Below are 130342 nucleotides of genomic sequence, written 5' to 3' on the forward strand. Positions count from 1 at the left end.
AACAGCTTGGAACCCAAACACTGCAAACATGGAAGTAAGTGTTCCGCTTTTCGAACTTTTTTCAGAAGCCGAACGTGCTCCATTTTGAGTGTTACGCTTCTGATTTGAGTGCCACACTTCCGTTTTGAGCGTTACGCTGAGGTCTGTCTGTTTTTGCTGTTTATTTTGTGTTTGTTTTTGTGGCTCTTTTTTTGTGTGTGGAACCCAGTTCAGCTATTAACTGATAGATTGTGTGACTGCAGTACATTGTTTATTGCTTTCATTTTATGGATCAATGGTTTCGTTAGATAGTAAAATTCATGTTAAATTGCTGTTTTAGGGGATGTTTTTAAAAGTCTGGAACGGATTAATCCATTTGGCATTACTTTCTATCGGAAAGCGCGCCTTGGTTTTGAAACGCTTTGGTTTTGGAGCGGACTTCTGGAACGGTTAAGTTTGAGAACCAAGGTACCACTGTATTTATCTACTTGCACTGGCGTGCTTTCAAACTACTAGGTTGGCAGGAGCTGGGACAGAGCAACAGGAACTCGTCCCGTCATGGGGATTCGAACCACCAACTTTAGGCTGCCCTCGGCCAGCCCCTGCCAGCAGGCCTTCTTACTTGCAACCAGTCTGGGGTGGGAGGCACTGGCTGCCATTTTCCTCCTCCTCGGTTTCAGTATTGCCCTTGCAGTGCTTACCAGAGAGGAAGATGGAGACACAACCAGAATTAGTTGGCTCTGCCTGGCTCTATCTGCTCCTGCTGTTGATATTCCTTGCCTTCTTCCCTACCAGTCTCAATAGGCACCAGCCACCACTGCATTTTGTTGACAGAGGGATCTAATCATGCTTACCTCTCCCATTGAAATCAACAGGATCTAAATGCTTAATTTGGGATGAAAGAATTAATGTAACGAAATAGACTTTGATTAGCTGATCTGACACAAAAATATATTTTAAAAATTGTGTGTGCATGTGTACTTACCCAGTGGTACCTTGGTTCCTGAACGGCTTGGTTCCCAAACAAATTGGCTCCAGAACGTCGCAAACCCAGAAGTTAGTGTTCTGGTTTGGAAGCCGAATGTCGGTTTCGGCTGTTGGAATTGTTTGTGGGGCCAATCAGACAATCAGAAGCTGCGCCTTGGTTTGCGAACATTTTGGAAGTCAAACAGACTTCCAGAACAGATTGAGTTTGGGAAACAAGGTACCACTGTATATATATTAAAATGAAGAGATAGAAGATTCTGAACATGCTTGCTGAAATAAAATTATTCTTAATGTGTTTTTAATGGAAGGGGGGATTATTTGGGTTGTTTTCATTTTTATTATTTATTTTGTGTCTTTTATAAATGTGATTTATGTCATGAACCACTTTGAGATCTATGGGTATGAGGCGGTATACAAATAAGTAATAAATTATGCCCCTGTCCCAAAAGCAAGCAAAGAAGTACCTCTCTTAATGCATCATCTAAGTACATAGCTCTCGCTCTCTCTTTTTTGCAATGCATACCTGGATGCAGAATGTTTTGAAGGCATGCCTGCCTTCTGAGTGCTAGAATAATAGGAAAGTGTCTTTCTCTTGTACCTGCCAGTCACTTTATTTTCTGGAATTGGAACCACAGAGAAGGGCTTCCGAAATAAAAGTGCTCTCGTATATTCAGGGTGGCCAAACTCTTCAGAGTCAAGGGCTGTGTTTTCACCAGGTAAAAGCAGTCAGTCCGGGGTCACATTCCTGTGGCAGCAATTGGGGGCAAAGCAAAAAGTAAATGTGACATCCTTCCTGTCTCCCCTCTGCATCCATCTATCCAATCCATTCTCCCTCTTGAACACCCTCGAACACCCATCTTCTCATCCAGCCATCATCCCTTCATTCTCAGTACACGGAAAGACAACAGAAAGTGGCATGCATCCCATAGGCTGCACATTGCCCACTTGTCCTATATGAACTTTCCAAAAACAGAAAGAGGGGTATTTCTATGTGCCGCAACACCATCTAAGGCATGCTTGTCAGACGCATGAGAAAGCCACTTCCAACCTCGGGAGGAGGTGGTGTTGCGGGCTTCACACCCCTAACATGTGCGCGGGGGCTGGCTCTCAGCCTCTGTGCAATTAGTGGAATCCTCAGCCTCATCATCCCCTGGGCAGCCAATTGGCTGGCCCAAGGGGTGTGGCCCGCCCCATTTAAGGCAGGCACGGCTGGGAATCTCCCTCTTTGGCCGCTCGCTGCTTCGGTTTCCCGCCCTTCAGGGTTTCCCTTCTGACCTTGCTATGGACCTCGGTTGGTCGCCGTTAAGGGGTCTGGTAGGAATTTTTTCCACTTGGCAAATTGGCACCAGCCATTTGGTTTTTCGCCTACCTCGTAGCAAATCGTCATAACTTCCTCAGTATTGGCGGTTAGGCATTGGTAGGGGTATTGTTATATAGATGGATGGGGGGGAGGAAGTGCCATCACCTCCCCCGGATATTTAAGGATAGTCCGATAAAGGATTCTGGGGGGCATGGCCCTGTCCGAAGCCTATGGAGGTGAGGGCCTAAGGCACGCCCCTGATCGGTGACCCCGGGGGAGTTCCTAGTTGATGTGCATCAGCAGGGCTCCCTCTGCTGGTGAGAGCCAGTGTGGTGTAGTGTTTAAGAGCGGTAGATTCGTAATCTGGGGAACCGGGTTCGCGTCTCCGCTCCTCCACATGCAGCTGCTGGGTGACCTTGGGCTAGTCACACTTCTCAGAAGTCTCTCAGCCCCACTCACCCCACAGAGTGTTCGTTGTGAGGGAGGAAGGGAAAGGAGAATGTTAGCCGCTTTAAGACTCCTTCAGGTAGTGATAAAGCGGGATATCAAATCCAAACTCCTCCTCCTCCTCTTCTTCTTCTTCTTCTTCTTCTTCTTCTTCTTCTTCTTCTCCCTTCAAGCAAACAAGCTGAAGCCGGATAGTCGGTTAGGACCAATGCCTAAGCCAATACTGCTCATCATCTGTAACCAATAAAGTTGTGGCCAATTTTAGCCCATTAACTTAAAATAACGGTGTCATGTGTCTTTATTCCTACTGGGGGGAGGTGGGAACTCGCCACGCAAAGGGCTCAGTGGCTGCACCTAAGCTCTTCAACTCCATTCTTAAGGGAGACCCTCTTGGTCTCCTCTTTGATCACCAAGAAATAAAAACTACCACGTTTACCAAGGTAACTTATTTTTCTGCAGCTGTCTTTCTGCCGATTGCTGTTCTTCAGTTTGTTTGGCTGTTTCATCAGCTCTTGCTCAGATTTGTTGCTTTTAATTGTGGTTTGGCTCTGCTAGCATTTGCTTATGTGTTGTATTTGTATATTACGATTGTCGGCTGTCATGTGAAGTCGGTGCATAAAGGCAAGGTATACATTTAAAGCAAGCAGTTAGACAAATTTATATGGGGTCTGTTGGAGGTCTGGGTCTGTTGTCACAAAGAAAGCAGGGATGCAAAAGGCACCTATTTCTATCCCAACCCATGTTCATTGCACACAATACTGTTTCTGTTCTACTGCGATTCAGCTTCCAACAAAACTACATTACCCATTTTGCTGTCTGCTGTGGTGGGAATTTACATAATCATTTAATTAACTGTTCAAAAAGGTTATTCCGCACTATTTTGACACAAGGGGTGGGGCAGAGTCATCAATTACACATTTTTTGCACCCTGAAAACCATAGCGAGTGAAGACAGATTGTAATCAATGGGTTGATTATTGTTCCAGGCAGAGGACAAGTGAACATCGGCAATTTCTGTCCCCATTTCTCGTCAGAATTCTCCAACTTCCCTAAAAAGAAAGTAATCAAAACTCCCATGCTGCCGGCACATACCGTCAGGAGAGCTTGCAGCAGCTCTTTGGATCTGATTTTTAGCTTCCTGTAGACCTCAAAAGCCTGAGAGGTGAGCAATGCAGAAACTAATTAACTGAAGAGAGGAGAAAGCAAAATGTGAAGACCGAATCGGAGAGAACAGATCTGTTCAAAAAATGAACAAAGCCAGCTAGGTGAAAATGGGCAAGAGAGCCTTAAACAGTTCAGTCAACCTACTGCCTGCCTTGCAGAAGGCAAGACGTTAGAAAGACATTCGCTGCCCTCAGCCACCAATAGTTAATTTCTTAATCAAGACGGGGAAGAAAGGGAGGGAGGAAAACAGTTCTTGGGCATAAAGATTCGATAGGAAGGTGCTGCCACCTACAGGGGTGATGGTCACCAAGACGGTTATCATTCCCTCTATGTACAAAGTTCGGAGGCAAGTGTATATCATTCTATAGCAGGGGTAGGCATCCTAAGGCCCGTGGGCCGGATGCGGTCCAATCGTCTTCTCAATCTGGCCCACAGACAGTCTGGGAATCAGCGTGTTTTTACATGAGTAGAATGTGCCCTTTTATTTAAAATGCACCTCTGGGTTATTTGTGGGGCCTGCCTGGTGTTTTTACATGAGTAGAATGTATGCTTTTATTTAAAATGCATCTCTGGGTTATTTGTGGGGCATAGCAATTCATTCATTCCCCCCCCAAAATATATATATATATATAGTCCGGCCCCACACAAGGTCTGAGGGACAGTGGACTGGCCCCCTGCTGAAAAAGTTTGCTGGCCCCTGAGCTAGACGTTTTGGATAAAGTTTCATTCATTGCTACTATGAGCTGAATAAAGAGCATGAAATTCACACTCAACTTCGAGTATATTTCACTGGTGACGAAGGTGGGATTCCTCTGAGCTGACTGCCACGCACAGGTAGTCCTTTCCAGAAGTCTGTTTGACTTCTGAAATGTTTGAAAACCAAGAAGCAGCTTCTGATTCATACAGCTGCCCCGAAAACAATAGCCGACAGCCTCACTGGATGTTTGGCTTCTGAAAAACATTCAAGAACCGGAACACTTCTGGGTTTTTGAAATTTGGGAACCAAGACGTTTGAGAACCAAGGTACCACTGTAATGGATTTCTGGTGTCACACTGGTATCAATAATGTGTTTATCTAACAAGGGTATATATACAGGGTCTCTCCAAGTTTAAGAGACGAAAAGGACGGGGGAATCTGGACAACAATCAAGGTGTGCAGTTAACTCACAGTGAAAGACAAGGGTGATGGCACCACTCACAAGTGGCTCATCCTCAGCCACATTCGGTGCACACACAGCAAGTGTGCTTTGCACAGAAAAAAGCCGCAGGTTCAGTTCATGGCACCCCCAAGAAAGGTTGGGAAAACCTCCTCTCTGGAATTGTGAACCAACACTGTAGACCAGTGGTAAGGGATGCAGGTGGTGCTGTGGGTTAAACCACAGAGCCTTGGGCTTGCCGATCAGAAGATCGGCGGTTCGAATCCCTGCAACAGGGTGAGCTCCTGTTGCTCAGCCCCTGCTCCTGCCAACCTAGCAGTTCAAAAGCACACAGTGCAAGTAGATAAATAGGTACCGCTCTGGCAGGAAGGTAAATGGCGTTTCCATGCGCTGCTCTGGTTCGCCAGAAGCGGCTTAGTCATGCTGGCCACATGACCCGGAAGCTGTACACCAGCTCCCTTGGCCAATAAAGTGAGATGAGTGCCGCAACCCCAGAGTCTGCCACGACTGGACCTAATGGTCAGGGGTCCCTTTACCTTTACCTTACTGTAGACCAGGGATGGGGACTCACCAGATGCTGAGGGACTCCAAATCCCATCAGCCCCAGCCAGCATGATCAATAGTCAGGGATCATGGGAGCAACATCTCGAGGGTCACAGACTCCGCATCCCTGGTGCAAACCAAGGATGGGGGGCTTGTGGTCCTTCAGGTGTTGCTGGGCTCCCATTCCAATCAACCCCAGACAGCATGGCCAATGGGAAGCCAGAATGGCCAATGGAGGTTGGAAGCCACGATCTGGAGGACCACAGGTTCCTCATCCCCAGTGCAGATAAGGCTGAGCTAGATCAGTTTAAAGCAGGTTGCCATTAGTTCCTGTCAGTGAAGACTGCAACTTTGTCACCCTGGTGCGCATGATGCTCCTCTTAAGGTGTACGTGATGCTTCCACCTTGCCGAAGGAAAGGGATTCTTTGCACCAACCTACACCACACTGTCAACAAATGCGTATCCTGAGAAATAGCTCCCGAGTTTGTTTGTTTCTTTAAAAAAAAACACCCTGATTTATAGTTCTTATCTCAAGTTTCTAAAGTTGATCTGAATCTCCAATATAGGGAATTTCAATGCAACAGTAAATCTTTTAAGCCGTGAAGGAAGCTCACCAAGAGAAGCAATGTCCCTTATCGGTGGAAGATATGATAAATCTGGAAATTATATATAATTCATCATGACACATATCAAGACATTACACCAAATGCTGACACAAGACCTATTTATGACATTGCTTTCCTATGCGCGTTCCCCATAGAATCTCTCTGCCTCGCATTTCCAATTTGCCACCTGCTTCGGAGAACGTCTCTGTACCTTTTTAGAAGTAGATGGAAAAGCGGGGGAGGGGGCCAACCAAAAAAAAACAACCCCAGACCCTGAAATCTCCTCATTCAGCAAACATTTCCCAAGATAGAAACACTGGCAGCCGTCTACCAACAACGAATAGAAGCGAATGAACATTTAACTGCAGATCAAAAAGAAATGTAGGCACAATATGGCTTCATTTAAAACCGCATGCCGTCAGACAAGCAAGCCATCCATTATCTATGAATGCGCTAATGCAAACGCAGAACTGTTCTTGGCTGTGGGATAAAAATGTGCTCTGGGTGAGGGGCTTTAAGATTTATTCCTTTTGAACTAGCCATCAGTCCAGGGGCAATACTAGGGCAAGGAGTTCAAGGCAGAATTGCCTGCTTTTAAAAGGAATCTGGTCCAATTCTTCTATTGTTTTAACAGCCTGCTTCAACAGGTGTTGTCTGCATGGACATTTAGGGTGAACTGGCATGAGCTCTGTTACAGGAATGTCAGAATAATGTTAAATCCACACATGAATTAAAAATATAAAACATGCAGCATGTCCATCGATGCATTCTCATAGCAGGGGCAACTGCAACTAGGGGTGGGCGAACTGATCAGTTTGCAGTTGTCTTCAGTTTCCCCAATCTGAAGTTCAGATCACATCATAGAATCTTAAGAGCTGAAAGGGACCCAAGGGTCATCTAGTCCAACCCCCTGCAGTACAGGAATCTCAGCTAAAGCGTTATTGACTGATCCACAAGAATCAGTTTGATTCTCTCTTTTTTTAAGTCCATGAAAATTCATCAGCATTTCACTGTGACTCTCTCCTAGTACAGTGCTACCTCGGATTAAGAACTTAATTCGTTCCGGAGGTCCATTCTTAACCTGAAACTGTTCTTAACCTGAGACACCACTCTAACTAATGGGGCCTCCCGCTGCTGCCGCGCCGCCAGAGCACGATTTCTGTTCTCATCCTGAAGCAAAGTTCTTAACCCGAGGTACTATTTCTGGGTTAGCGGAGTCTGTAACCCGAAGCGTCTGTAACTCGAGGTACCACGGTATACACATTTTTGTATGCAATTTTGCCAAACACACACATTTTTGCAAATCACATTTATTAGTTTTCACTAATTATTAGGCACACTTTACCTTAGTATATGCACACGACTTGGCTGGGGAACTTCAGTGCAAAATTCAGAGAAGTAAGAATTTTGAAGGATGGCTGTGGGGTTTTATTGTTTGTTTTTGAAACTGTGAATCAAGTGGATTTGCCTTTGAATGTGAACTGAATCAAGTTCCTCCCCCATTCCTAAGCCTACAGCAGGTGAGCTTCTGCCTGTCTTGTATCTGCGAACAGCACAGGTCTCCTGAGAGAGCTCTGTGCTTCCACCACATGCTGTTTTCTCCAGCTCCTGCTTTCAGCTCCTGCCCTTCATTCTTTATCCCCCCCCCCCCAACACATGGTCAGTTTCTCCTGGTAGCCTATAACTCCTATCTCCTCCTTCTCCCTGCAGGTATTCAGCAGGGTTGGAGAACCAGTCGCCTTTCTGATTTTGTTGGACTCCCACTCCCATCAGCCTCAGTCAGCATGACCAAAAGCCATGAATGATGGGAGTTGAAGTCCAGCAACATCTTGAGGACCGCAGCTTCTCACCCCAGTACATTTCCCACCCTAATAGCTGCATGACTTGTTCCTACAGTTTCATTTTTCATTAGACACTTTCTCTCCTCTTCTTTCAGGTTCCTGAATCTCACTGAATTATATCCCCCTTCTTCTATATCCTTGACACGAAACCACCTAACCCTTCGTTTCCCTATCACCAGGTGTTTCTCCCCACTCAGTTTTCCATTCCCCAATGGGTCCCATAAGGATAGCTTCTACAGTTCCATTACGTTCATCAAAGTTATAATCACAACCAGAGAAGCAAATTAGCCTTCTCTCACAAAAGAATAGAACAACATGATCTGACAGATTTGAGCCAGACCAGTTAGAATAGTTGTGAACGTTCTGTGACGTTGTAACAAGCTTAGCCAATCATTGCGAAAACTTTAATCGGCACAAAAATCCTTCAGCGGATTATGAAACACTTTGCTACCCAATCAACCTTCATTTCTCCTCCATAAATGAAAAATAACAATAGCTTTTTGCATGCCAGTGAGATTTTAAAAGGGAGGGAGATGATTTTTGATAGGAGAGAAATATTGACTGCAGTCCAAGCTGAATACTCAAGAGGACTTCAGAGTCAGAAAATTGTGGAGCCCAGTCACCCACAAAGGAACGTCTTTTTAAGAGATCCCGGTGTTCAGATTGTAAAAGCTGACAAGCCAAATGCCACTGTTGTGTTGAATAAAAGCAGCTATCTATTAAAATGAAGGAACATTGCCACTGAAATCTTTGTAATCTGAAATGTAATGCTTTAAAACCAAGTTAATTTCCAGCAGCTACAGCACAGGTGCTACAGAGATGACATATTCCTTATCCATAATAAAAATGATGGAGAGCCCACAATAGAGGCATTCAAACAAACAAGCGCCAGCGATCACCTTCACCCAAAAGTGTAGGTAGACAGTCATTTCTCCTTTCCTACATGTCAGCACTATGAATGCAAAAGACTCGTAACTGAGCCAGAAGATACTTTATACCAAGAAAGGCCTTTGGTTGTATCTAGCTCAGTGTTGTGAACACTGGCTGGCAGCAGCTCACATTCCCAGGCGACATTCCCAGGCCTGGGATTGTGCCTGGAACTGCAAGCAAGGCCAGGGCTCTGCTATTGAACGACAGTCGTCCCTGCCCTGTGGCCTATTCCTTTTTTGGTTACTAGCATCAATCTTGTATTGGCAAAATCCTCGATATTTGCAGGTGTTCATGTTTTTAAACATATATGCAGGTGACGCTGTGGTCTAAACCACTGGGCTTGCTGATAGGAAGGTCGGCGGTTCGAATCCCCACAACGGAGTGAACTCCCGTTGCTCTGTTCCAGCTCCTGCCAACCTAGCAGTTTGAAAGCACGCCAGTGCAAGTAGATAAATAGGTACCACTCCGGCGGGAAGGTAAATGGCGTTTCTGTGCACTCTGGCTTCCGTCACTGTGTCCCATTGAGCCAGAAGCTGTTTAGTCCTGCTGGCCACATGACCCAGAAAGCTGTCTGTGGACAAATGCCGGCTCCCTTGGCCTGAAAGCGAGGTGAGCACCACAACCCCATAGTCGCCTTTGACTGGACTTAACCGTCCAGGGGTCCTTTACCTTTTACCTTTTATTTTCTTATACAGGCTCTATATACAGTGGTACTTCGGGTTACATACGCTTCATGTATCACTGTACATACATAACTATTGCCCCAAATCAGATTGTGGTGGCAATCCCAGTGGTTCAGGGCAGGAGAAGGTGTGGTGTAGAGGTGGGGCAGGCCAGGTAAGGGGCACATGGCACAGGCAGTTAGGAAATGTGCCGTGTGCCAGCCCCTCCTCCAAGCTGGGGAATTGTGATTGTCCTATCAGCCAGCTCTTGGGTCTGTGGATGCTGTTGCTGGATGCCACATTGGCTCTGAGTAAGACCTCCCCCATCCATGATCTGATTATGGATGAAGAAGCTGGGTGGGTGAGCAGGGCAGACCCAGCTGTGCCCACCTGGGTACAGTGGTACCTCGGGTTAAGTACTTAATTCGTTCCAGATGTCCATTCTTAACCTGAAACTGTTCTTAACCTGAAGCACCACTTTAGCTAATGGGGCCTCCCGCTGCTGCCGCGCCGCTGGAGCACAATTTCTGTTCTCATTCTGAAGCAAAGTTCTTAACCCGAAGCACTATTTCTGGGTTAGCGGAGTCTGTAACCTGAAGCGTATGTAACCTGAAGCATATGTAACACGAGGTACCACTGTACCCGGTGCAGCATCGGGGTCTTACATACAACCTTAGCAAATAGTCTAAAAGTATGGGAAGTGCTTTCTTAACCCCACCACAATCCTCCCCCCAAATAACCACCTGTACTGTTTTTTGAGCTGAGGTCATTCAAATATACAAACCACACATTAACAGGTTGAATGAGATTGGTGCCCACTTCCTATTCCTTCTACTAATGCATGTATTTTTCTTTTGCCTATTGACTTGGCTGTCTCTGTCAGGAGCAGCAGAACTCGGCTAATTCACACTAATGGCTGACAAGACCACAGCAAAATCACTAGACTTTGCAAAATTAGGAAGCAAGCGTGGGGAGGGGGGAGGGGGACTCAAATAAAAAACTCCAAACCGATCAAGTTGCCCTGTTGATTCATTTTCATACAAGTAGTTCAGTCTTGATTGTTATTATTTGGAAATATTAGGGAAATGGCCTTGTATGTCAGGAGTGGGGAACCTGTTTCAGACTGAGCAACCTGGGCAACCACCTGGAGGCTGCATGCCAGTCGTGGGCAGGGCCATAGACCAAAGTGGGCAGAGCAAAAAATGCACCTTTCACCTTGGGGCACTAGGCTACACATACTTAAACACCTCTCTTTCTCCTCTATCCAAGCATGCAAGAAGCATTCTCTAGATTCAAAGGCACATGCCAGTCAGTTTATTAGCATCCTACCAACCTTTGGTGCTGTTTACGCAGCAGAAACATGGAAGCAGGCACTGTATTTCCAACATTTACAACTCTCTCTCTTCCCCCGCCCACCTTTCCTTCCTTCCTAATTTCTCCATTCTGCCCCAATTTTTCCAAAGCCAATTCACTGTCAGGTCACACACACACACACACACACACTCCTCCCTCTCAGTTTTGTGACATAGAGTCTTTCAGAAGAAAAGAAAAGGGAGCTTGCGGAATGAGATCAGGAAGGTCACATCACAATTCACTTCTCCTGTGATCTCAGGTGGGAAGTGAAGCGTGCGATTTATGTTTCCCGGAGCTTTTAAATCTCGTTCCGGGCTTCATCTTTCTCTCACAAGCCCAACGCGAGCCCCGCAGATCGGCAGTATCGCCCTTCTCATACCGTACACCCAGAGAGGAAACTCACCAACAGCAAGTTGAGTTAGCAAAGGAATACTGAACAGTTCCCTTTCACTTTCTTCCAAAAACCTACAGCCAATGCTCATTTTGCCATTACTAAAGCGGATTAACAGCCTTCCCATTCGATTCCTGCACTGTTCCCAGAGCAACTGTTCTCTCGCCACCTTTTCTGTCTATCGATCACATATTGTCACGTACACATTCGGGATAATAATAATAATAATAATAATAATAATTTATTATTTATATCCCGCCCATCTGGCTGGGCCTCCCCAGCCACTCTGGGCGGCTTCCATAAAAACCAAAAATACAGTAAAATATCACACGTTAAAAACTTCCCTGAACAGGGCTGCCTTAAGATGTCTTCTGAATGTCAGGTAGTTGTTTATCGCTTTGACATCTGCTGAAAGGGCGTTCCACAGGGCGGCCGCCACTACCGAGAAGGCCCTCTGCCTGGTTCCCTGTAGCTTTGCTTCTCGCAATGAGGGAACCGCCAGAAGGCCCTCGGCGCTGGACCTCAGCGTCCAGGCAGAATGATGGAGGTGGAGACGCTCCTTCAGGTATACTGGACCGAGGCCGTTTAGGGCTTTAAAGGTCAGCACCAACACTTTGAATTGTGCTCGGAAACGTACTGGGAGCCAATGTAGGTCTTTCAAGACCGGTGTTATATGGTCTCGGCGGCCGCCCCCAGTCACCAGTCTAGCTGCCGCATTCTGGATTAGTTGTAGTTTCTGAGTCACCTTCAAAGGTAGCCCCACGTAGAGTGCATTGCAGTAGTCCAAGCGGGAGATAACCGGCCCTTAAGAGCCGGTTCACACACCAGGCCTTTCAAAGAAAAGGAAATGAGTGTTTGCCCCCGCCTTCCCTCCCCACCAACAGTCAGAGGCTCCCACACTGAGCACATGCCACTGCATAGAACTTGGAGGGCCGGCCCCTTCCTTGAAAATTTGTGGGTACCTGGGCCCCCTACTGCCTTGCATAGACCCCCATGTCATTCATTTATTGATGTCCTCTTGCTTCATGTAAAACATCACAAAGTGATTTAACAGGGGTATACACACACACACACACACACACACACACACACACCAATTTCATTATAGAAAACATAAAATCCAATACGGAAATTTATGTTACTATATAAAATGGAATTTGTATTGATAGAACTGTAAAAATAAAATAGCAATAACGAAATAAAACAAGAAAATGGGGGGTTTTTTAGAGCTAAAGTTTTCTTCATCCTAAGCCAATTCTACTCTTTATTTTCAACCATTTATTTAAAGTATTTGGGCCACATCCAAACCAAATATTTAAAGCATTCTTACAGTGCTTTAATGATCATGGCTTCCCCCAAAGAATCCTGGGAACTGTAGTCAAAGGGTGCTGGAAATTGCAGGTCAGTGAGAGGTCTCCTTATAGCTCTCAGCTCCCTTAACAAACTACCATTCCCAGGATTCTTTGGGGGAAGCCATGACTATTAAAGGGGTATAATACCGCTTTAAATGTATGGTGCAGATGTAATCCAAAAAGCTCTCAAAGTGGGTTACAATAACAGTCCCTGTCCTCAGACTTGCCATCTAAAAAATGCAACACAACAGGAAAATGAATTAGGAGGGAGAAGGGAGGGGGAAAGCACACTCAGACTACTCTGTGCAATGGAAGAAAGAGCTCCAACTGCCGATTCCCTTAGTCTATGGTTACCAGATGTCCCCATTTCCTGGGGACAGTCCCTGGATTTACAAATCTGTCCCCAGACAAAATCTGTCTCCGGAATGTCCCCGGATTTCATTTAATGTCCCGGGATTTATATTTTAAGTATTGTAGATTTATTAGTAGGGAATGAATGTTGCGTGATTGGTTCAACAGCACAAGACACATTATATGCGGACTTCCGGTGAGGCAAAAATGGTGGGCGCCACAGCAGCGAGCAGCTCCTGAAGCCAGCCAGAGCCAACTGCGCTACCAGGCTGCTGAGATTGCTGCTGCCGCTGCCGAGGGGGAACTAGGGATGCCCGGCGTGTCAACTGGGGGAAATGCTGACACACACACACCCCACCGCAACCCAAATCGAGCCGGGAGTGAGAGCACCCAGCCACCTGGCTGACTGCCCGGTGGCGCTCCAGGGCCAGTAAAAACCCCGGAGCCGATGCAGGGAGAAGGAGGAGAGGAGGAGGAGAAGGAAGAGAGAGAAAGAGAAAGGAGAAAGAAGAGGGGAGCCCTGACCTTGCTGCACCGCTGCCGCAGCCGCTGGGGAGAAGAGGTAGGAGAGCACCGGGAGAGCAAGGACATGTGGCTGAACCCAGGCCCGAACTGAGCCTACTCCACAGCGGCTAGCGCTCCAAGAAAGCAGGCTGGGGCCCAGAGGAAGGCTGCGCGACAGAGGAGACCGCAGAAGAGAAGATTATTTTTAAAATTATCAAAAAGAAAAGAAGTAAAAGAAATTCTCGTTTCAAAAAAAAAAAGTGTCTCCGGATTCTTTGAAAAAAATCTGGTAACCTTAACCTAGTCCTGCACCTCAAAGTGCAAATTCACATCCAGATGTGCATCTGGCCCATTTGGTGTATGTTGGTCCCCAATCCAGCAAGCAAGCAGCCAGGGATAGCTCAGTTGGTACAGTAAAGGTAAAGATAAAGGGACCCCTGACCATTATGTCCAGTCGTGGCTGACTCTGAGGTTGTGGCGCTCATCTCGCTTTATTGGCCACGGGAGCCGGCGTACAGCTTCCGGGTCATGTGGCCAGCATGACTAAGCCGCTTCTGGCGAACCAGAGCAGCGCACGGAAATGCCGTTTACCTTCCCGCCAGAGTGGTACCTATTTATCTACTTGCACTTTGACGTGCTTTCAAACTGCTAGGTTGGCAGGAGCAGGGACTGAGCAACAGGAGCTCACCTCGTCCCGGGGATTTGAACCGCCGACCTTCGGATCAGCAAGCCCTAGGCTCTGTGGTTTAACCCACAGCGCCACCCGCATCCCTAGTGTGTGTCTCTTTATCTTAGGGTTGTGGGTTCGAGGCCCACATTGGGTGAACAATTCCTGCATCGCAGGGAGTTGGACTAAATGACCCTTGTGGTCCATTCCAACTCTACAATCCTATGAGCAATAAAAGTGCTCCTTTATGCTTATTGCCTTTGCTGCACCAGAGCAAAAGCTTTTTACCATTTTAATTCAAAGTGCACATGATTGATAATGGATGAAAATATAGAGTTATAATATGTTAAGATACAGAGTTAAGATAAACGAAAGAGGGTAAGGATTTGCTGATTTGATTATTTAAATGGGAATACAAAAAGGGGAGGTGTGAGGAGGCCAAGGAAATAAGCTAATGAGTTCAAAGTTACAAAAAACGGATTTGTTTTTAAATCTTTTTTAGCTATTTGTCTGTTGTATTTTGTATTTTTATTCCTCTTTTTTCTTTTTCATGTATTTTTCTATGTTCTCTTTTTTGTATCTTTTTCTTTTTATATGACCTTTTTTCATTTTGTAAACTTATGTTTTTGTAAAACTTCAATAAATATCTTTTAAAAAATAATTCAAAGTGCACATGATTCCGCCGGCCCATTTGTTCCCTTGAATGCAACACACACACACACACCTTCAACAGCCACAGTAGAGAGGAAACATGTTCCCCTGGCCTTTAAGTTGGTGCCCCTCAAGAACGAAACTGAACAATTCAGGGGAGCAACCCCAACTTCCCTGAAAGAGCAACTCAGCATCTCTTTAAGTGTTGTGTGATTCTCTAGAAGGCTTCTTAGGGAGATGCCTTTGATAAAAATCTTGCACAGCTGTTGGTGCGCATAAGCACACACAAGATAGGATTGTTGCAATGTTGAATTTGCTTTGAGTGTTACGGTATTGATTTTCCTTTGGGGGGAGCCGTGCTGCGGATGAAAGGGTTATTTAGCTCTGCCAGCTTCCCTTCCTCTGCCCCTAGCACAACCTAAAGGCAAGTAGAGTGTATATAACAAGCAATCTCTTAGCTTTCACTTTAGAAGGGAAATTGGGTCAGACATTTTTGTTCAGGGATTTTATTTTATTTTTCGTTGTTTTGTGCTTTCCCCCCTTTTAGTAGACTGCTGAGGGAACAAACAGAGACTGGTAGGTAACACAAGATCTCTCTGTGAGTTACGGGTCAACATATTGATCCATCTCCGCAACAGAACATTCATTCAGTGAAATAACAGTGCTGAAGCCACGCTTGGAAATTACAGATATCGTTTTTCTCTCATATTCTGCAGGAAATTATCTTGATCTTATACCTCTGAATGTTCCCATAGAGGTATGTAGCTCAGAACACCACTCCGACACATAGATTTGTTTTTGTTGAATTTATTTAAAAGCATACCTTTTGCAGATGGATGGATAGGATGGAGTTATTTGGTTCCAACACTATTTTGCATCTGTTTCATCCAGCCCTGCAGAGAAGACCACAAAAGTTTCTAGTCCACAAAAGGTTAACTACTTTATGAGACACCTCATAATTTATCTAGGTGCCACACAGGATATGAAGAATGAAACATAACAAGGAAACCATACTACAAGTAAACCACGATAGATGTGAAACAATCTGCACAGGAACCCAAATATTGGAACCAGCACAATAAAAACACCCTATTCGGGACTAATAAGGGACGCGGGTGGCGCTGTGGGTTAATCCACAGAGCCTAGGACTTGCTGATCAGAAGGTCGGTGGTTCCAATCCCCGCGACGAGGTGAGCTCCCGTTGCTCGGTCCCTGCTCCTGCCAACCAGCAGTTCGAAAGCACGTCAAAGTGCAAATAGATAAATAGGTACCGCTCCGGTGGGAAGGTAAACGCCATTTCTGTGCACTGCTCTGGTTCGCCAGAAGCGGCTTAGTCATGCTGGCCACATGACCCGGAAGCTGTACGCCGACTCCCTTGGCCAATAAAGCGAGATGAGTGTTGCAACCCCAGAGTCGGCCATGACTGGACCTAATGGTCAGGGGTCCCTTTACCTTTACCTATTTGGGACTAAAATGGCTATAAAACACAAACTAAAACCAGCTGCCATTCCATGGGGATTTAAACCCAGATCTTAAAAGGGCTGGGACAAGATTGTGAGTGCAATATGGACTTCACCAGGGGTGCATTCAGTTGAGTATTAGCAATCTTGCAAGTCAGAACTGAATCCTGGAATACTGCCCCAAATTTCATAATGGGAACTGTGTTGGTGTGAGGCATGAAAAATGGGGGGGGGGGAGAGAATACAGTGCAAAATTCCTGCAATTTTCCAGGTTAAATGGTCACAAATGGATTTTTTTTTCTGGAAGCAATTAATACAGAAATGAGTGCTGAACTTCCACTAGATCATTTGTGTGGATGATAACATAAAATGTGGAAATTACTGGGTAAGGAAACATCGGGGAAATGGAATGAAGTGATGCCTGAATACTGCGTAGCATGTATTGCAACTCACATTCCCAAACCACACACACGTTTTTGGTTGTGCTTGGATAAAGAGAAAGGCATATTCTGGAGGAAATTATTCTGATCTTACAACACCGAGCTGTCCCATTGAGTTCACATCCCCAGAATCTTTCTGCATTGGGATCTTTTTAAAAATAAAAAAGTTAAATATTGCCTGCTAGGGATTTTCTGGTCACAGCCTTATAGCACAAGCCAGAGGTTTCTGTTCTGCTGATTCAGTGATAGCTTTCTTTTCTTTAGAGAGAAATTACTTTTGTGTGAGAAGCAATACCCAACTTGTTTCAAACCTCAGCCTCTGGCAGATCTGTCATCTTAGGAGACAGACCCTGTTCCTTTGACAGATTGGCCTGAGGCTGAAAGTTAATCTAATGTGTCAGGAAAGTACACAGCAGTTAAGAGAGGAGGGGAGCTGGGGGAGAGGAAACTATATACTGCTAAATCCCTCTTGGTCATTTGCATTATGACGCCAGCTCTGGGGAGATGGAGAGAAAGCCATTGTACATATGAAGGAACACTCTTTCAATATGCTTCTCTCCATACACATCTGTGTGTTCTGTAGCTGTCTCCAGACTGTCAGTAGTTTGCAGGGGGAATTCAAGAGCATATCAGAAGTTCAAGATTCGTGCAGCTAAAGTGGATTAAAGCACTCTGTCACCCTAGCATAACAAATCTAATTTTAGAAAAAACCCATACTTTTTGCAGTTAGGAAAGTGAGGGGGAAATGGGTGACAAATGTGGGGTGAACAGATGAGGAGGGAGATATAACCACTGCTAGCCACATGACCTGGAAGCTGTACGCCGGCTCCCTCGGCCAGTAAAGCGAGATGAGCACCGCAACCCCAGAGTTGTCTGCAACTGGACCCAATGGTCAGGGGTCCCTTTACCTATAACCACTGCAGTAGTAAATCAGGATGAATCCTCAGTGTCGCATAACCTCCCCACAAACAAATCAGAACAAACCCTCAATATAGACCAGATATAGTTCAACCACTGCATAAGCTTTTTGCAAGTAAATAATGATGAATTCTCAATGAACAGACTGTCAAAAGAAGCCCTTGCATAACTAAAATATATTTCCTGGTGTTGCTGAAGCCACAAGTCCTCCTCTGCACTGAATAGCAGTCGATCTAGATGGCCTGTGACAACTGCAACCTTTGTAGCAGGCTGGGAAGTTTTATTCTGAATCGAACGCAAGATCTGCCTGATTCAGTGCAGTGGTCCCTCGGGTTAAGAACTTAATTCGTTCTGGAGGTCCGTTCTCAACCTGAAACTGTTCTTAACCTGAGGTACCACTTTAGCTAATGGGGCCTCCCGCTGCTGCCACACCGCCAGAGCACGATTTCTGTTCTCATCCTGAAGCAAAGTTCTTAACCCAAGGTACTGTTTGAGGGTTAGCAGAGTCTGTAACCTGAAGTGTCTGTAACCTGAGGTACCACTGTACTGTCAACTCCACCTGGTAATAGCTCTGCTATGTTCTGTTCTGGTTGGGTCTGGGACTTAACAGGTGAAGCAAAAACACGATGAGGGAAGAAGTCTAGCCTCCCTCCTTGTTAACTTCACTGCTGGCACCAAGCGGATATTTATTTTTCTCTTCACTAAACATGCCTTGAACACCCCAAACGTTAACCGTCAGAACTTACCCCCCAATACCGAGAAAATGTAAACCTTGCAGGCGGGAATTGACATGAAGCATTGGGTTTAGAATAAACTCAACCCTTTGGGGTGATGTCCTGATCCCCAGCACCCTTACATTGAACAGAACCATAGATGATTGCAAGCATGCAGACACAATGCAGATGTGAGTAGTCATAGTATAAATCAGTTGCCCAAACAGGCACGTGAAGAGGGGCAAAATGTCTAGGTGCTTGCATGCCAACACAGGACACCTTAAAGTCACAGTTACATGAGTTTGGTGTGTGGGGTATTGAAAGGGAAGATAGATAAGAGTTGGAATATTAGAAACCTGGTGAAGCACATATAATCAATGGGATAAAGTTATCCCTAGATACAAGACCTACACAAAAGGACAGTGTAGGTGACATTGACAGTAATGTTGCTTTAACTGTGCAATAAATTAAAAATGTTAGAAGGAATAAATTCAGAAGCAGTGGCAGTGATACTATACCAAAAGAGTAATCTAATACTAGCAACATGCCAGTCACATGCAATCCTATCTCAGCTTATTAAGATATGGTCTGCACAAACTTTTTACTCCCTCATACAGACCCTTCCCTCTTCTCGTCACAGTAGAAGGCAGTCAAACTAGGAAAACTATGGTCAACCACCTCAGAACAAGCCAGGATTGTTTAGGATCATGGTTTGGAAGTAACCATAGTTTCCCAGTTCAGATGAAACTGGAAACTATGGTTAATTAGAGACTTTCTGTTCTGAATCCTCAGCCTACCTGGCAGCAGTTGCAAAATTCAACAGTCAGGAAACGGGGTCTGGGGGGTCAATCCACATAAGCCGTCCAATGGTCAGGAAATGCAGGTCAAAGTAAGCCAAGTCCAAAGTCCAGCAGTCAGTCCCTGAAGCATCCCAGCCAGGGGTCAGCAAACATTTTCAGCAGGGGGCCTGTCCACTGTCCCTCAGACCTTGTGGGGGGCTGGACTATTTGGGGTGGGGTGAACAAATTCCTATGCCCCACAAATAACCCAGAGATGCATTTTAAATAAAAGGACACATTCTACTCATATAAAAACACTCTGATTCCTGGACCCTCTGAGGGCCAGATTTAGAAGGTGATTGGGCCAGATCCGGTCCCCGGGCCTTAATTTGCCTACCCATGATCCAAGCCAATGTCCATCAACGTGGGGAGTTGAGCATGTCAGCATCGCCCTTGAGCCAGTGCCACTAACTGGACTCATACACTTCAGCCCGAATGGGCTAGGCGAGCTGGGTAGCACTTCCAGAGACCACCTTCTGCACAGGAACAGGTCAAAGTGCTGTGGACTCACAACTTAGAGTTGTGAGCACCGGATTCACTCCAACAAGAAGACAGTCGTCGCACAGCAGAGTATAGCAGAGTATAGCAGAGTATAAACGACTTGGAAAGCAGCTCTGTAGAATATCTTCTTTATTCTATCTACAACTATAATACACAACTATATACAGAGCTAAATGGGTCTAAGCATAAATGAATGCTGCACTGCACTGAGTGTCTGCAGCTGCTCTTAGCAGCAACCTTATCTCTACACACGATCTCTAACACTCAGTCTCTCTCTCTCCGACACACTCACTGACTGACTGACTGACTGACTGACTGATTGATTGATTGATGTGGTGCTGGAGCAGAATAAGTAGAGAGCAGAACACTGCTCCTCCTCTCTGGAGAATCAGCAGAGATCATCAGGAGATTCTTGGATATGGGAGGGGTGAAATCTCCTCAGAGCAGACACAGCAACTCAGCTCTGTTTTACCTTTTTTTCCTTGAATTGATTGCAGCATCTGGGCTTGAAGAGGCATGTGACCCTCACCTGTTCTGAGCCTACTCCAGCTGAGGAATCACACACCTACTCCCAGAGCTAATGAGCCCCACCTGGGCTGTAGGTTCTTGCCTGCCTCAGCCACCCAGAGCATACCTTCCTTCATGCTTGTTCTTGGAGATGGGGGCCTCTCTAGCTCTGATGAAGGCTCCTTCTTTTCTGGTCCCTGCACGCTGACACCCACCCCCTTGCCATCCTCTGGAATCCCATGTGTATTTTCTGCAACCCCCAGCCCCCCCCCTTACCAATCCCTGGCTTGCCCTGGTGGGTCTCAGTCATGCCTGCACCCCTCACCGAGATCCTCCTCTTCTTCCCTGTTCTGCTGCCAGTTCCTGACACTTCCTGGTTTGCTTTCTGCTCGTGGCGAAGGGAGAAGTGAAGGGGTTTTGTGTGCAACAAGCAGTGTTCGAAACTCCCATTGTTCTAGGCGCATTTTGCGACTTTCATTAGCAGTTTCTGAGCTCTGGGCACAGTACTGCGTCTCAAATTTCAGATTAAAACTGCAGAGTGGAAGGAAAGGAGGACCTTTTTCTGCCTCCCCACTTCCAGCTACTCTATGAAGACTGGATAAGAGACCCTCTTAAGAATATTAGGGGGGTGGGATGGGGGAAGGACTAGACCAGGCATCCCCAAACTCGGCCCTCCAGATGTTTTGGGACTACAACTCCCATCATCCCTGGCTAACAGGACCAGCGGTCAGGGATGATGGGAATTGTAGTCCTAAAACAACTGGAGAGCCAAGTTTGGGGATGCCTGGACTCGACCATGTGAAAAATGAACATAATATTTTAGCCGCAGTTCATTCATTTTCAGCTTTGCATTCTTGTTATAAGAAAAGTGTGCCTAGACATTCCGTTGTTGCTCCCATAACCTAGGTTTAAAGTGCCATTTAGCTCCTAGCTTTCATACCTCAGTTTCTAACACTGCTGGCAAGAGGCATGTGGTTATCTCGGCTTAATGAGTCAAAGATACGATCATATGAATGTGACCAATTTTAAAAAGGGTTCACAGATTTCACCTCTCTGCCAGCCTAATGTCAAGGTGAATTTATAGACGGTATTATTAAAGTTAGAATTTATTCAACACATAAAAGAACAAGCTCGCCTGAGGACAACTTGGAGAGGTAGGACTTCCATCTGTAGAAGCCATGCCAAGAGTGATATTGGTTTTGGGGGCAGGAAAGAAGGAATCTGTTTACCTAAATCAATGTTGGACTTACATTTAGTGAACAAAAATTATGTTGTGTTAACTTTACATGCTGTATAAATCCAAAGTTTTTTTTCCAATAGCCAAGAGCTATGGAAAGAAAATATGTAATTACAAAAGAAAAATCAATGAAGCACAATTAGTCAGTACACTTAAGTGTTATAGTCAAACAAATCCAAAGTTTTACTTGGAAATTATTTTTAATGGGTTAGCAAGACATGAAAACCAAAAGCGTACTCTTTTCTTGCATTATTTACTGTATTTTTTGCTCTATAAGATGCACCAGACCAAAAGACGCACCTAGTTTTTGGAGGAGGAAAACAAGAAAAAAAATATTCTGAATCCCAGAAGCCAGAACAGCAAGAGGGATCGCTGTGCAGTGAAAGCAGCAATCCCTCTTGCTGTTCTGGCTTCTGGGATAGCTGCGCAGCCTGCATTCGCTCCATAAGATGCACACACATTTCCCCTTACTTTTTAGGAGGGAAAAAGTGAGTCTTATAGAGCAAAAAATACGGTAATTTTTTAAGGAGGATAGGATGAAAACCTTGAGGACTGTTACACTGATTTTCGCATCCCTGGAGAACTGTGCACATAAATACATGTGTTTCCTAGGGCTAATCACCTGGGTGAGAAACTCATTGATAAATGATCTGAAGTCTAGGGTGACCAAAGTTTGGAAACCATGTTTGGAGATTGCACCCACACAAGCTAAAGAGCTGCCATGCTGCAGGGGTTACGCTCAGGGACTAGTTACAAGTAGGTAGTCATGTTGGTCTGCTGTAGTCGAAACAAAATAAAAAAAAATTCCTTCCAGTAGCACCTTAGCTGAGGCTCCAATACTTTGACCACCTCATGAGAGGAGAAGACTCCCTGGAAAAGACCCTGATGTTGGGAAAGATGGAGGGCACAAGAAGAAGGGGACGACAGAGGACGAGATGGTTGGATAGTGTTCTCGAAGCTACCAGCATGAGTTTGACCAAACTGCGGGAGGCAGTGGAAGACAGAAGTGCCTGGCGTGCTCTGGTCCATGGGGTCATGAAGAGTCGGACACGACTAAACGACTAAACAACAACAAAGCACCTTAGAGACCAACTAAGTTTGCTATTGGTATGAGCTTTTGTGTGCATGCACACTTCTTCAGATACCCCTTAGGGACTAGTTACAGAAGACATAAGCCTTCTCCAAAATACTCACCAACAAGGGCAGCGCTGCAGATACAGCAGAGGCCAAGGCCAAGCAAAGAGAATCAGTGTAAGATCCAAACAAGTTAGGCCACAGACCATGGTCAATATCACAGTGAGTGCACTACAAAATACTAAGGCAACCTGTATTAATGACCTTTGTTAAAAGATTCAAAAGGGATGCCTTATATACTCTGGCCTCCTAAACCATATCCTAACCACTGCTGCTGGCTGTGAGAGAGTATCTGGGATTCCTTACTCACAAGTAGACCCGATATTCTGGATCTGTTGACACCTACCATGCCATCACTCTTTTGGCACCAGAACTCTTGAGAAATGTGGGGTGGGCATTTCCTTCTCTGACTGTTCCAGGGGTTCTTCATAAGATATCAACCAGAAGACCCCCCTTAATGAATGAGATCCACAGCATTGGATTTGGGGGCCCTGCCTGCTCCTCAAGGTTCATGAACTGTGGCATGTCATTGGAAGATTCCATGGCTGGCACCAGGTCATGGCTACACTTGCCAAAAGCTCCAGATATAGCTCTCCAAAGCTGGCAAGTGGGCAAACAAAATGATAGAGCAAAATGGTGGCATGTGGGAGGGGATAATCCAAACTTCACACATGTGAAAAGGGGGGCTGGATTGCCTAATGGCTGACCAGAAAAGCAAATCTTGTTAGGGTGGCAGCAGTGAAAATGTCAAACTTAACAGTTAGGATGAGGCTGAGGCTGCATTTAAGGTACATTAAGGTACAATTACATTAAGATACATTAAGGACGCGGGTGGCGCTGTGGGTTAAACCACAGAGCCTAGGACTTGCCGATCAGAAGGTTGGTGGTTCGAATCCCTGCAACAGGGTGAGCTCCTGTTGCTCAGTCCCTGCTCCTGCCAACCTAGCAGTTCAAAAGCATGTCAAAGTGCAAGTAGATAAATAGGTACCACTCTGGCGGGAAGGTAAATGGTGTTTCTATGCGCTGCTCTGGTTCTCCACAAGCGGCCTAGTCATGCTGGCCACATGACCCAGAAGCTGTACGCTGGCTCCCTCAGCCAATAAAGCAAGATGAGTGCTGCAACCCCAGAGTCAGTCATGACTGGACCTAATGGTCAGGGTAATGTAATTACATTAAGGTAATGTAATGTACATTACATTTAAGGTAAGGTAATGTAATGTGATGTAATCCCCCCCAAATGTAGGGATTGTATTTTACCTCCTTACAGAACTGCAATTCCCAGCACCAGGGCCAGATTTAGGTTTGATGAGGCCCTAAGCTATTAAAGGTAAAGGGGCCCTTTATATGTCCAGCTGTCCTTTGTCAACAACAAATTGTCACTGTTTTTTGTGTTGAATATATGCTATATGGTAATTTATGGACCTAATAGGTATGTATGAGTTTGACCAATCTGTGGTCCATGAGGTCAAGAAAAGTCAGACATGACTAAACGACTAAACAACAACAATAGGTATGTAGCTTTTATTTTGTTTGTTTTTTATCTTATATTTTGGAAATGCACATCCAGATATTTTCCCCTTTAAATATTTTTTGGGCCCCAAAGAGAGTGGGGCCCTGAGCTATAGCTTGTTTAGCTCATACGTAAATCCAGCACTGCCTAGCACCATTCTCGAACTACAGTTCCCAGGATTCGGGGCTTTAAATGTATTCTGCATACCCTACCTGAAGTAGAACTTTCTTATGAATCGATGGCATAGCGACACTTAGAAAACTGTACACGTCCCGGGTGCAGCATCTCAAAAACATCACCATGCTAGAAAAAGTGAAGAAAAGAACAGGTAAAAGGATTGGGGGTGGAAAGAGTGTGAGCTGGAGATGAAGCAAACTTTCAGCGATGTGAATTACAGCAACCAGAACTGAGATGAGCGAAGCCCCCCCTCAAGCAGACCCCCGTCTTGAGGCAATACCTACCTAACCTCCCACAGACAGGCAGAGGCACAGGCTCCCTCCTGAGATAATGACAGGCATTTTCCCCTAGAAAAATAATAGCAATTTCTGCTTCTTATGTCTGACCAAGGTCTCCAAATGTATTCCTTTGAATTCCAGTTCCTGGGGGGAAGCAGCAGGAGGAGGCTATCAGCCTCGTGCCCCTGCCCATGGCTCACGGCAGCGTCTCTGCTTTCCATCTCCACTGTCGGAGGCAGCTATGCTCCTGAATACCAGTTGCTGGAAACCATCAGATCCTCCTTGCTGGTTTCCCACAGTTAATTTGTTTGGCCACTGTGAGAGCAGGATGCTGGACTAGATGGTCCATTGCATAGCTGTCAAGTGTCCCTTATTTGAAGGGACAGCCCCTTATTCCAGCACCATGTCCCGCTGCTGTCCCTTATTGGTGGATGTCCCTTAAATGTCCCTTAAATTTCAAAGGAAGCAGCTCCTCTCCCTCCCTCCCTGCCAGCCAGGGAGGAGGGAGGCTCCAACTGTGTTGCTTGGCTGTGTTGCTCACCCAATAAGAAGTCTAAGAACGACTGGGGGGTGGAGCTTGCATGCCTTGTGGCTAGTTAACGCAAGCTGAGGGGGTTTTTGAATGCTGGATGCCATTTTGTTGCACGTGCTGCTGCAAACTTTGCAGTGCAAACTTTGCAGTGCAAAGCCAGGCCGGGGAGCCATCTTAAGTTGAGGCTGCATAGGCCTTGTGATGCCTGTGATTCAGATTCTATTCAGTTGAACCTCTGGTTACAAAGTTGGTTGGACAGTGTTCTCGAAGCTACCAGCATGAGTTTGACCAGACTGCAGGAGGACAGGAAGACTGGAGTGCCTGGAACAGGTGAGGCTGCTGGTCCCTTATTTTTGCTGCTGGTCCTTTATTTTTAAATCTGTAAATTGACAGCTATGGTCCATTGGCCTGATTCAGCCATCTCCTTTTACGTTCTTATCTGATTGGTGACTGACACACTGCGTACACCATACATTTGAAGCACATGACTTCCCCCCCCCAAAGAGTTCTGGGAACTGTAGTTTCTTGGGGAGGGGATATTTCTGAACAGACATTGTGTGTCTTCTCTTTTTTTATTATTGACTTAAGAAAATTATACAGACACCAAAACAAAGAAGCCTAAATTAACATTGCCTTTTACCGATAAGAAATAATAATACAGTGGTACCTTGGGTTAAGTACTTAATTTGTTCTGGAGGTCCGTTCTTAACCTGAAACTGTTCTTAACCTGAAACACCACTTTAGCTAATGGGGCCTCCCGCTGCCACCGAGCCGCCGGAGCACGATTTCTGTTCTCATCCTGAAGTTCTTAACCCGAGGTAATATTTGTGGGCTAGTGGAGTCTGTAACCTGAAGCGTCTGTAACCCGAGGTACCACTGTATGTTCATTTTTCACATGGTCTAGTCCTTCCCCTACCACTACAGTGGTACCTCAGCTTACATACACTTCAGGTTACATACACTTCAGGTTACAGACTCTGCAAACCCAGAAATAGTACCTCGGGTTAAGAACTTTGCTTCAGGATGAGAACAGAAATCGTGCTCTGGTGGTGCAGCAGCAGTGGGAGGCCCCATAAGCTAAAGTGGTGCTTCAGGTTAAGAACAGTTTCAGGTTAAGAACAGACCTCCGGAACGAATTAAGTACTTAACCTGAGGTACCACTGTATTACAATAATGAAAATACTAAAAATACATTTACTTCCCCTTTTGAACTTCTGTTCTGGTTAAAATATATTACTATTCTGTAAGAATATATTATATCCTATTATATACTGCAAAGGATATACTAGGAACTGTAGTTTCTTAAGGGTGCTGGGAACTGTAGCACAGTGAGAGGTAAACTCTAGTTCCCAGGTTTCTTTGTAGGAAGGCATGTGCTTTAAATGCACGGTGTGTATTCAAAGAATCATAGAGTTGGAAGGGACCGCAAAGGTCCAAGTCCCTTCAATGCAGGAATCTTAGCTAAAGCCTCCATGACAGATGTCCATCCAACCTGTGCTTTAGAACCTCCAAGGAAGGCGAGTCTTCAGTTGTTGTTGTTGTTGTTGTTTAGTCGTTTAGTTGTGTCCGACTCTTTGTGACCCCATGGACCAAAGCACGCCAGGCACTCCTGTCTTCCACTGCCTCCCACAGTTTGGTCAAACTCATGCTGGTAGCTTCGAGAACACTGTCCAACCATCTCGTCCTCTGTCGTCCCCTTCTCCTTGTGCCCTCCATCTTTCCCAACATCAGGGTCTTTTCCAGGGAGTCTTCTCTTCTCATGAGGTGGCCAAAGTATTGGAGCCTCAGCTTCACAATCTGTCCTTCCAGCGAGCACTCAGGGCTGATTTCCTTAAGAATGGATTGGTTTGATCTTCTTGCAGTCCATGGGACTCTCAAGAGTCTCCTCCAGCACCATCATTCAAAAGCATCGATTCTTCGGCGATCAGCCTTCTTTATGGTCCAGCTCTCACTTCCATACATCACTACTGGGAAAACCATAGCTTTTACTATACAGACCTTTGTTGGCAAGGTGATGTCTCTTAAGTAAGGCTGCCATATTGCAAAAATTTAAAATCACGGCACCCCAAAAGTTGTTGAGCTTTTTCTAGGAATACCCGATTGACTTACCAGGACAAAGCACCACCTACCGCCTACCATCAATTCCACATCAAATCAAAAACCTTTATTGGCATCACAGTATAACACATTTCAGGTCACTGGGATAATTAAAAGGACAAGGGGAAAGCTGTCGAGGGTCAAAAGGTCACACAGTGATCATGTGCATTTGGATATTCTGTTTCACCCTGTCTGTTTCCCGAAAGGATGGCTCGTTGGGAACCCTTTGGGGTAAAACTGTGACTAAAAAGGAAGCTACTAAAGTGGCGCTGTGGGTAAACCACAGAGCCTAGGACTTGCAGATCAGAAGGTCAGCAGTTTGAATCCCCACGACGGGGTGAGCTCCTGTTGCTCGGTCCCAGCTCCTGCCAACCTAGCAGTTCGAAAGCGCATCAAAGTGCAAGTAGATAAATAGGTACCGCTCCAGCGGGAAGGTAAACGGCGTTTCCGTGCACTGCTCTGGTTCGCCAGAAGCGGCTTAGTCATGCTGGCCACATGACCCGGAAGCTGTACTCCCTCAGCCAATAAAGCGAGATGAGCGCCGCAACTCCAGAGTCGGTCACAACTGGACCTAATGGTCGGGGTCCCTTTACCTTTACCTAAAGCAGTGATATCTTTGTCCCGATCTGCCAGGAGAACCATCAATTCCACCTTTGAAATCCCAGTAATGTCCAGGGAAATGGCAGCCCTAGCTACAACCTCCCGAGAGAGACTCTTCCACTGAAACAGGATGTTGGACTAGGTGAGCCTTTGGTGTGATCCAGCAGGATTCCTTTGGTGTTCTTAGAAGTAAAATATGGAAAACAAATCAGCAACACACCTTTCTGTCCTGCATTGTCACAGTTCCGTACCAATTGTATTTTTAAAAATATCCTGGCTCGTTCCACAGCTGTAGGCAGGTCGCTTGTAAATGGCATTGTAACAGGTTGCTTTTTATAATAAAATACATAGGCTTTGACTTTGTCTCCCTTGTTTTGGGTTTCAGAGACTTTGGATTCAAGCACTGGCATCATAATGGCCTGCTCTACCCCCCAAATTGGCCACTCAGTGCTGATTGACTGGCTGGAGAGGAGTCAATCTAGTCCTATTGATCCTCGGCAGATGCCTACCGACGTAATTGCATCATTATTACTTTATGTGCTTTAAAAGTTGCTACTAAATGCTTCGCCAAGCACAAGAAAAGAGGAGAATTTAATTAGAACAGGAGCCACCAATCTGCGAGCCAGCAGGCCCTTAAAGAAAACCCTCATCAGGCAAGCGGGACAGGCTGGGAGGAGAAATTGCAGAGGATTGATTTATTTCTATAGGCATTTGCCTCCCTTCAATCGAAGTACACCACCGCTAATGTTGTCGGAAGAAAGATGGGATGATTTACATCTGGATAGAACTAAAAGGAGCTCTTTTTCTGAGGTTTCTGGTTTCAGGAGTGCTGTAGTTTTTCCAGAGACTCATAGGCTCAGGGGCATTGCTGGGACTCAAATCTCCTGCCCTGACTTCAGGGATGTCAGCGCTCACCTTGGGTTCTGTTTCCTTGGAATGAAGGTCACTGGAGATGCTGGGGTCTTTGCAGATATATACATCCTGGGCATAAGATGGAGGGGCTCATAGCATGTTGCTTCCCCATTAGATTTCTAATAGGGTACCCAAACCTAGACAGCATCTTAAAAAGCAGAGACATCACCTTGCCGACAAAGGTTCGTATAGTTAAAGCTATGGTTTTCCCAGTAGTGATGTATGGAAGTGAGAGCTGGACCATAAAGAACGCTGATCGCCGAAGAAGTGATGCTTTTGAATTATGGTGCTGTAGGAGACTCTTGAGTGTCCCATGGACTGCAAGAAGATCAAACCTATCCATTCCTAAAGAAATCAGCCCTGAGTGCTTCAGGACAGATCCTGAAGCTGAGGCTCCAATACTTTGGCCACCTCATGAGAAGAGAAGACTCTCTGGACTTCCGGTCAGCGCCAGCAACTGTAATGGCGGATTTCCTCCGATCTCCGGAGGAAATCTGCTTCGTGGAGCTAGGGTTCTACCGCTACGGCGAAGCGGGGACCCGAAAAAAATCACAGGCGGGGAAGCCTGTGAACTGAAGGCTCGGCGGGCTCCATTTGCGTCCCCCCCCCCGCTGCAAAGGAGCCTTTTTAAAGGCTCCGGAACATACCGGGGGTGAGCGGCGTGGAGCTGAGAGCTGTCTACCCGTCTCCGCGAAGCGAAGCCGCATGCCATGGTTGGAGAGCGCTGACTTCTTCCTTTGAAATTTGGACTAAAAGTAACAACCCGTGAGTATTACGGAAATTGGACATTAAAAATCACCTTTTTTGATTCGGCACGAGCGGGGAAGGCGCAAAGAGGAAGTCCGTCTCCCCCTTTTGTAAACATTTTAAAGCAAGGACTAGATAACTAATGTTGAAAAGAACATCTTCTTCGTGGGAAGTCAAAAGTAACTAATTTCACGTTTTGGCAGTATAAGTGAATGTGCTGGAGGATAAGAATTAATTCTGAAAGTGGATCGTTACCCCTCCCCCAGGACCCGGGAGCGATCCGCGAGGGAGCCTCTTGGAGAGATCTAAAAGACTTTGACAGCTGTCAAATCAGCTGTCAAAGCTGAGAGAGGAAAAAAAGAGAGAGAACTTTGTTTCTATTGCCTCGGCTGGTCATATTTGTTACATTTAGGTAACAAATTGTCGAAAATCAAGGAAAATAAAGGACTTTTGGATTTACAACTGGAAGGAATACTAAGTAACCAGTACTCCCCTAGAGGGGGCTCTGGGACATTACAGAATGGCTGTAAGTGGAAAAATACAGACGGCACTCTTTCGTAGCCTGGGAAAACTTCACGAACAAAGCATTGTTTTGGCTAAAAATGTCATAATATTGAATGAAAAAGTAAACAAACCTGTGGAAATTGGAAGGGACTTGACTCAAGTCTCTGTACCAGAACAAAAAGACTGTGCCCTTGAACCAAAAACTCTTGCAGCTGAACAAGAAAAGGAATTTGAGAAATTTGAAGAAGCTACAAATGACAACTTAGAGGGAAAGGAAGGAGGAGCTATAATGCAGCAGAGGATTAAAGAAAGAAGCAAAAAACAAGATTTGGATTACAATCATAAATATGGAGACCTGGCAGGCCAGAGGCCTGTAAAGATGGACTTAAAGGGAAAGGTAAATTTGACCAAAGTGGAAGCAGGAGTTTCTGGGACATTTGGACTTAAAAGAAGTAAAAAACAAGATTTGGATTACAATTTTAAATTTGGTGGCCTGGCAGGAAGAAGTATGGACCTTATGGGGACAGAGCTTCTCCGAGATCTGGCGTTTAACATAAAGGACTATCAAAAAAACCGGCAGAGAGGAAAGGAGAGAGACTTAAGGGCCTCGGATGTGAGATCACCAGGCTGATACCAGATGGATTGATGGACATTGGTTGGAGATTGAAACCGGGAAAAGTGGGGAGTGGGGTTTTGGGTATCCAAAGGCGGTATAAATATATTCCTTTTTGTGTGTGTGTGTGTAAATAATCTGTTTTGCTATTTTAGATTAAAATGGGGAAATCGTGAAATGGAATTGGGGTTGACTTTAGAAAAAGGTATTAAGAATAAGATTTGATGTATCAAGATTGAGATTTATGTTAAAATTGGTTAAACAAAAAGGATTTAAATATAATAAGGAAAAATTTGGGGACAGGAACTTGTTGAACTAAAAATTGAATTGGAATACAAGAAGAGGAGATGTGGGGAAGTCAAGGAAAAATGTTATTGAAAGGTATATGTTTGTTCTTGGTTTTTTCTCTTTTTTGTGTGTGTTTTGTTTTGTTTTTTCTTAAACTTTTTGAAAACTTCAATAAATATTTTATAAAAAAAAGAAGAAGAGAAGACTCTCTGGAAAAGACCCTGATGTTGTGAAAGATGGAGGGCACAAGGAGAAGGGGACGACAGAGGACGAGATGGTTGGACAGTGTTCTCGAAGCTACTAACATGGGTTTGACCAAACTGCGGGAGGCAGTGGAAGACAGGAGTGCCTGGTGTGCTCTGGTCCATGGGGTCATGAAGAGTCGGACACAACTAAACAACAAGGGTACCCAAATCACAGCTTTGGTCTCAGCACCAAGAGCAAGTGAACCTGATGAATTTTATAATTTTATAATGAACTGATTTTAGAATGTTGTATTATCTTATTGTTGCTAGCCACCCTGAGCCCGGCTTCGGCTGGGGAGGGCGAGATATAAATAAATATTAGTAGTAGTAGTAGTAGTAGTAGTAGTTTTCCTTGCTACTAGCTCCGGATGAGACCAGACTAGCCTCCTAGCCTATCCTACATCTAGGATGATATGGCCTCTAGAAAGGTGAGGGTGGGGGAAAGGCCTACCCACTCCTTCTGGGGGCATAACTAGCTAGTTGTTTCCATGGCAACACATCTGTACTTGACCAGTTCCTTAGACATGCTAAAAGGATGCTGAACTCACTTGGCTAGGACCATTTTATCACTTTGGTAGTTTCTTCACAGTGAGACCAACACAGTGCCATTGCAGTTTACCCAGAGGTGCTCTGTACATTTATGCAAAATTATTGGACCTGGGCTCCAACTTCTTTGGAGACCTAGAAACACCTCTGGATAGACTGACTATTTAGTGGACTTGGAAACTGTTCTCCCTCGGTGACATGGAGAAAACTAGAAGTTGTTGGTCATGGAAGGCATAGAGGACACAGGAGGCAAACTTTATTGCCTCTCTCCAATAAGAGCAGAACAGGAACGGGAAATGCCTAACTCCACACAGATACACCTAAGACTCTTGCCACCTAGTGATTAAGCTATGGAATAACACTATCCACACAAGTTCCAGACTCCCTAGCAAGAAACAAATGCCTTTTGTCTCATTGCCACCAGAAATTTTGGGACTTGTTGTTGCAGATCCTGGCAGGCAAAATATGCTCCTCCAGGAATTGGGAACACCTGCCACTTCTGTTGCCCCAGAAGTTTACCTGGGGGAAGGAGAGGCAAAGGAAGGGGTGGTGCTTACTACAGGAGTTTTTCTAGTATCCAGTCGGAATGCTCACAGATCCTTCAGGAACAAATAGGAGGGTGATTGCCCTAATGCAAGTGAGCTTGGTGCATTTGAAGCCAAAAGTTCCACAGTGTGTGGTGGGGAGAACCAACAGCAGGCAACGTAGAGAGGGAGGAGGAGGAGGAGGAGGAGGAGGAGGAGGAGGAGGAGGAGGAGGAGGAGGAGGAAAGAAGCCCAAGCACATCGAAGTAACCCAAACACATAAAAAAAAAATTCATGTACCAGTTTGCTGCTTGTTGTTGTTTTTTCAGAGGGGAAGCTGTGTTCAGTAGCTTAGCATGGGTTGCCAGTGCCCAGGGCCACGCAGAGGGGGCTGGTGGGAGGGAGGGAAATGGACAGACTATGCATGCACATTCAACTGCCTGATGGCATCTGCATCACCCGGAAGATGACAGCCGCAGAGATAAGAAAAGAAGAGTCGTTCCGTTGTCTGGAGAGGTCACTTCCTGGTTTTACACGGAGAAGCCATTTTCAACAGAACCCAGCAATGGAAGTGTACATCTTTACTGAGGCAGCACAGGGTGTTGAAATTTTCTGCCTGGGGCAACTGCCCCTATGGCCCACCATTTCTTTACCAGATGCATGAAGTCTTACCTTAAGCTACAGGTATGGGGTGGGGTCAGAGGGAAATGAAATGCAGAAAAATGCAGGCGGAGCAGCAGCAATTCACAAAACAGATGTCAATAACATAATTGGTAAGCCAATTAACACATGCTGGGTGATAAAAATCCTTTGTCTCAGGTCAATGCACGTATGATTGAATGTTTTGGTGAATTGTAATTCTCTGGTTTCATGCAGTGCCCTCCTGCTGAAGTGCCTTTATTCAGGTATGGCCACTTCAAAGTCCCTTACAGCATGTCCTGGGAGGGTAATATGTCCCCACCACCACCACCTGTTTTTTTTAATCCTCTCCCCACCCTCGAATGAAAAGCTGCATGTATGCATTTCTCTGTGCTAAGAAAGGAGGAGGAGGTCAAAATATGAAGTGAAATGCCTTAGCAATAAATTACACTACTCCCTCGCACAAGCGGAGATGGATTTAGGGGCAGGCAATTTGGCCAGTATTAAGGGGTGAGCGATAAAGGTTAGCCAATGAGCTCCTCCACACTCCCTGAAATCTCCAGGCTGTTAACATCCTTCCACTCTCGCGGACTCTTCAAAAGCAGAGGTTTATATTCCGTTCTTATCCCCCAGGTCTTAAGAAGAGCTTCAGTTCATCAGGTCACAGCCCTTATTTTTTAAAGCTGGGTCTCAGTCCTGGAAGACGTGACAGAAGAGCGAGGCTGTGCCTTTCGCCTCACTGCTGAACCGAGCTAGATTACATTCCAGCACCTTGCATCGTGGGGGGAAACATACGCACCGCATCTCAAACAGGATGTTGCGGAAGTGCAGAAAAAGGCAATCAAAATGTTCAGAGGGATGGAGCAACTCCCCGCCCCCCGGTGAGGAAAGGTGACTACACGCATGTCTTTTTAGCTTAGAAGAAAAGGCAAGTAAGGTGGGAATCAATGGAATGCTAGAAAAGGTTCAGGAAAGGGCAACCAAAATAATCAAGGGTGTGGAGCAACTGCCATATGAAGAAAGGTTGCAGCAAAGAGAAAATGCAACTAAGAGGTGACATGATAAAAAGTCATAAAATTATGCATGGCACTGTCGTAGCCCAGTTCAAGTCCCGTTGCTAAGCAAACGGGCTAGGAGTCTCCAGGGAACACTTGCCTAAGAGCAAAATCTACATATGACGTCGGACAGTCCAGAGGTCAGGGAATCCAGATGACCATAGAACCAAGGGTCCTGAAGGAGCGTCTCCACCCCCATCATTCAGCCCAGACACTGAGGTCCAGCTCCAAGGGCCTTTTGGCGGTTCCCTCACTGCGAGAAGTAAGGTTACAGGAAACCAGGCAGAAGGCCTTCTCGGTGGTGGCACCCACCCTGTGGAATGCCCTCCCATCAGATGAGAAGGAGATAAGTAACTAAACAACCTTTAGAAGTCATCTGAATGCTGTCCTGTATAGGGAAGTTTTTAATGTTTCATGTTTTGTTATGTTTTTATATGTGCTGGAAGCCGACCAGAGTGTCTGGGGCAACCCAGTCAGATGGGTGGGGTACAAATAATAAAATTATTATTATTATCGGTTGAGATGGAGAGCAGGAAGCAGCAAGGCAGGGCCAGGAACCACAGGCATTGTTTCCAGCATCTGACTATTGCTGAGAGCTCTGTTTAAGAAGCCCAGAGCCTACTGGTTCTCATCAGTCTACTCTGTGGCCTTGATCAACTGCAGGTAGAGCCACTTGTGGACATTCAATGAAGCTGAAGGTTGGACAATTGAGGGCATGCAAAAGAAAGAACGTCTTCACACAGTGCATATTTAAACAATGGAACTCGCAACCCCCAACAACTAGGGACTCTTACAAATTACTAAAAATGTTAAAAAACAGGGGTCTCTATGACATTTGGGGTGAGCAAAACCCAGGAGACACCAGCCATACATTCCAATCCCGACGCCATGGTACAGTGTCCAGACTGGACAGCATTCTGCTCACACAGGGTCTGATCCCCTCAGTGGAATCAACAAACATAGGTAAATTAAAATCACAGCTCACACCCCAGTAGAAGTCACTGTTAAAATAAGAGAGGGAACACAAACCACCCCTTCATGGTCCTTCAGTCCCATCCTAACCACAAACAAACACATTAGAGAGAGTCTCACAAAAACTCTCCAAAACTACTTCAAGGAAAATGATGTAGACAATATAACAACCCCCCTCCTATGGGACGCAATGAAAGCAGTCACCAGAGGAGCTTTCATAAAAGAGAAAGTTCTCCTTAAAAAACAAACCACCTCAAAAATTAGCAAAATAGAACAATAATGGAACTCGCCTCCATAGGAGGCAGTGATGGCCACCAACTTGGATGGCTTTAAAAGAAGATGAGACAAATTTGTGGAGGACAAGCCTACTAGCCACAATGGCTATTTTCCATCTCCACTGTCACTCTGAATGCCAGTTCCTGGGAATCGCAGGTGGGCAGAGGGCTGCTGTGCTCATGTCCAACTTGCAGGGTGCCCACATGGATCTGGTTGGCCACTGTGGGAACAGGACGCTGGACTAGAAGGGCCGTTGGCCTGATCCAGCAAGTTTGTCCTACATTCCTGTCATGATAGATAGGGTATTGGTACCCCTGCCCGTACGGGCCAGTCGTGTCCGACTCTAGGGTTGTGCGCCCATCTCACTTAAGAGGCCGGGGGCCAGCGCTGTCTGGAGACACTTCCGGGTCACATGGCCAGCGTGATGAAGCTGCTCTGGCGAGCCAGCACCAGCGCAGCACACGGAAACGCCGTTTACCTTCCCGCTATAAAGCGGTACCTATTTATCTACTTGCACTTAGGGGTGCTTTCGAACTGCTAGGTGGGCAGGAGCTGGGACCAAAAGACGGGAGCTCACCCCGCCGTGGGGATTCGAACCGCCGACCATGCGATCGGCAAGTCCTAGGCACTGAGGTTTTACCCACAGTGCCACCCGCGTCCCTCAGATAGGGTAGTACACGCTGTTAAAACCTGGGGTTGACCAATGAAACTAAATGATGGGAAATTCAGGACAGAAGGCTGACATGATAAGAAGTCATAAAAAATTTCATTTGCCACTAAATTATGGATTTTGTTGCTACAGTATGTGGGGATAGCCACCAAGATGGGCAGTTTTAATAGGGAATTGAACAATAAGGCTACAAATCATTCGTAACCACAAGATGGTCTTTATGCCACTGCCGTAAGTAGAGGCAACATGGCTCTGAATATTCATTGCTAGGGAACAAAAATGGCAGGCTTTGCATCAGTGGTTGGCCAAGTCAGAAGGACACCACGCTGTTCTGACCCAGCTCTACCACAACTCCCTGCCCTCCTTGCTGGAGCATTGCAGTTAATACTGCTTGACTGCATGAAACGTCCTTTAAAAACAGGTCAAGGTGCAATAAATCAGACTGGTTTGCACTCAGATTCTTGTTCTAGCCCATTTCACTCTCCCACTCAGAGAATGAAAGGCAAAGAAAATATTCGTCGTCGTGCTGGCGTAGGAGTGGAAACTATTCAAATCGAGTTCTTAAAAATAAGAAAACAGGTCTGCAACAGTGTGCGGGGGTGGGTAGACTTGCATCTGTGTCTTTGAAGGCTGCATTATATATCAAGAATATATACACACCTGGATAAAGACCTAAAATGTACCAAAATGTTCAGCTGGACACTCCAATGGTGGTTCTCAAGCTTTTTTCCCATTCGTGGTCCATTGGAAAATTGCAGGTGGTCCTAGTAGATTTTTCTGCCCGTTATAGCAATTGTAATGTGCTGTGCACTTGATGCTATATGGATTTTAATTGCGTTTTTATTGATTCCCGCCCCTTTCTTATATATTGAATTTATTGTATTACAATTCCACAGAAATACTTAACAAATAAGATCAATGTGAATATTGAATGTGATGGATGTGCCATCTCCTGTCTTAAACCACAACTCCACAGACATGCTGCATACCACCTGAATGATGCTTGTGGACCCCTGGTGCTCTGTGGGACACAATTGGGAACTCCTATACTAGGGGGGGGGAATTCCTGCTGGTACAGGCTGTTCAACAGGAGAACAGCTTGCCTTGAAAGGTGGTGGACTCTACGTTGTTAAGAGATTTTTAAGCTGAGAATAGATGGTCACCTTTCAGGGATTCTGTAGCAGTGCTTTTCCTGAATCTGCAGGAGATTGGACTAGCTCACCTTTGAGGTCCCTTCCATTAAAAATCTCAAAGGCAAACATGGCGTGTGTGGAAGAAAACTGAAACACGAAGCAGAGTTCCCAAAAATAGACCAGAGGCAATTGTATCTCATCCAGCAGAGCTTTACTGTTACTGAAGGTATAATGGTTGCAAATCCAATACATTCAGGGTTGGCACTGTCCATCAGAAAGTACAGTTGCAGCAGACTTAACTTAAACTAACTTATAATAAGACTAAACCTTAACAGTATAGTATACAGAACAGAACACCACACCAGAACAAAGAGATGGAAAGAGAAAGGTGAGAAACCGAGGCTCCTCCTGTCCTGACTATTATTGTTAGCATGACCTTGACAGAAAGGATGGCAGAACCAGTTTAAACCAGCTGTATTCAGCTTCCCAGAAGAATTAACCCAAACATCAGAAACATTCTGCCTGTTTCTTTCACATAGAAAGAAACCTTCCAGAACCCTCTTGAACTAAGTAGATGAAAGATCTCTACACATCAGATGAATACTTTCTGTACTAAGAAATGCAAACTCACCAAATAACCATGCCCTGGGGACCCTCAACCTTCTCTCACTGCCCATGTAGACCAACAAATGTACAGAAAGAAAACCTACCCAAATCCTCCCCCTACCTCTGGGTACCATGTTTTCTTACATTGAACGTAACCAAAAGACTTTATAATATGAACCAAAAAGAGAGAGATTTTGCATGTTCTTTTGTAGTTCATGAAAATCTTTAATAAAAATTATTTTTTTAGAAAAATCTCTACCAAGCACTGACCATATGAAATTGCCTTAAACTCAAACTTCTAGGCCAGTGAATCCAATACTACTCTGAGATGCACTGGTTCTTCAAAGCTTTTTGGCAGGGTTTGGTTTTTTCCACCAACCTTGCTACCCAAGATTGGCTTCAGCTCCTCGTGGCTCCAGGAATTTCTTCTGGATCACTAGTGAACAAGCCTGGCACCTTCTGAACACAAAGCATTGTGTTATTGGTTAAAATATTTATATCCCATCTTTCCTTCAAACCACCCTCAAGACGGCTAACAGAATCAATTCAAAAGGGTTATAAAGACATCAAGTATAGCAAAGTCATCAATCCACCCTTAAAAATGCCTTATCGGGAAGTGGTGGAATGTGTGTGGACATTTCCACAGTTCATCAAGATGCCACCAGCAAAATGGCAGGGAGGACAAGCCATAGCTTGGGTTCCATAATCGGAAAAGCCCTCTTTCCACTAGCTGTTCTTCAGGTAGAGAGCAGCACAAGTGATAGGGTGTCAGATGTTCAATGCAGCATGCAAACAGGTTTGTGTGAAAGGAAGTACTGGTAGATCCTGGCCCCAGACCATTTAGGACAGGGGCCATGGCCAAATATAATCCTCCAGCCATTCCATCTGTCCCTTGGGGCTCTCCCCAAGCTACATGCCCTCCTCAGCTACAGCTTTTCTCCCCTAGGGCACACACTACACTGGACCTCCCTTGTATCCCAAATGTTTTTGGATGCCTGAAATGTGTCTTTGGAATGGTATACAAAAGACAAACAGGTCAAATCAGTAATGATACACTGGGTGAGAGACTTTGGGTATAATATACAGTTTACAGCTTGGGAGAAGTTATGGAATTGGGATTTAAAGTTCACGGTATGTTATATGTTGAAAGAAAATAATATGAAAAGGATGTACCAATGGCATTTAACTCCTAGTAAATTAGCAAAAATGTATAAAACATGCTCAAATGTATGCTGGAAATGTAAGGAAAAAGAAGGCACTTTTTATCATATGTGGTGGAATTGTAAAGTAGTAAAAGGATTTTGGGAAATGATATATAATGAGTTGAAAAATGTTTAAAATAACCTTTGTTTAAAAGTCTGAAGCCTTCATTTTAGGAATTCTAGGTGCCAAAATCCCAAGGGAAAAGACTATTTATGTATGCTACCACGGCTGCACAGATGTTACTGGCCCAGAGATGGAAAGAAGATAAAGTCCCTACCAGAGAAGAATGGCAGATGCAGTTGATGGACTTTGCTGAAATGGCAAGATGACCAGAAGAGTCAGAAATCAGGAAGACCAAAATTTTAAGAAGGAATGGGGAAAATTTATGACTTACCCTAACGACCATGGTAAACAGTTAAAATCATTAGTAGGACTGGAATATCACTTGTAGTTGAAGGTGAATTCTGGACATAATGGAAGAGATAAAGGATTTGGAGTATTGCAAGCACACGTGCTGAACCCCGTCCGTGGAGCCCACCCCCCACCCAAAGAATGAGACCAGAGACTGAAGTATGGGTTCAAATTGGCCACAACTTTATTAAACTTCAGAATGTGGGGGACTTGGCATAAGCCTTGGCATGTAACCCTCTCAGCCTGTCTGGGACTGAGGATGCGTAGAGCAGTGAGGTGCAGTGGGAAGGGACTGTAAAGCATATACTTACACAGCATGCCCTCCCGCCTCACCTTGGCTGGGAGTTTGACCTACATGCCGCCACTCTAGGGCCAGGGACTCCCGCAATCAACCCTTTAATGGACCCTGCAAACACCACCGCATGGGGGTGCATGAAATGCCTCCCCCCAACTTTAAGATAGACTAAAGGATATCTTGCCAAGGCCTAAAAACCGCCACTAAGGAGCCTTGCTGCCAAGAAACCTACAGCTGAAGGACAAACACCTGTCCACCCAATCTTTGAGCCCTTGGCGCAGATCATGCAGCCAAATCTCATTTCCCGGGGGGGGGGAGTCAAATGAACCCCATCAGCCCTGAATAGCTCGCTTGACCTTGCTATGCCGTCGTGTTGCCTGTCGTTGGGACAGGGGCACGGCAGGAATTTTCCCCACTTGGCTGATTGGCTGTTGCCATTTGGGCTTCGCCTGCCGCCTAGCAAATCGTCACAACTTGTAAGGTTGCGGATAGGCTCTGGTTCAGTTGATAGGGATGGGAGAACGCTCTTGCCATCCCTATATGAAGATATTCTGTTAAAGGAATCCAGGGACTTGATGGTTTGGTCAACCCCTGAGAGGGGATTGTGCCCGTGCCTGAGTCCAGGGGGACATTTGGGTGGTGGAGATAGCCCATTCCTGGCTTTCCGCTTATTCAGATGTTCACTCTTGGCTGACCTATGCTGGAACCCTGGGTCAGCGCTACCTGCATGGCAGGGAGCTAGTTGAACCAGAGCCTATGCAACCAGTCACTTTCTGTAATCAATAAAGTTGTGGCCTAAATTCTGCCAAAATCCAAACTAAAATTTGAGTCAAGTGTGAATTTATTTAGGGGGGAGGTCTCGAGGTCTGAACACGCAACTGGTTTCCAATATTGTGATATATCACCAGCTAAACATCACGAAGTGATGGGATGTGGGTGGTGCTGTGGTCTAAACCACTGAGCCTAGAGCTTGCTGATCAGAAGGTCAGCGGTTCGAATCTCTGTGACGGGGATGAGCTCCCGTTGCTCAGTCGCAGCTCCTGTCAACCTAGCAGTTCGAAAGCACGTCAAAGTGCAAGTAGATAAATAGGTACCACTCCAGTGGGAAGGTAAATGGCATTTCCGTGTGCTGCTCTGGTTTGCCAGAAGCAGCTTAGTCATGCTGGCCACATGACCCGGTCTGCGGACAAACACCGGCTCCCTTGGCCAGTAAAGCAAGATGAGCACTGCAACCCCAGAGTCATCCGCGACTGGACTTAACAGTCAAGGGTCCCTTTACCTTTACCTAAACATCACGACGTGCTGATAAATTACAATGTCTGAAAGAAAAATGAAGCAATATAGAGGCATTGGCTGGCTTCACAATTTGTCCTGCATCATGATTTTTGCATAGTGCACATACATGCACACACATCATGATTCGCAATATATTGCCAGGTCAAAAATTATGAAACCGATATCGCAATTTGAACTTCAAACCAGTTTTGAACAATATATCAATATATTGCCCAGCCCTATCTGTGTGTTTGATTTTTGTATACACCACTTAGAAATGCTTAAGATCAAATGGCATGTCAATACCTTTAACAATTAAGCAAAATAATAATAATAAATACCTGCTTTGACCAGAAGTATGCAGAATAGGGATGGAAATTTGCATGTAGCTGTACAGTGCCACATTAAATTCTCTGAAAAGTTGGTGTTTTTACTTACCTGTAAACTATGAAACAAGGGAATTGGAATGGGCTTGGCCTTCCAACTGACACTGACGAATCACAAAAAGGTTATAATAGTTTGGTTGTGAGATAGGACCAGGACAGCAAAATAGCCTGAACACCACAACAAATGGGCAGATGGAACAGAAAAGGCAACAGTGGAGGCCAAGAAGGAGATGGATTGATGTCGTAAAAAGGAATTGTGAAAAGAGAAGGATGAAACTCGTTGAGGCAGCAAAATTGGCTGAGGATATAAGAATCTGGGAAGCATTCATTTAGCAGAAGTGTCACCAATGGACAGATGGATGGCAAGGAGAAGAAAAACTACTTAAACGCCACATTTCTTGAAAAGCGATGCTTTCAAGAAAGAATTGCAAACTATTTGTGCAAGAAATGGACTTTGCTTGGCAAAATTCCTTCCTACTCCTTGTCAGTATCAGATCCACCTTCTATTCAGCACAGGACACTAAGGGAGGAGGGATGCTTCAGTGTGGCCATCAGATAATAACCTAACTGATAATTTCTCTTGGTTCCCCATGTCCCTAATTTCAAATGCAGTTCTCCGCATTTTTGCAGCAATTTGCGAAATTGTTTTTACAAGATCCTCATAGAAAATGGCCAGCATTTTAATTCAATTTTCCCAATTAACACATTTTTGTATGCAGTTTTGTCTAATTCCCCACATTTTCCGCAAGTAATTTTAACCTAACATAATGCTTTTTGGTATGTAATTTTCACTAACAAATGGGTTTTTTTAACACACACTTCCCCCTGTTATGATTTTTGTGCACATTGGTTGGGTGAAGAGCTGCATCACAAAATTCAGAGACGTGCAAATTGCGAAGGAGAAGCTGAGATTCAGTTTGTGTATTGGTTTGAGAAGTGCCAGCTAAGTAGCTTCTCGTTAAAATGCAAATTAAATCAATTTTCCCCCTATCCCAACTGCTGAACGGAGAAGTCAAACATTCAACCATCATCTGAAACTAGCACACTCTGAACACCAGGAGAGAAAGAGGGGCAAGGAAGTAACCCCTAAATCACTTGTTCCCAGGTAGCGTTGCTTGATTCGATGGAGCAACTGTGAAGAAAAGCGCTATTACTCTTGTATACTACTAGACATCTGTAGAAAATAAACTGCAGTTTATCATCATGTGCTTACGGTTTTGTATTTGTGTCTTCTACAGCTCCTGGGTCCCTTTACTCTATTCTGTTGACCCCTGGAAGCCCCTGGATGTTTATTAAAATAATATGATTATAAATCTATCCACAGGGCTTAAGGTGGAAATTGAAACCTTGCAATAATTTGGCTAAAAGCTACTAGAGCATTCAGCCAGCTGTCAGGATTACAAGAGAAACCATATTAAACAAAAACAAGCTGTAGCTGTTCGACGGATTTCTAAATAGCGACAGCGCCTGCTGTTTGGGTAGCTAGCAATTCAGCGGGCCTAATTTCTTGGCCCCAAGAATGAATTATGGGTATAAATGGTGGACAGCTGGAAGTCCTTGCAGAGCATCCTCTTCCTTTGTGGGTGGAGCTATTCTAAAGAGGAGGGGCCAACGTGGTATGAATAGTTCAGGAGCAGCTTTTTTCAAATAAGCAAGATTGCAAAAGGATATGATAGAGGCATCCAAACAGCATGGGGGTGAATTATGGAAAGACAGAGAAACATGTGCTAAATGTTTAGTAGGGGAGATCATATATGGGGGAATTAATGGACAATTAATTACTATAATAATAATTATTTTTTATTATTTATACCCCACCCATCTAGCTGGGTTTCCCCAGCCACTCTGGGCGGCTCCCAACAGAATATTAAAAACACACACAAAAAAGAAACACTAAAAACTTCCTTAATCAGGGCTGCCTTCAGATGTCTTCTAAAAGTCAGATACAGTGGTACCTCTAGTTACGAACTTAATTCATTCCGGAGGTCCATTCTTAACCTGAAACTGTTCTTAATTAGAGGCGTGCTTTCACTAATGGGGCCTCTTGCTGCCGCTGTGCCACCGGCACACGATTTCCATTCTCATCCTGGGGCAAAGTTCTCAACTCGAGGTAACTCTTCCAGGTTAGCCGAGTTTGTAACCTGAAGCGTTTGTAACCTGAGGCGTTTGTAACTCGAGGTACCACTGTAGTTGTTTATTTCCTTGATATCTAATGGGAGGGCGTTCCACAGAACAGGCGCCACTACCGAGAAGGCCTTCTGCCTGGTTCCCTGTAACCTCACTTCTCGCGGTGAGGGAACCACCAGAAGGAGCTGGACCACAGTGTCCAGGCGGAACAATGGGGGTGAAGACGCTCCTTCAGGAATACTTCTTCGTGCAGCATATAAAGTATGGAACTCACTCCTACGGGAGGCAGTAATAGCCACCAACTTGGGTGGCTTTAAAAGAGAATTAGACAAATTCATGGAGGAGAAGGCTAGCGATGACTATTAGGCAATGTTGGCAATGGTCTACCTCTATGGTCATAGGCCGTAATGCTTCTGAATACAGTGGTACCTCGGGTTACATACGCTTCAGGTTACAGACTCCGCTAACCCAGAAATAGTGCTCCAGGTTAATAACTTTGCTTCAGGATGAGAACAGAAATTATGCTCCGGCAGCGCAGCAGCAGCAGGAGGTCCCATTAGCTAAAGTGGTGCTTCAGGTTAAGAACAGTTTCAGGTTAAGAACGGACCTCCGGAACGAATTAAGTACTTAACCTGAGGTACCACTGTACCAGTTGCTGGAAGCAACAGGAGTGGAGAGTGCTCTTTAGTCCAGAAATTAAAGGAGAATTTTCATCAATTAGAAACTGTGATGATTTGACAATTTGGGAAGAGCTGTAGCTCAGTCTTAGAGTCACTGCTTTGCATGCAGAAGGTCCCAAATTCAATCCTCAGCATCACCAGGTACAGCTAGGAAAGATTCCCTGCTTCTTCTTCTTTGCTTTTTTTTAAAATAATTTTTATTTTATTTTATAATCAAAAAGTTATAATAATACCAGATATATAAACATATATTGAGTTTTCTCTGAATCTCCCAACTTCCCACCCTCCCCTTCGTGGGTCCAATTGTCAACATCTTCAACTACATATTGTCTCACAATCCATGTACAGTGGTACCTCAGGTTAAGAACTTAATTCGTTCAGGAGGTCCGTTCTTAACCTGAAACTGTTCTTAACCTGAAGCACCACTTTAGCTAATGGGGCCTCCCGCTGCCGCCGCCCGATTTCTGTTCTCATCCTGAAGTAAAGTTCTCAACCCGAGGTACTATTTCTGGGTTAGTGGAGTTTGTAACCTGAAGCGTCTGTAACCCGAGGTACTACTGTATTGGATCTCTCCATATTTGTCCATAGTATTTGTTACATTACAGGTGTTGTTAAAACCCTGCTAATGTTTTTACCTGGTTACAGTGGTCTCCTAAATAAATTGTACATTTTCCCCATTCTTTCTTAAAGTTTTTGCCTTCTTGGTTCCTGAACTTTCCGGTCAGTTTTACCATTTCGACATACTCCAACAGTTTAATTTGCCATTCCTCTCTGGTAGGGACTTTGTCTTCTTTCCATCTTGGGGCGAATAACATCCGTGCAGCTGTTGTCATGTACATAAAAGATTCCCTGCTTCATTTTTTTTTAATATAAATTTTTATTGATTTTCCAACATAAATTATAACACATTACAACTAACAATACATAGACAAACAAACATATAAACACGTATAATTTCTTAACCTCTTTTTCTTAAGCCCTATTTCAACGACTTCCCCATGCCTCCCTTTTCTGCATCCCTGTTTTAAACTTTTTCAGCAACCCCTAATTTCAATTACTTATGATTCACTTTCTTTAATCCTTTTTCTCTTACCCAATCATTTATCGCTGCAATTCTGTTTTACATTACCCATGACATTTTAGCACTCATTAATTTTACAACAGTTCTTAAGATAAACTTTAAATTTCTTCCAATCTTCTTCCACCGTCTCTTTTCCTTGGTCGCGGATTCTGCCAGTCATCTCAGCCAGTCCCATATAGTCTATCACCTTCGTCTGCCACTCTTCCAGCGTGGGTAGTTCTTGTGTCTTCCAATACTTTGCTAAAAGAACTCTTGCTGCTGTTGTAGCATACATAAAGAACGTCCTATCTTTCCTTGACACCAATTGGCCTACCATGCCCAGGAGAAAGGCCTCTGGTTTCTTATGAAAGGTACACTTAAGAACCTTCTTAATTTCATTGTAGATCATTTCCCAGAAGACCTTAATCCTTGGGCACGTCCACCAAAGGTGGTAGAAAGTACCTTCAGTTTCATTACATTTCCAGCATTTATTATTGGGCAAATGATAGATTTTTGCAAGCTTGACTGGGGTCATGTACCACCTATAAATCATTTTCATAATATTCTCTCTTAAGGCATTACATGCCGTAAACTTTATACCTGTGGTCCATAACTGTTCCCAGTCAGCAAACATAATGTCATGACCAATGTCTTGTGCCCATTTAATCATAGCTGATTTAACCGTCTCATCCTGTGTATTTCATTTCAACAGCAAGTTGTACATTCTTGACAAATTCTTAGTATTGGGTTCTAACAATTCTGTTTCTAATTTTGACCTCTCCACCTGAAAGCCAATTTTCCTGTCCTGTTTGAATACTTCATTTATCTGGTAATAATGAAGTCAGTCTCTTACTTTGGACTTCAATTTCTCATAACTCTGTAATTTCACTTTTCCCTCCTCTTGTTCTATAATTTCCCAGTATTTTGGCCATTTAGATTCCATATTAAGTTTTTTCACTTCCTTAGCTTCCATTGGTGACAGCCACCTAGGGGTTTTATTTTCCAACAGATCTTTATACTGAAAAGATTCCCTGCTTCAAGCCCTGAAAAGCAACTGTCAGTGATTGTAGGATGGACCAACCAGGATCACTGGTAGAGGAAGAGGGCTGCGGTCGGTGCGGTCCGCCCTGGGTGTCATCCCTGAGGGGGGTGACATCACTGTGCCACCCCCCTGGGACACTCGCTGTGGGTGGCGCCCCCCGAACACTGGCCCCGCCCCCATGGGAGGTTAGCCCCTCCCCCAGATGCACAGCACGTGCGCCATTCCGGGTGCCGGAGCAGCTAGCTCTGCCTCTGACCAGGATGACTTGTTATAAGTCAGGGCAGCTTCCTAAATTCCTAAAACCACAGCAGCTACTGTTCCCTGCCTCTAAATTTGCTGTCCCACATTTGTCAAACCCAGAGGCAAATGACTTAGCTGTCAACTTACAGATTTGAAAATAAGGGACCAGCAGTCTTGAAAATAAGGGATCAGCAGCCAAAATAAAGGATTTTCCAGACACAGGAAGGTTCAGCTTCTGAGCCCGTCTGAGCCAAAGGCAGAAAGCCCAGCCAGCAGCCAAATGAAGCCTCAAGCGGTGGTTCCCACAGCGAGGCAACCCGGCAAAGGGGATGCAGCAAGGAAAACCACCATCACCTCTCCACTGGGAAGTGCTGAGCAAAGGCGAGTCCCCAGGCAATGCGGTCAGGCACAAGGCATGCAAGCTCCACCCCCCAGCCGTTCTTAAATTCCTTATTGGGTGAGCAACGCAGTCAAGCAACACAGTTGGAGCTTCCCTCCTCCCTGGCCAGCAGGGAGGGAGGGAGAGGAGCTGCTTCCTTTGAAACCTGGGAAATTAAGGGACATCATCAATAAGGGACAGCAGCGGGACATAGCGCTGGGATAAGGGACTTTCCCGCCAAATAAGAGACGCTTGACAGCTATGAAATGAGGGGTGCAACTGAGCAGCATCCAAAGCAAAAAGGGTTTGGAATTAGGCCACTGTTTCAATGCCTTGGGACAACCCAAACTACAATCTTTTCCCACCTTCTGGGAAAAGCGACTGCTGAACAGTGATCTGGTGCATCTAAAGTCCAGACACCCACATAACAAACGCTCTGTCTTTCTCTGTGCTATATAGAACAAGTTCATAGTTTGAAAGATATGATATGATGAGCAGTAGTTGTGTAACCCAGTCTACGAACTTTGGGTAGGCTAGGCTATCTTAAAAAACACATAAACAAATAAATAAAGAAACCCAGGGGAGTCATCCTGCATATGCACATGGGCTTTCCTTATCTGAAGGCAGCACCTGGGGTAGATGAGACAAAGCGAGGAGAGGACAGAATGCAGAGAAACTGATTGGGGCTGTGCCATACTTACACTTAAAATGTCAAATCACTACAGAAGTTTAAAATATAACCCAGGATCCGCCTACCTTTGAACAGCAGGACGTGAGTCTTTCAAATCCTATTTGAAAGATAGTCACATCAAGAATTAACTGCTCAGCACACACACGGAGTATCATGCAAGGCTATAAATGAACAGACCAACTTTTTATAATAAAAATGACAGATTTCTGCGTGTAAGGTGTATTTTTTGAAACCGTTTCTTGCAGCTTAAAATGTCATAACAAGGGTAAAGCTAACAAGAGGGGAGAATATGTTCTCGCTTCAGTTCAGAAGTCTGCCAGCTTCCCACACCACTCTCCCTGCCCACTTCCTGCTTAAAGGTTGTATTTTAGAACTGGCAGAAAAGGGATGTTTTTGACTGGGCAGTACTGATCCACAAGGCTAAGGAGTAAACCCTACACAAATCCAGAATGGAGTCCCTAAGATGGTTGGGTAGTGCCTTTTAACTTTAAGCAGTGCCTACCAGCAACTCCTGCAGCCAAGCTGGTGCCAAACATATTGCTCTGCTTTCCTTTGGACCACATCAGCAAGGCTGAGAGGGGAGTCTTCCTGTTTAGGGAAGTTTTCTATGTCTAATGTTTTATTGTATTTTTTATATTTTGTTGGAGGGATAATAATAATAATAATAAATTTTATTTATATCCCGCCCTCCCCAGCCGAAGCTGGGCTCAGGGCGGCTAACAACAATAAAACCGTACAAAAGTACAGCACAAACAACACTCTAAAATCATTCATTATAAAATTAATTAATTCAAGCCACTGGCAACCATTGGGCCAGAGCTCCGCGAAGATTGCTGAGGGAGGGAGTCAGGCTGTGCCCTGGCCAAAGGCCTGGTGGAACAGCTCTGTCTTCAAGGCCCTGCGGAAAGATGTCAAGTCCCGCAGGGCCCTAGTCTCTTGTGACAGAGTGTTTCACCAGATCGGAGGGTGGCGCTGTGGGTTAAACCACAGAGCCTAGGACTTGCCAATCAGAAGGTCAGCTTTTCGAATCCCACGACGGGATGAGCTCCTGTTGCTCTGTCCCTGCTCCTGCCAACCTAGCAGTTCAAAAGCACATCAAAGTGCAAGTAGATAAATAGGTACCATTCTGGCGGGAAGGTAAATGGCATTTCTGTGCGCTGCTCTGGTTCGCCAGAAGCGGCTTAGTTATGCTGGCCACATGACCCGGAAGCTGTACGCCGGCTCCCTTGGCCAATAAAGTGAGATGAGCACCACAACCCCAGAGTCGGTCACGACTGGACCTAATGGTCAGGGGTTCCTTTACCTTTACCTATATTTTGTTGGAAGCTGCCCAGAGTGGTTGAGGAAACCCAGCCAGATGGGCTGGATATAAATAATAAATTATTATTTATTATTATTATTATCTGGGCAGCCCAGGACCGCCATACATACTGCCCAGGCTTGCACCCCGGGGAGGTCACTTTGGGGTTGCTAATGCAGCAGTTTGATCTCACCCTCCAAAGGTGCACTCCGTTGTCTCTCTGGACAGATGGATGCCAACAAGTTATCACATACCTTGGGTCCAGAGAAGGCTTGTTAAAGGAATGACTGCTTTACCACCTCCTTTAAGGCAGCAGAAAACATACCCTGATACGATTTCTGTCTTGAAACTACCTCCTGCCAGTTCATAGCTTTGCATAATATTTAATCTGTCCAGTAGCTCTTGCTCACCATTTTGTGACAATCTGCTTGGTCCTAATAAAAGTATTGCCCTACCAAGGATTTTGAACCAACATAGCTATTTTGCTTGGGGGTTGGGTTCCTTTTTCATCAAACAGATTACTGATGAACAGCGCATCCTAAACGGCCAGGAGATATCTCTTTATGGGAGCTAATTCTAAGGAGATGGGGTTTTTTGCTACCAAAAACTTTCTTAAGCATTTGAAACTGCAAAGCATCAGAGCATTGGAATGCCGTTTGGAACAGACTAGTGATACAGCAAAGAAACATAAAGGAAAAAGCTAAGAGTTGGATGACAACAGCCTTAGCTCCTTTTTCATGAGCATCTGAGCACATGTACAAGATAACCTGTGAACAACCCTAATAACAGCTCAACACCTGTATACACAGGTACACAGACTCTGCGCTTGTTGAATATTGCATGTGAATCACTATACGAGCGTACAGCTCAACTCTTTCTGTACCCCAGCTGCAAAGATTCTGCACTCATTGAATGTCTTCTTCTTCTTTGGCGATCAATCATAGCCTAGTAAGATTGTCTTCCATAAACACGGTTTTAACAATGAGTCCGAAAGTGACTGTGGAGGCCAATTCTGGATCCACACGACCTTCCACAGTGGGGACATAGGTTTCTGGGCAGGAGTTGATCACAGTGAGTGTTTGCCAAGCGTGCCCTCCTCTTAGCACATTTCTCCCTTTCGTCCTGAGTTCGAGTGTCTCCAAAGCCCATGGCACCTTTGGTAAAGGCTGTTCTCCAACTGGAGCGCCTGCAGGCCATTGTTTCCCAGTTGTCGGTGTTTGTACTACATTTTTTAAGATTTGCCTTGAGAGAGTCTTTGAACCTCTTTTGTTGACCACCAGTGTTACGCTTTCTATTTCAAGTTTGGAATAGAGTAGTTGCTTTGGAAGACGATAATCAGGCATCTACACAACAGGACCATTGAATGTAACATGTGAACAACCCTCTGTTGCCTGGTCACTCTCTCTCTCTCTCTCTCTCTCTCTCTCTCTCTGGGGTGTGATGTGCAGTAATGGTTCTGCTACCTTCTGGAGTGCATTTTGTCTCCACTGATGCTCTATTCAGGGCTAGGGAACCTGTGGTCCTCCAGCTGTCAGTGCAATACAACTCCCATCATCCTTGACAATTGGCCATGCCAGCTTGGGCTCATGGGAGTTGGAGTCCAACAACGTTTGGAGGGCTAACAATCTATATTTTATTTCTGTAATAAGAGATAGTTTCTGTCTTTATTTAAAAGATTTATAGACTGCTTTAAAAAAGAAAAACCTCTTAAGAAGTTTACATAACGTAATGTACAAAAGGAAATACTACAAAAACGCCATAAGTCTCTCCCAAAAGAAACCAAAACCAGGGTAGCTCTCCCCTCTGGACTGTAGCTCTGCATGCAGAAGATCCTGGATTCAGTCCCCAGCATCTCCAGGGAGGACTGCAAATAATCCCTGTCCGTCAAACCCTGGAGATCCACTGTCAGTCAGGTTAGGCCATGGGTAGGCAACCTAAGGCCCGGGGGCCGGATCTGGCCCAATTGCCTTCTAAATCCAGCCTGCAGACGGTCCAGGAATCAGCATGTTTTTACATGAGTAGAATGTGTGCTTTTATTTTAAATGCATCTCTGGGTTATTTGTGGGGCATAGGAATTTGTTCATTTCCCCGCCCCCCAAAAATATAGTCTGGCCCCTCACAAGGTTTGAGGGACAGTGGACCGGCCCCCTGCTGAAAAAGTTTGCTGACCCCTGGGTTAGGCAATTCTGAGCTAAATGGATCATTGCTTTGACTTGGTAAACGGCAGCTTCCTATGTTGCACATTTAGTTTTACAATGTAGAATATTCATTTAAACAACCTTAAAATGTCAGTGACTTCCTTTCTTCTCTTTCCATGGTTCATTTTGCATATCATAAATCCCTGCATGTTTTGCATAAACTAAACCATTCAGTTTTCCATTATTACACCCATCAAAACTTGTTGACACTGTTGAATTTATCTTAATGCTGCCAACGTTTTCAAGTGTACACAATTTCCCCCCATATAATCAATAAATGTTTCCCAGTTTTCTTTAAACGTATGTTCTTCTTGTTCTCTTGTTCTATATGTTAGGTCCACAAGCTGCGCATATTCCATCAGTTTAAGTTGCCATTCTCCTTTCGTTGGGACCTCGCTCGCTTCCTATGTTCCTAAATCAGGCCTGGCCCTACCATTTTTTTTTTTTGGAAAAATCAAAGTTGGAAACAGAACTGTTAGAACCCAATGCTAAGATATTATCAAGAATGTATAATCTGCTGTTGAAATGGAGTACTGAGGAAGAAACGGTAAAATCTGCTATGATTAAATGGGCACAAGATATAGGACATAACATTATGTTTGCTGACTGGGAACAGTTGTGGACCACTGGGATTAAATTTACGGCATGTAATGCCTTAAGAGAGAATATTATGAAAATGATGTATAGGTGGTACATGACCCCAGTCAAGCTTGCAAAAATCTACCATTTGCCCGAGAATAAATGTTGGAAATGTAATGAAATTGAAGGAACATTCTTTCACCTTTGGTGGACATGTCCGAAGATTAAGGCTTTCTGGGAAATGATTTATAATGAAATGAAAAGGTGCTTAAATGCACATTTGTGAAGAAACCAGAGGCCTTTCTCCTAGGCATAGTTGGCCAATTGGTGCCAAAGGACAGAACTTTCTTTATGTATGCTACAGCAGCAGCAAGAATACTTATTGCGAAGCATTGGAAGACGCAAGATCTACCCACCTTGGAAGAATGGCAGATGCAAGTAATTGACTATATGGAGATGGCTGAGATGACTGGCAGAATCTGAGATCAGGGAGAAGAGTTGGTGGAAGAAGATTGGAGGAAATTTAAAATTTATTTACAGAAGTACTGTAAAATGTATGAATGTGGATGATATTGAAATAAAAAGAAGAAGTTCTAGTAACAAGAGATAAAAATTGGAAACTATAAATTTGGGAGATAAAATATTTAAGGACAAAGTAGTATGATATGAATTTGCTGAGCTAATTGTTAAAGAGGGATACAAAAAAGGGAGGTGCGAGGAAGTCAGGAAAATAAGTTAACCAAAGATGAATAATTAGAAAAGAGTGATTTGTGTTTGTCTTATGTTATTTATGTCATTTGTGGTGTTTCAGATTGTTTTTTTTTTCTTTTTTGTGAAAGATTGTATTGTTGTTTTTTACTTTTCTGTGTGTTTTATGTATCTTTTTATTGTTAAACTTAATAAAATATTATTATAAAAAATAAATAAATAAATCAGGCCTGGCCCTACCATTAGGTAGAGAGCAAGGCAACCTCGCTGATACAAGTTGCCCATTTCAGCTGCCAAGCCACATGTCTCTTTTGCTACTATTATTATCACAAAACTCATGATCTAAACACTGTGGATATGAAACCACCTGCATCAAAGAGACAGATTGACATCCAAAACCGGCCCTGTGTGTTTGAAGGCTGCTGGGAAAACCAGAGCACAAGCTTGAACCAAATCAAAGCACAGCTGCTCTTTTTTTCCCCCTCTTCCCATTTAAAATCATTATATATTAGCAGCAGCAAATCTGGTTGTTGGCGAAAGCTCAAACAAATGGCACATTGCCAGTAAAAAAAAAAAAAACCACACAGAAAAAAAGGGGGAAACAGGTTTGGAGGAGTCTTCCATCTGTCACTAAAATTAGCCATGGCTCGAGGTTTCTGCACCGTCACGTTGGTGTCATAATTGCCTCAGATCACGGTATCGACGCCACTCGCCTTAACAGAATCACACAGCCGACCACGGCAAGCATGCATTCAAAGCAAATGCATTACAGCTCTAATTCAGGAGGGGAGAGGGGGTTAACAAAGTGAGGAAACTGATCAGAGGCGGAACAAATGAACAGTGGATTGACTCCTGTCACATTGCATTATGCAAACTGGGCCATTTGAACAGGGTCCTCTAGATTAGGAATGGCCGGATCCTGCATGTATTGGGAATATGGGAAGGGGGGATACATTCTCCAGAACAAACCACCTCCTCTGAGGTTGGGGAGCTTTTCAGCACCTTACAGCACATGTATTGTAAAACAGGGATTGCCAACTTTTTGTTTTTTGACCAGTGGGGGCATTAGAAATTTTGAGGAAGTCACAAAACAGGGGTGTGGCATACAAGTGTGGCCTATGATTGCCGTGTAGACAACATCTGTTGTGTCCTCCCTCTTTTGCATCTGGAGGGTGAATTCTGTGGGCAGGATATATATTAATCAGCTCTCCATTGGCTCCTGGCACTGCCAGCCACCATATTTTAACACCCCCCCCCGAATAGTGCTGTATCATCATGTTACATTGTCCAAAGGGGCATTGGTGGGGAGGGGAGATGGTGGTTTTCAATTGCTATCACACCCACACCCTCACACACACCCCTAAATGATGGTACCTGGGGGATTGTTAAAGATGGTGAATGGCGGAATAAACAGCTGAGAAAGTGCTGTTTAATTTCATGCCCACTCCCTCAAAATTCAGCCCACACACCGAACATTCCCCACATGCTTTTGCAGCTTCTGAAAAGAAAGAGGGAAGGAACCTCACCTCTATTTATTTAATACATTTATACCAGTGGCACTGTGGGTTAAACCACAGAGCCTAGGACTTGCCGATCAGAAGGTCGGTGGTTCGAATCCCTGCGACGGGGTGAGCTCCCATTGCTCGGTCCCTGCTCCTGCCAACCTAGCAGTTCGAAAGCACGTCAAAGTGCAAGTAGATAAATAGGTACCGCTCCGGCGGGAAGGTATACGGCGTTTCCGTGTGCTGCTCTGGTTTGCCAGAAGCGGCTTAGTCATGCTGGCCACATTACCCGGAAGCTGTACGCCGGCTCCCTCGGCCAATAAAGCGAGATGAGCGCCACAACCCCAGAGTCGGCCACGACTGGACCGAATGGTCAGGGGTCCCTTTACCTTTACCTTACCAGTGGCGTAGCAGGGGGCAGGGAGGAGTGAGTCAGGCGCACAGAAATGCCCTTTACCTTCCCGCCGCAGTGGTACCTATTTATCTACTTGCACTGGCGTGCTTTTGAACTTCTAGGTTGGCAGAAGCTGAGACAGAGCAATGGGAGCTCCCTCCGCTGCAGGGATTCAAACTGCCGACCTTCTGATCGGCAAGCCCAAGAGGCTCAGTGGTTTAGACAACAGCGCCACCCGTACCCATACAGTGAAGCAGACAAGAATGTATTTTAATAACTGAGCAGAAGGTAGGCTTTGGTCAGACACAGTTTGTCACAGAGGGTCAAGGGAAGCTGTCCCTGTTGAAACTCACTCTTCTATGCCTCTGTTCAAAAAAGTGCCAGTCTCATTGCCTTCCATGGCCTATGATGTTCTAACTGTTTCTTGTGACAACAAGGAACATTGAAGGTGAGGGAATCTACTGCCCTTCCGCTCCCCCTAGCGGCCGTGTCTTTGATCAACAAGTTCTAATAAAAATTATCTAATCTTGTTAGTGCTGCTTCTCATGGGACGCCAGTGCACATACCCAAGAACAAAATACAGCACATGCCTTGCTTTCGTTGCGAATGCTCTGTGATAGGAATTTTGAGGTCTTAGATATATGGTAATGTTCATAAGTGTACCAACCAAGCACGTACATAGATCAGCACAGGAAGACCGACCTGGAACCATTTTGATTCCTAAACTGAGCAAATGTTTTCTCTGCAAGGTCAAAGTGGGAAACCTCCCCATTGTCTCTTTCCTCACAAATCCTGTCTTAAGGGCACATTTAATATATGAATAGGGTGTGAGCCTGTGACCTGGCCCAGGAACTAAGTATTTATCATTACAAAAGACTGGCCAGGCTCCCCAGGCAATCCAATCAAGTAACCTGCCAGACAGGAGATAAACAATGACAGGAGAAAAACAACGTTCAAATTTCTGTTTTAGACCGCCTTTTCTGTGATGTAGGTATGATGTATCTGAGGGGTGGTCTTAGGTTACACCCCTTCTGTGATGTATGTATGGGGGTGGTCTTGATCTACAGGGTGGCGATTTCAAAAGTCTTTATAAGGCCTTGCGCGCCATTGTTCTGGGTTCCTCCTCCTCTCCTGCGGGTGAGGGGAGCCCCTGTTGCAACAGATCAATAAAGATCAAGCTTACTAGCTGCTTTGCTTCTCAATATTCTCTGGTTGGCCTCTGTTATTTTCTCCTGCCAATAGAGAACCTATGCAAGGACTCTATATGGGCTCTTGGATACCCCATAAGGGAAAAGGACAATTTTTGGTTACAACAGCTCAATGCATGAAAATCTCTGAATTTCTCAGCATCCTAGAAGAGCATCCTGGATCATGCTAAATGCCCCATCTACACAAGAATATTATTCTCACAGTGATACCTCTGGGAAGCAGGACCTGAGCACAAGAGCTCTCTCCTTTCTGGTGGCTTCCAGCAACTGATACTCAGAACATTACTGCCTCCAACCATGGAGGCAGAGAGTAGCCATCATGACTAGTAGGACTTGGTCGCCTGGTCCTCCATGGATTTGCCCAGTCCTCTTTTAAATCCATCCAAGTCAGTGACCATCACTGGCTCCTACGAGAGTAAGTTCCATACTTTAACTATGCACTGCACGAAGAAAGACTTTCTTTCACGACGTTAACCGATGCAAGAACAATTATTGCCAGGACATGGAAATCGTTAGAGTTATTAACTATGGGCCAGTGGTATGATGGAATTTGGCAAGCAGCATTATTGGAAAAACTGACACACACAAAATAAAAGTAGATACAGGAGAATTTTTATGCAGTCTGGGGGGACTTTATTGGTTACGCAAATAATGAACCATATGGTAGAACCAGCGCTTTTTTTTTTCTTTAAAAATGTTTAGGGGTGCTCTCATTCTGACTCAAGAGAATCACCATTTTATAGTTCAAATTGGGAAAAATAAAACCAGTAAATGGACAAAAATACGAAGATTCACAAAATGTTTACGGGTATGCGCAGTGGCGTAGCGTGGGTTGTCAGCACCCGGGGCAAGGCAAGTAATTTGCACCCCCTAACCTGTGGATTTGCGCCCCCTAACCCGTGGATTTGCGCCCCCTAACCCGTGGATTTGCGCCCCCTAACCCGTGGATTTGCGTCCCCTAACCCTAACCCCCAGATGTTGCGCCCGGTGCGACCGGCCCCCCCTGCACCCCCCACGCTACGCCACTGGGTATGCGTACCTCTGCATCCCCCAAGGAAAAAAGCACTGGGTACCCATGGTTTACAGCACAGTCTGGCATACATGAAGTAGATTTTTTCCCCTCCCCCTTCCTATAGATTCTAATAGTTATTGATACAAAATACCTTTTACTTAGTCACCAATCTAAGCAATGGACATTATTTCAATACATCATCTCAAATCTGTAATGACTATAATAATTTTGGTATATACACTTTGACACCACTTTTGCTAATACATTCAGAAACATTTATCAGTTGTTTTATTCTTATGTCATCGTTGCATGCCGTGTGCTCTAATATTTACAAAGATATATCTCAATGCAACCATGTTAAACACCTTAAAGATGAAAATGAATAAAAACCTCATTATGAGAGAGACAGACAGACAGAGAACAGGTATTCCATTGTTTTAAAGTCCTGCTTTTTAAAAGAAAAGATAAAGATAAAGAAAATAAAGAAAGCATTCCTGTTTGGTTTGAGTTGATGACAGTCTGATTCCTCTTTCCTTTCCGACTGCTTTGCACCTGTCAGAGGAATGCAGCCGGAGGAGAACGATTGCTTAGCTCCATGACTGGCTCCTAATAGAGTTTGGGGAGGCCAGGCTAGAAAGAAAAAAGTCAGCTTTTCCTCTGCCTCCTTCCCCCCCCCCCTCTTTTTTTAAGAAGTCCTTTGTGACTTGATAAGGAGCTGGCACAAACTGATAGCCGTGATCTCATTTGCATAGAAATGGGCTCACGACTCCAGCAGATGACAATAATTTCAGAGAACAGATTCCGGCAGAAATCGGAGTCCCCCTTTCCTCATCAGCAGAGAAGGAAATAAAAGCTGTTCCACCATTTTAAGACACATGCCAAAAAAAGAAAAAGGCAGCTGTTAAATGAACCCGAGTTTCACATCCTGAGATGTGTTTTGTAAGGAGGAGAAGGAGGAGGTCTTATTTCACTTCTTGGCTGACCCTCAGTGAGGCTCGTAAAATCATCTTGCAGAAAGAAAAAAGAGGATTTGCAAAGTCAGAGCCCGAGATCCTCAGCACTGTACCTTCCAGAAATCTTATCACCGTGTATTTTGGAAAGGGGCAGTCCCTTGGACACACTTTGCAATCATTGTTAGTTCACAACCTCCAAAGCCATTATAGTGTAATCTCAGGGCTGTTATCCCATTGAATTCCAGGAAGTTGCAGACCATCAGTCTTATCTCACAACACTCAAAGGGCCAAAAATGACTATTTAAAATCAAGAGAGACCCAGGTGCTTTTGAACTACACCATTCATCAGCTCTAGCCAGCATGTCCAATGGTTAGAGATGATGGGAGCTATAGTCTTGCAACATTTGGAGGGCAACAGGTTCCCCCAAACCTGCTTTAATTTCATGGGCAGAAACTGCATGTCAAAAGTTTAATGTCCAATTTGAGGGGTGGGGGGGAGGCTTTCATGAGGACTGCCATGTACAAGGAGGGAAGTTTAACTCTTCCCTCCCCAGCAGCAATACAGAGCCAAATTGTTCCGAACACCACAATTAGCATTAGGAAATTAACACCACTGAGAGTCGTTTAGCTAATGCCAGTTGCTGCGCAACAGCAATTTTCGTTGGGATTGTGGTTGGAGAGGGAAGGTTTAAACTTCCCCTCCCAGGGGCTGCAGTCCCTATAAATGTTTGGGACCCACAGAGGACACTTTTTTGGACACTTTAGGCTTGATGTACCTTGGTTCTCAAACTTAATCCATTCTGGGAGTCCATTCGACTCCCGAAACTGTTCGAAAACCAAGGTGTGGCTTCCAATTGGCTGCAGGAGCTTCCTGAACTCAGTCGGAAGCTGCAGAAGCCATGTTGGATGTTCGGCTTCCGAAAAACATTCGCAAACCGGAACACTTACTTCCAGGTTTGGATGTTCGGGAACCGATTTGTTCGGGAGCCAAGCTGTTCAGGAACCAAGGCACCACTGTATTGGCAGGTGGCATCCCTTGGAGCTGATAGGATGGAATGCAGGGAGGTCAACAGCAGATGGAGCCAGAGTCAAGGGCAGGTGAAGCCAACTAATTTATAGCTCTGTCCCAATCCTCACTGCTGAGTTCTTCAAGGACAACACTTGAGTCAATGCGGCAGGAGGAGGAGCCAGTCATTGGAGGCACGCCATGGTAGGCTCCACTTCGGCTCCATGCTTTGGGGGCATGGTGGAGCTTGGCCCCCACCCCCACCCCCAAAATATAGGAGGGACAAAGGGGCTTAGCTCCTAGGAGCTGGCACCCATGGTCAGAAGCCCAGACAGCTAGAGGCTGGCAAAGGACAGACTGGTGGAACAGTGCGACATTCACCCTAATGGGCCAGCCTCTACTTCTTCCCATCTTGCCAATCAGAATACAGTCGTATCTTGGATCCCAAATGCCCTGGAACTCAGACGTTTTGGCTTCTGAACGCCGCAAACCCGGAAGTGATTGATCTGGTTTGTGAACATTCTTTTGGAACCCAAACATCCAATGGGGCGTCCGCTGCTTCCGATTGGCTGCAGGAGCTTCCTGCAGCCAATCAGAAGCTGCAATTTGGTTTTCAAACATTTGGGGAGTCGAACGGACTTCAGGAATGGATTCCGTTCAACTTCCAAGGTACGTCTGTACTATTTATTAATGTAAAAACGTTTTTTCTGCCCTTCTGGTGCTTACGTGGTCATAAAAGGGCTTAAAAAGGAGGCAGGGGGATGTGGGCTCCATGGTAGGCAAAGTCCTTCATTTTAACTGCAGGCTCTTTTAATCTCTCTCCAGCCTCATGTCGGCCTCTTGAACAGGGAAATAAATCAGAGAGATCATCATCCCAGAACCAGCCCAATAATGATGAGGAATGAGACCATTGTCTCAGGCAGTGGTCACAGGAGGCAGCAAATTTGTGACATCCCCAGGCCTACTGCTGATTTTATTATTAGCTGATTTTATTATTAGCATGTGGCTAATGCAGCAGTTTGACTTTGCCCCCAGAAGCACACTCCATTGCCTCTTGAAAGAAACTTGGATGTCAACCACATCAGCAACCAGGGATTTTTTTTCAGCTGGAACACGCCAGGAATTAGTTCCAGCACCTCTCAGTTGGGCGCCATTGGCATTCTAAGAGAATGAGGGAGGTGTTCATGGTGAGTTCTGGCACCTCTTTTCCTAGGGAAAAAAAATAGCACTATGACCCTGCTGAGTTCTAGAAGCACACAACTGAGACTAAGGAAGAGGACGCTGATAGACAACCCTGCTCCAGTTGTAGGGGAAAAGGCATGAGGACAGGTTGAATTTAGTGGTGTGGTGCCCCATTTGCCCTCTCCACCATAAAGGTGTTCTGTTCAGCCAAAGGGCATTGTTTATTTATTGACACCCCTGGAGAGGAATTAGGGGTCTATTTTTACCTATCATTCAAAGAAGCTCCTGGTAAAAGCCATGCAATGCCTTCCTTTGTTGGAAGTGTTTGCCCAGCTTCCAAATGCATCATTGATATGTTCCCCCACCTTTCCATCAGCTTCTTTTTTTAAAAAAAACTTGCGTTTCTGGTTTGTTTCTATTTTCACCCGCTTTGCTATCTCTCAACAGAAAAAGTTATTAATAACATAACATCAAACCTTAAAAACATAAAAATAAAATTAAATACATCATCTTATTTCACTATCTTCCAAACATTTTCTGATGCTAATAATGTAGATGCTTATTTAAATCCTGCCATCAAGTCTGTTGCCTTTCTTTGTTTCTGCAAATACAATATGAATGGTTCCCAATCTTTTTCAAAGTCTCTGTTGTCTTTTTCTCTTAGTCTTTCTGTCATTTTTGCCAGTTCTGCATAGTGCATCAACTTCTCTTGCCATTGTGCTTTAGTTGGTATTTCTCCAGTCTTCCAATTTTGTGCAATCAACATTCTTGCTGCTGTAGTGGCATAAATAAATAAAGCTCTCGTTCCTTTTGGTATGTCTCCCCGTCAGTTTCAATCCTGGCCCTTGTCCCACCTGAGGGTCCTTTGGAGACAGCTGTGACATCGATCTCCTCATCAGAGGTCTTTCTCCAGGAACATCTGCCTAAAGAGGTGATATGGGTATTTAGTGAGATGACCTTCTTGCTGGTGGCACCCCAGTTAGAAAAGGCCATCCCTGACAAGGCTCATCTTGCACCTACATTAATATCTTTTCAGTGTCCTGGGTCTTTTTTTGTGACTATACCCTTTGCCCTTGGAACAGATCATTCTGCTAGGTTAAAAATGTTTTAACATAATCTATGCCGCTGTGGTTATCTTTATGCGAGACACCGTATTGATTTTAATGTTTTATTTATTTTTGTTATGGTATCTTTCATTGATTGAACTCTGTGTGAACCACCCAAAGGAGCTTGTTGACTGGCTGGTCGACAAACGTCCTAGATAAATCAGACAAAACTCGCAAGCCACAGAGCAATCAGACTGTTTCTTGAGCGCTGGGCTCCCCGGGAACTGGCCAACTTTCAAGTATAACTAAACTGAACTAACATGTAATTGCCACTAGAAAGTAGCTAACCCGATAGTTTGAGCAGTGAACCAGAAGCAAAAATATTGCTGCCATCGGAGACTTTGGTGCTTTACAACACGCTAAAGGAAAAAATACCTTGTAATTCTTCTTCCATGTGTCATTCATTTTTCTTACAGTGGAAATGCTTTCTGCCTCTTGTTATCCCTCAATGCCCTCTAAAATCAAACAACCCCCCATCTTTTTCACTCTCCCAACCGGCAGAAATCTCCTTTTCATTGCTAGTGACTGAAACTTTTCCAGCTGCAAGCGTCCGAAACTTTTCCAGTTACACTTAGAATGCAATGAAGAAGAAATAGAGAGCGGCTGCATTCAGATGTTCCTCCTAAACCTCATATAGAGACTCAGGAAAGAATCTGAGCAGCTCTGAGCTGTACATCAGGAGTTGGCAGACTTCAGGCTTGCTGTATCTACTTTGTTTATATTATTATTATTATTATTATTATTATTATTATTATTATTATTATTATTATTACAATGATAAAGGTAAAGGTAAAGGGACCCCTGACCATTAGGTCCAGTCATGACCGACTCTGGGGTTGTGGCGCTCATCTCGCTTTATTGGCCGAGGGAGCCGGCGTACAGCTTCCGGGTCATGTGGCCAGCATGACTAAGCCGCTTCTGGCAAACCAGAGCAGCACACGGAAACGCCGTTTACCTTCCCGCCAGAGCGGTACCTATTTATCTACTTGCACTTTGACATGCTTTCGAACTGCTAGGTTGGCAGGAGCAGGGGCTGAGAAACAGGAGCTCACCCCGTTGCGGGGATTCGAACTGCCGACCTTCTGATCAGCAAGTCCTAGGCTATGTGGTTTAACCCACAGTGCCACCCGCGTCCCATTACAATGATAGGGAGGTGCAAAAAGAACTCACAGGTCCCACCTGCAGTATACATTTAACACAGCATCGTACCACTTCATTAGGAGACCCCTAGTCTCCTCACAGAGCTACAGTTCCCAAAGATCTCTGGGAAGAGGGATTGTCTGTTACACCACTCTGGGAACTGTAGCTCTGGGCCCCCTCCATGCCTGTGGGTTTATATGCGATTCTATGGGGCAGGGGTGGGCAACCTGAAGCCCACAGGCCCATCTTGGCTTCAGGCCCTTTTCCCCAAGCCAGACGCACATGCCCATCAGCTGGTGTCACTCATGAAATCGTATGATGGGCAGAAGGGCAGGGTCAAATCTTGTGTTGGCTATGTATGCCTGTTCCCAGCAGGGAACAGAGATGCACAGTCAAAGCAGAAGGCTGATGAGCGGTGGGGTTAAATCCTGCTCAGTTTGGCAGTATTCCATGCAAGCAAACCCCTTCCTTAATAAGCACACATCCATAGGTCTTCTCGGCAGAGCTCTACATTGCAAAATTCCGAGAAGCATGAAATCTGAAGGATAACTGTGCTCATTAGGTGTGATGTGCCTCTTTCATACCCGAACTCGCAAATAACAGGTTCCTCAAGCATCCCGACTGCTTAGTGAAACCAGAGTGGTACCTTCTGGCATAAAGCAGTCCTGGTATCATTAAGGATGTCACAGCATGCCTTGATATAGTTACTTTTGGGACTACATTTCAGTTCCATTAAAAAAATAAAACACTCAGAAACCTTCAAATGGCTATACTTTTTGCAAGCACAACCCCCGAGCTTCTCCCCATTTGGTCCCTAAATCTACATTATGTTAACCGTGAATCCGAAAAATCCAGAGAATTTATTTTAGAAACACACCAATAGGTGAACTAGAATGAATTGAAGCAAAACAACTTCACCTCTCTTTTTTCCCCCTTCCTATTTAGTATGTGACTATAATATGCCCATATACAGTGGTATCTCGAGTTAAGAACTTAATTCGTTCTGGAGGTCCGTTCTTAACCTGAAACTGTTCTTAACCTGAGGTACCACTTTAGCTAATGGGGCTTCCCACTGCCGCTGTGCCGCTGCCGCATGATTTCTGTTCTCATCCTGAAGCAAAGTTCTTAACCCGAGGTACTATTTTTGGGTTAGCGGAGTCTGTAACCTGAAGCATCTGTAACCTGAAGTGTCTGTAACCCAAGATACCACTGTACTTCCAAGTGAGCAATGGGTCAATGCTTTATAAATCATTAGTACCTCAAAGGTCTCGGGTTTGGAACCCCCACAGAATTATTTTTTAAGAGTTCTTTTAGGTTTACCCAAAGACGTGCAATCTGCCATGGTCAGGTTGGAAATTCGATGTTGAGCATAGAGAGCCAAATAGATAAAAGAATTCTCTGTTACTGGTTTAGAGTTCAACAGATGGACAACACTAGGCTACCAAAAAAATGCCTGATTGAGCTCTCGAATGGATTACCCCTTAAAAACTGGGTACATCATGCTGCCCAACTGATGGGCAAATATGACCTCTCAGTAACTGAGATTAAAGAAGCTCCCTTATATTCCCAGAAAAATATTTTTAAACGAACCATAAGGGCAGTAGCAACTAAAAACAATCTAAACTCTATGTGCACATCTACATGCGCCCCATTGTATTTTAAACTTAGAGAGGCCAATGAACACATATCTTATTTTAATGAATTGACCTTTGCACAACTTCGAAAAGCTTTTACAGAGCTACGACTAAATACAATAAGCTATGCTTATAGAGATGGGAGACACAGAGGCATACCAAAAAACAAACGTGTTTATAAATCAATAGTTACAACACTAGCATAGGATTGTGCATAATTGGCTTGCAAATATTTTTGAAAACTACCACTATTACTGATTTAATGGAACAACAACTCTGCATTCCACTGCCGCCCCCCCAGCATCAGATAGCCAGTCCTTTTTTTTCCATAGACAAATAAAGCTTGTGTTCTGAAACAGCCAAGAACATTAGCATTTAATTATCAATTACATGTGTACTTCTTCATTTAAAGCGAGTTGAGCTGAGCAAGCCACACAGAAAGTAGCCTGAGGCTTATGTTTAGTTCAGTACTGCTCCAGCCAAATCCTCGCCATCACCCCCAAGAACAGATTAAGAAGCCCCTCTGCCCAAAAAGCCAAAGTTAGCAAAAGCAGAACATCGGGTGGGAGCCCTGTCAAATCAATAAAGCTAAGATCAGCTTCATGTTTCCAGATAAGCAAACCTATCACCACGACGGGCACAAGCTCTCTATGGCGGGGGTTTGCAAACTGTGGTCCGCGAGCTTCATTCAGGTGACCCACGGTGGGTCGGTGGGTTTTTGGGTTTAGATGGGAGGTGGCACAGCCATCACACTAAATCCTGATATCTAATTGTATTACAATTGCTTCTTTTATTTCTTATGTTGTATTTTATTGCATCATAATTTGAATTGTATGGAATATCTGAAAAAAGTGCCTCCAAGACCAGGCCCAAGATGCAGATCAGCGGAAGAGAAACTCCCAGTGGTTCTGCAGCTCTCAAGAGATTCATGGGACAGAGGCTCACGACAGGGCCTTCTCCATTTTGGCCCCAAGTATGTGGAACTCCCTTCACACAGAGGTGAGCCTGACATTTCCACGGGTTGTGGAAGATGCCTTTGAAAATTGAATAATGGGCTTTGGTGTCCTTCCTGTAATATGCTATGCAAATTATTGATTTTGGGTGGGGTGGTTTTTAATGTTCTGATTCTGGGGTTTTTTATACTGTAACCAGTCCTGTGACTTTCTGGCGAAGTGGGTAAGAAACACAGTCAACTTTACCAATGCTTTTGTGTCAGGCCAATGCTAAAAAGCACCAGATACACCTTTCTTGCGGTGGTTCAATTTTAGTTTGGTAGTCATCCCCCGAAATACATCACAGTATCTGGGGTGGAGTTCAATGCTAGTGACATTCATATTTCCCCGTTATTTCCCTTCTCCCCAAAAGGTACGCTGGGGGCGCGTGGGAGCCAGTTTGTTGTGCAGATCTTCCCATCAACTTCTATTTACCCCACCCGGATATTCTAGCACGCGACCGAAGCCCTCCCGAAATCTCTCCTTCTGTTTCAATTCCACTACGAAATATGATGATCTGAATTTATTTATTTTTAGTTTTGTTTTGTTTTTGTGCTGCTGCTGCTGTTCTCCGCAGCTCCGTCTCGTGTCTGCCTCCCTCCCCGCCTGCCAGCCCCAGGGTCTGGGGAGGCCCTCCCGGTCGACTCACATGATCCCACTGGATCCCCTAATCCTGTCTCGCTCCGCGCCTAGTGCGCGACTCGGAGCAGGATGCACAGAGGCGGGAGCCAGCGGAGGAGGAGCCGAGGGATCCGCGTGGTGGCGGCGGCGCTTCTGCTGTTTTTCGCAACGGTGGTTCCTCTGGGAAAGCTACCTGTTGCGTCGGCTCAGCAGATCCCCGGGGATTCAGGTATGGGATCAGGTGCTGTTTGCAAAGCTGGCTGTTTTCTTGACTCTCCTTTAAAGTCCCGATTCCCACGCACGTTTTCCTAGGGAGCAGCAACAGGTCTCCTCTAGAGCTCAGCTTAGGACTTTAAAAAATGTTCTGAGCAAGTTGCTACCCCCCAACACCTTGAAATCGGCAGAAAATTAAAGGTTCAGGGCGCTTTGGGGCTGTAGGGTTCAGCTGAACTTGGAGTTTCGATGTAGGATTTTTGCATGCATCATGATCTATGCTATTATGCAACAGGTCTCCTCTAGAGCTCAGCTTGGGACTTGAAAAAAGTTCTGAGCAAGCTGCGATCCTGCTGCTACCCCCGACACCTAGCCTTTGAAATTGGCAGAAAAGCAAAGGATCAGGGCGCTTTGGGACTGCAGGGTTCAGCTGAGCTCGGAGTTGCGATGCAGGATTTTTGCATGCATCATGATCTATGCTATTATTGCAGCTAAGGGAAAGAAAGTGCATTGAGGCGATCTGCCAGGACTAACAGCGATTTGCAGGAAGTGGGTGGCGTTCCTAGCTTGGAGGCTCCCAAACGAAATTGCTGGTGCAAAAGCGATGGGGTTTGGGAGGCTGAGAGGTTGCAAAAGGAAACTTTATCCGCGCTGTACTGGATGCAAAAAGCAGCCGAGAAACAGCAATAACATTTAAGACTTTTAAAGCGCATGGCTCTTCCTAAATAATTTTGGGACGTATAGTTTGCCCCTCACAAACAGCTACAATTCCCAGCACTCTTTTAAAGAAACTAGTTCCCATGATTTCGGGGGGGGGGGTGAAGCAATGTGCTTTAATTTTTTGGTGAGCAGCGTCTCTTTCCAGCTGTACTGAATTCTTCAGCCTTCCCTTGTAAGCTTGACTCATCTTAAACGAGCACTTTTTAAAGAGCCCGTTTAAAAAGAGCCTCTTTCATCCTCACTGTTGATTCTGTCCATATTTAAAGCTGTTCAGTTCATCAAATATGAGGCCGGCTTGCTGCCAAATGCAGACTTCTACGTATTACTGATTCTTCTGAAGAAGCTGTGTGCTGCACATCCAAGCTTGTTGGATCTACTCTGAAGTAAAAAAAAACAGCAGCTCAACAGCTACCAGCCAGAGCCAGTTGCAAAAAGATACACACAGCCCAGCTGCAGTATCAGTTAAAGGAGCATTGTACAACTTAAATTAAGTTACAGCTTTGCCACAAAGTCTCCTGAGAACTGTAGAGTTGTTAGGAAACCTGTATTGCCCACACTGAACTGCAATTCCCAGTTCCCTGTGATTGTCAAACTACTCGTGTATAGATTTCGATTGGATATATAAATATAAATGCATACAAAATGCAGTAAAAGTGATGTGACCAATTCAAATGCAGGCAGAAGTAGAAAAAATAAAATAAAACGCTGCCTTGTATTCTCAGTTGTTTCCAGGTTTTCCTCCCCATTGTATCTTCATCAAACATCTCCTGGGAATTTTAGCTCTGTGATGGGGAGGTAGGAGTCTTCTAACTCTCAGCACCCTTTAAGTACAGTTCCTAGGATTCTTTGGGGAGGTAAGGGACCCCTGACCATTAGGTCCAGTCGTGGCTGACTCTGGGGTTGCGGCGCTCATCTCGCTTTATTGGCCAAGGGAGCAGGCGTACAGCTTCCAGGTCATGTGGCCAGCATGACTAAGCCACTTCTGGCCAACCAGAGCAGCGCACGGAAATGCTGTTTACCTTCCCGCTGGAGCGGTACCTATTTATCTACTTGCACTTTGACGTGCTTTCGAACTGCTAGGTTGGCAGGAGCTGGGACCGAGCAACGGGAGCTCACCCCGTTGCAGGGATTCGAACTTCCGAGCAAGTCCTAGGCTCTGTGGTTTAACCCACAGTGCCACATGCCTATTTAAAGTGATACACCATGGCTCTAAAGGAATGGTGCAGATGAGGCCACAGTTAGAATTGTAGAAGAGTGTAACCTCTGAGCATGTTCTGAGCCTGAGGAACAGTTTTCTGTTCTGAGCTGAACTCACTGTCCTTTCAGACCACACCTAGTTAGCTTTCTTCATTTCAGCCTGCTTTGGGTGGGAACAGCTATTTGGATTACTGAACGTGTGAAACGAGCCCTTTAAGGAAGGGGAGGTGAATATATGGTTGGTGCTATGAGCTCTGCCATGGGCTATTCACACATGCAAGTTATCGTTTGAGGTTGCATTCATCGAATGATAGGCATTCAGGGTGAACCACTTGGGGGAAAACACAGGAGGAGCAAGACTATGAGTGTGCAAGCAAAACCTCACAGTACAGAATCTGAGCAGAAGGGGCATCCCCAGAAGGCTACCTGTTGTTGTTGTTGTTTAAAAAAAGCATTGGCTTATGTGTCTAAAACCAGATACCAAGCTTGCACTATTTCTTGGTTTTTAGTAGCTTTTGTAAGAAACTGAAACGACTGCCTTGCTTTCTAAGCAACTGGTTTTCAGCAGCAAGACAGCAAAAGTGTGCCGTGTGTCAAATTAAAACCACATAACCATTGTTTTCAGAAAATAAAACGCAGTGTATTGTCTCCCCATCATCGGAATTCCCAGAAGGATTCTTTACGCAGCAGGAGCGAGAAGATGGAGGCATCATTATCTATTTCTTAATCATTCTTTATATGTTCCTGGCTGTGTCCATTGTGTGCGATTATTACTTCCTCCCTTCTCTAGAGATCATCAGCGACGGTAAGTTTTTCCCCTTTTCTTGTGGTGTTGTCATCTTAAAAAGGACATATATATTTTCTACAAAAATAAAAGGCACTAAATCAAACTGGAGGTTACCGTCTCTTTTGTAGGTAAGAAGTGAGCTGGAAAATTGCTAGGCTTTTCCTCCTACCATTTCGTTTTTTTAAAGGAGTCAGAGCCTGGGTGGACAAAAGGCTTATGGAAAAAGAAAAGAAGCGGGGAAGGGTTCAGCACTCTATATCCTATTAGTATAGGAATTTAGGAATATAGAACGCTACTGTACTTAGAAAGTCAAGCTATTTGTCTGTCTAGTGCAATATTACCAGCTCTGACTGGCAGCACCTCTCTGGGTTCATAGATGGAGATCCTTTGCAGCAGCTGATGTTTTTCATGCAGAAGGTCCCAGGTTCAATCCCTGACATCTGCAGTGAAAAAGTGTGCGCTTTATCACTGAGCTAAGGTCCCTTCTCGACAGAATATGAATTCCCCACCCCAGGTGGGAATCGAACCCAGATCACACACAGAAGACGAGCTACCATTAAGAACGTAGGAAAAGCCTGCTGGATCAGGCCAAAGGCAAATCTAGTCCAACAGGTAGGGCCTTCTCGGTAGTGGCACCTGCTCTGTGGAACGCCCTCCCATCAGATGTCAAGGAAATAAACAACTATCTGACATTTAGAAGACATCTGAAGGCAGCCCTGTTTAGGGAAGTTTTTAATGTTTGATGATTTATTCTGTTTTTAATCTGCTGGGAGCTGCCCAGAGTGGCTGGGGAAACCCAGCCAGATGGGTGGAGTTAATAATAATAATAATAATAATAATAATAATAATAATAATAATACTGTGGCCAATCATTATACTAAGAGGCCTGTCTGCAGTGCCTGTTCAAAATGCATTCCTTCAATATTTCAGCATAGCCTATGTTCTGCAACATAAATCTGCTACTGTAATGTTCTGAATTATACACAGCCCCCATTCATAGATATATTTCTTGTTTCTCTCCTCTCTGTCCCTTGTCTCTGTAGCCCTTGGCCTCTCTCAGGATGTTGCAGGAGCAACTTTCATGGCAGCGGGTAGCTCGGCACCTGAATTGGTCACAGCCTTTCTTGGTAAAGTGAAGCCAGCTTTAAACAGCACACAATTCCCTCCCTTGTGGAAGCAGAAATTAATTCTGTCAAAATGATGCTTTGCTTCTAGGGGTATTTGTCACAAAGGGGGACATTGGAGTCAGCACTATTCTTGGTTCTGCAATCTACAACCTCCTTGGTATCTGTGCAGCTTGCGGACTGTTATCTGGCATGGTATGTCCTAGCTTTTATGGCACTCTGAAGCTGTTTCCTCGTGGTCCAGTGCCAAAGCTGGCTTAATCTGAGGTTACTTAAATTTAACAGGCTTGCAAAGCAGCATGTAATCAATTGGAAGGGAGTAAAAACCTTTGATACGCAACCCCACTTACTATTCTTCAGCAACTTTCAGAATGCTGAAAGTTTAACGTAGAGGTCCAAATGAGAAAGTTGTGTGCTAAATGGGGATAATAAAGACGTTTGGGTCTCACTGATTTACTTATGAGGTACTGAATTTTTAGAGCATTTCCAGATGAGCTACAACTCCCAAAACTGGTAGACATCTGAAAATGGTCCACTTCTCTCTCAAAGCAGAGGTCTTGGTATGCTCCCCCGAGAGGTTAAAAGGTTCATCCAGGTCACTCAGAAACCTGAAACATGCAGTTTGCTGCACTGATTACTAGAATATTTCTGAATCTCATGCCCCACATTTTTCCTGAGATACTTAACTCATAGTAGAGGCCAGCATTTTGAAGGCAAGCAGCATCGAGGGTGCCAATAAAATATTGGAGGGGGCACGTTAGCCCTGCCCTGCAAAATCGACCACAAGGTGTGGCACACAAACACACCATTTGAGTGGTATTGCCCGTCAACCAGCCAACTTGGGTGGGGTGGCAAAGGGACCTCGGCCTGTAGGAGTTGGCACCTATGTGTGGGATAGAACGTTAAGGCTGAGCCTTCAGTTGCATCTTCATGCACTTGGGCTGAAACAGTTGCAACCAGGTACGTCTTATGCTTGCAGAACACAAGCATCGTAAAAGTATGTCTCAATTCTTTCTACAGGTTTCAAGGCTGTCTTGCTGGCCCTTGTTCAGAGACTGTTTGGCCTATACAGTTAGCGCAGCAGCAGTTCTTGCAATGATAATAGACAACAAAGTTTACTGGTAAGTGCCCACGAATGGGCAGCAATCAGCCACACAACCAGAGTTTCAGTTCTCTTTTTTTAGTGGATTCCCCGCATCAGCAGGCGCATGGGACCTTTTTGAGTTCCCTTTGAAACATGTGATTCTCTGTTGCTTCAACAAATTACATGCAGTTAGCCTATGTGGAATTGTAGTTAGTTGGACAGCAGGCACAGGTGCCAATAACTGGCTATTAAATGCCTTGCAAGCCATTTAGACAGCGTACTTTTGCTTCCGGAGGGTGTTAGCAACAGCGCTATTTGGGTTGATCTGTTGATCCATCAGTTGGAGCAAGAGTCAAGGATGCACCTTTTAGAGAGATGGCTCTGGTACGGTAATATTAAAATGTTTTATTAAGGTTTTGTACTCATAAGCCATGTGGGGTGGGCAGTCCTAGTTCACACACGGATATTTTATCTGTATGCACAAGGTTTGGGATTCCATTCTTGGCATGGTAACCGTGTTTAATCAGTACCGCCTTTAGTTTAACAAGCACAAGAAATAACACTGTAAATGGCCTCAAGTACTTCAATTTTCCTACCAGCAGGAAATGATAAGAACCAGTGTTAAAGTATTGGTAGAAAGACAGGCCTCGTTCCATGAGATAGGGAACTTGTTCATGTGACAATGGTTGCATACATCTCAAGCTGTAAGAGCTGTTTAATTCATGAAGCTTTAGGCTGCTTATTACAGTGACAATTTGAATAAGCCTCAGATACACTATACAGAGGGACGTGGGTGGCCACAGAGATTAGAACTTGCTGATCAGAAGGTCGGCAGTTCGAATCCCCGCGACGGGGTGAGCTCCCGTTGCTCGGTCCCTGCTCCTGCCAACCTAGCAGTTAGAAAGCACGTCAAAGTGCAGGTAGATAAATAGGTACCGTTCGGACGGGAAGGTAAATGACGTTTCCGTGCGCTGCTCTGGTTTGCCAGAAGCGACTTAGTCATACTGGCCACATGACCCAGAAGCTGCACGCCGGCTCCCTCAACCAATAAAGCGAGACGAGCGCCGCAACCCCAAAGTCGGCCACGACTGGACCTAATGGTCAGGGGTCCCTTTACCTTTACCTTACACTATACAGAAACCTGATTATATTTCTCCTCTTAATGTGAAATGTAGCTAGTTCTTAGTTTCTGGTAAATTGACCCTTAAAGAGAAATAATAGTTCTGGGGAAAAGCTGAGGAAGTCCCCTGTCTGAAGTCCCCTGGAGAGCTGCTGCCAGCCAAAGTAGACTATGCTGAACTAGATGGACCATCCATCTGACACATCAAAGAGCAGATTCTTATGTACTCTCTTGCTTTGCAAATCTTCCCCTCTTGGGGGAAAACACCACCGAAACTGTTAATTCATCACCTTGGAATAACCATGCATACTCAAACATGAATTATTTTTAATTGAGGTTGTTCTGTAACCAAACATGAAGCGTATCGAATACAAAAACACACTATGAAACTTGCAATTTTATTTATTTATTAATACTTACCTCGTTCTAGGTATGAATCTGCTTCTCTCCTCTTAATATACGGAGTCTACATTTTGGTGCTCTGCTTTGACATTAAAATCAATCAGTACATCATGAAGAAGTTTAGTCGTTGCTGTACCTGCTTCACAGTGACTGCAGAAGAGACTGAACAGCAACCACTGATGGGCTGGAAGGAAGAGTCAGGGCCTCTTCTTCGTCGGCAGTCAAGAGCAGACAGCGGAATTTTCCATGATGAGTCGGATTACGCTCAACTTTCATCAAGTTTACATGGGCCTGATACTATTTCTGAAGGTATTCCTGCAATCTTTGCCAACAGCTATTTTAGAAAGGGCTGGCACTAGTGCAAATGGCTTCAAAAATTCTAGTGAGAAAATAAATCATTAGCCGCTCTGGTCACTCTCAAGTTTTCCTGAAAATACCAAAAGGAAGGCTTTGCCATGTGAATGTAACTTACAAGTCTGGTGGCTGAAATGCTTTAAATTATATAATGGCTCAGGTGCTTAAACAAGACTATCTTGAACAGGGTCATATTCCTCTAGCAACACACGGACACAGCAATCAATAATATATATATATATAGAGAGAGGAATCTATCTATCTATCTATCTATCTATCTATCTATCTATCTATCTATCTATCTATCTCCCACCCTCCCCAGCCGAAGCCAGGCACAGAGCAGTTAACAGCAGTGATCCTTGGTTGCCTGCTATCTAAATTTTGCTTCCTGTTATACTCAGTCTTGTTAGTTTTAGTTAAACTTTAAAGAGGCCTAAACCTGTACAGCATAAACCTAGTTGAGATTCCTGCATTGCAGGGGTTGGACTAGATGACCCTTAAGGTCCCTTCCAACTCTACAATTCTGTGATTCTGTACATTGTCAGAAAATGACTGGGGATTTGTGTAGTTATTCGTGGTACTTTACCATGTAATGATTACGGGATAAAAGTTTTTTGGAGGACAGCGAGTAATATGTAATGTAGGTCTACCCAAATGGCTAAATAAGACAGAAGTTCATATCAGGAAAATTATGGAGCTCTCAAAAGCTCAAGTTTATAAAGAGCAAGATCTCATTTCTTAAATGGTTTGTCACCTTGACAGATTCTCAAAGCGTGTTCACCATGCCTGAAGCAGATCTGAAAAGAGTTCTGTGGGTGCTGTCCCTTCCAGTTATTGCTCTGCTCTATTTGACGACACCTGACTGCAGAAGACAGTTTTGGAAGAACTGGTTCATGCTTACATTCTTCATGTCAGCAGTGTGGATTTCGGCATTTACATACGTTCTTGTATGGATGGTAACAATAGTGGGTATGTATTGAACCCAGCAGTGCAAGCCCTCCCTTGCATAATAAGTCAGTTTGGCAGCAGTGTCTTAAAACAAGAATCCCAATTTTGGTGGTGCTAAAGATAAAAGTTGGGACGCAGGTGGCGCTGTGGGTAAAACCTCAGCGCCTAGGACTTGCCGATCGCATGGTCGGCGGTTCGAATCCCCGTGGCGGGGTGCTCTCCCGTCGTTCGGTCCCAGTGCCTGCCAACCTAGCAGTTCGAAAGCACCCCCGGGTGCAAGTAGATAAATAGGGACTGCTTACAAGCGGGAAGGTAAACGGCGTTCCGTGTGCTGCGCTGGCTCGACAGATGCAGCTTGTCACGCTGGCCACGTGACCCGGAAGTGTCTGCGGACAGCGCTGGCTCCGGCCTATAGAGTGAGATGAGCGCACAACCCTAGAGTCTGTCAAGACTGGCCCGTACAGGCAGGGGTACCTTTACCTTTTTAAAGATAAAAGTTGCTATGCACAGGATTTCAGACTGGACCTCTTTAACAGTTAATGCCTACATTAGGTCGATGTAAAAGTATGAATTTACTAGTTAACCCACAGGCTTAGCCAGCTTGAATCAGCAGTGTTTTAGAAAACAAAAGCTAAGCCTAGCATTCTTTTTATTATTAAAAACATAGATTATAAGTCAAACTCCCTAAAAAAAATCAAGAGTGCACAGCCAACTAATGTAGCTAAGCTGCACAAAAAATGGAATATATCTGGCAGTTAACCTTAGGACACTATTCATCCTTCTAGCCCAGTACTGTCTCCTCTGGCAGCAGCTCTTAAAGAGCTTCCACATCACCTGCTACCCAGTCCCTTAAACTGAAGATATGCCAGGGATTGAATCTGAGAACTGCTGGATGGAAAGCATCTGGGTCTTCCACTGAAACTATAGCCAGCCCCCCATATGATCAGATTAACCTGCTTTAATATACCAAAATGGAGTCTTCCCAGGAATGAGCAAAAAAAAACCCACCAGCAGCATTATACTAAACCTTTCCTATATTCTGTCTGCCACTGTTCCATTGATATAGTGGGGAAAAAACACATGGGAGTCATGTGTTGGGCAGTACACCTAGATTCATCCTCTAACTGTGCAGCAAAATTACAAAGTTGTAATTGGCAATGACGTTAAACTAGAGCAAACAATAGCAGCTTAGAAATTTGGATTCCAAACTATTACAGTGCCCTTTCATCCATTTCAGGAACTAAAGGCTTGAAGTTACTTTCCCAGCTGAACTTTCACAGCAATGCCATTTGGAAGTTTTTGAGTCAAGATTATCAGCAGACTTAATTTCCTCCCCCGCCCCCAGCCTGGAATTCATGTGTTTCTTTCAAGAGCAGATGATTAAGAAGGGTTAGTGGTTCATATGACTTCAAGAGCTCATGTGATAAAGATGCCAAAGGAAAAGAAGGGATTATACCAGCTGTAACAACTCCAAGAGACCTGCAATTAGAATAGTAAGCTGTTCCATATTTGAAGGGAAACTTGACGCAGGCGTGTTGATTAGTAGCAATATTTTCAGAACTAGAAATCTCTTAATGGTGACTTTTAAATGACAGAATAGCATAGCTTCTTTCAGCGTATACCACCAAACTGTAGTATGTTAAATCTGTTCATACTGATCTAGAAACGTGGTAGCTGAAACACTAGTAGTAAGGACCCCCCCCCCCCCGCTTTCATTCTTTGTCCATTAACAGAAAGCTAAAGTGTTCCTTCCTTTTGAATTTGCTTGCTACAGGGGAAACTTTGCACATTCCAGATACTGTAATGGGTCTTACATTACTAGCAGCGGGAACAAGCATACCAGATACAGTTGCAAGTGTACTGGTGGCTAGGAAAGGTGAGTGGTTTTTCATACCCATAACATTATGATGCAATTTGCAGCAAGTGAAAAGGGGAGCGGTTCCCTTTGTTTATAATATGCCAACAGAATACACTAACGCTATACTGGCATGAAGAACCAGCAAACTTTTAGCACAAAAAATGGGAATGAATTGTTACTTTTATAAGTAGTACCAGGGTGTCTAGGGTCAAAAGAGAACTACGGGGAGCTTGGATGGCTCCAGCAAAACGAATTCTTAGCAGCCAACCTGAAATAGCTCAGGCATATTAAAGCTAGCAATTTCTGCAATCATGGTACTGTATACTAGACCAACTTAAAATACGGTATAATGCAGCAAAGAGCTTCCTTAAGACTGATACACATAAATGTGTTTTATCTTGCAGGAAGAGGCGATATGGCGATGTCAAACATTGTAGGATCCAATGTATTTGATTTGTTGTGTTTGGGATTGCCATGGTTTATAAGGACAGCCTTTGTAGACACAACAGGTCCTGCAGAAGTGAACAGCAGTGGTTTGACTTACACTGCCATTTCTCTTGTTTGTTCCATTGCTTTTATTTTTCTGGCTGTTCACTTGAATGGCTGGAAGCTAGACAAAAAATTGGGGGCAGTCTGTCTAGTGATGTACTTGGCATTTGTAATATTATCAATCCTGTATGAACTTGGAGCCATAGGAAACAATCCTATCAGTATCTGTGGAGACTAGTTTGGCTAGGGTTGGGGGTTTTTTTTACAATGTAATCGAGGATAAGAAATAAACATACATAAAATATTGAAAGCACTATTTTCTTCATTTAGTCAAATAAAAAACTCCAGCATTCCCTTTGAGCTCTAAAACTTATTTACAGAAATTCCACATCATGACATAAGAACCACTTAAAAGCTCAAGGCTATCAAGAATTAATGAGAGCATGTCATTTCAGAGAAAGGAGTAGCAGTGACTATAAATGCATGTAAAACAAACAGGGAAAAGGGGGAGTAAAAAAAGGGAAGACACATTCTTTACATTACAATTGTAACATAGGGAAATATGACACAAAACAAGTTCCACTATACAGTCTTTGTTAAACAGAGGAAATGGCTTGTTTTATTAAAAACAGTAGAACCATTCATTTAAACTGAATGACTAGAGACACTTAGCATGATTTTGGAGAGGTATTAAAACAGCCACAGCTCCCAGACTTCAAGAGAAGGTGTGGGTGTTCATACCACTGAACAAGTCAGGAAAGTTCTCTTTCAAAAACCAAAATGTAGTAAGAGTCAGTTAATGAACTCACAGTATATTAAACACTATACTGTTAAAGGCTGGTGGGTTTTAAAAGTTTTGTTTTTCCAACTTAAGTAAAGCATACAATGTTACTAAAAACGACTCACTAGGAGGAGACAAGGAGAGAAAAGCTAAACTGACAAAAAGGAATGTTCCCCAACATTTAATTATAAATTATGCAACACGATCCAAACGTACGTCAATTTCTCTGCCACTGATTTTTATGCCGTTCATTATCCTACAGGCCTTTTCCGCCGATTCTGGTGAATCAAATCTGACAGTTCCACAGCCTTTTGATTTCCCATTTTCCATTTTTATTTCTGCAAACATTACATGACCTGGATAAACAAAGTTAAAAAGTTCAATTTAGTCTATGATGCACTGCTGGTGTTAGAAACCCGTCGCCACAGGCAACTTAAAAAATTCTGAATTGCATTGTAATAAAAGCCACCTCATGTCACAGGTCTCCTATCGTAATGCTACCCATGCAAAAAAGAGAAGCCATCTAGCAGCCTCCGTTTTGCCACACTGAGCTTATAAACTTGACACCCCCTCAAATGCCAATGCATTCCAATTATCTGCCAACCTATCCTTCCTCCTCTACATTAGTTATATTTTCTTCCAACAGGTTTGGCAACATCTGTTCTCCCAAATTTCCTGTATTCCATACTTCTCTTCCACCCGCCCCCTCAATGAAAACTGAATTGGTAAGGAAGAGGGCACATTTCTAAGAACTTTGTCGGTAACGAAAGGTTGAGAGATTGTTGATTTTCAGTATTTTAACATTTTAAACATCTAGATGAACCCAGGCAATTGGAGGCAACAGGCAGCTGATCTAAAACACTGGACAAGTTTTTAAATTGACCATAAACTGTGCAATTCTACATTCAGACTCTGTTTATATAGTTTATAGTGGCTAAGGAAACCCAGCCAGATGGGTGGGGTATAAATAATAAAATTATTATTATTATGGTGATGATGATGATGAATCCCTTAAATAAAATTTAGTAATTTCAACACTCCTTGCAGCATTTTCAGGTGGTTTAGCAGTCACTACTTATTATGGGACTGAACTAGTCTGTGGTTCCATTTTATTAAAAAAAAGTATAGAAAAGCCTCAATTTCTTAAGCCACAAATACAACAGAGAGCAGAAGGGGGGAATCTTGCTTTTTGATGTTTTAAGGCATGGAAGGGAACACTCTGGCCCTCCAGATACTAAGGGGTTTCAGCTCTCATCAGCTCCAGCCACCATAAATGACTGAGATGGTTGACAGAGAACTTCATATCTGCAGGTTCTCCACCCGTGTTTCAAAAGGAAGGCAAGAAAAATACTTATGCTGGTACATTAAGCTAACATGAAATGCTGAGAATAAGATTAAGTGCACATTTTTAAAACTATACATTTTTGAAAATTCAAAAGCACGATTTGTGGATTATGACAAATATGTAACATTGCAGAAGTGTGCGGTCAAAGAAGGTAATTATAGCTGGAGAGTTCTACCAGGAGCCACAAAAGCTCCTTTCTCTTTGTACAGGTTGTCCATTTCATGAGCAAAGCAAGGATGAGTTTTCACAGAAAGGTAATAAAGATGGAGATTACATTCCCTTCAGAATTCAATGAGACTTAGAAGACTTGGACCTCAATTAAAAATCATTATTTGCTGCAAACACAAAAAACCAAATAAATAAATAAAAACAGCCTTACCACCCAGATCTATATAGCAATGCCGAGAACTAACATTACCGCAACCTTCTTGCAGCCTTAGTCTTAATATATTCCGGCAGTTTCAAACTAAGGCAAATTCATATGTAAACCCAAACCATGGTTTGTTGCGATTTAAATAAAGGAACTAAACAAATCCCAGATTGTGAGTATCAACCAAGTAGAATCTGTTACTACAGCTTGAGGCTTGAGGTTTGCGAACTACTTTAGGCAAACTGATTTCTCATCAGATTTGAACCAGCCATCGTTTGGGGCATTGCATCGAGGCTACTGGTTGGGACAACATCTAGGGATTCCCAGGAAGAGAGAAGAAACAAACCAATAATTGTTTGTCTCTGCACAGTGCAAGAAACAGAGATATGAAAACTAAATGGCACCTTAAATCTAAGTTATGGGTGCCGCAGCGGAATGTCTAGGCGCACTTCTTTATAACAATAAAATGAACTGCAGCTAAAATCTTATGTTCATTTTTCCTCATCTGAATACTGCAAAAAAAAAAACCATACTTCCCCTGCCCACCCCCCTAATATTCTTGTGAGTGTCCCTTCTCCACTCCTCAGAGAATTGCTCAATGTGGGGAGGCAGCAAAAGGTCCTCCTTTCGTTTCAACAGTGGCAGTTTTAATCTGAAATCCTAGGCGCAGTATTGCTCCCAGAGCTCAGAAACTGCTTGCATTAATGAAATTCCCTGTCGCAAAACACACCTAGAACAATGGGAGTTTCGAACGCTGCCTCTGCATCTGAAACACAAGTCATGGCTTAGAGTTTCAATTAGACGGCCCACAGCAAGCTTTTGGAAATGCATGCAAGTTGCCACATTCTGGGGACCCTTGGGGTTCCTCAATGAAGGTTGGTAATGAAGCTCAAGCTTCCATGAAAGGGCAACATTTTCCCTGAAACATACACTGTTTTAAGGTACCCATTAAGGTACTCCATTCATGCTGAGCAGCAGGTGATATCCAACAACTCTGGCACAGGTGGTAGCCTCACCCTACCATCTTCGTTGTGGCTAATCATCTTTGCCTTAGAGGCAACAACATTTGTGCCTAATACTTACCGCACTGGCTGAACTTTTCCTTAAGCTTCTGCCAGGTCAAGTCAAAAGGAAGCTGAAATGAAGATAAGCATATAGTAACGCAAGGAGAAAAAGCCAGAGAATAACGCTGCTAATTGGTTCAATTTATGTGCTTACATTTCTGACAAATATCTGGTTGCCCTTGGAGCCTACTCTGTCTCTCACACCACTGCCCATTGGGCCAGGCACAAATCCTCGATCCATATCGATATTTCTCTCCAGGCCAGTTCCCATGGTTGGCCCCATTCGATCAAAAGTGGAGTTCATCCGATCCATTCCCATGCCCATGCCCATTCCTCCGGTCATACTGTTCATACCACTTATTCCACTACCTGCAAACACAGAGAGAGAGAGAGATTTAGGAATCCAATAGTAATATTTATAGCACAACGGTAAATAAAAGCTTGATAAGTTTCAAATTCATATATAAATAAGCTGGTTTGATGCAAGGGAAAATGCAGATGAGTTTCTATAAAGAAAGCCAACTAGGTTTCTGGTGCAACCACTAAACTTAACTTTGACATGCAATGGAATCCCATGAAAATATTCAGAGGAAATAGCACTTAAAGGGCCGAGGGCTGTTTTAACCAAATTCATTTGATCTTCATCTGAGGAAGCAAATGGACAATGATTTATTATGCTGGTAATAGCCAGCCAACTATAAGTAGACCAAACATTTATTTTTGTTTTTGTGCCATTGACCTACATTTTCCTAACTGAATTTAATAATTGCAGATTTTAAATGGTGCATACAGTATTTGGGTTATGAAAGTAGATGCAATTCCTACTAATGTTTGTCTGTTTAAAGGAATGATGATGTGGCAGCTACATGTTTCAGTTAGCCATTACTGATTTATGGCAGTATCAGCCCATGGGCATTCACTGCAATGCGCTCTACGTGGAGCTACCTTTGAAGGTGACCCAGAAACTATAATTAATCCAGAATGCAGCAGCTAGATTGGTGATTGAGAGTGGCCGTTGAGGCCATATAACACCGGTCCTGAAAGACCGACATTGGCTCCCAGTACATTTCTGAGCACAATTCAAAGTTTAAAGCCCTAAATGGCCTCGGCCCAGTATACCTGAAGGAGCGTCTCTACCCCCATCTTTCTGCCCAGACACTGAGGTCCAGCTCCGACGGCCTTCTGGCAGTTCCCACACTGCGAGAAGTGAGGTTGCAGGGAACCAGGCAGAGGGCCTTCTCAGTAGTGGCACATGCCCTGTGAAACACCCTCCCATCAGATGTCAAGGAAATAAACTATCTGACTTTTAGAAGACATCTGAAGGCAGCCCTGTTTAGGGAAGTTTTCAATGTTTGATATTTTATCATGGATGCCACTGTCACAAAGTTGAATTCTACCCTTCCCAGCTTTTAGGATGCCACAGCTACCCTGAAGGGTGGTTTGCACTGATATGCCTAAAGTAGATCAGTGCATGCTAGTTTGCGAAAGGGACTGTGGGCTTATCAGGTCATGGCTGCCACTTATTGTTTAAACAGGCACTTTGCGATTACCAGTCCCGTTAGGATCAGATGCTTTTTACATAAGCAAGCAGGATCCAGGTGAATTTTAAAACGCCAAGTTTTGGAGAATATTAAAAATTATTGTGTGTGTAGACACTGACCACAGAGAAGGAACATAGCTCAATGGCAGCTTATGTATTTTCATGCAAAAAGTCCCAGGTTCAATCCCTAACATGTGACTTGGTTTAAGAACAGTTTCCTATGCTCCTGTTACAGAAATTTATTAATCCAAAATGTGATTTTTCACAAAATAAGCATAATGGCTCTCACAAGCATGGAATTGTCAGTGTATTATTCCCTTATTAAATGTGACCAGACAAGAGCTAGACTTATATTCCATCACATATACTGGATATACGTTCACACTTAGAATGCAGAGGTGTTAGTATTCTTAACATGCACCTTTCAGTTATTTTGTAGCCATGCATGACAACTCTATGAATCTCCCTTTTACAGACAGATGTTAAACCACCTTGTAAGTCAAAACAGCTATCTGAAATCTGCAACTGGTAGCTGTTGCTACAGGTTTTACTTAATATCAGATTCCAATACTTGCTATTATCTGTGGTTCTTTGGAAATTTGCTTGTCTGCTATGCATTTGGACACCTCTTAAGATGTCATAACCAAATTCTGCATGGTCCTGAGATCAAGGAGCAAGTTTTTGTCTGCGTTTGTATACAACTGGACACCATTTTGAATCAGAACAGAAGAATGAACATTTCAAAACTGCACTGATTTTTTGATTTCTTAGAATTCCTGGGCAACACTAGGTACAAGGTTGCTAGTGTTTATACAAATGGCCCACTCGAGAAACTCAATCTTAAGAAAACACTAGACATCTTAATGAACTTCAGTTATAACTGCAGTCACATAAAACTGGAAGTTTAAAATCAATGGAGCAATTTTCTTACTACCGACAATAAGATTCTTCTGGATCCAACTAGGCATAGCACTAACAAAAGACCCTTTCTATTATACGTTAGAATTTATATTTGGTTGAAGCAGATCAACCTACTCATTCCAGATCCTACTGGGCCCATATTAGAGGCTCCCATTCCTCCTGCAAAACCACCAACCATTGCACCACCTAAACAAGGACAGAAAAAAGTCACATTATAGATCTCTGTTTTACTTAAAAGCTAGGGAATTCTACCAAACTACCATTTCATAACAAAAGAATTTATCATTCTACCAAACTACCTTTTCATGACAAAATAATTTATCATTCTACCAAACTACCTTTTCATAACAAAATAATTTATTGATGGCAGTAATGCTCAGTGGACATATAAAAGCTGAACAAGGGTAGATACTAGACTATGAGAAAAATATATTCACTACAATGTTCTCACTGAATTTTTTCAGAGAATGTAAATTTGTAAGGCCAGTAGAGCTACAATGCAGCAAGAAGTCTACAAGTATCTCTTAACATTGAATGATTATTTGAGAACTAACAGCTGCAAGCTATTAATTTGGATTCCTGCTTTAAGCTACTTCTATTCAATCTCAAAAAGTAGTATGTGAAAAGCACTTCACCCTGTCAATCTCCAGAAAGAAGACAACAGTACCTTTCATGGACCTCTATCTCAGGCAGAAGAAGGGAAAAGGGAGATTATGAGTATGAAGCAACATAGTGTTCACTTGTGAAAATGATTTGCTTGCTACATGCTTGATACCCAATTCCATGAAAAAATGCAAGTTTGCCAAGGGCCATACCCATCCTTCCAAACGAGTCTCCAAAGCCACGGTTCATTGCCATATCAGTTCGACCAAAGTCTCTATCAATATTTCCTCCCATTCCTCCACGGAACATTTCTGCAGGAAACAGAGTAGACAGTGTTTTCTTTTAGATTCCAGATACCGTATGTTTGCTTACAGACAGACCTTTGGGTACAAAGGATTCGCTTTGAATGGTACCATAAATGGATAAGTGGAAAGATGCTTATTCAAGATACTGATTTCAAACAAATTCATTTAAAAATATAGGAACATGGGAAGCTGTGTTTCATGGACCATTGATCCATCTAACTTAGTATTGTTAACACTGAATGGAAGAGGTTCTTCATAGCTCAGGCAGTCTTTCCCAGTCAACATGCATTATAGCTTGACTGTACATGTTGGGTATACAGTCGAAGCAAGACTCATTTCCATTCCCCTATTGCTACAAATGTGGGATTCAGAACTCTAGAAGAGTCGCTATAATTTTTTTGTAGCAGATCCCTCTCACAGGATCAGTGGAGGATGCCAATATAATACAGCCTCAAATGTTCTCCTCAAGGATCCCAGGAGCTGAGGTAGTTTTGAAGGCAAGAGCATGGCATCAAGCACTGGCAACAATGAGAGACTTCCCACCACCTCCAAATTTCAGCTTCAAAAGAGAGATCTTCCTCAATATCAAAGCTGTGGAGAAGCTAAATTACCCCTCCTTGCCTGCTTGAATCCCGTTAAGAAGCAGCCTCCTCCAATTTTAAAAAACTGCATGTGAAATGTAAAGTCCTGTTTTTAACATCACATCTACTTTGATTGTCTTTGTGCACAGGCACACAAATGTAGCAGATAAGCCCTTCAGGGATTTTTTTTAATACAGTACTCAACAAAAACAAACAAATACAAAACAAAATAAATCTATTTGTACACGGCCACCAGGGTCCCTTACGGAAAAACTGGGGGTACTGGCATAAAGCTAATAAGAGTAACAGAAAATAGAGAGAGAATATTTACATCAACATTATGAGAGATTATTGGATAAGAATACTTCAGTCCATTTCCAATTATAAGTTCTTGTCAAATTCATTGTTTATTACTCATAATTCCAAATCTGTGTGCATAGTCTAATATGGGACGGAGGACTCTTTTAATAGTCTTCATTTGTGGAAAAAAGCAAGTTACACAACACTGAGAAAAGTGAGTTTGATTTGATTGTCCCTTGGATGAATGAACTTTGTAGATTAAATTAAGTTTTTCACTATAAACCTTTATATTTTAGGCTGGCGTTTAGGTCAACTGTATGCCACTGTTAAGAAAGGGTCCTTTGGGCTGCGGCCAGCCCAAGTGTTACCCGTTCCTTAGATTAATGTAAATACTTAATGTCATCAAAAATAGGTGACAAAACTTTGGGGGTTGACAATATTGTGTCCACTAATTATGATCATTTTCTTAATGACTTTGTTCCAGAATGAGGATCTCAAAGGGCATTACCACCATAAATACACCTGGGCTTGCACGCTCCCCAGCAATTAAAACCTTCGGCTTTTATGCAACAGTTAACTAGAGCTTTTGATAGAAGCTCTGGTCAAGAACATGAAACATGGTATTTTATCAAGTTAACAAATTCTTAATTTTTGTTTAATTTGTATTAAGCTCAGAGGATTTAAATCACCTTTTAGAAAGGTCGTATGCTGCAAGCAAGCAAGCAAAATGAAGCCTTTGGTTAAACTCAACAATTAGGCGTCCCTGCTGAAAGTTTGCTTGCCGGTTTGCTTGCAATACATTAACTCCCATGAAAATAAATTTGATAAACACATCCAGGAGAATATTCCCACACTCTAGTTTTCAAATGGGGGTGGGAAAGCACACTGTGCTTCCCAGCTGATAGTTGAAGTTTATGTTTTACGGAAGCCTTTTTAAAACTAAATGTCTGTTTCCACATCGTTGACCTTCAGCTCTTAAATCAAAGATTGCATCTTTAAAATGATTGGGCTACAACTGCAAACACAGAGTAATTTTAAAAAGCTGGTTAATTTACCTCCCATACCTGTTGCCATGCCCCCCATGCCTGTTCCTATGCCACCAGTCATTCCACTGCCAATATTTCCTCGGAAATCATCCACACTGCCCATTCCTAGAAATAGATTTTATTTTTTAGTTTTACAATACTTCTAGATACACTGGAACAGCTGTACATTTTAAGAGCAAATAGTCACCTACCTCCCATTCGGTTGACTCCGCCAAATCCTCCCATGTTTGCCATCCCTTTCATGCCACCAAATCCACCAACACCTGAACCGTAAGCAAAGAGCATTTTACTAAATTCATAAATTTTGTATAGCAACAAAGTAACTGGGGAATGTGCCTACCTCCGCCCATTCTGTTCATTCCTCCAAAGCCTGGACCATCCACTCCCATTCCTTCAAATAAACAGATTTTACAGGTGAGCTATTAAGTATATCTTTATGCCACTCTACCCTTCAGCTGAACAGCTCCCAGCGAGGTTCGCAATAAAACCAATGCAATATAGCAACAAAATATATCATAACCTAGTGAGGAATCATAGCAGCAGTTAAAAATAGGATAAGATGTAAGAACTTAAAAAAAAAAAAATTGGAAGAACCAAACGAGAAAAGCTTGGTGCTGAACAGGCACTTTTAAAGGTGCATATAATGAAAAAACGATTAAAATTTAAGAATGAGTCACAATACATTTAAAGACTTCTATGGTACTCCAGGAAATGTCTCCCTCACTCCAAGGCAAGAAAACATTGAGAAGAGGAAAGAATACTGACCTCCAGGAGCCACACTTCCCATTCCACCACCACCCATACTCAGTTGGGTTGCACTTATGGGCTGCCCACCAGGTCCAAGGCCCATTCCAATTCCTCCAAGACCACCTTTGAAAGCAAAGATCACTCCATAAGGTTCTCAGTATTTCGAAACAGTTGGAAGGCAGGGGCAATTCTACTAGGCTTCAAAATGGTACCTATGCCTATATTAACAGGCAGCATTTAAAAAAGAGTGAATACTCACGAGGTAGCTGTGGTGTTTTGCTGTCTGCTACACGGAAATCATCGTGAGGAATTGATTTGTCATCCTAACAACAGACAAAGACTTTTAGAACATTGTAGCGGTTTGTCTCAGCTACCATGGGCAAAACAAATGAACAACTCACCATTTTTACATGCATGGGTCTATCAAACAGAAATTGTCCATTGAACATAGCTGAACATAAAGTCAAGGAAGCTTACATCTGCCAATAATATGTTAAGATACACAGGTGATCTTACAAACACACTCGCACTCTAGACTGTCACCCAATAGCTTCATCTTAGGGGTCTTGTCAATGAAATTTGCATTTATATGCATGCATGTAAAATAGTGGTCCGAATTCATTACAGCAAGCACCATTTTAGAAGAATTCTGATTTGGAATGCCTCCAAGATTATGACTACTGACTGCAGCTTTGATAGATAATTTCTTTAAAATCTGCTATATGAGTTAGACCGGACCACTTTTTAAATCTGTAAAATCAACTGAATGTTACAATCCTACTATATACTATTCATGTACTTTTCTGAATAGCTGTCTTATCTCCTATTGTACTAAAGTATTCCACTTGCACCCCACTATCCAAATACAGTGGGGACAGTGAGATGCGAGCAGAATCCTTAGCTCCTTTTTTTTTTTTACAAGACTATCAGGTTTTTTGGGGGGGAGGGGAGATTATATAGCTAAAACCATAGAGAATCAAGAGGTGGGGGGCACTTGTGAATTTCATTAATGGCCCTCCTATCTTTCCCCCAATAATATGAGCACTGTTGCATTCAAATGACAAACACTTACTAAGGAATTAGTTACCTAAAAGTAATGGCAAAATGGGAAAATATTGTCCTTAAAGCACATCATTGCTTGTAAGTCACAATTAACAATGGTTTAAGTAGTTCTCTATTGCCAGACCAGTATTTTTCAATAAAACAACAAGTGTGAAATAATTCTGCATGTAAACAATGCTCTGTGGACTGAACAAGTCAGTCGCACTGATTTTCCATATAGTCTAACTGTGCTTGCCAAATTCTTCAGTTAGGTTTTAAGTTCTTGGGTGTATCAGCTGCCACCATAAAATAGGGTCTATTTTGTATTTTATTGGTGAAAAGCATCATTCTCAGAATCTCTAATGCCACGAGCAACTTTGTTCCAATAGAGGAAGATGAATTTGGGCTTCAAGTTCTCCCCTTAACATTATCATTCTCCCCATTCTATGTTATTCCTACTCCAATGTAACCATGGTGTTATAGTCAATCTCCTTACTAGCAGTAATATAGTTAGTATATCAAGGAGAAATGTACATGATCAAATATACTACAAACAGAAAAATTATCAACTGCTTTGCTGAAAAGCTCACCTATATTCACACAAACATACAAGTCAAATATAATGTAGACAGAAAATAATGCATTCCTATTTAACCCACACTTGACAACATACTCCTTTAATCAGGCCCAGTCACTCCCCAACTCTTGTCAGGATACATATTGCCTGAACAGCTTCGATTGGCTGCTCAAAAGTCACTGTTCCCATTCCTCGACTCTTTCCATCTTTGTCTTCTTTAATATCTGCACGTTTTACAGTCCCAGCAATGCTGAACACTTCCTTTAATTTCTTCCAGCCAACTTTGAAGTCAAGCTTAAAAAGAAAGTTTCCATGAAACAAACCAACACAATTTTGTCTTACAAAACAGGATTTTTGTTTTAGCACAGGGGCAAACTCTACACATAGCTTAAGTATAGCAATATATATATATATATATATAATATATATATATATATATATATATATATATATATATATATATATGTATGTATATGTATATATAAAAAATATACTATCAAAAGGAATGTAGTACACTGAGCACATAATCCAACAGTATCTAGTTGGGGAAGAGTAAACAAAAAACCATGTACTGATTTTAAAACTGGCTACTTTGAGAGAAAACTATTCATATGCATACTCAGCTCACAGAACAGGTTTATTAAAATGAGTTTCAAGAATTGCAGAGCAGCATAAAAAATTAAGTTGGAGGTCCTAAAATAGCTTTCTCCAACCTGGTGGTCTCCAGATGTTTTGAATTACAGTGGTACCTCAGGTTAAGTACTTAATTCGTTCCGGAGGTCCGTTCTTAACCTGAAACTGTTCTTAACCTGAAGCACCACTTTAGCTAATGGGGCCTCCTGCTGCTGCCGCACCGCCGAAGCACGATTTCTATTCTCATCCTGAAGCAAAGTTCTTAACCTGAAGCACTATTTCTGGGTTAGTGGAGTGTGTAACCTGAAGCGTATGTAACCTGAAGCGTATGTAACCTGAAGCGTATGTAACCTGAGGTACCACCGTACAACTTGATTAAGCTGATGCGAGCTGTAGTCCAAAATACCTGGAAGGCACCAAGTTGGGGAAAATATTCATATTGCAGTTTAGATACACAAAACCACCCTCAGATGAGATGCAGCAGTGTTTAAAGCCCTGTTAAAACAGGCATGAATACTATTGGCTAAGAAAAATCACTTGTGCTGTGCTAAGTAAACTTGATGCTTTGCTCCAAAATGAAGCAATGCACAGCCAGTATGTATTTATACTTACATTGGCAACAAAAATGGTGGACCCAAGCCTGCCAGCCTGCAGATTGCTAATAATCTCGGGAGGAATGTTTGGATTATTAATAATAGAAGGTGGCAAATTCATCAAGCCAGGTGATATTTCTGGGCCATGTCCTCCTGTGTAGGGTCCACTTCCACGCTGCAACGCCCTGCGAGCATGCTCACCATCCGGATCCTACAACAAATTTAGTAATAGAATATACATCTGTTAATCCCAAATCACAGGGAAAAAATGGTAACAGTACTTTCTTTCTGAAATTTCACAGTATCACAACAGAGCAGTTAGCATCCTTATCAGCAGCGGCAGAAGGAAGAAGTACTTCATGTGCATGGAGACCTGGCTCCCTCACCTCTAGAGGTGGTCCTTTCAGATGAGGGTTGAGACAAGTGTGCACTGCCACTTCATATGCTGTTACCTAGCCTATGGACAAGTAGAAATCTGTCAGCCTAACATGTTCTTTCAAAAACCAAATTCAATTATCTTGGTGCTCTCTGTTAATATCAAACGTAGAAAACATAACTCTCTGACATCATGGTTCAGACTGGAACACTCATACAGGCAAATGAAAATGCTGACACATTTTATTCCTCCCTTATTGCTCCCACAGCAAGGCAATCTGAACATGATACACATCAGAGCCACACAGCAAATTCCCCAGACTTAAAGGTGATTGTTCATCCAACTACAGATCTAATCTTGTAGGGGGAAAGGCATATTTTAAGACTCAAGAATATCAGTAGGATGTAAATCCCCAACCTAAGCAACTCACGTCAGTATAGCAGTCTTATCTGAAGTTTTAATTATACAAGTGCCTCAACAGTTCCCTAGACAAGCAGTCTGAGGCTGCAGCATATCTAATCCATTTAAAAGCTACAGGTAATGGAAACAAGGAGTAGGAATTGAATGTATTTGTCATTCTGAGAGAAAATTGGCACTTTTGATATCATTGGTTGCTTGGAAATGAAGTATGATTGTTGTTACTGTGTGGAAGTATCTGTGAGGGCATTTAATAACTCTATACAGTTTGTTCTGCTATTTTAAAAGAATTCCAAAACTCTTTCAATACTCTGCATCAAAGCTGCAAAAACTACAAGCATACCTCTTTTATGTTCAATGGTCTTCCATTTAGGTCATATTTATTCATAGTTTCCAGTGCCTTCTTTACAAATTCTTCATCTTTGAATTCAACAACACTGGATGAAACAAAATAATGATATTTTGGTTTGTGTGATGAACTTTTAAAATTGTTATTAAAATACATTAATAAACTAGGGGAAAACAAAGGAAAAAACACAAAGGAACACTTACCCACAACCCTATAGCCATGTGAAGATTTGCCAACATGGAAGAAGGAAAAAATAAAGTTGATTTAGTAAATGCAGTTTGCAATGAAGTATTTTAACATTTCAGACAAACTTAACAAAAATAGACAAGCTGAATGAAGAATGTACTTTTGGAGTGGGAAGAGCAACATTAAGCTAGTTATTTCTCCTACCGCCTTGCATATACATTACAAAGTTTATTTATTTAACATTGGTTATATAGACACAGATGGTCAGTTTTTTAAAACTCTGACTTTTTTTTTAAAGCCAAACCAGAAATAGAATGTGAAAATGATATACAAATTCCCATGACCAACTAAAGGAAAAAACTGAGCAGGATAACCAAAAGTGGATGATTATCTTAAAGTGCAATACTCAGGTTTTCCAGAAAATTACTTAACAACTCTTCTCCATATTTCAGTTTTAAGGAGAAGCAGTTTGATTGCTTTTTTTTCAGTGCTACTATTCAATAAAAATAAAGCAACCAGTTTAGGTCTATTTTTGTTTTATTTTTTGAAACATTCCCACAGGCCGAACAAAAAAAGCATTTAAATAAAATTTTCAAAGGGAAAAAACCAGACACCCAACAGGTTTAATTGCTTACATTCGAGTCAAACCTGCATTCTCTTGTTCACACAGCAGGCTCAGACTTACTATAGTTTGAACGTTTGACCTTTTTAAGAAGACAGACACAAAGCAGCTTTTAACATTCTTTGCACTGAACTGCCTCCCTCATTGCTGGCAATCCACTGCCTAACAACCAACTCCTTCCATTCCATTTTTAAAAAGCCCTAGACAAGTTCAATAATCCAGAAGAAGTCCTGCAATCTTTTAGGCTCATCAAAACATATGTTTATACTCAAGCCTCAGATTAGAATGCTACACTTAATTTATCATTTCAGTGATATTTTTCCAATGCTCAACTTAAAACACATCTGAACACACCAGAAATCCTAACGAGAGCTGCTGTTTTAAATGAATTAGGTAAATGCCATTTATTTAGACACATATTAAAAGAGCTTTCCCCTTGCATCCAACTACACCAGTTTATATGAAAGTTGACAAAGCTGTATCTGATACAGAAACCTCAGTCTGTAATAACATCAATGAAAAAAAATGAAACTTACTTTCCAATTACTGGTACAAGTATTAAACAAAAGTAAAACTGCTGAGGAACATTAAACCTCTAGCAGATGATTGCCCACGGCACTTACCCTTGATTTTCCTTCTGCATCCTTAAACAGCTCCACGTATGTAACCTCACCAACTACATAAGACATACAAAGGGAAAATACCAAGAGACAATGCATTTAAACACCAATGTCTTGCTTTGCTGTGTCCCTGTGCACAACTCTACGAAGAAGCACCTATTATTCACCAACAATCAAAACCAGACCAACATACCTCCTGTCAAGGTCTATATAATTTAGCTAATTTTCAGGAATATGCAACAGCCACATTCTCAAAAGCTAAAGAAAAACAACTATATTTAACCTAATTCATACTACAGATCATATTTTGGCCAGTATGATATAGTTGGTGAACAAGTTCAGATATACAAATAGTCCCTTCACCTCTCAATTAAGGACATCAACAATAACACTTTCAGTGACATTTGTCATCCTGCTAACAACAGCTGTTTTAAGGTGACTTTCTACCTGAATAGCTTCAAATAGTAAAGAGGTTGCCTTCAATAGAATAACCAATTTACAAAAGTCAAAAAATTTCACAGCAAGCCACACACTTTCTAAGGTTTCATTGCATAAACCAAATCATATAAGTCACGTCACCTTACAACAGATACACCTAGCACAGTTAAAGGTTTGTTTTATTTATTTATTTTAAGGCCTAGAAACCAAATGTTCTTTGCATGATTTTGAAGCAATCATTTTTTCCAGTTAATTCAAAACCAACTTTTGACAGTTCATGAATTGGGATTTCTTCCACCCCAGACATGCCCATGGCAAGAAGTTTGGGGCATTCAAAAAAACTACAACTGTAGTAACAAACGTGATATAGAGCTCCAGACAGACAAGTCATGGCAGAAGTGACAATGCAGACAGAGAATTCTACAGCCAGATTCCACCAAGAAAAATACAGAAACATCTTTTGAAGGACATCTTTTCATTCATACTTTAAAAGCACACTAAATTTTGCTTATATTCAGAACTACACCTAGACATAACGCAGTCCCTTTAAAGGTTCATGAGGGCATGCATATTCTCTAGGCTACCTACTATCATACAAGAATGGAAGGAGACTGTGGATACTTCATTTGTTTACTGATACTATCCTGCAATGCAAATGTCTCCAGTGAAAGAGAGGGGGAAAGTAGACATAACAAGCAGAAGTTGAAAAGGACAAACCAAAACTGTGTGTTTCACAGTATTCCAGATATCTGAGTTTGTCTCATTCCTGTGAGAAGCCGGCTGCAAGGAGCAAGTTACCTTTCTCTCTCATAAGATCTTTAATAGACTGCCATTTCATATCATATGGGATGTTGCTAATGAATACTCTGTTACGGTTAAGGGTCTTCTTTTCTCCAGTGCCTGCACCCTTCTCCTTTGTGTAAGGATGGAATCTATTCCTGTGTCCAAGAGACGGGATTGCCTTAGGCTTTGAAATATACTTTGATTTCACAGGTGGTCTCTCATCCTTTCCCGTTTCATCATTTTCCCTGCATGTGAGGAAGGAAAAAAAATAAGAATATTAGTTTGCTTTTAAGTATATAATTCTATCAAGACATTATGACAAAATGTAAAGCCCAAAGTAGCACCTATCACAGGGACAAATGACACATATTCAGGGTAATAACTTTCACACCTGTGTGCATATGTTTTAAAACAGCAGGCATGGGAGTGGATCCAGAATTGGAACTGCAGTATGAGTGGGAAGGGGGAGGGACTAAGTGCCCCCATGAAAAAAGATTATATTTATGCCAAAAACAGCTTCCCAGGAATGATTTTGGCAAGATCCTGCACAGGAAAGAAAGGGTTGACTCCTCATCCAGCTGTGCTATGGTCCCAATCTGGACTGGGGATCCCTGCAGCTGCTATTTAAAAACCAAATAAACCTGCATGTGCAAATGCAAAGATGCATGTAGCATCACATGAAGCCCATGATCCTCTCCTTTTTGGCTTGCATCTCTGTCCAGTTTCCATGACTAGAGAGACTGATTAAATGAAAGCAATAATTTTCATCTAGGTCCTAATGCATTCAGAGTGTTACACTTTTCCCTCACTAAGAGACAATGTTAGAACTGCACATAGGTCACTCAACCATATCTTTACTTTCATTTCCAGTAGGAGTGAAACCAGCAGTTCCTTCTACAAGCTAGAATACACAACTGAGACAATATAAGACCACGACACTCAGTCAAAAGTTACTCAGGTTTCTTATGAAGGGAACTATTTCAGTTTTGCCACGCTTAAGAGGATCAGAATGCCTGAAGACAGCAACACTTGTTTACAAAGCAGGAACTTTCTTTAGCATACAATGCAGCAACAGAAATCTCTGCTGGTGTACAGGTTGTGGGTGCCCAAACTGACATGCATGAAGAACATATTTTTTACATTGCCCTGTCAACATATATGGTCTTCTAGTAACATCAGTCAGCATCAACACTTATTTGCCAGTTTGATAATTCTCTGCTTAGGGACTACGCATGTGCCCAGGCAATGCAATGTAGACTTATGCTGGTCATGTTTCTGACCACTAAACTGGCTGCCATGGGTGGCAATGAATTTCATCTAGAAAAGTGAGCAGACTGCCAGAAGAGACAAAAACTTCAAGCTGCCTCCAGCAGCCCACTGCCCTTCTCCCCACCCACCACAGAAAGGAAGCAGGCTCCATGGAGAAAGATATCCGACCTTGGGCAGCTTTCTGTGTTTCCATGCTAGCTGTGGAGGAGGGCAAAAACCCTCATGTTGTCAAATACAGAAAACAAAATAATACATCCATGTCTGATACATCATTAGACCAAAGGACCACTTAGTGTGGCATCCTGTTCATAGTCCACAAGCAGGACATGAGCATGGAGTGAAGGAATGCTCCTTCTTTCCATCACCATGCTGCTCAATTTCCAAGCTAGGTGTACAGAATATGTACCTCCTGTGTGCCTAACAAAGAAACCAAGCAGCTTAGTGGTGGAGGCAGGGACTGCTCTATGCTCCCTGTGCCAACCCACCACATTTATATATAGCCTGCTTTTCAGTTGTAGAGGGGACTGGCAAAGGAGGGACAGAGTGCTCCATCTGCCAGTCCCTCTAAGGAGGAAAAACCAGGCTTGTGAAAATGTTTGTGAGCTTGTAACTTCTGGTGCTAATGTACAAGGCCGAATTGCACACACAGCCTGAGCAGTGTACAAAACATCTGGAAATCACTTTCTCCAACATCTTTTGAAAATGATCCATATTGACAGGGGGATCACATAGCCCCATATCCACGCTGTCAATTTGTACACTTTTTCTACCTGAATGTGCACAATCACAAGTCTGTACACTCTAACCCACGCAAAGGCCAATGGCTCACAGAATATTTCTAAATAACAACAAAGGATTGATAAGGGAACCACACAATTTGGACAGGTCTGTTCCTGACCAAGCTAGGAAAAATCCAGAGGAATTTAAGCACTAGGACTAAAAGAACTCCAATTGTTATCTAATGGTCAATTAGGACCAACTTTGAAAGTTCTTAGGTGATCCAACAAAGGTGAACTGTGGGATAGCTGAACACTAAACAAACGTTAGGGGGGGGGGGATTCTGAAACAGTAATATTTGAGGTCAAGTACAACTACAACTTCCCTACCAAAATCAATTCCTAAGCAAAGTGCAATCAGAAAAGCTTCACAAATCAATCAATCATAAAGAAAGGGACTAATGCACAGATTTTACATGAAATTCATAGGATTACATGTGGTATTATTAGAATAACTGAATAAAACACAAGAGGTTCCCCATAGAAACCTCAAGATTTCCTCAAGATAGTCTTCTTTTCAATAAGAACTCCACCGCCATCATTGATAGATGAAAAAAGAATGGCACCAGCCATCAAATTAATTGAGCCCGGGGCTTGCCAAAAATTAGGGTTTTTTTAATGATTTCACATTATTGCTTAACAGAATAGAAATATTAACCTAAAAGGTCTCATTATATTAAACTTCTGCAATGTTGGCTAATGCTGAACATGGTGGATTAAAAAACTGAACAGCTCAAACAATAAATATGAACTGGGAATAGAAAAAATATTTCACTGGGATCCTAATACTCATTACTTCCATAAAAACATCAATCAATTATAAAATTAACAAAGAATTGAGATAATGCAATGATACAAAGACATGCGTATCTTTCTTTAAAAAAGGCTTCCCCCAATATTGCCAATTTTAATGTTGTCAAACGCAAGTTCAGACAATAAGAAGATATACCATAGCTACTGAAAGGCTGGCCATAAAGTTTCTATTCTAAACAGTTTTACTATTCACTTATGTGATCTTCAAATACCATACTCCATACACTATAAATGAAAAAGACATATACAAAACCCAATTTGATGATTTGATGAAAACTAAAAATATTTGACCTGAATGTTCCCTGCCTTGCAGTACCCTTACTTGCCAGATTATATGACCAGATGAGCAGCTCTTTAAAAGCCTGGAAAGGTATACTGTATTCTGTGAAGCCATCATTCCAGGAGAAGTTTAAAAGTGGAAAAAGTTTACTGCTATTAAGAAAGCAAATATGACACCTATAAACATTGAAGAAATAACTTAACTTGATTCATTTTTCAACAGAGAAACCGAACAGATGACTTGACTGAAGTCCAAGCATTCCTTTACAGCAACCAGTTACAGACTGGCTAAGAAGAAATGTAGTAAGACCCCTGCTGCTTCTCACTAATGGTCCATCTGGTCTAGAATTGTGTTTCCAAAAGTGGCCAGCTCCTGGAAGCTTGAAAGCAGCACATGAAGGCTCTTCACTGCTATTTCTCCCCACCATCTAGTACAGGCACAGGCAAAATCGGCCCTCCAGATGTTTTGGGACTGCAATTCCCATCATCCCTGACCACTGGTCCTTTTAGCTAGGGGTGATGGGAGCTGTAGTCCCAAAACATCTGGGGGGGCGAGTTTGCCTATGCCTGATCTAGTATTTGCCATACTGGGAAGTTCTATTCAGCTATCATGATCAACAGCTTTAAGTAGACCTATCCTCAATGAATGCAGCTAGGGATCACCAATGCATCTTGTGGTAGTGAATTCCATACAGTAATTATATATGTGAAAAGGCTCTTCTGTCTGTGTGGAATTTATTTCCTATCTATTACAATAAGCAACTACAGTGAGTGTGGGGCCACATTCTCCGTGCTCTTCGTAATCACCAAAGGAAGAGAATGGCAAGGTCACAAAGTATGCACACAAAAACCACAAATTCTATTTATTTATAATGATCCAGCAAACTAGAGGTTTCTTAAATTAACCCTAGGGATATTAGGACCTTGGAAGAGAAGGGTTTCAAACTTTATAAGCTGGAAAATGTGAGATTAAAGTTACTTTTAAAACAAAACTTCTCCTGCTTTGGAACAGACAGACCTAGCGGTTCTCAAGCAGGACCTTTAACACTCACCAACTAGTAACAAGAACACACACTGACAGACTGGTGTTATCACACCAATTGTTCTTGTTGTGGTTACTGTGCTTATCTTGTGCTTTGCATAGCAATGTCACAGACTGTATCCTCTTGCATTTGGTGGGCACTGGCCTTGTTTGTTGCGTATCTTGACAACCTGGAATAACAAATGTGGGTCCTGGTCCACAAAAGGCCTCTGCCACAAAACAAGCTGCCCATCTCAAAGGTGCAAAGGGACTCCTTGCTGTAAGCCAACTAAGAGTGCAAAGGACACACTGTACCTGTTGACTCACAACTAAACCCCATAAAGCGAAAACAGGGCTTCGTCCAAGGTAAAGTGTGCGCAGGGTTACACCCCATTCCCACAAGGTTCTGCCCTTCATGAATCTTCTCGATCCATTTCTTCACCTTTCGCAAATCCGACTCGTAGTTATTCTTTATCACTACAACCGTGTTGTTTTTGTTTTCCTTTTATGGTCTTTCATTTGTGCAGCCACCATCGCATCATGTGGCAGCTTATACCCTGAGCCAATCTAATAATAACTGCTCCATCATAATCATCATCTTCATCCCTGTTCCTGCTTAAGAAACACAACGACGGCCTACCCTTGCCTTTCTTCCATCCCAGAGTCGCAGGCAGCCCAGCCAGCCTCTGTCCCTCCCACTCACACACATAACACACCCATCAAGCGGCCCCTCTCCAAACAATGCCGGGTATGGTTACTAACGAGGGGAACCCGAAGCCTCAACCCCGCCATGGCGAAGGGACCACTCCCCCCAAAAAAAACAAAACCCGCCTGGCGCGAGGCCTGCGCGGCCCCCCGAATCCTCGCGCTCAGGTAACGGGTCCAGGCGGGCTGCCCACGCCCCCCTCCCGGCCTGGCCCGCCGCCCCGCCCCGTTTCTCCCTCACAGACACACACATTTTGACGCCATTGGCGCCGTCGCCGCTCTCCGGCCTGGCGGCTCCGCCCGCCTCTCCATCCTGCTGCCGCTCGTGGTCGTTGGCGGCCGCCTCGTCGGCTTCTCCCAACGGCGCCGACCCCTCGAACTTGTCGTTCTCCGCCATTTCCCCGCCGGGTTTGAAAAGGCCCTCCGCCTCCTCCTCCTCCTCGCGAGCGAGCGGGCGGGCGAGCGCGCGCCTCGGCCTCCACTTGCTGGATCCCGCTCTCTTTCTCTCTCTCTCCTCAGTCTCTGAACCGGCTTCCCCCAGGCTCTCGCGAGAACTCCGAGAGCGCGGCCGTGCCTTTCTGCCTGCCGACAGGCAACTTCCCGGTTGTCATAGCGACAGCGGCGGCGGCCTAGGCCTTTGCCGGCGGCCTGCATGCCTACATTTTTTTCGGCTAATCGCCGATATTGGAAGGTGGGGGCGGGGTGGGCAGTGGTTTTTTTTTCCTTTAAAAAACGTTTAGGGGTACGCTCCTTTTCCTGCTCATATTGAAATACTGCCCCTCATTGAGGCCAAACTTATATGAGGCTGCATCCTAATGTTTTAATGTTGTATCTTAATTTTTTAAATTGTATTTTAATCAACTTGTTTTTATTATTGGTTGTTAGCCGCCCTGAGCCCAGTCTTGACTGGGGAGGGCGGGGTATAAATAAAAATTTATTATTATTATTATTATTATTATTATTCACAAAATGTTTAGGGGTATGCGTCCCCACCCCACAGAAAAAAGCACTGGGGGTATGAAGGACTGGCGAAAGCGACGACTCATTTCGTTAGCTGAATTAACGAAACGTCATAATATGAGCAGTGGGGTGAAGAAGCCCGAACGGTGAAACTTTTTGTAAATACAGCAAAACAAAACCTCTTCGCCCTGGATTTTGATGCCTGAGATGTGTACTTTCAAGGCTCCCCTAATTTTTGTGGTTGTCTCCTGTTTAAATCCGTATTTCGCATTGCGTTTAAATTGTTGTAACCTGCCCTGGGACGTTGGGGTGAAGGGCATGTAGTAATAATAAAAACAAGAATAAATATTTTTAATCATAATAATAGCTGCATACATAATACAGTTTGGCGTGGGTGTTGCTCTTTTTATTTATGTTATATATAACTCATTTTTATTCTGCCCTCCTTCCAAAGATCTCAGGGGCGTATACATGATTTTGCTATCAACAATGCAACAGGGTAGGAGAGGGCAACTGACACAAAATTACCCACTGATTTTCATGGCTGAATTAAACCCTTTATCTTCATTTTCCTTCTTTCTTTGGATCCAAAAAACTTTCTTCTCCCAGAACCCATCTCACCTGCACGCTGCCTTACTCACTTATCGGGACCTAAACATCCCATCTTGGATATATTTTACTTATCTGCTCCTGGGACCCACAGTTTCCTCATCCTATGTTTCTTCTTTTTCTTTTCTTTTTTGGACATTAATAATAGAATTCTAGAGTTGGAAGTGATGCAGGAATATGCAGGGGTCCCATACAGGGATCAAACCTGCAACCTTGGCATTACCACCGTGCTCTAACCAACTGAGCTATCCATATGTCTCAAACAGGCAGGGTTGCAGGTAAATACTGAGACCACCTCAACTCATAAAACAGCAAGGTGGTGGACCCATAACAAAGGATTCCCTCATGGTAGGGTTGATGTTGTCATGCCACATTTGCAGACATCTTTGTAACACAGAATTGGTCCGCTAACAGGCCTAGGGCCTGAAGCCAGCTCCCTATAGAGCAAATCCTTGGGGATCATGCCATCTTCCATGCTGTACTTGACCAAGCTAGTGTGCAGGGGGGCTATGTTGGCAAAGTTTCAGGAGGACAGCAAGTTCCAGCTTGCATATTAACCTAAAAGGTTCTTTTTCAGCCTGAGGGCAACCTTCCAAGGGCCAGAAGCAAAAAGGGGTCAGATGAATAAAACAAAACTTTATCTTCAGATAGTAGGCTTGTTTCTACACACCATCACACACCCCTCTCCTCCATCAAGACAAGCAAAAGGCATGATCAGAGTTGGCACAGCTATTGGGTGGAGTGAGGCCACTGCAGAATCCCTGCAGGATCCATGCAGAAGCCGGCACCTGTGTGGGGATACCTGGTTGTGCCTTTTTGGAATTTTGCGCCACAGCCCCCCTGCCCCCCATGCTATGCCACTGCAGGCTGGAAAGGCAAAGGTAGAGACATGTTTTGTTTTCTGTTTGAATCCAAGGCTGTGGCTATGAAACAATACCCTTTTGGGATGTTAATGCTGTGAATCCCTCCATCGTAGGCCCAGGTTATATATGTGTAAATAAACCATATATCATAAAGACACCACAGTCTCTGCTGTGCCTCATTCCAAAGGAAACACAAACCCTGGGTGAGTGTCTGGAACCCCTGGAATCTTGCACCACACCAAGATTGGGGTGGCATGCTGAAGCACACTAGGACGTCACACTACTCAATGCTGCTCCCACTGCATAGCATTTTGCTGAATCTTGGTGAATATTTGTCAAGCAGAGAAGTTATTTGCTGCTCACAAAGTGGTGCTTATGCCAACACAGAAAAGGTTGGTTGTAAGATGAATGCAAACAAAATGGGAGCACTATTTGCAAAAGGTTTTGCAAGCTGTGAAAAACGTTCCTTTCATTTTTGTGTGTCTGCAGGCACAAACTAGGACTCCAGGAGCAAAATGTCCACCTGTACAGAGTGAGGGTAAAGACTCTTGATCACATTCTGTTTCTGTGATGGTGTCATGTAGTGAAATCTTATTAGTTACATGGTTCCATCGCAAAGACATTTAAAGCACCACAAATGCTGTTCTGATGTTTTAATCTCTGGTGTTTCATTTGTGGTTTACATTCTGCACATTTTATGTCTTTATTCTGTAAGCCGCTAAGACAAGACAACGTGAAAAATAGGGCAAAAATATTTACTTAATAAATTCTATGAAGTAATTAGGAATCAAGCCCATCTCTATTCATATCCCACCCACGCCCCACCCCTATGGCTCCATTGGCGGCACTGTGGTCTAAACCACTGAGCCTCTTGGGCTTGCTGATCAGAAGGTCGGTGGTTCGAATCCGCACAACGGGGTGAGTTCCCGTTACTTTGTCCCAGCTCTTGCCAATGTAGCAGTTCGAAAGCACACCAGTGCAAGTAGATAAATAGGTACCGCTAGCGCCATAACTCTCCAGTGGTTTGACTTTACTCCTGAAGGCACATACTTCCATTGATCACCAAATAATTGATGCTTTTGAATGATGGTGCTGGAGGAGACTCTTGAGAGTCCCATGGACTCTCCATTCTGAAGGAAATCAGCCCAGAGTGCTCACTGGAAGGACAGATCCTGAAGCTGAGGCTCCAATACTTTGGCCACCTCATGAGAAGAGAAGACTCCCTGGAAAAGACCCTGATGTTGGGAAAGATGAAGGGCACAAGGTGAAGGGGACGACAGAGGACGAGATGGTTGGACAGTGTTCTCGAAGCTACCAGCATGAGTTTGACCAAACTGCGGGAGGCAGTGGAAGACAGGAGTGCCTGGCGTGCTCTGGTCCATGGGGTCACAAAGAGTCGGACACGACTAGACGACTAAACAACAATATACCGTTTATTCACCAAAAAGCTCCATGTGGTGTCCATAAAACAATATAAAATATTCACTGAAAATCCCAAAAACTGAAAACAAGTTAACCTAAAATTTAGCAAAACGTAAATCAGTTTTCCACCTTACTATACACACACAAATAAAACTTTGTGTTAAAATCAAATTCTTATTCTGATACTCTTCTTGGTTCTCATAATCATGGATATAAGATTGGTATAAGCTGTTATCTGGAATTCCCACAAGAACTGGAGGTCTGTGTTTTCTCAACCAATTCTTAGCAGCCATAGCAAATGACTTGATGCAGAATAATTAATAGCAGATAAATATGACGGATGGGTCTGTAATTTCATCCGGAACATTAGCAATGCCACACAATTCCAGCAAATGGTTCCCCAATGGGTGGTTAAGCTATGAGGATACTGTGGAGATTAAATTATCGTTTAAAATTGTGCCTGGTGTTTATTCATGTTAATATATAAATCAACTTTATGGAGTGTTTCCCTTGCTCCTTGCTTAGCTACAAATAACGATGTGCCCCATAAGGTAAAATCAAATCAAATATTTGGGTGCTGGTGTTGTTTTTAACTATTCAAGTGAATGATTCTCTCATTTTGTTGCCAGCTGCATGTAAGTTTCAGGACAAAATCTGGAAACAACCTCCTGGCTCTCATAAATTCCTGGAAGGATTCATTTTTTCGGCAAGGGAGGCGCCAAAAGGGAAAATCCGCTTCCCACTGAAGTTAATAGGGAAAACAGCCTCTTATCTGACTTTTGTAGGTTGCATATACAATAGATTCGAAATCACCGGGGAAGGAGAAGGGACTTCACACGCCAATCCATCACCCCTTTCGTACAACGGGAAACATTTGGCACACGCCGGATTCCGTACAACATGGCTGTTCGCCACAACGGAGCAACCCAGGCGAAATGCGAAGTAAAAAATAAATAAATCCAATCCCACCTACCCATCCCACCACAGTAGATCGGCGGGCCATTGCTTGCGTGCTTGCTTGATCGATCGAGCTGTCTGTCTGTCTTGTGCATTCAACTCAGTTCTTGCCCAACACACTCAAATCGACCCCCGGGAAGCTATTGTAGCTTGCTTTAAATAAAACAAAAAGTTAAATAATTTGCATTTGATTGAGGGGAGAAAAAACACACCCTTGGGAGAGGAGCAAGAGATCGGCATCCTCCAACTTTGCGCCTTGTCCATTTCAAACCCCCTCCCCAATATTTGTCGACTTGGCAGCCAGCATGGAAAGTGGGGAACTCCCACGCACCTCCCTCCCCTCCCCCCTCTGGACGGCTTTCTCTCCCTGCCCATAAATAACAACCCCCGTCCCCGCCTGGTTTTCTCCCCAGGTGCCTAGAAGCTGCCGAGAAACCGCTTCCCCAGAGATGCACATTTCCGAACAACAAGCTTTGCAAAGAGGATTGCAAGCAAATAGGACCCAGTCTGCCGTCGCTGCAGCAGCAGGAGCAGCAGCTGGGAGAGCATAGCAGATTTGCTAATGCCTCGCACGTAGTGTTTTGCAGGAACTTCAGATCAATCTGGATGGTGGGGAAGAGAGGGGGAGCCTTGGCTGCATGATAATCCAGCTTTCATATTGCCCACCACCTCCCCTCACATTTCCACCCCACCCCACACCCCTCACCATCAAATTAAAACATCTTGAGCATCCCCAGGTACTTGCCAGCGGTGCGTGTGTATGTGTGTACGTGTGTGTGTATGTGCTCGGGAAAGGACCCTACCCCACCCCACCCAGAGGCATCTAACCCGGCTGAAGGAACGCCCATAGCTGAGTCCAGATTCTCGGATGCTAATGTGGTTAGATGTAGCCGGAGCCCTGGCGATGCTCACGTTGGGCGGGAGCCCCAGAAATCCTCGCTGGGCTCCCTGACAGTTTGGGACCTGATCCTCTTTCTGAGACCTTGAAACTTCGGCAGGTCGTTAGCATGGGGACACAGGATAAGGAGGAAAAGGGTTTGTACTCTCAGGATGTCTGACTCGGACGGGGGTGAGTGGGCTGTTTTGTGCGGGGTGGGTGGGAGGGTGGCGGGGGGGGGGAAGGCTGTGTGTTGCTTTGACATCTAGCTCGGGCGAGGATGGGTGAGGCATCCATCTGCCACGGCTCTCCAACTGGACTTAATGCAACAGGATGGCATTGACCTTGGTTAGCTGGGCAGTGTCGATTTCCTCCCTGGCAACGACGCCCAAGACTCGGTTGTTGCTGCCTCTGCTTGCTACCTCTCTCTTGCTATGACCAGGTAATGTCGAGCAGCCGAAGGTGGGAGGGGGATTGCCGGAGATCTCATGTTGCTTTTGTGCATAGAGCACCTAAATCAAGGATGCTATTTGGAGAGGGGGTAGGAAAGCCTGCTGGATGCTGAAGGATTTTTAGTGGGTGTTGAGCAACCCAGGTCTCTAACCATATTTACTCGACAACAAGTCCTGCTGGTGGTTGCAGTGGGGTTCCCTTTCAAGCAGGTGTCGTGAGGATTGCAACCGGAGAGAGAGGGAGTCATATCCCAGGAGGCTTCAGATGCAACCGACAACTGGCTTGTTTTTAAAAATGCTGCTGCGCTAACCTGTTCAGTATATGCATGCATACTGTACAAGCATGTTAACAAGCCAGTCTAGCCACACTGACGCTAGCAGGTTCCCCAGCGACACACAATCTCCTTCCGCTGCCCACAAAAGGCAAGTATTATTAGGGCATAGACAGCGGTTGGTAAACGTACTAGACGAGACCTCTCATCAAAGAAATATAGTTCATTAGTGTTATGTATTATTCCTTCCAAAAGGAAAGTGTTGCCTTCTCTGCTAGGTAAGAATTCGGTTGTTCGTGTTTGTTGGCTCAGAGGCAACCTGCTGTTGCTCCAAAGTGGCAAAGAATTTTTTTTTTGCAAAAGCCAGGCAATACCTTACAGGAGTACCATAAAGGCCAAATCTGCAAGATGGCTGTCCACACAAGGGATGAGGGAGGAATTTGATTCTGTTCACATTTAAAAGGAAATCGATCAAATTTCTACTTTCTGAAACAATATGAGAACGGAAACACCACCATCCTTTGAAGTTTCCACATATCCAAATTTTGCAATGCGGTTCTCCAACCAGCCAGGCTTTTCATTATTAAAAAAATTCACATTTTAGGGGAAATGTGCATAAGGAATAATATGTTGGTAAAAATGACATACAAAAATGCATTCTATTAGGAAAAATGCTTGCAAAAAATGTGTGTGTTAGTCAAAACTGTATACAAAAATGTGTATATTCGGAGAAATTTGCACCAAAATGCTGATAAATTTTTGTGAGGATTTAAAAAATAAATCACAAATTGCTGCACAAATCTGGAGAAATGAATTTATGAGTGGAAAAATTAGAAACTGGGAGAACCAGAATTGACAGATTTTTTCCCCATCCCTAGTCCACACCCCAAACAGCGCAGTGGAAACACCCACATTCTAGCACCCTATTGATGTTGGATCTTAACTATTCTACATAGAAAATATGTGTCACCTTAGAGCCTTTCCAATATATGTGCAATTGCAATAAATGCACAGTTGCCACTTATTTGCCGCTGGAGATCTAGGCATCTTTCCTTCAAGTAGTATTTGGGTTGCAAAGGTATTGCATTACCTCAATACTGCTCAAGGCACAACTGACTGTCAATGGGAAAACACACTTTTCCCCCCCAGTGAGGGTACTGCCTGCAATTGATGATTGGCATAAGAAACAAACAAAGCTGGGTGAGTGTCATTAGGTGTGGCCATGCCATAACAACTTTGCAGTGGACTGCTGTGCATCTTTACTCAGAAGTAAGCCTCACTGTGTTCAGTAGGGCTTTCTCACGGAAAAGGGTCCATAAGATTGCAGACTTGTGCGAAGTTGTGCACTCCTTGGCTTCGGCACTGGAACACACCACATTGAGACAGGGCAACCCCACCCTGTTTGGTTATGTGAGAAAAGGCTATAGCACTACTGATGTTGGGATGGGGGCATTGCTATTTATAACAATGATAATGATCCACATGACATTTTCCTGTAAGCGTTTAATTCAAAGCACTTTGTACCCATTACCATAGAAATCCTTATGGCATCCCTAGCAGGCCTATATTTACAGATTGTATATATATATATACAATATATACAATATATATATATACACTATATACTATATATATATATATATATATATATATATATATATATATATATATACACACACAATATATATACTATATATACAATATAGCAGGCCTATACTTACAGATTGTAGAGCAGTGTGCTGATTCTGGGGGTGAGAAATAGTTGTTTGCCTATTCAGTCATCCTGACCATGCCTACTCAGAAGTCCCACTGAATCCAGTTGGACTTACTCCCAGGTAAGTGGGGTTAGGATTTCAGCCTGTGATTTCCAGCTGGGGATCTCTCAGTTCATGCCGTTTACCATTGCACCCGCCCAGCCAAGGAGGGAGGTCTGCATTTCCATTTTTATTCTCTGGAAAGGTCCATAAAGCGATCCTTTAAATAAAAATAAAAATAAATCAGGCTATCAGATAGCAGTGAACCGGAACAAGAAGTACAGTGGCTGCTTTTGACCTTCACAGTCACAAATTCTCATTTCCAATCCAGTCTTTGAAACTAAAGTAGATGATGAAATATGATTATAGCTCCGATGAAATATTCCCATCCCTTTTTCATCTCCTTTCTCGAAGAGATCTGGGAAAGTCTTTCAAGGATTGGTTTCTTCAGCTGCTGCTTTTAAAACCTTATTTTCTCCTGTGTTAACCTGCTCACTATATGTGTACAGCGATATATTAACAAGCCTGTGCATGGCAACGCATAGGAAGAGTCCTGCTGGATCAAGTCAGTGCGGGATCCTGGTCTCACAGTGGCCAACCAGATGCCTGTAGCAGGATCTGCAGGTTCCAGCAAGTGGTATTCAGAAGCATACTGTTTCAACAGTGAAGGTAGAATACAGCCATCATGGTTAGTAGCCATTGATAACCTTCTCCTCCTGGAATTTGCCTAATCCTCTTTTAATGCCATCCAAATTTGTGGCAATCAGTGCCTCCCATGGAAGGGAGCTCCATAGTTTAGCTATGTACTGCGCAAAGAAGTCCTTTATTTAGCCTGTCCCGAATCTCCCAACATTCAGCTTTGTTGGCTATCCAATGACTACCCAAAGGTGGATCTACACATAGGGGGAGGGACAGACGGACACTATATATAAGTCAGAAATTAAATCGTTATAACAAAAGAAAAGGGGAAAAAACACTATGTAAAATCGCATAGAAAAGTTTTTTTGCTCTACAGCACCATCTGGTGTTGCTTGTTTATAACACATTCAAAACATGTGTGGTTTTTTTTTTTACTAATGTAGCTAAGCCTCAAGTTATGTTGGAAGCGCATTGTTGTTGTTGTTAATTTCATTTCTATACCGCTTTATATATTGTTGAAAATATCTCAAAGCACTTTTCAACCTTGAAGATTTCAAAACAAAATGTTACCAAAAGAAGTCAAATACAAAATGCACATTTGAAGCAGTATAATTAGCAGGAGAATAAAATATTATCATTGCTGCTGGTGTTTCTGCCAACCCTGACAATGGTGGTTCGTGGTGGCTGGCAACTATAGAAGTTCAAGCTCGATGACCCGGGTCTGCACTAAGAGACAGCCAAGGTGATCTGTAAACTGTGGTTCAGTGACAGAACATCCACTTTGCATGTAAATCTGTCTTGCACTAACAGACAGGTGAGTTTTCAGTTTGCACAACAGAGGAATCCAATGAAAGAATTGCACTAGCAGAAACTCATTTCACAGCAGATTGTACAATCTATATTGCAAATGAAGTTACCAGCAACGTGCTTGTGCAATTTCTTGTGCAGCCGCATTTTGCTGGTCCAAACATTTTGCCAGCAGAACAGGTATAACATTAAGTGACACTGGATACAATCCAGAACACACACACACACACACACACCACACACACACACACACACACACACACACACACATGCACTTTAGGTGGGCCCATAAAAGTCGAATAAAACATTCAGACATAAAACTGCATTTTCAAATCTCCCCTTTTCTGTTTGCTACAGTATTATTGTATGTTCTTGCTCTGATATAGAAAACATGCCAGCTAGTAGCTATCTCATTCCTTCTGAAAGAGACCTGAACTAGACTTCCGGAGGCGGCGCGAAACAGCAATGGCGGTCCTCTTCAGTTGTTGAAGAGGGGCTCCGCGGAAAAGGGTCGTGCGCTGCGGCACAGCGACGACCCGTTCAGGAAAACCACGGGTAGAGTGAGCCCGTGGCCGTGGGATTCGGCGGGCACCAGGAGCGACCTCGGAAACGCAGAAGGGACCCCGTAAGGGGCTCCGGAACGTGGAGGGGGTAGCGGTGCTGTGAATCCATCGCTCTTTCCGCGGAAGTGAAGCCGCGCGGCTGCTGCTGATGAGCGCTGACCTTTCTTCTTTGAACATTTGATCGGAAACAACAAACTCGTGAGTAAGAAATTTGAGGCTTTATTTGGACTCTAAATTGATGAATTTCGGCTGAAAACGGGAGACGCTAAAAAGGAAGTCAGTCTTCCGTCCCTGTTTAAAGCACTGAGCAAAGTTTTCTTTTAAAGCGGAAGCGTTGAAAAGAGTTTAAAAGAAGTTGGAATTTACCCTGCAAGTTTGAATTTGACTGATTAAAAATAAAGGGAAAGTCAAAACTGTATTATAAATGGACTGAGACTGTGCTATACCTCTCCTTATTTTGTGGATTACAAAGTTATGAGCCCCAGCACACGGGCTGCCTGGATACAAAGTAACATCAGACTGTGGCAATTGTGTATAGAGACATAAAGTTACTTGGGCTACTTTACAGCCACTAAAAAGGAACTGTTGTTTACACCTTCGCAAAGAACTTTCATTATCTGCAGTGTAAAGTGATCTTAGAGGGTTCCACCCCCCCTATTTTGGAATTTACTATATATGGGATTTAAATGGTGGAAAATTTTCTATCCTTCTTCCTAACTTTTGGGGAGCTCCCCCTGCTGGATTGTGGAATATAAATCTCTGAGAACTGCTGGTTGTTTTGGAAATTCTTTTGCCTGGATGATTACTTTTCCCATGGGATTTACAATTTGACCTTGAAACCTAGACAGCTGTGGAATGAGTGTGGCAGGAAAAACAAGGGCTGCCAAGAAAGCAAAACAAACTGAGCTATTGCAATCAACTTTGCCTGTGCAGCCACGTAGATCATCTGTTCCAACAGTGATAGATCTGCCAGAAGGACAATTTAAACAGCCAGCTTTGGAGGATATGGCTGCAGGAGGGTTAGACCCTATTTCTAAAGAAATTTTGGAACAACTGGCAGCATTAAATAAGAAAGCCGACGAACAAGCGGCTAAATTTGACCAGGTTACAGCAACAATTAATAAGTTGACAGACCAAGTTGCTCAAAATACACAGGCGATAGGAAATTTCGAAAAGACTATATCAGAGAATCGAAAATTAGCTGAAGACGCAAATACGAAAGCAGACCAAAATAAAAAAAGGATTGAGGAATTAAGAGGGGAAGTAAGACCACTGAGCAGACAGGTTACTGAACAACAGGCCTATCTGTCTATGGCGGAGCTGAAAAACCGGGAGAGTAATCTTAGGATCAGAAACATCCCAGAACTAGAAAAGGAAGATTTGGCCGGCTTTTTGACAGCAGAAATATCCAAGTTCTGGGGTCTGGCAGAAGAGAAAGACTTCAAAATCGTCACCGCTTTTAGATTGGGAAGAGTGGCCAAGAAAGACAAACCAAGGGATTGCTTGATCATATTGAGATACAAGCAAGAAAAAGATAACATACTTGGCCTACATTTTAAAAACCCATTGGTGATACAGGGGAAGACAGCAGAAATCTTCAGAGACATACCAAAACAACTGTTGGATTTAAGAACTATATATAAGGACCTGGCAAGATTATTAAGAAACAACACAATCCCCTACAGGTGGGAATTTCCCCAAGGACTATCTTTTAATTTGAAAGGGAAGAAGGTGAGAATCAGAACAGCAGAAGAGCAAGAAAAATTCCTAAACGACTACGGGGAGGACCTTCGAAAAGGGACAGCAGGTACCTGGCCACCCCCCACGCCAGACACAAAAGATCCACCTCCAGACATAGATGATAAGGGAGACAATCCCACTGGCTAACAAGTGGATCCAGGATGTCTCTGCAGCTTTTTAGTTGGAATATTCATGGTGCAAATTCCCCTGAAAAAAGGAAAAGGATTTTCCATATTTTGAGGAAAGAACAACTAGACGTCATTTGTCTCCAGGAAACCCACGTGACTAGGCTCCACAGAAGAGTGCTAATAAACAAGCGACTAGGCCAAGAATTTATTTCATCAGCTAAAGAAAAGAAAAGGGGAGTCGTGATATATGCAAAGGAGAGCCTAGCACCAAAATTTGTGTTTAAAGATGAACAAGGAAGAATTTTGGCGATTGAGATACAATCACAAGGACAAAAATTTTTGATAATTGGAATTTATGCACCAAATGAGGGGAAATCTGAATTTTATGGGAAGCTGCATGAGACAATGCTGGACCACATGGACTACAACAACATCATTCTGATGGGAGATATGAATGGGGTTGTCTCCACACACATGGATAAGTCACAAAACCAAAATGTGACTAAAGATGGCAGACTACCAAAGACCTTTTTTGAACTCACAGACAATATGGATTTGATTGACATTTGGAGGACAAAGAACCCCTTAGGTAGAGAGGGAACATTCTTTTCTGAAGCCCACCTATCCTGGACAAGAATCGACCAAATCTGGATATCTGGAGGACTGGCACCTAAGACCAAAAAAGTAGAGATCTGCCCTAAAACTTGCTCCGACCATAACCCCTTGAAAATGGACTTGAGACTTACACCAGCTGGATCCTTCAGATGGAGAATGAATGATGCATTGTTTAGAGACCAGGAGATAGTGAAGAAGGCCCAAAAGACGATGAAAGACTACTTCGAATTGAATTTGAACACGTCGGTGGAAAAAAAAACAATCTGGGACGCAAGTAAAGCTGTCATGAGAGGGTTTCTGATACAGCAGAATTCTATTAAGAAAAAACTCTGGAATGGTAAAAAGGACAAGATTTTGGAAAGGATAAAAGACGGAGAGAAAAAGTTGAGACTAAATCCAAAATCAAAAGAAGTTTTGAGAGAAATAAAATTCCATCAAGCACAATATGCTAAATTGATAAACCAAGAAGTTGAATGGAAAATTAAACAGATGAAACAAAGATCATTTGAATCCGCAAATAAATGTGGGAAGCTGCTTTCATGGCAGCTGAAAAAGAGACAAAAACTGAACTTTGTTACCAATCTAGAGGTTGAAGGAGAATGTATTCAGAAACCAGAGGAAATTAGAAAGTGTTTCCAGAGATATTTTAAAAAATTGTTTTCCCAAGGACCCCAAGTGGAGACTGAAATAAATAATTTTTTAAAAAGCTATGGCCTACAAAAATTAACACAAGATAAACAAACTGACCTGAATTATAAAATAACCCAACAGGAAATCGAAAATGCCATTCAGCACATGCAACTAGGCAAATCTCCGGGCCCAGATGGACTTACCTCCAAATACTATAAGACATTAAAGGAATACCTGACCCAGCCATTGATGGAGGTATGCAACCAAATCATGGAAGGGAAGGGGGCACCAGAATCGTGGAAAGAGGCATTCATCACTTTGATACCAAAACTGGAATCTGAAAAGACTCAACTTAAGAATTACCGTCCCATCTCACTCCTAAATGTGGATTACAAGATTTTTGCTGACATTTTGGCAAATAGATTGAAAAAAGTTTTAAATGGAGTTATTCATAAAGACCAAGCAGGCTTTCTCCCTGGTAGGCATCTGTCAGACAATACTAGGAACATCGTCGATGTTCTGGAACTTCTACAGACAAATTTGAATACGAAAGCAGTATTGATATTTGTGGACGCGGAGAAGGCCTTTGACAATATATCTTGGAAATTTATGAAGAAGAATTTGGAAGGGATGGGAGTGGGAAGGGCGTTCCAAAATGGTATAGATACAATATATTCAGAACAAAAGGCTAAATTGATAGTAAACAATGTGGTGACAGAAGAGTTTAAAATTGAAAAGGGAACACGACAGGGGTGCCCCCTATCACCCTTGCTATTTATTTCTGTCCTGGAGGTTTTGCTAAATTTGATTAGGAAGGATCAGCGGGTGGAAGGAATACAGGTCGGAGGAAAACAATATAAACTGAAGGCCTTTGCAGATGACTTGGTTTTGACATTACAGGAGCCGGTGTCCAGTACAAAAAGAGTATTGGAACTAATTTCTGAGTTTGGTCGGGTGGCGGGATTTAAGTTAAACAAACAAAAAACTAAGGTCTTGGCAAAAAACTTGACATCTTTAGAAATAGATGGGTTTCAGAGGGAAACAGAACTAAATGTTGTTAATAAAGTGAAATACCTGGGGGTTAACTTGACTGGGAAAAATTTGAATCTGTTTAAAGACAACTATGAAAAATGTTGGTCTGAAATCAAAAAGGATCTAGAAATCTGGTCAAGATTGAAACTTTCCTTGTTGGGAAGAATTGCAGCAGTAAAGATGAATGTATTGCCAAAAATGCTGTTTCTGTTTCAGACCCTACAGATCGTGGACAGAGTGGAATGTTTTGGAAAGTGGCAGAGGGACATTATGAAGTTTGTCTGGCAGGGCAAAAAGCCCCGAATAAAATTTAAAATATTAACAGATGCAAAGGAAAGAGGGGGTTTTGCCCTGCCGGACTTAAGGTTGTACTATGAAGCTGCATCCCTCTGCTGGCTGAAAGATTGGTTTTTGCTAGAAAACACTGATGTCCTAGATCTGGAAGGGTTCAATAATGCTTTTGGGTGGCATGCATATTTGTGGTACGACAAGGTAAAGTCTCATAAGTTGTTTAAAAACCATATTGTAAGGAAATCTCTGTTTTCTGTCTGGACTAAATACAAAGACTTATTCGAAAATAAGACTCCGAGGTGGTTATCACCGATGGAGGCTAAAGCCATAAAAATACTTAATATGGGGGGTGGCTGGGCAAAATACTGTGAAATAATAGAAAGAGTGGGTGACACTTGGAAGTTGCAGAGCTTCGAAAAATTGAAAGGGAAGGTGCGAGACTGGTTTCATTATGCCCAAATTTTAGAGATTTTTAAAAAAGATAAAAAAATTGGTTTCCAGGTGGAAAAATCAAAATTAGAACTAGAATTGCTTGAACCTAAGACGAAAGTGCTTTCAAGAATGTACAACTTGTTGCTTAAATGGAATACTCAAGATGAGACAGTCAAATCAGCCATGATAAAATGGGCTCAAGATATTGGATACAACATTATGTTTGAGGACTGGGAAAGGTTATGGACCACCGGTTTGAAATTTACGGCATGTAGTGCCTTAAAGGAAAATATTATGAAAATGATGTACAGGTGGTACATGACCCCAGTCAAACTTGCAAAGATATATCATTTGTCTGATAATAAATGTTGGAAATGTAAGGAGGCTGAAGGAACCTTTTACCACCTCTGGTGGACATGCCCGAGGGTGAAGGCCTTCTGGGAATTGATTTATAACGAGTTGAAAAAGGTATTTAAGTATACCTTTCATAAGAAACCAGAGGCCTTCCTCTTGGGCATTGTGGGCCAGAGGATACCCAAGAAAGACAGAACCTTCTTTTTATATGCAACGACCGCAGCAAGAATTCTCATAGCTAAATACTGGAAGGCACAGGAGCTACCCACACTGGAAGAATGGCACACACAACTGATGGACTATATGCAACTAGCCGAAATGACTGGCAGAATCCGAGACCTGGGAGAAGAGGCTGTGGAAGAGGACTGGAAAAAATTTAAGGACTATTTACAAAAACATTATAAGATATATGAATGTTAAAAATTTGCTAAGGTTTGAGGTAAATAGGCTTCAGTATTGAAATTCGGAGACGATAGAAACAAAGTTAATGATTGAGAAAGTTTTAATTTCAGAGTGAATAACTAGACGAAAATACAAAAACACAGGAAACAAGGTACTAATTTGCTGTTTACATTTATTATAAAGAATGCAGGGATGGAGGGGATGGGGAAGTCCAGTGGATGATGGAAAAAGATGTTGAAAGATGAATTTTTTCTTGTTTAATCTCTTTTTTTCCTGTAAAACTGCTTTTGTTGTGTTATTGATGATGGATTCAGATTCTGGAAAAAAAGCAATAAAAAATATTTAAAAAAAAAAAATGAAAGAGACCTGAACTCAATTCAGCACTTGCCTGTTTGTACCACAACTAAAACAGCTCAATGATTTAGCCTTTTTTTGATGTCTCTACAGCTGTTCAAACTTCAGGAAAGCCTGGAAGTGTGCCTTATATGAATGCATCAGGTACCATTTATCAGTTACAATACATAAACTTTTAACTTGCTTTGGTGATTTCACTATGTAACTAGTTCTTTCACTTAAAAAAAAATATCTAAATGAAGAAATTGTTTTATGACCTGCACGCTGGCAAACATGGTAATAATAATAATGTTTTAACTTCTATACAGCTTTTTTGAGTGTTCAAGGCATACGTTGTTGTTGTTGTTTGTTTGTTTGTTTGCTGAATTTATACCCGAGGGTCTCAGTGCGGTTCACAGAATAAAATCAAGATATAAAACCACAAAATACCTAATAAAAATAAAAACAGCAACCCAATGCCCAATAGAAGTTTTTGAGACAATTTCCGTGCAAGACAGACCATTGTCATCATTTTTGCATTGCAGATATTTGGGACTGTAAGCATGCTAAGGAAAAGAGGCAGGGACTTTAGCCCAGTGACACAGTACATGCAGAAGATTGTCACAGCAATCCTTTGCGCCTCAGTTAAAAGGATCAGATGGCAAATAATTGAGACCCTGTTGGAGCCCCTAGAGAACAGCTGCCAGTCAGAGCAAACAGTATTGGGTTAGATGAACAAAATGTCTGACCTTGTATAAGGATAGTGGGATACTGGGATAGTAAAAATAAAAAAGGTAAAGGACCTTTGGACGGTTAAGTCCAGTCAAAGGCAACTATGGGGTTGCGGTCCTCATCTCGCTTTCAGGCCGAGCGAGCCAGTGTTTGTCCACAGACAGCTTTCCGGGTCATGTGGCCACCATGACTAGACCACTTCTGGCACAACAGAACACTGTGACAGAAACCAGAGCGCATGGAAATGCCGTTTACCTTCCCGCCAGAGCGGTACCTATTTATCTACTTGCACTGGTGTGTTTCCAAACTGCTAGGTTGGCAGGAGCTGGGACAGAGCAACAGGAGCTCACCCTGTCGCGGGGATTCGAACCGCCAACCTTCTGATTGACATTCCCAAGAGGCTCAGTGGTTTAGACCACAGCGCCACCCGCGTCCCTTAGAGCTTGCTTACGGCTGGTGTTATACTTAAACTAGGAACTTCCCAAATCACACTTTTAGCCATTAAACTAAAGCAGCTCACTCACTACTATAGCAGACTTTCTCCAATTTTGCAGGGACAGTCTCGGATTTAGGCAGCAACCTAAAGCTATCTCTACAACCAAAACATGCCTCCTGTTTTTGTTCGCAGGCGAAGAAGTGAAAATCTCGAAAGCCCAGCAGGATGTGAAGCCCAGAGATGAGCAGTAACTACTGCAACAACGCGTCATTGAGCATGAGTGTCAACGAGGTGTCCACCTTTCCCCTCACTCTGGAACAAAAAACCGGCTTTGCCTTCGTGGGGATCCTGTGTGTCTTTTTGGGACTTCTGATTATCAGATGCTTCAAAATCTTATTAGACCCTTATAGCAGTATGCCATCCTCCACGTGGGAGGATGAGGTGGAAGGGCTGGATAAGGGGACGTTTGAATATGCGCTTGCATGAAATACTCCAAAAACAAATTACCCTGCCTTAATTCTTATGTGTGTTTTTTCATTTGGGGTGGAGGGGTGGGGAAGGGGCCCTAGAATTCCTAAGTAAGGACGCATTTGTAACAGACCCCTATGTTTTGAAGACATGGGGGTGGCATTTTTGCTTTGTTTTGTTAAATAAAGGCTTTGTTGCAGATTCATAATCATTTTCACATAGTTTCTGCTTTGGCATGCTCCTGTGCAGGCAGTTCATTTTTTTCTAGGGGGGACGCAGGGCTACGCATACCCCTAAACATTTTGTGAATCTAAGTTTGGCCTCATTGAGGGGCAGTATTTCAATATGAGTAGGAAAAATGAGAGTACCCCTAAACATTTTTTTTAGGGGGGGAAGCACTGTGTGCAGGTAAGAACGAAGTGTGCAAAGATGTGTCAATAATTGTGCAAATGAGAAAGAAGTTGTGAGGAAGGAGGACATTTAAAGCATGGGTAGGCAAACTAAGGCCCGGGGGCCAGATGCAGCCCAATCGCCTTCTCAGTCCGGCCCGTGGACGGTCTGGGAATCAGCGTATTTTTACATGAGTAGAATGTGTCCTTTTATTTAAAATGCATCTCTGGGTTATTTGTGGCCCGTCTGGTGTTTTTACATGAGGAGAATATGTCCTTTTATTTAAAATGCATCTCTGGGTTATTTGTGGGGCATAGGAATTCGTTCATTATTTTTCCCCACCCAAAATATAGTCCGGCCCCCCACAAGGTCTGAGGGACAGTGGACTGGCCCCCTGCTGAAAAAGTTTGCTGACTCCTGATTTAAAGCATGGTCAAGATTTGCAAGTGCAACCTGAACAGAAAATTATAACGCCTTGATTTTAGCCTTGAAGACCAGACATTCCTAGGCCAGGTGCAAAGAGAGATGGAGCTAATCAAGAGTTTGCTTTTATGGGGCTGGGGAGAGAAGAGGATCAACACCCCCCCCCCATCTTTATCTCTCTCCTTCAGGGCACCCAGAAGTGTTGAGAGCCCTCCTTCTGACCCAGGAACACCTAGAAGGGGCTAGCTCAGAGCAGTCCTTACTTCTGCTTACTGTCTCACACAATGAAGGTAAAGGTAAAGGGACCCCTGACCATTAGGTCCAGTCATGGCCGACTCTGGGGTTGCGGCACTCATCTCGCTTTATTGGCCGAGGGAGCCGGCGTACAGCTTCCGGGTCATGCAGCAAGCATGACTAAGCCACTTCTGGCGAACCAGAGCAGTGCACGGAAACGCCGTTTACCTTCCCGCCGGAGCGGTACCTATTTATCTACTTGCACTTCATGTGCTTTCAAACTGCTAGGTTGGCAGGAGCAGGGACAAAGCAACAGGAGCTCACCCCGTCGCGGGGATTCGAACTGCCGACCTTCTGATCGGCAAGTCCTAGGCTCTGTGGTTTAACCCACAGCGCCACGCGCATCCCAGCACAATGAAGACTACATGAAAAAGCTCAAAGAAGACACACAGAAGAGACAGTAACTAGTTGCGCCTCAAGGTCACCTCTTAGCTCATACAGCGAGAACGAGAGTGACAATATTTGACAGCTGTTCAATTCCATTTTTAAGAAATGCTGGAATCAAAATTTCATCTCAGCCTTGTCACTCTTGTTAAAGAGGTGCTCGGAGAGCCCGCTGAGATAAAGCCAATCGGCACCGACAGACCATTCATTCATCTCTATAATTTCATATTGTGCCATTTGCCTTATAATCTAGACAAATGACAACCAAGGGAATTGCGGGGTCTGTCGCCTAAACGAAAATGCCACTCAGACTGCGCTGGATCTTAAAGGGAAAGCTGGGAACGTGAAAGCCAGAGTCCAAAGAGAGGAGCGGGTTCAATTGCTGCAGGAAATAGGAATACACTCCCCTGTGAGTGTCTGAGGGCCCTGCTCTTGCCACTCACCATCTGGCCTGGGGCGGGGCCTGAAGCCTCAAAGGTCTGCTCTGCTGCCCAGGAGGACTCCCCTGTGAGTGTCTGAGGGACCTGCTCCTTCCTGCCACTTACCATCTGGCCTGGGGCGGGGCCTGAAGCCTCAAAGGTCTGCTCTGCTGCCCAGGAGGACTCCCCTGTGAGTGTCTGAGGGCCCTGCTTTTGCCACTTACCATCTGGCCTGGGGTGGGGCCTGAAGCCTCAAAAGGACTGCTCGGCTGCCCAGGAGGACTCCCCTGTGAGTGTCTGAGGGCCTGCTCCTTCCTGCCACTTACCATCTGGCCTGGGGTGGGGCCTGAAGCCTCAAAAGGACTGCTCGGCTGCCCAGGAGGACTCCCCTGTGAGTGTCTGAGGGCCCTGCTCTTGCCACTTACCATCTGGCCTGGGGCGGGGCCTGAAGCCTCAAAGGTCTGCTCTGCTGCCCAGGAGGACTCCCCTGTGAGTGTCTGAGGGTCCTGCTCCTTCCTGCCACTTACCATCTGGCCTGGGGCGGGGCCTGAAGCCTCAAAGGTCTGCTCTGCTGCCCAGGAGGACTCCCCTGTGAGTGTCTGAGGGTCCTGCTCCTTCCTGCCACTTACCATCTGGCCTGGGGCGGGGCCTGAAGCCTCAAAGGTCTGCTCTGCTGCCCAGGAGGACTCCCCTGTGAGTGTCTGAGGGACCTGCTCCTTCCTGCCACTCACCATCTGGCCTGGGGCGGGGCCTGAAGCCTCAAAGGTCTGCTCTGCTGCCCAGGAGGACTCCCCTGTGAGTGTCTGAGGGACCTGCTCCTTCCTGCCACTCACCATCTGGCCTGGGGTGGGGCCTGAAGCCTCAAAGGACTGCTCTGCTGCCCAGGAGGACTCCCCTGTGAGTGTCTGAGGGCCTGCTCTTGCCACTTACCATCTGGCCTGGGGCGGGGCCTAAAGCCTCACAAGGACTGCTCCTGCCACTATCTGGCCCAGGTGGGGCCTCACAGGGACGGTTGTTGCCACTGATGCTGCTACTGCCCATGAGGACCCCGAGGGGCGCAGAGTTCTTTTTAACATGTTTTAAAATGTTCCTTTCCCTTTAGATTTTTATATATGGGGGTGGGAGGGATGTTTGGGTGGGCTTGGGAATTCGTTAGATTTTGATGAATTTGTAATTTTGTAGCTTTTATTTGTATTGTTTTATTGTTTTCTGGGTTGTTTTGTTTTTTGTTTTTATTGTTTTAAGGTTTTATTGTCTTAGGCTGCGAAAGAATAACATTAATTGCCATCAATGGAGGCTACTATGAGGCTTGGGATTGCTACCGTGGAGGGGCGAGGGAGGTATGGCGGTGGGGGCAGATGTTATAGGCGAAGGGGATCGAGATATGGATATGCTCGTACCCCTTCCAATCTGCGCCTCATCCCGAGGGACGAGGGTAGGGCGAGCAAGGACTACTCACCTCCGTCACTGGTGCTGTGCAATGCCAGGTCTATAGGCAACAAAACCGCCACCCTGCGAGATTTCTTTATCTCGCAGGGGGTTGACCTGGCTTGTGTGACGGAGACCTGGGTGCGCGAAGGGGCAACAGTTACCTTAAGAGAGATGGCGCCCCCGGGTTTCTCCGTCCTCCACCAGCCACGGACTGTGGGCCGGGGGGGAGGGGTGGCATTATTAATCCGGGAAGATTGTTCTTTCAGGGCTCTACCATCACCATCGATCCCCGGCATTGAATGTGTTGGCCTAGTGTGGGGCTCCGAGGAGAGCTTGGCTGTCTGGCTGGTGTACCGGCCACCTAGCGCACCAGCAGCCACCCTGTCAGGCCTATTGGAGGCGGTGGCCGGCTGGGCCTTGGAGTTCCCTAACCTATTGGTATTGGGGGACTTCAACATCCATGCTGATGCCACTCCCTCCTCACAGGCTCTGGACCTGGTGTCTTCCATGGCGACACTAGGGCTCTCCCAGTTTGTTTCGGGCCCCACACATCAAGCAGGCCACACGCTGGATTTGATCTTTGGTGCAGGTATAGATGTGATCATGTCTCCTTCGATGAAGGTGCCATGGTCTGATCACTACGCTCTGAAAGCCAGGATTGACTTTCCACCCCCACCCTGCTTAGGTGCCGAGCCGATTTGGGCTCGCCCGCAGAGGCTGATGGACCCCGATAGATTCCGCCAAGCCTTGCGGGACCTTGCTCCCCCTGGCGACTCATTGACTGAGCTTGTTGAGGGCTGGAATATCCAGCTCCTGGCAGCCATCGATGAGATCGCACCGAAGCGCCCTCTGCGACCCCGCAGAAACCGGGCTCCCTGGTTTACCGAGGAGCTCCGGAAAATGAAGCGGGACCTCAGACGGCTAGAGCGAGTATGGCGGGGTGCCCGTGACGGAGCCTCAAGAACATCTTATAGGGCTTTTATGAAAACCTATGAGATGGCGGTGAAGGCTGCTAAGAAGTCTTACTTCTCGGCCTCCATTGCATCCGCTAGCTCTCGCCCGGCGCAATTATTTAGTATAATCAGGTCTTTAACGTCCCTTGAAGGACAGCCAAATTTAAATAACAATTTGACACACGGCTGTGAGGCATTTGCGAGCTTTTTTGCGGAGAAGGTCTTGTTGCTCCGCCATGACCTCCCTGCCAATTTGGATACAATAAAGGAACTGGAGGCCCCTCGACTGTCCTCGGGTCCAGTATTGGACCACTTTGACCGGATATCCCCAGCCGATGTAGACAGACTCCTCCGAGCTGGAAAGCCCACCACCTGTCCTCTCGACCCGTGCCCGTCTTGGCTGATTAGAGCGTGTCCAGACGAGGTGCGGGCCCTCCTGGGGGATATCATCAATTTGTCCCTTGGCACGGGGACATTCCCAGGGGAACTGAAGGAGGCAGTGGTGCGCCCGCTCTTAAAGAAAACATCATTAGATCCTTTAGATCTATCCAATTACCGCCCGGTTTCGAATCTTCCGTTCCTGGGTAAGGTGATTGAGAGAGCGGTTGCTGAACAGCTTGGTGGGTTTCTGGATGAAACATCGGCTCTGGATCCATTCCAGTCTGGCTTCCGCGCTGGTCATGGGACCGAGACAGCTCTGGTTGCCCTAACAGATGATCTTCGTAGACAGCTGGATCGAGGCGGGTCGGGGCTGCTGATTCTTCTAGATCTGTCAGCAGCTTTCGACATGGTCGATCATGAACTTCTGGACCACCGCCTTGCCGACATGGGGATCCAGGGCACAGTCCTTCAATGGCTGCGCTCGTTTCTCTCTGGTCGGGGACAGAGGGTGGCGCTTGGGGGGGAATTGTCATCGCGCCACTCCTTGGTGTGTGGAGTACCTCAGGGTGCGATACTCTCCCCAATGCTTTTCAACATCTTTATGCGCCCCCTCGCCCAGCTTGTCCGGAGTTTTGGGCTGGGTTGCCATCAGTATGCCGATGACACCCAACTCTATCTGTTGATGGATGGCCATCCTGACTCGGCCCCAGACACACTGACCAGATGTCTGGAAGCTGTGGCTGGATGGTTACGTGGGAGCCGGTTGAAGCTAAATCCTTCGAAGACAGAGGTCCTGTGGCTGGGACGGGACGATATGGGATTGGGGGGGCAACTCCCATCTCTTGCGGGGGCGCAGTTAGTGCCAGCACCGTCCGTTAAGAGTTTGGGTGTAATCTTCGACACCTCCCTTTCCATGGAGGCGCAGATTGCAGCTATAACAAAGGCGGCATTTTTCCATCTCCGCCAAGCTAAGCAGTTGGCTCCTTACCTCTCTCGCCCTGACCTAGCCACTGTGATCCACGCGACGGTCACCTCCAGACTGGATTATTGTAACTCGCTCTACGTGGGGCTGCCCTTAAGACTGACCCAGAAACTCCAGCGGGTGCAGAATGCTGCAGCGAGACTCCTTACGGGGTCTTCGCTACGAGATCACATTCATCCGGTGCTATATCAACTGCACTGGCTCCCGGTGGAGTACAGGATCAGGTTTAAGGTGCTGGTTTTAACCTTTAAAGCCCTATACGGCCTTGGACCCTCGTACCTACGGGACCGCCTCTCCTGGTATGCCCCACAGAGAAACTTACGGTCTTCAAATAAAAATATCTTGAAGGTCCCAGGCCACAGAGAAGTTAGGCTGGCCTCAACTAGAGCCAGGGCTTTTTCGGCTGTGGCTCCGACCTGGTGGAACACTCTGTCACAAGAGACTAGGGCCCTGCAGGACTTGACATCTTTCCGCAGGGCCTGCAAGACAGAGCTGTTCCGCCAGGCCTTTGGCCAGGGCACAGCCTGACTCCCTCCCTCGGCAATCTTCGCGGAGCTCTGGCCCAATAGTGGCCAGTGGCTTGAACTTAATTAATTTTATAATGAATGATTTTAGAGCGTTGTTTGTGTTGTACTTTTGTATTGTTTTATTGTTGTTAGCCGCCCTGAGCCCAGCTTCGGCTGGGGAGGGCGGGATATAAATAAAATTTATTATTATTATTATTATTACAATGGAACGCTGCGGGGAGGTAACAGAGCAGCATGTGAGAATGATCTAGCAGGACTAGGGAACATTCCTTCCGGAGGCCTTCATGAGGCACAGTGTGACATTTAAGAGAGTCAGTTTGCCTCCAGACTGACAATATTTTTTGGAAGTATTCCAGTGAATACAGGAAATTCAGGGTCTCTTCCTTTTTTATTGTACATTCACAATCATTTGTTCTCACAATGGTATCAGGGCAGTTATATGGAATCCCACTTTTAATAATAATAATAATAATAATAATAATAATAATAATAAAAAATTTTATTTATATCCCGCCCTCGCCAGCCGAAGCCGGGCTCAGGACGGCTAACAACAATAAAATAGTGCAACATTCTAAAAACATTTCATTATAAAAATTAATTAAAATCAAATTGATGGCAACCATTAAGGTAAAGTTCTGTGAAGATTGCCAAAGGAGGGAGTCAGGCTGCGCCCTGACCAAAGGCCTGGTGGAACAGCTCTGTTTGTGCCTGCAAGCCCACTCACCCTTTCGCATGTGGCGACACTGCGGGACGGAGGAGGCTTCACTGGGGCCCCGATGGGGGAATTCAACCTGGCTGGACCCTGCTTTGGCAAATGGGGATGAAGGCTAGGGCTTGGGCTGTGCGGGGGGTGGAGCCAATGAAGCTGGGAGTGGGTTTCTCTTGGATCCGCCCCTCGCTCATTTAAGCAGCCAGCACCCTGGGCTTGGCTGGTTTCATTTTGGGGTGGACACACTGCTACGTTTCCAATTAGTGCATGCCCCATAACTTCCTGAGTCAATAACTCTTCATACCACAATTTTTCCCCAGTTGGTTTGTTTTTGTCCCACTTTTGTTGGGCTAAAGTTTGTAAACCTATGGTGAGCTATCAAATGCAGAAACTAAAAGAACAAACAGTTCAAGCACACAAGAACTATCTTGTTGTATCAGGCCATAATGTATCAGGCAATAATGTTGTTGCATTATTTACTCAAAGATGGAAAACTGTGGTTCTTCAGGAGTTGTTGGACTCCAAACTCCCACCAGTCCCATCAAGCATGACCAATGGTCAGGGATTTTATTTGTTTGTTTATATTTCATGAAATTTATATACCACTTGATTGGGGGGGGCGCTCAAAGTGGTTTATGAAAAAACGATAAAACAATAAAATTATCACAATAAAAGAGAATAAAACAAATCAAAACTCCTACAAATTTTATAAAGATTTGGGTAGCCTTATCTGCACAAGAATGTCTTCAGCAGGCGCTGAATGGAATTCAGCGAAGTATGATGGGAGTTGTAGTCCACTAAAATCTGGAAGGTCACAGTTTCCCCATCAGTGATTTGATCCTTTGTTAGGTACTTCTACATAGATGCTTTCTGCCTATTTTCCTTCTCATTCCACTTTAATCAGAACCCAGGATAGCTATCTTCCACATATTCCCAAATTCCATGGGTGGTATTCAATTAAGTCTTACTTGGAGTAGTGAAAGGTAAAGGGACCCCTGACCATTAGTTGTAGTCATGGCCGACTCTGGGGTTGTGGCGCTCATCTCGCTTTATTGGCCGAGGGAGCCGGCGTACAGCTTCCGGGTCATGTGGCCAGCATGACTAAGCCGCTTCTGGAGAACCAGAGCAGCACACGGAGACGTCGTTTACCTTCCCGCCAGAGCGGTACCTATTTATCTACTTGCACTTTGACAAGCTTTCGAACTGCTAGGTTGGCAGGAGCAGGGACCGAGCAACGGGAGCTCACCCCGGCGCGGGGTGAACCGCGACCTTCTGATCAGCAAATCCTAGGCTCTGTGGTTTCACCCACAGCGCCACCTGCATCCCACTTGGAGTAGTAGGCCCATATAAATTAATGAACATGACTAAGAAGCATTGATTTACTCTTGAGTACAACTTAGTGGACTACCACCCTCTGTATTTATATCCACTGTATCCCATCCACGGTGGGGGTGGGGGTGCGTGATTGACTGAGCCTTTTCTCCATGCTTCAGGGCAGACCCCCCCCCCCAAAGTACTTCTTCACACACCATATAAACTATGGAATTCATTCCCACAGTGGTCGTCACCAACTAGGATGGCTTTAAAAGAATCATTTTGCATTCTTATATAACCGCCCAAAATCAAATGAATGGCAGCACTCAGATGTTAAAGGATGGATAGTAAGTATCCCATGTTTTCGTCAGGATAAAGATAACGTAAGGTTTCGTTCTTTTGCTGTCACCCTTGAACAGTTCTTAACAGTTCTTAGGATAATCTAGTGAGAGGCATCTTCAAATGTCCATTTTTTACCAAGAAACAGGTTGCCATACTCACAACTAATTTTTGCTGAATCACGCACGCCCAGTGCCTAAAGTGAAAGAATGACCTTCGTAAGCTTCAAGGGTATAAATAAAAAAAATCCAACGTATTGGCATGAATATTTAATTACTTTTAAACATTGCTACATAGTCATTATTTCAGTAGCACATGACTGGCTGGGAATATGGTCCGAAACAGCCCTGTGCATATTTCTGTGAGTGCATTTACAATTGCAAACATAGTTTATGAACTCGAGAGAGCAGAGGTCAAGATCTTGAAGAGTACCTAAATCACCTTCACTGGGTCCACTGACATTCAGGGAGAGCTGAGTGCCAGGTCTGACTCCTTCCATCCAAGAATTAATGGGCTCATTACTAGCTAATATTTAAAAAGCTGAAATGTTCCTCTGGACACGCACCTTCTGTTTCAAATTCAGGGATTGGCTGGTACCCTCGGTGTTCTATATAGAAGAAAGAACCCGGCCGCTGAAGTATTGTTCGTGGTGGGAAAGGACACCATTGGCAAGGTATATTAGAAAATAAGAAAATAACTGCTGGTTGGTTTAAAGAGAGGGCTTGCATAGTATAAACATTTGATATTTTGGAGATGCCTAAAGATAGACAGCTGAAGCAGACAGATTCCTGACAATACCAACATCCTCTCCAATATCATTTGTAAAAGGTAAGCTTTTTAAAATTATTATTTCATTCCCCACCAGGGTTACAACTCAGTCATAATTTGGATGAATTGTTCATGTTGTGAAATCTTTGTCCGCAACAAATAGAGAGAGAGAAACGACGGCCCAGATTTTCTCCTAAGAAAGTAAATCCCAACAATGCAAAAATAAATGCAACTTGAATGAATCAGAGATGATATATTCAGCATTTTGAGAGACGGAATTGAATAAAACACTGTCTGTAGATATTGTGCGATCGATATTGCCTGGGACTTTTCATCAGCACAGTGCCAAGAAGGGAAACGTGAACAGAAATCTGTGCATAAAGAGAATCTAGAGGTGGGGAAAAGCTTTCTACTTTGATCTGTCCCCAGGAGCATGTGTGTGTTGTATTAGTTAAAGAAAGAAAGAAAGAAAGAAAGAAAGAAAGAAAGAAAGAAAGATACTTAATGTTCCTTTTTTCGCCCCACTGATTGGCGAATGGAATTGCCAGGTTAAGTTGCAAATATTGTCTGTTTAAAAGATGGCAGCACGCAATATCATGCAATATCTTTATTTAATATGCATATACAGTACTTTCAATATTTTTTTTATTAAATTTTTGTTTGAATTTTAATCTTTGCAAAGGCCTTTAGCCATAAGCAATAAAAGTTTTCATTGACTAGTCCTGCACACATCTAGCTGTCCAAGATAGTTGATGGGGAGGCAGATTTCCACCTACATTGCAAGACAGACAGGAAGATGCACCCACATCCGAGCTGAGCCTACCAGTTGGCATCACAACTGAACGCTTCATATCCAGATGTGCATGAATGTGCGTTTGACTTGCACATGTGAACAGTGACAGCCAGTTCAGCAACAGAAACTGTGTATGGAAAGCCTGCCAGAATAGAGCTAATACTGGAATATAATCTCCAAAAATACTTCCAGATTATATCAAATTGTTTGGAAGAGCACCAATATCTTTGGCTGGGGCACCCTGATTGATGTTTGCAAGCACACAGGCGTCCAAAATTTGCTGTGTTTGTAGTATTTGACCACAATCCAACACATAACTAGGCATATTTGAGCCAATTAAATTCAATGAGCCTTAATGTGCTTAATTTTGGGTTGGATTGTGTCCGCTCGAGGCGAGTTTTGCATATCGCTGAAAAATAAACAAGTACCAAAATGTGTTTTCTGAAGTTAGAACCTGGGCCCTTCCCAAAGGGGTAAGAATGGTTGGGTTTAAAGTGGATATGTAGCAGGTGGGTTGCAGAACTCTTCCCTGACTCCACATCTTCAACCCCCATTGCATAATTATAATAATAATAATTTATTATTTATACCCCGCCCATCTGGCTGGGCCTCCCCAGCCACTCTGGGCAGCTTCCATAGAAACCAAAAATACAGTAAAATATCACACGTTAAAAACTTCCCTAAACAGGGCTGCCTTAAGATGTCTTCTGAATGTCAGGTAGTTGTTTATCGCTTTGACATCTGCTGGAAGGGCGTTCCACAGGGCGGGCGCCACTACCGAGAAGGCCCTCTGCCTGGTTCCCTGTAGCTTTGCTTCTCGCAATGAGGGAACTGCCAGAAGGCCCTCGGCGCTGGACCTCAGCGTCCGGGCAGAATGATGGGGGTGGAGACGTTCCTTCAGGTATACTGGACCGAGGCCGTTTAGGGCTTTAAAGGTCAGCACCAACACTTTGAATTGTGCTCGGAAACGTACTGGGAGCCAATGTAGGTCTTTCAAGACCGGTGTTATATGGTCTCGGCGGCCGCCCCCAGTCACCAGTCTAGCTGCCGCATTCTGGATTAGTTGTAGTTTCCGAGTCACCTTCAAAGGTTTTTCTCTGAGTGAAGGGTTCAGCATTTTGGTCCTGCCTGCTACTTTTCTGGTTAAAATACTCATTTACCCTCCCTCTCACCCACCTCCTCTCAGTTTTTTTCCCCTCCTCCTGCTTATCAAACTAGGGATGGAGAGAGAGTAAATTCACTTCACTTTGAACTTACCCAATTTTCTCCTTGCCTTGTGCCTTGGTCAGAGCCAGCTGGCAGAGCTTTGAATTATTATTATTTTTAAATTTTTTATCCCATATTTGCAGTTTTACTACGTTAACTATAAGCCTGTTTGAGTCTTATGTGAAAAGTGAGAAGTAAATATGTCAGCTGCAAGCAGTCCCTGGGCAGAACTCAAGACTCCTGCATCATCCTCCCATAGTTGTGGTATCATTCTGAACCAGCTCTGAACAAACTGCTAGAAGGTGTCCATTTATTAAATGTACGCCGTGCCTTTCCTCCTAAAGGAAGCCGGGGTGGCAAATGCAAATGTGATAAAACAATAAAGACATCTTTAAAACATAAAAAACCCCAATTCCGATACAGTGGTACCTCGCAAGACGAATGCCTTGTAAGACGAAAAACTCTCAAGACGAAAGAGTTTTTCGTTTTTTGAGTTGCTTCGCAAGAAAAATTTCCCTATGGGCTTGCTTCGCAAGACGAAAACGTCTTGCGAGTTTGTTTCCTTTTTCTTAAAACCGTTAATACCTAGGGAATCCGTGCTTCACAAGACGAAAAAATCGCAAGACGAAAAAACTCACAGAACGAATTAATTTCGTCTTGCGAGGTACCACTGTACAGAAGCAGACTGGGAAAGTTGTCAACAGTGGTACAGTCATATCTCGGGTTGAAGTAGCTTCCGGATGAGTATTTTTGGGTTGCGCTCCATGGCGACCTAGAAGTAACGAAGTGCGCTACTTCTGGGTTTCGCCGCTCGCGCATGCGCAGTCAAAATGACATCCTGCGCATGCGTGGAAGCGGCGAATCGAGACACGCAGACACGCAGACACGCGGACGTGGGTTGCGTTCGCTTCAGGATGTGAACGGGGCTCCGGAACGGATCCCGTTCGCATCCAGAGGTACCACTGTACCTCGGGTTACAGACGCTTCAGGTTACAGACTCCGCTAACCCAGAAATAGTACCTCGGGTTAAGAACTTTGCTTCAGGATAAGAACAGAAATCGTGCAGCGGCGCAGTGGCAGCGGGAGGCCCCATTACCTAAAGTGGTGCTTCAGGTTAAGAACAGTTTCAGGTTAAGAACGGACCTCCGGAACGAATTAAGTTCTTAACCCGAGGTACCACTGTACTTAAAAGGCTTGTTGGAAGAGAAAGGTTTTTGGTAGGCACCAAAAACACAACAGAGGCAGCACCTGTCTGATTTTTAAGAGAAAGAAATTGCAAAGGGAGTAGGTGCCAGTTCTTGTATCGTGCAGAATGGACTTTCTGATAAGATGCTATCTGCAGGGCACAGTTATCAACTGGATATATAAAGGGCAAAGTTGTTGAGCTTTCTTTGCAAAATCTAAAAATAAAAAAAAGCCATTTTTTAAGGAATTTCGGCAAAACCTACACTTCCGCTATGGGTTGCCATACGTCCGGATTTCCCCTGACATTTCAGAGGTTTCCTCCTGGATACTGTTTCCAACTGCCGAATCCCGGCTATGTCCGGGAAATTCCAGACAAATGGCAGCCCTAAGAACTTAGCCCAGGAGCTAATTGGCAGCCAGTGCAATTATAGGTCTTGTGAGGACACAAGCTAAGCCTTGGGGTGGGACTTCCATTTAATGAGATGTGCTGACATAGTTCATTTCTGAGTACGTGTCAACATGCTGGTACTTAACTTCCCAAGCCCTATGTACCTTTGGAGCCTGGCGCCCGATGGAATGCCCGTTCTCAATCTGACATCAACCTGCCCATGTGTTCCGATTGTCTTCAGAGGGCCTGCTGCCCAAAGTGAAGTGGATGGCAGGTCATGGGAACCTAGGAGACGCCAATAATAATAATAATAATAATAATAATAATAATAATAATAATTTTTTATTATTATTTATACCCCGCCCATCTGGCTGGGTTTCCCCAGCCACTCTGGGCAGCTTTCAACAGAATATTAAAATACAATAACCCATTAAACATTAAAAGCTTCCCTAAACAGGGCTGCCTTCAGATGTCTTCTAAAAGTCTGGTAGTTGGTTTTCTCTTTGACATCTGGCGGGAGGGTGTTCCACAGGGCGGGTGCCACTACCGAGAAGGCCCTCTGCCTGGTTCCCTGTAACTCAAGAACTGAACCTAAGACCTTCTGCATGCAAGGCAATTGCTATACCACCACTGAGCTACGCCCTTCCCCAAAGTCAATAGAGGGTCTCCTCTTGTGGTGCCCCATTCCGCCCCAAGGAAAGATCAGCTTCCACTGAATCATTTTTATTTATTTCTTTAAAGCATTTATACCCCACCTTTACCCCAGTAAGCCAGTAATCGGCTGTCGGAAACGGCATCCAAGTGAAAATAGGCAGGGTTGTTTTTGCCGATTTCCCTTAAAAATAGCTCAAAAACTTCATTTTTTAATTTTTAATTTTTGAGATTTTGCAAAGAAAAGGGGGGGGGGAGCTCAACAGTTTTCTGTACGGATTTTCACTTTTTGAAATATGGCAACCCTAGAGGAAGGTGATAAATTAACCATTTTAAACAGCCCTTGCAGTATAACAATGAAACACTAAAGGTGCAATCCTAACCACAGCTGCTGTGCACACTGGACAGGGCAAAAGGTGAGGGTAGGCAAATCATTGCACTAGCTCGGAATTTGAGAGCCAGTGTGGTGTAGTGGTTAAGAGCGGTAGTCTCGTAATCTGGTGAACCGGGTTCGCGTCTCCGCTCCTCCACATGCAGCTGCTGGGTGACCTTGGGCTAGTCACACTTCTTTGAAGTCTCTCAGCCCCACTCACCTCACAGAGTGTTTGTTGTGGGGGAGGAAGGGAAAGGAGAATGTTAGCCACTTTGAGACTCCTTTGGGTAGTGATAAAGCGGGATTTCAAATCCAAACACTTCTTCTTCTTCTTCTGCAAAGCAGTCAGGCCTACATCAGGTCAAATGCCCAACTAAGGAGATCGCAGGCTGGCTCAGCCCCTTCCTCCCCCCATTTTGGGGCTTTTCACTGGTTCTGCTGTTGGGATCCTGCCAGCAGCAGTTACACACACACACACCCTGCATATTCAATAGGTGGAAGGGGAAGCTCTGAGCTGGCTCTGTGCAGTAGGACACCTCCACCAAAACCAATCCAATCTCTGCCAAGCTAAGCAGTTGGCTCCTTACCTCTCTCACCCTGACCTAGCCACTGTGATCCACACGATGGTCACCTCCAGACTGGATTATTGTAACTCACTCTACGTGGGGCTGCCCTTAAGACTGACCCAGAAACTCCAGCGGGTGCAGAATGCTGTGGCAATACTCCTTACGGGGTCCTCGCTGCGGGATCACATTCACCCGGTGCTATATCAGCTGCACTGGCTCCCGGTGAAGTACAGGATCAGGTTAAGGTGCTGGTTTTAACCTTTAAAGCCCTATACGGCCTAGGACCCTCGTACCTACGGGACCACCTCTCCTGGTATGTCCCACGGAGAAACTTACGGTCTTCAAACAAAAACATCTTGGAGGTCCCAGGCCACAGGGAGGTTAGGCTGGCTTCAACCAGAGCCAAGGCTTTTTCGGCTGTGGCTCTGATCTGGTGGAACGCTTTGTCACAAGAGACTAGGGCCCTGCGGGACTTGACATCTTTCCACAGGGCCTGCAAGACAGAGCTGTTCCACCAGGCCTTTGGCCAAGGCACAGCCTGAAACCCTCCTTTGGTAATCCTCACAGAACTCTAGCCCAATGGTTGCCATCAATCTGATTTGAACTGATTTTATAATGAATTGATTTTAGAATGCTGTATTATTTTACTGTTGTTAGCTGCTCTGAGCCCAGCTTCGGCTGGGGAGGGTGGGATATAAATAAAATTATTATTATTATTATCCCTCCACACCAGCCTGGTGCAAAGCAGGTTTGGATCGTGACCCACAACAGTAGCAAGAAATAGTTATTTGTCTACTACCCTGCTTTAGAAACTCAAGGCTGTGTGAGCAAGGGTTTCAAGACAGTTTCCAATATCCAGGCACTGAAGAGAGCCTGAACTGCTTAGCTTTGGGAAAACAGCCATATCAAGTAATTGGGGTGGAATGAATTACATTAGGGGAGGTCGCTTTGCAAAAATGTGTATATTCGATTATGTTGCATACAAAAAATGTATATATTAGGAGAGATTTGCTCTGAAATGCCAATGAAATCTGAAGACTTTAAAAAAAAAAAGAAAAAACTGATGTAGACATGTGGATAACTGAGTTTAAGATTAGAAAAATGAGGAACTGAGAGAAGCCATAATTGAGAGATTCACCCATCCCCACTGCTGGGTGAAGGCATCTTAGGAGAGGATGTCTGACTTAGGACACTCTGTGACCACCAAAAACAACCCAAATGTGTGGCTGTGATCTGGGCTGGGCTGTGTAAATCTATAACCCGAAGGCTCCTTAAAGGGGAGAAATAGAGGACCAAACGGCCTCAGCCCAATATACCTGAAGGAGCGCCTCCACCCCCATCGTTCTGCCCGGACGCTGAGGTCCAGCTCCAAGGGCCTTCTGGCGGTTCCCTCATTGCGAGAAGCAAAGCTACAGGGAACCAGGCAGAGGGCCTTCTTGGTAGTGGTGCCCGCCCTGTGGAATGCCCTCCCAGCAGATGTCAAAGAGAAAAACAACTATCTCACATTCAGAAGACATCTTAAGGCAGCCCTGTTCAGGGAAGTTTCTAATGTGTGGCATTTTAGTGTATTTTTGGTCTCTGTGGAAGCCGCCCAGAGTGGCTGGGGAAACCCAGCCAGATGGGCGGGGTACAAATAAAAATTATTATTATTATTATTATTATTATTATTATTATTATTATTATTATTATTGTATTATTACATTCCTTAATGAATTTTGCATCACAGTTCTCCGGTCAAGTAATAATGTTCCAGGCATTTGCTCTCTGGAACCTTCAGCACGAATTTCCCTGCTGCTTTGAATCCTATTGGATCTTACGCT

The 130342-nt window shown here is 44.0% G+C and overlaps 3 protein-coding genes across 7 annotated transcripts; 2 read left to right on the plus strand and 1 right to left on the minus strand.

The window, feature by feature from the left end:
• The first annotated feature begins 64911 nt into the window (after window positions 1-64911).
• Window positions 64912-75487, plus strand: SLC24A5 (solute carrier family 24 member 5). The gene is made up of 9 exons (XM_083586725.1): window positions 64912-65110; window positions 67637-67816; window positions 68842-68925; window positions 69014-69117; window positions 69943-70043; window positions 71557-71837; window positions 72645-72851; window positions 74605-74706; window positions 75093-75487. Exons 1-9 carry the CDS (start codon window positions 64972-64974, stop codon window positions 75413-75415), a joined length of 1521 nt encoding a protein of 506 aa, XP_083442851.1. The 5' UTR covers window positions 64912-64971; the 3' UTR covers window positions 75416-75487.
• On the minus strand, window positions 75482-96813 carry MYEF2 (myelin expression factor 2). Its single transcript, XM_083587132.1, has 17 exons — window positions 96530-96813; window positions 91431-91660; window positions 90198-90250; window positions 88970-88977; window positions 88761-88854; window positions 87644-87835; window positions 86539-86692; window positions 85182-85231; window positions 85040-85103; window positions 84799-84903; window positions 84374-84424; window positions 84225-84296; window positions 84043-84138; window positions 82014-82112; window positions 78892-79106; window positions 78757-78808; window positions 75482-76314 (listed from the first exon to the last, which is right to left on the minus strand). Exons 1-17 carry the CDS (start codon window positions 96673-96675, stop codon window positions 76151-76153), a joined length of 1845 nt encoding a protein of 614 aa, XP_083443258.1. The 5' UTR covers window positions 96676-96813; the 3' UTR covers window positions 75482-76150.
• A 4710-nt stretch (window positions 96814-101523) lies between these two features.
• On the plus strand, window positions 101524-114254 carry CTXN2 (cortexin 2). 5 transcript variants are annotated; one of them, XM_083587127.1, is made up of 3 exons: window positions 101524-101826; window positions 112525-112575; window positions 113771-114254. In XM_083587127.1, the coding sequence occupies exon 3, from the start codon at window positions 113819-113821 to the stop codon at window positions 114062-114064; it is 246 nt and encodes an 81-aa protein (XP_083443253.1). In that variant the 5' UTR covers window positions 101524-101826; window positions 112525-112575; window positions 113771-113818; the 3' UTR covers window positions 114065-114254. The 5 variants fall into 5 exon arrangements, with proteins under 5 accessions (XP_083443253.1, XP_083443252.1, XP_083443250.1 ...); XM_083587126.1 differs by lacking the exon at window positions 101524-101826 and adding an exon at window positions 101865-102158; XM_083587124.1 differs by lacking the exon at window positions 101524-101826 and adding an exon at window positions 101866-102124.
• The last annotated feature ends 16088 nt before the right edge of the window (window positions 114255-130342 follow it).

Source organism: Podarcis filfolensis, assembly GCF_964270895.1.
Source record: "Podarcis filfolensis genome assembly, chromosome: 14".
In the NCBI taxonomy this organism is placed as follows: domain Eukaryota; kingdom Metazoa; phylum Chordata; class Lepidosauria; order Squamata; family Lacertidae; genus Podarcis; species Podarcis filfolensis.

Bases quoted from the DNA above. Each gene is read 5' to 3' on its own strand.
- SLC24A5 (XM_083586725.1), top strand. From the start codon at position 64,972: ATGCACAGAGGCGGGAGCCAGCGGAGGAGGAGCCGAGGGATCCGCGTG. The intron at 69,118-69,942 runs GTATGTCCTAGC...TTCTTTCTACAG, and splicing joins GCGGACTGTTATCTGGCATG to GTTTCAAGGCTGTCTTGCTG. The intron at 70,044-71,556 runs GTAAGTGCCCAC...ACCTCGTTCTAG, and splicing joins ATAGACAACAAAGTTTACTG to GTATGAATCTGCTTCTCTCC.
- MYEF2 (XM_083587132.1), bottom strand. From the start codon at position 96,675: ATGGCGGAGAACGACAAGTTCGAGGGGTCGGCGCCGTTGGGAGAAGCC. The intron at 84,425-84,798 runs GTCAGTATTCTT...GTTTATTTGAAG, and splicing joins GGGAAGTGTGGCTCCTGGAG to GAATGGGAGTGGATGGTCCA. The intron at 84,297-84,373 runs GTAGGCACATTC...CTTACGGTTCAG, and splicing joins AATGAACAGAATGGGCGGAG to GTGTTGGTGGATTTGGTGGC.
- CTXN2 (XM_083587127.1), top strand. From the start codon at position 113,819: ATGAGCAGTAACTACTGCAACAACGCGTCATTGAGCATGAGTGTCAAC.